Source organism: Eretmochelys imbricata, chromosome 14 (genome assembly GCF_965152235.1).
Source record: "Eretmochelys imbricata isolate rEreImb1 chromosome 14, rEreImb1.hap1, whole genome shotgun sequence".
Lineage (NCBI taxonomy): Eukaryota > Metazoa > Chordata > Testudines > Cheloniidae > Eretmochelys > Eretmochelys imbricata.
In genome coordinates this window covers 10,270,572-10,414,750 of record NC_135585.1, presented here as the reverse complement: position 1 = coordinate 10,414,750, position 144,179 = coordinate 10,270,572, and the positions used below count along the sequence as shown (strand labels likewise).

At 42.1% G+C, this 144,179-nt stretch overlaps 1 protein-coding gene across 1 annotated transcript; it reads left to right on the top strand.

The window, feature by feature from the left end:
- Positions 1-38,734: 38,734 nt before the first annotated feature.
- Positions 38,735-137,993, top strand: ANKFN1 (ankyrin repeat and fibronectin type III domain containing 1). Its single transcript, XM_077834091.1, has 18 exons — positions 38,735-38,832; positions 45,766-45,967; positions 55,708-55,918; positions 62,989-63,183; positions 64,955-65,068; positions 88,478-88,575; positions 93,208-93,298; positions 97,428-97,535; positions 105,498-105,597; positions 106,828-106,960; positions 108,114-108,230; positions 112,403-112,618; positions 114,611-114,777; positions 117,072-117,222; positions 120,458-120,626; positions 125,329-125,495; positions 131,348-131,567; positions 137,194-137,993. The coding sequence occupies exons 2-18, from the start codon at positions 45,782-45,784 to the stop codon at positions 137,991-137,993; spliced, it is 3,243 nt and encodes a 1,080-aa protein (XP_077690217.1). The 5' UTR covers positions 38,735-38,832; positions 45,766-45,781.
- The last annotated feature ends 6,186 nt before the right edge of the window (positions 137,994-144,179 follow it).

Genomic DNA, 144,179 nt, shown 5'->3' with positions numbered 1-144,179 from the left:
GGGTTGTTCTCTTTCCATTGTGTTTAAATTAATATGTCTTTATGCAAGTCTGGTTAATTGCATGCAAGTTTTAGCTGGACTGTGTCAGGGTTTCAAATATGAATATAACGGAGCTGAAAAAATGCCCAGCATCAAGGGCTGTAGTGTATACACAGTGCCAGGCACCCTTATCTAGCCATATAGGCACTTATAAGACTCCCATTCCCATAGTACCTGAGCCACTCCATCCCTGCATAACAAATTTCCAGTGCAAAAAGGAGGAATGTTTATAAATAGGATGCATGATCACTTTGTCCCAAGAGTGGGTACCTGGGGAGACAGTTGCAGAGGTGTTTTTGAATGAGAGCAGAAGTGTGAAGAGCTGATTGTTGTTTGCTGCTTCAGTGGATTGTAGTAGTGCATTTGTGGGGTAGCACAAGAAAAACGGCTGCCAGGAATAGGTAGGCAGCCAGTCCTAGCTGAAAATGGCAGAGTTGTATATTTTTCATTGTCTGTTTCCGTGCTGATAAAATTTAATCTGACATCAGTGACGTTGTAGCTTTAAAATCACTCACCCGTTCATGCTTCCAGAAAGGACTGGTTTAGAGCAAACGAAAATAGTAAGCAATCACCTTTAAAGGCTAGGAAACAGACACCAAAACCCAGTGAAATGACCAGATCTCCCAGGGTTGTGCTTTCCTCTTCCCTCCACTCAGGGTTCACTTGATGTGAAAAGCTTCCATTCAGTTTCTCTGAGGTAGCTCTAGAGGCTGGCTGAAGAGATTAACTAGCCCACACCTCTTCACTGTTCTCTGGGTTCCCCAAATGACAGAATGGTATCCACATGCTGGTACCAGCGGTGGGGAGCTGGGAATGAAGAGCATGCTGCTTTGCTGGTCCAGGGGAAAATTCATGAGTCTCAATATTGGAAAGAGGCAATCAGCAGGCCTTTAAATTTTTCCCATGACTGGGGGACCAGATTATAGATTTCAAAGTTTGCTTGATCAGCCCCATGATTATCTGAAGGTTTTAGTTGTTCCATAACCAGGATTTAGAACTACTGGGTTTATAACATCATGCTGATCATGGAAAATACTTGTCAAAAATCCAGTCTCTCCCAGGACCTATTACTGCTGCATTTGTTTGGAAGGGGATGGGGTCTCTGACCTACTGGTTGGGTGTGCAAAGCCCTGAAGGTGACCTACGTGCTTCTGAAAATCGAATCCAGATCGCTGTCCATTCCCTTTCCCACAAGGCCGTCCTGGCTGACCAACATCAGCCCAGTAGAGGGCTCATTAAAACTATTCATGCAGTAGTAATGAGGAAATACCGTGAATCAGGCAGTCTGTCTGGTTACACCAATCCAAAGAAACAGGGTAAATATTGTTCTTGTGAAATGGGGCCAATACGTAAGCTTTGTTATGTCCTCTGCCATTTATTAGCTGCTAACCTGAGATCAGTCAGTTCATTCCATATAACAGCTTTACTGAAATTTCAGTAGCATCATTTCACAGCACCAACCAAGCATTTATTATATTTTAAAGATAATTAAATGTTTCATAATTTGTGGGAAACTTAACTTTTATTATTCCTCTGACATGCTTTATGGCAAAAATTATAATTAGATTATTTGAAGATCCATGTACAAATTTTTAAAAGTTAACATTTTGCAATAGGATTTCAGTTCAAATGTTTCTCTATGGTTACATTAACACTAGTTCTGTTTCAAAGTTAGAAAATAAATTGCCTTTATACTAATTTATTGGATAATAAAAAAGTCGCCAATAAATAGAGCCAGATCCTTAGCTTGTTTAAATGTGATGCAGCTTCATTGAAACAAAATGGAACTGTGCCACTTCTCACCAGCTGAGGATCTGACCCGCTAAGTATAAAAATGAAAATGACATGGAAACAAAATAGAAACAGTTTGATATTAATGAAAATATGCACAAGCTCTTTCACCATTTCCTATGGCTCTTTACCCAAAAGAAAAACTGCTTCTTTATTCAGTCACATAGCAAGATATTGCAGAATGAATGGAACGTCACCAAAGAAATAACACATTGTAACTAAACCTGGGCACGTACGCCAAATATTTATTCCTCAAATATTGGTTTGGATTTCATTTAAATTGTATTTGTGCTTCTTTTTTATTTTGTTTGTTTCCTGTAAATATCCTAGTGAATGAACTTACTGAAAGAAATGTTTGCAGAAACAGCACGTTTAAACAATTACTGGAAAACTGAGCAGGTAAAAAATATGGAAAACATTCATAATTTTTTCCGCAATCGTTTTCTTTTTCTTGTTTTGAAATTCAAAAAAATTTTTTTTCATTTAATTGACGTAAAATTTTGAAAAATTTCAACTACTTCTACTGGAAAATGTTTGCAGAAAGGGATTTTTGAATTTATAAGTATGAGTGTTAGAATCACATTTCTGGTGTGAAAAGTTATCCTTACTCCTCTCATGAGGAAACAGAAATGTACCATGTGAAATAGCACTCTAGTTAAAGCAGCTCCAATTTTGAATATGAAAAGCTCTTACTCAAGCTGCAATCCGAGAATCATCTGCAGAAAATATATATGATAATTTCAAATAAAGTATAAATTCAAGAAAATTATGATCTCTCAGCAGTTTGCATGGTGACAGGTGGCATTTCTCAAGTAATTAATTATATATTGTTCTACCAGCTCCAATCATGATTAATTTTAAATGAACATTGCTGCTGAGAAGAATAGGTTTGCTTTATGTTCAGGTGACTAACAGTATCACAGCTGTATGGTACCGGGCCTGGTACAGTTACCTTCGAAGTTAATGGGAGTTTTTCCATTGACTTCAATGGGCATTGGACTGAGCCCTTAGTAAGGGTCTGGAGAGATGTATGGGCCCTTCAGTGTGATTGGGAGACATGCCCCTTTTATTGGGTAAGCTGCTGGTCACTTAGAGAGCCCAGAACAAAATGGTTTCAGGGCACAATAAGGATCAAAGGACAGTTCTGTACAGGCAGGAGAGCCCAGCCAATAGAAGTTAATGTGCACCAGGAGATGTAACTATGACTGTTTCAGTTTTATTGCATCACAGAGTGGGACGGCCCCTTCAAGAGAGTTGGGCATAGCCTCACCCATGACTAACTAGCTGCCCTCTAGGCAGTGAGATAAAAGACCAACCTGCAGCTCCATCAAGAGAGCTGCAGGGAGGCGGGAGACTCTGGATCAGGAAAAGGACCTGGAATGGGTCTTGCCACACCAGCTAGATGAATGACCTCTGTAAGCCAAAGCCCAAGCAGCAGGACCAGGTTTATCTGGTTTTATTCATGTTGAAATGTGTTTGTGTTTGAACAATAAATGCATCCCTGGGAAAAGGGAAGGAAATAGCATTACTGAGGAAAGATTCATTGCTGAAGGTGGCTGGTGAGTTGGCCTGCTGGTTTAAATGAGTGGGGAAACTGAGGCAGAGACATGGTCCGATGCTGGGGTTGGGGACACCAAATGCTATATTGCAACAGAGTTCTGTTCAGTTTCCCAGGCAAGTGCCTCTGTTCCTGAATAGTCTTCCCAACTCTCCTTTCTTTTCAGAGTGTGCCACAAGCTATGCAATATAACAGATCAGATCTGTTTAGTCAAGATTAATTTTACAGACAGAATCATTTAGCAGACAGTTCACACAGACTATCTGGGCACTAGCTTTAAAATAAATGAAATCTGTAGAGCAAGTTCCTTGTATAAAATGGTCTTGGTCTATGTTCGGGATCAGCATATATGGAATCAAAGTGAAATCCTATATGGGACTAGAAAGGCGGTGGTCTTTATACCAGGGTGGTCTTAAACTGGGCTTTAATGTATGTACAATATACAAACATTTTTGACAGACCATTAACACCTATAATCTTGTAAATATTTGCAATTTTCTAGATCATAAATATAGCTACATAAGCAGTTCTTTCAGGACATCATTTATACTCCATTAAAGGTTAATTTACAAGTTAGTGCCTTATAGAAAGAAGATATGTGTACTTTTATGTTAACTTTCTGTAAAGGGAGACCGGTGTCTCTGACAGCAATTTGTAATTCTCCTGTGGCACTCCCAGTGGCACCATTCAAAGCACTATGTGAATTCTTTTCATCAGCTCATGTTCACAGCAAACTTAATCTTCTGTTTTGAAGGGGAGGGGAGGAGAAAAAGATCTTAGGTCTTCAGTCTGCCTTCCCAAGCATCCAACTGTTTGTTTAAAGAGTCTCCCCTGACACACATGCTCATTCGTCACAGTGCTCAGATACCTGCTGCTGAATCTTAACCCAACTTAACCAACGGAGTTTGGTATTGCTAGACTTCCAGACCTTTCAGAGGGGGACGGAGGTAAACAATGGAGGATTGACCCTATAGGCCACGACGTTATTCACTGTAATGGTGTTTGTGTTTTGTAAAGATCAAAGGTGCACAGAACAAAAATTGCTCAGTTGTAGACCCAGGCTGGGATGTTCAAAGGAGCCTAAGGGAATTAGATGCCCAGCTCTAGATTTGGCCATCTAATTTAAAAATCCCCACCTCGGGGCTTAGAGAAGGATCTGGAATTAACCATGAAGCTCACAAGCTGTAAAAGAGCAGAGTGTAAAATTCAACGGTTTTGCAACTTAATTTTTTTTTCTTTGTTGGGATTGTGTAGTTAAAGAAATTAAGTGGTTTAACAAGCTGCAGGTAGCCACAGGTCAGCAGAGGGAAACGAGATCTGTCAATAATGCACATGCTGCATTGTGTATTGTTGAGATAAAACACTTGCACTTTCCCAAGCTGGCTGCTCAACAGGGGCATGACATAAGTTCATGCAGCCTTATTCGTTAAATCAAGCACTACAATTCTTCTCTAGCAAGAGGGGGGAGAGTTCTTTATATTTCTTACCAAATGTATTGCAGTAATATAGTGCTGTCATTCATGCCTCAGTAGAGCATTTGGGCAGTATTTCCTCTAGTTTCAGCAGCTTTTGTATGTGAACTGCAAAACGTTCTAAGGGTCTGTTTTGGGTTCACCCAGACTTTCTTTGAGCTAGCTCTATATGCTACCGATGACCATTGTTCCTCTTTCAGACAGAACCTAGGCAGCTTTTCCAGGGCATCCAACGTTAATCAACACACACTTTTCTTTCCCACCCCATGACTATCCATGAGGCTCAAAGGAAGAAGCTGCCCTCTGCAGGCCTGCACTTAATGTAACGTATTTCAAACTTAGGGCCTGATATCATTCCGGTTAAATTCAGCTGAAAGTCTCCCATTGGGTGTAGCTGGACTTGTATCTGTCCCTAAGCTAGGCAGGGGGATCACAGTGTGCCAGTCACAAAGCTTTAAGTCTCAGGGCTAGCAGTGCATGTGGTTGGAAAACACTGCTTTAGGCACCAACACCAGAGATGTGTTCTTTAACTGCATGGTGAGGAAAATCGATGTTGATGCCCAAAGAGCTACTGCTATATGCTAGGAAGTTGCTCCTTAATGCCAGATGCTCGAGGGCAGTGGAACCTTGACAGAGAGTGGGAGAGAGACATATTAAAATGACATCTGTAGAGGACAGCCCTGAGCTTATGAGGAGGCACATAAAAGGGTCTCCCGCATTCAGTGGGGTGCTGGATTTGTATTTAGTCACCATAAGTAGTGGCTGTAATTTTTATTTAAATAACTACCATAAATATTGCTCTTTAGGGGTGGGAGGAATGTATCTTGGGGAGGAGGGAACAAAACAACCAAAGCTGGTACTGAAGAAAGGCCCATTTAGGTCTATCGCACTGGAGAAATTGTTAAGGAACAAGTTTTCTCTTATGTATCAACGTTCACCGGCAGAACTGCCAAGGTCAGGGAGCACTTTGTATATCTGCTGTGTTTGTGTCCGAATAGAATTTGGTTTCATAGAGCAGAATTCATACTCTGGCACTCCAAGTCCTTTACAATATCATTCTGGTCCCAGGCCTGCTTGTGGGCCTGTAACTCAGGGTTGCACTCCCGGAACAGCCAGTTGTGTGCCCTGTAGTGGAACCAGATTCAGCAAGCACGTGAGGAGTTCCATTGACGCCAATGAGACTATGTAAGGCTCCGATTCAACAAAGGATGTGAGCATGTACCTAACTTTAAGCACATGACTAGTCTCATAGGGCTCAGTGGAGTCACCTAGGTTCTTAAAGGTGCACAAGAACACCTGTGCTTTGCTGAATTTTTGGGTATTTTAGTAGGAGCCAGCCAAGCAGTGGAAGATGGGAAATGACTAAAATGGAGGAGCATTGTGGGCTGCTACCTGATAGAGAAGGAGGCAAGTTGGTGATTGGTGACTGCCATGGGAGGAAGAGCGAAGACCTTTGTATATGACATTTCCCTCTTTCCCTGGGGTCAGAGATGGGAGTGACAAATACAATGAATCTCATAACCTGAGCACAACTGAGATGTAAACTGCCGAGACAGGGTCAATGGGAAGTCCCACAGGGACATTTTTGCATTGATTTAGGGGTCTTTTCTGCCTTTCTCCTTTGGAGCCTCTGCACTCACATTTTTAGCTGGAACTATGAAACGTTCTATTCAATTTTTGTATTTGCCTACATGCCAGGGATCAGGGTCTGCCGCAGTGCCGGTCTCTGGGCGACCTCACAAGCACAGCTGGCCTGTAGTAGGCTGCCTGATTGGCTACATTGCCTGACGGATGGGAAGAATCAGCAGACCAGCTCTTAAACTCAGCAACCACAATGTTGTTCAATGGCTGCTCAAAGCATTTTCCTACAGCTGTGATTGCCCCCTGTGCCTGCTTGTTCCTAGCCGTGCTCCCACCTTGTTCCAGTCCTGCTCCTGCCTTGGTCCCAGCCTTGCCTCACTCCAGGTAACCTGGCTCTGACCCTCAGCACTAATTCCTGACTTCTGGCCTCTGCCTTAAACTCTGATCCCGGGCTCCTATTCCTGGCTGCTGACTCCTGCACTAGGCCTGACTCTCCCGTGTCCTGGTTTCTGCTGCTGGCCTGTTTATTAGTATGTTGTTGAGGTTCCTATTTTGAATCCTTACCTTGACTCTTGCAGGAAATATTTGATACGATCCCATAAGAAATTAATAGATCTGGTCAGAAATAACCTTAAATTAGAGCCGGTCAGAAAATGACCCGTTTTTCCCAGTTAAAAAAAAAATTGACAAACAACCAGTATTTTAAAGTTTTCGTCAGTGTTTTTCTTTGAAAATATTAGAGTTTTCATTGAAAACCCAAACCTACAAAACTCAAATGTTTTGTAAGTTTTTAACAACTGAAACTATGTTTTAGTTTAAAGCTGAAAATTTGGTGGGGGGGGGGGTTGCAAAAATGTGTTTTGTTTAAAAGCCATTTTATGGGAAAACAAATATATTCAGATGAGGGGTGAAATTTGGAAAGCAAAAGATTTTATTCCTGAAGACATAAAGGATCTGTGTGTCTAAGCAATTTGTTTTCCTGTCTACCTTAGGTGGAAAGGACCTTAAAGCAGGGGCCTTGTCATCTTACATGTTTGTAAACTACCATGCAAACCAAGAAGAAACTTCACAATTTGCCCTGAGTATGGTGCAGTGCATTCTAGCATTGGGTGACAATTTTGACCAAAAACCTTCCATAGAAAAATTCCCAACCAGTTCCAGTGCAGAGCAGGAGCAGCCTAGAGCAGCGTTTCTCAATGACGGGTCCCTAAGATCTCCCTGACCCAGTTTAGGAAGGCAGCAAGCTGGTCCCTGGTATCAAAAAGGTTGAGAAACAGTGGCTTAGAGAACTAAGTTTATGACTCCGGGCTGGTCTTCACTAGGGGGAGATTGACACTGCAGCAGAACACTCACCAGTCGACCGCAGAACTCAACCTCTCCAAGAAGATTAAGGTAAATTGACCGGAGAGCATCTCCTGTTGACGCAGGGCAGTGAAGACACTGGGGTAAGTTGACCTAAGCTACGTCGACTCCAGCTCCAGTTATTCACATAGCTGGAGTAGCGTAAGTTAAGTCAACTTACCCCCTAGTGAAGACAATCTCTGAGTCCTGATTCCTTCCTTGACTCCCTCTTGTTCTTGGCTTGGAATAAGTTCTATCACTCTCTTTTTCAGAGAGGAGCTTTCTCCCTAATGAGCATCTGGCCAGCTATTCTGAATGACGAACAAGTATAGAGGGCAATCAGTAATTCCAGGAGGGTCTAATTCTCCCTTTCTCATACCACAAGAACAAGGGGACTTGACAATGGCTAGGATGCTAGTGTGCCAAGACCACAGCCCATAGTAGTGACCAGTATTATCCCATTGTTTCCTTGTGCTCCCCTGTCAGTCATTCTGTATCCATCTGTTGCCTTATTCTTAGATTGGAAGCCCCCTGGAGCAGGGACTGTCCTTTTGTTCTGTTTTGTACAGTACCTAGAACAGTGGGCTTCTTGTCCATGACTGGGACTTCCAGCTGCTACAATAACTCAAAGAATAAATAATAACCATAAATTCAGTGAAACTGAAAGGTGGCCAATTCAGAGCTCATACAAGGAAACACTTTTTCACATGATGAGTAATCAGACTGTGGAACACATTTCTGCTGGAAGTTGTTGAGGCCAAGAACTCAGCAAGAGTCAATGAAGGAATGGGCATTTTTGTGAATAACAAGAATAGCCTAAATTATCATAGTTAACACATTTTGGGAGGAATAATAACTTCATACTTCAGAGTCTAAACTAGTCTTTGACTGCTAAGGAGCAGCACGAGACCTTCATGAGAGGCAAATTATCCCACTTAATGGGTTTTTTGCACCTTCTTCTGAAGCTTCTAGAAGTGGCCACCACTGGAGACCAGATAGTGGACCAAATGGACCATAAGGTCTGATCCAGTATGACTGTTCCTATGTCACTCCCACTTCCCTCTGCCCTTTCCCTGCCAACTCATTCTCAGTGAGCAGCAAATAGCCCTTGCTTTGTTCCCCCAGGCCACAGTCACTATCTGGGCAGGGCCTTACTTCCTCTGACTTTCCTCTATGGCTGAGTGAGGGTGGTGGCAATGTATTCTTAAGGACCTGCTCCTACAAAAAATGTATGCAACAACAAGGTTAGTCATGTGCATAAAGTTAAGCATGTGCCTAACCGCTTGTGGGATCAGGGCCTACATTGTACCGACATTAAATAAATATTCCAGGAACATTGCTGAATTACAATAAATATGTTGTCTTCTTGATATGTGTATTGCCCTATTCACTTCAGTGGAATTAGTCTAGATTTACACCAGTTTAGAAGTTAGGCTCTCTCCTGTGCCCCAGTTTAGTCTACCAAAGGTGTGAATTACAGCACACACCAAAGTGCTGCATTGTAACTCTCCCATGTGGACTCTGCAGACATGAACTAAAAGGTTCCTATTTTTCATTTATGTAGTTCTGTTTGACTTTGACTACATAAATGTGAAGTAGGAACCTTTTAGTTCCCACTCACTGTGTCTACACAGAGTAGTTACAGAGCAGCACTCTGGTGCACACAGTAATTCACACCCCTGTAGTCTGAGCTGCAGGACTGTGTAGACAAGCCTTTAGTCTAATGCCTGTGTGTGGTCCCATGGGTTATTACATCCACTAATTTGGTTAGTAGAATGATATTTGACTCCTTGGATTCCACAATAACGTTAAAAATGTTAGCCCTCTTTGTAGACAATTACGATTTATTTTAAAGGAACCCAGAACCAGAACAATATAGATTGAGAATCAATTCTCTGATGTTTAATTTCCTAGCATGAAAATCAGCTCAGGTACATTAAAGAAAATTGAAAGGGGATATTTGTCAATAATTAAATTCATGCTTTAAAAAGTCTAACAAACATTCTTAAAATTATATGAAAGCTTGTTTTCTTACGTAAATCAGTGCTTTGTGAAGGTACTTTCAATTACCTAACCTTTGAAGTAGTAGCACACCAAACAGTTAGACATTCAAGAGGCTTTCCAGTGTGTTACATTAGGATGCTATTAAATTGTACCTCTCCTTTCCACTGATTTTACCTACTTCAGTGTGCATGTGGATCTTATGTCTTTCTTTTATGTAAAGAATGGAGAACGGGTTTTGTGCATGTGATGCCTTTCCCATGCACTGAGGGTTGTGGGGAAGGAATTAGCGGCTGCTGAGAGGCAGTGCATGATCTAGTTTTGAATACTTTGCACTTTGTTATTGTGCAGATGTTTATAATAAAATAGAACTAAGCAGGCCAAAACTGATTTTATTTTTGCCTAAGAAATTGCCCAATAAGGGCCAAGTCCTGTATCTGTTAAAGTCAATGGGATATTCACCACTGATTTCTCAGTCTGAGCAAGATCTGGCTCCTAATTTAGATGAAAATCAATTTTTTGTTTAGTTAGGATTTGTTTGTTTTATGTAGAAAGTGTTTTCATTGGTGCATAAGCTTTTACATATTTGTTTTTACCAATAAAACGCAAGTAGTTAAATAATAAGCTTTACAGCAAATGTTTTTTAAAAAAGGAAGAATGAATGACATTTAAAATATTATTTTCATCTGACTTCAGTTTGCTCTTGGGTATTAATATTTCAAAGGCACATTTGCAGATGCAAGTTACATGTTGTTAGAGTGTTGACATTAGCAAACAACTTAGGGACACCAATAAGACAAAGTTTTTTCGCCCTTATATTTTAAGGAATTCATAGTGTAAATGGATTTTACTGTGGAGATGTTCTTGAGATCTGGGAATTATAGACAAAAATAACAGAAGGGGTGAAGGGTGGCCCAATGGCTAAGGCACCAACCTGGGAAGGGGAAGACTCAGGCTCAGTTTCCTGCTCCGCAACAAATTTCTTATGTAACCTCGGGCAAGTCACTTAACGTACATCTACATTTACAGCACTGTGTAGAGTACTGACATGGCACACCTAGCTAGCACGAGTATAAATAGCAGTGTAGATGGCGAGGCGTGACTTTGGCAAGTAGAATGGCTTACGTGCCTGAACCCTAGTGTATATACCCTCGATGGCGGTCTGGAGACCCAAGCGGTCCTACACTGCTATTTTTAACAGTGTAGTGTTCCGCTGCCTCCCCTGTGCCAAAGCCTTTCCTCACCGCAGGGAAAGCTGGGAAAGACTCTGGCAAGCCTTTCACTGCGGCATGTAGCTGTTCTTTTACTGTGGCGTGTTGCTACATGCATAGTGCCTGTACTCTACACGCTGCCATAAGGTGTAGCCACGGCCATGGGTGACGGATATAAGAGGCTTGGGGAGGCTCAGCCTCCCCAACTGGGCAAGAAATGCCAGATGCAGCGCACATCCCTGTGGAGGCGTGCCAGCACGCCGTCTTTGGAGCACCACTGCCAGAAGCTCCTGAGAAGTTGGCGGGGTCACCAGCACCCACACTGTGGCCCTGCCCAGGCTCCGCCTCTTCCTGTCTCCACTCCACCTCTTCCCCTGAGCCCTCCCCCCCAAATCACTCGGAGAGGAGTGGGCAGAGGGGCCTCGGGGTAGGGGATGGAGAGGAGCAAGCGTTGGGCAGGGGGGACTTTGGTGGGGGGGCGGAGAGTCGTGGGCCTGGGGGTTCTGGCGGGAAGAGGCAAAGTGGGAGTAGGACCTCAGGGGGAAGAGTCCAAGTGGGGGCGGGGCCTTAGGGTGGAGCAGGAGGCGGGGCCATAGTCCAGGCGCCTGTGGGCCCCCCACTTCTAGGGAGCTTCCAGCACTCATGCCCAGCATCCCCAAATGCAAGAATCACTCCACACCTATGGCCAAGGCCTTAGTTTTCTGTGCTTTGGTTCCCCGCCTGTAAAATGGGGATAATAGATTTCCCTACTTCTCAGGGTTGTTGTGAGGATAAATAGGTTGCAGATTGAGGTGCTCAGGTACTACGGTAATGCGGGCTGTATAAGTACTTAAGATAGATAGCTAGTGGGATAGATTTTGCACAGGATCAGTGTGCAGGGGCAGTAGTACCTGGTAGGTGCGTACCTTGCTGTGCCTCCAAAATATTCCTTATTTTATACCACCATCTGGGAAGAGTGATCTCAAGGAGTGGGCATGGTCAGAGAACCAATAAAAATATACCCTCTATGAACTGATAATATTATGGATGAGCAAGTGATAAAGGCAAAGTCAGGGGTCATGAGAATCAGTGTGTGTATTACATCTCAGAAAGTGAATAATAATTGGGGTAACTTATCTGCAGAAAGGATGGAAGGGTGGGGCTCAAAATATGAAAAATATCCAAGGTGTAATGGAAGTGTCGGATAAAGCATGCCAGCCCTGACTTATTAGTAATGCTTAACTTACACCCACTTTTACATCATGTATGAATATAGCCCAAAGCTTTCAATCATAAATTGTAGGAAATAGGGGTGGATGGTTACTACTATGATAATTTGCTTGTAGTAAAGCTTAAAGCTGTTCAATCAAAAGTATTAATAATGTGCCTTAAAATGATGTGAAGAAATAACATCATAATGGAACCAAAAAGACATATCTATATCCATGTGAAAAGTGACGGGAAAGTGTTCTCTCTAGAAGTGTTTTGACATCATCACAATTATAAGGCAACAGTTTCTTTATTCAGAACTGCTTTCAGGGAGGTGATGTGTTTTCATTAGGTTGCTGGTTAGGTGAATGACAGGAGACTATTTTTCAGAATGGCGTTTATCATTGGTTACCGATTAATGGGGATAGTTTGCATGAGAAGATGGTGATAATTTTCACTGAACACAGCATGTCCTAACCTTGTCTCACTGACAGTGTAAACCAGAACTGACAGCAAGAGGTGACAGAGCTGTTTAACTCCAATCCCACTCTGAAGGTGCAAGGATGATTCCATAAGGTGATCATCAGCGTAGTGAAGAATGGAGAGCCTAATTTTTTAGAGTGAGACAATCTAACAGTGACCCAAATGTTTGCTGTCGTAGCTCTCCTGCTGCTTTTCAAAATGGGAGCCCCCATTCCATCATCACCCTGACAAAGGAGCTGCTTTAACTGGAGCATAGCTAGGCTGTAATAAATGCCTGCTAAATGGCAGTGGAAAACTGCCACTTGGACAATTGCATGTGCGTTGTAATTTGTGTGTTATAATTCTTCTACCAGAAGGCTATTCTGCAGTATATATCTCAGTGCTGACTTGTCTGTCTTTTCAAGGAACTGGTATTTCTTTCATCATCATCTTTTATCATTGTCAGAAGCTGGGACTGGGTGACAGGGGGACGGATCACTTGATAATTGCCCTGTTTTGTTCATTCCTTCTGAAGCACCTGGCCACTGTCTGAGGACAGGATTCTGGGCTCGATGGACCATTGATCTGATCCCTGTATGTCCATTCTTAGGTTCTTATCTGCCACAGAATAGCACTTTATCAGATTGGTAAATGACTCCGATTTTTTTATTGCCTTCCTACCAAGATGGGATGGTCAGACATCTAAATTCCAGGGGAGCCTACAATTGTCAAATTACAATCTCAGGTCACAGATTTAAAAAGGAAAATGGCTTTCATTATTCTTTCAGGTCCTTGTGACTGCGATTCACTTATTTTTAGGGAAGGACAAGGGATTACATGCCTGTTACACAGTGTACTTAGTGGTGCAGGACAAGCTTTTTTTATCTTCTTTTTTTTTTTTAAGTGTTTTCTGAACTGTTCTTGTGCATGGAACAGGAGATGGAGAATTAAAACATGAAAATAGAAGTCAGGGTGTTTGGTTTCTATCCCAGGCACTGCTACAAATTCACTCTGTCACCTGGAGCATTTAAGTACTCTGAGCCAAAATATCCAAGGTATTTAGGTACCTAAAAGTGCAGATAGGCACCTAGTGGGATTTTCAAAAGAACCTAGGCAGGTTAGGGGTCTAACTCCTATTGACTGAAATTAACCAGTTAATATCAATGGGACTTAGGCACCTAACCTGGTTAGGAGCTTTTGAAAATCCCACAAGGTGCCTATTTTCACTTTTAGGTACCTAAATACCTTTGACAATCTGGCCTTCCACCTCAGTCTCCCTGTCTTTAAAGAATGCTATTCTACTAAGTTTTATGCTTGATGTCTGTAAATGCAATATAAAAATTACATTATATTTCTGAGCCCACAAAATGTCAAGGCACGTACATGGTAAGGGGACGAGGGCCATCCGGTTACCTAGTTAGATAAATAAATTCATTCTGTTTAGCATGCAAACCTAAAATTCAACATTACAGCTTTGCTGAGGTGCCTTTCTTTATCTTCCTTTGCCAGATTTCAGAGTACCAGCCATGTTAGTCTGTATCCGCAAAAAGAACAGGAGTACTTGTGGCACCTTAGAGACTAACAAATTTATTTGAGCATAAGCTTTCGTGGGCTACAACCCACTTCATCGGATGCGTGCAGTGGAAAATACAGTAGGACGATTTTGTATACATAGAGAACATGAAACAATGCGTGTTACCATGCACACTATAATGAGAGTGATCAGTTAAGGTGAGCTATTATCAGCACGCAAGGAAAAAAACTTTTTGTGGTGATAATCAAGATGGGCCATTTCCAGCAGTTGACAAGAACATGTGAGGAACAGTAGGGGGGGAAAATAAACATGGGAAAATAGTTTTACTTTGTGTAATGACACATCTACTCCCAGTCTTTATTCAAGCCTAATTTAATGGTGTCCAGTTTGCAAATTAATTCCAATTCAGCAGTCTCTCGTTGGGAGTCTGTTCTTGTAGATCCTTGATGATGCACTGGAGAGGTTTTAGTTGGGGGCTGAAGGTATGGCTGACTTAGAACAACGCTTCCTCAGCCCTCATCCCCTAATGCCCCTACTCTACTTGCACTACATTGATGACATCTTCATCATCTGGACCCATGGAAAAGAAGCCCTTGAGGAATTCCACCATGATTTCAACAATTTCCATCCCACCATCAACCTCAGCCTCAACCAGTCCACACAAGAGATCCACTTCCTGGACACTACTGTGCTAATTAGTGATGGTCACATTAACACCACCCTATACCGGAAACCTACTGAGCGCTATACTTACCTACATGCCTCCAGCTTTCATCCAGACCACACCACATGATCCATTGTCTACAGCCAAGCTCTACGATACAACCGCATTTGCTCCAACCCCTCAGACAGAGACAAACACCTACAAGATCTCTATCAAGCATTCTTAAAACTACAATACCCACCTGCTGAAGTGAAAAAACAGAGTGTCAGAGCCAGAAGAGTACCCAGAAGTCACCTACTACAGGACAGGACCAACAAAGAAAGTAACAGAACGCCACTAGCCATCACCTTCAGCCCCCAACTAAAACCTCTCCATCGCATCATCAAGGCTCTACAACCTATCCTGAAGGACAACCCATCACTCTCACAGATCTTGGGAGACAGGCCAGTCCTTGCTTACAGACAGCCCCCCAACCTGAAGCAAATACTCACCAGCAACCACACACCACACAACAAAAACACTAACCCAGGAACCTATCCTTGCAACAAAGCCCGTTGCCAACTGTGTCCACATATCTATTCACGGGTCACCATCATAGGGCCTAATCACATCAGTCACACTATCAGAGGCTCGTTCACCTGCACATCTACCAATGTGATATATGCCATCATGTGCCAGCAGTGCCCCTCTGGCATGTACATTGGTCAAACCGGACAGTCTCTACGTAAAAAAAATAAATGGACACAAATCAGACGTCAAGAATTATAACATTCAAAAACCAGTCGGAGAACACTTCAATCTCTCTGGTCACTCAATTACAGACCTAAACATCGCAATATTACAACAAAAAAACTTGAAAAAAGACTCCAACGAGAGACTGCTGAATTGGAATTAATTTGCAAACTGGACACCATTAAATTAGGCTTGAATAAAGACTGGGAGTGGATGTGTCATTACACAAAGTAACAGGTTTCAGAGTAGCAGCCGTGTTAGTCTGTATTCGCAAAAAGAAAAGGAGTACTTGTGGCACCTTAGAGACTAACCAATTTATTTGAGCATAAGTAAAACTTTCCCCATGTTTATTTTCCCCCCTACTGTTCCTCACACGTTCTTGTCAACTGCTGGAAGTGGCCCATCTTGATTATCACTACAAAAGGTTTTTTTTCTCTCCTGCTGCTAATAGCTCACCTTAACTGATCACTCTCATTATGCATGTGTGCATGGTAGCACCCATTGTTTCATGTTCTCTGTGTATATAAAATCCCCCGACTGTATTTTCCACTGCATGCATCCGATGAAGTGGGCTGTAGCCCACAAAAGCTTATGCTCAAATAAATTTGTTAGTCTCTAAGGTGCCACAAGTACTCCTGTTCTCTTTGCCAGATTGTTCATCCCTGGTTTCACCACCTGGGATTCCCCTCTGAAGATTCAAAGCACTTAACAAAAAGAAAAGGAGTACTTGTGGCACCTTAGAGACTAACCAATTTATTTGAGCATAAGCTTTCGTGAGCTACAGCTCACTTCATCACTAACACGGCTGTTACTCTGAAAGCACTTAACAGTGTTTTAGGTGGATTCAGTGCCTTCCTTGAAATCACTTGTGAGATTCATTCTGCTACTGATTTTTAGCCTATGGCCTTGCAAAACAAACACTCCATAGCTCCTAATCAGTCCAAATCTGTCATCTACCAGCTGAGGTCACCCCTTGACCAAGCAACTCTTTTCTCAAGGTTTCTAATAGGATAAAGGACAATGGGCTTAAGCAGTTCTGGTGTGTGAGGTGAGGGAGTCTGTTGTGTTTTTGTTTTATTACCAGTTATTTTCATTGCAAATGACTCTGTGACCCTAACCTGGAAATCAACCATCAGTTAACCAGTTCAGTTTAAATCAAAACCATCTAGCCTCAAGGGAAATGCTTCCCTGAAGCATGCAATATGCTTTGGTATCATCAATAATGTCACCAACCGTATTCAGCGCTCAGAAAATGAATAGGAGTACTTGTGGCACCTTAGAGACTAACCAATTTATTTGAGCATGAGCTTTCGTGAGCTACAGCTCACTTCATCGGATGCATGCCGTGGAAACTGCAGAAGACATTATATACACAGAGACCATGAAACAATACCTCCTCCCACCCCACTCTCCTGCTGGTAATAGCTTATCTAAAGTGATCATCAAGTTGGGCCATTTCCAGCACGAAATGGCCCAACTTGATGATCACTTTAGATAAGCTATTACCAGCAGGAGAGTGGGGTGGGAGGAGGTATTGTTTCATGGTCTCTGTGTATATAATGTCTTCTGCAGCTTCCACGGTGTGCATTCGATGAAGTGAGCTGTAGCTCACGAAAGCTCATGCTCAAATAAATTGGTTAGTCTCTAAGGTGCCACAAGTACTCCTTTTCTTTTTGCGAATACAGACTAACACAGCTGTTACTCTGAAACCCTAAAATGAATGTGAAGGGTGAATATTGCAATTAACAGAGACCAGTTAATAGGAGCCCCTTGGCAAGTGGGATTCTGGGAGCTGTCATCTCATTTTGGTGGATGATATCTGGCTCCCCATTCTGCCAATAGTGCAATATGCTATTGTACTATCTTCTCCTCCTTTCCAGACAATGAGAAGAGGGTCTGAGTAAGGAGCTTTCTTCTAGGACATGAATTATGCCATTTCATGGATCATCCAAAGACTGTTATTTGAGGATGAGTGGTCTGACAATCCTGCCTCAGAGACATACTGCGTAATATTTATGCACTACTTGCCTGCATTATCCCAAGAGTCTGAGGTAATTTCTATTCCAAACCTATTTCTTTTATATAGCAGTGCAATGCTATTACAGAGCGATCACATGGAGAATAGATAAAACTAGAGATGGGTGGGATATGATTTTCCCATCCCACAAGAGTTTACGATTTCAAACGTCTCCTCTCTCCTGAACCATGACAAAAAGCCAACATTTTGAACATTTTCACGAACCAATAATGCAAAAAAAAATAACTAAATGGGGTCAATCAAAACATTTTGTTCAATAATTTCAAAATGTTTCATTTGTTGATTTTAACAATTTTTAGTATAAATTAACTAATTTTGATATGAAAAGTCATTTTGAATAAAAAAAGAAACTTTTCATTTTAACAAAAATGTGGAACCTTTTTGTTAAATATTGGAACTTTTTTCAAATTGGGAAATTCATTGAAACCAACCCTTTCTTGCACAGTTTTGGTTTCAACAAATCGATGTTTTCCGATGAAAAAAGGTTTATCTGAAAAATTCCTGGCCAGCTCTAGGAAAAAACAACAGTCACACTGCATGGTGCACATACTGATTTTAAGCATTAACTGACACACTACAAGGAAAAATGTCTCTGTTCTTACGGCATGCATGCACACTAGATCCACAGCTGATGTAATCTGACATACCAGCTGAGAATCTGGCCCTTGTATGTACGGGACACATTTCAGTAATTGTCAATGAAGTCTTCCAACCTCTTTTCTGTAAATACAATTGTTCTTGCTGTGATGGAGAGTGGGGAGACTTCTTGTATTGTTTAATCTCTTGTCTCCAAACCACAGTGGTATCCAAGATAGTAAGGTGGTGGGCACATTAACACTTGAGATTCATGAGGCTTTTTTATTGACAGTCTTATTGAAGTCAGTGAGAGTTGGAGACGCTCAGCATCTTTTAGGATCTGGCATTCTAATATAGTGATAGATGCCATGATAAAAACTTGACAAATGAACTTTGGTTGATATGGACAAGTTGTAAAATGATCAGCTATTCTAGAAATGGCTTTAACCTATGATGTGCCTGGTTTGGTGTAGAAATGACACAGGCAAAACATGTTCCTCAGTCAAAGAATGGTTTGCAAATGCAATTCTTAAAGAACCCATTGAAACCCACTGAAGTTAATGGAAAGATTCTCCTTTTTTAAGGTATCATTGACTCTTAACAGATCGAATATGTTGATATGTGATTCTGTCATTTATTCGTTTTGCTAAGTGCACAGATACTATAAATGCCACTGATTATCTTCTTCATCACAATGTGACAGGGTTAGCTAAGTTTTCTTTTTTCTTTCTCTCTCTCATTTGCTCCTGGATTAATAACAGTGCAAAGTCCTTTGTTACCTGAAATTTGTGAAATTGTATTATGTCAGTGTGTGCTGGAACTGGAGGTGAAAATAAGTTAACATCTTTTTATAAGGAACCAATAGATGTAAAAATTCCATTGTAATTACTTTCATACATCAGTGACTTTTACATTTTTACTAGCAAGCTTAATTTTCACTTCATGCCCACCTATACATCCTTTTCCGATTGTGTTAGCGGTACTTATGCTATACTGAAAAATACTAGATGGTAATTAAAGTTGGTCATGTAACTGGCAGCAAATGGCTTTTGCCTCTCTTTCTCTTCATTTGTCTGCAAGCAGAATACAATTTTTTTCCAAACTTTTTACTGATTCAAAATGATTCACCAGCTAGTTTTGGTGAAAAATTCTTTGTCTACTGATCATGCATCAGCATTGTCAGTCATCATGACTGTTCGATATTCTAACTTTTAACCAGGTACATTCATTTTGATTCGATAGATAGGTCACATAATATGATTCTGTTCCTTGGCAGATGAGCCAAAATATTAGTGTCAGGTTTCTGGTGTGGATCCTCTTCTTTTTATACATAACACTGTGCTTTCTTAGTGAAATTCCCCTCTGGACAGAGGACAAGCACAAGTCCTAAGCAGTAGGACTGGTCAAAAATATTCCATCAAAGCTTTTATTGATGAATAATTGGGTTTTTGACTACATGTAAATGTTCACAAAACATGTCCTCTTCCCTTGAAAATTTGTATTTATGTTCTCAAACATATTTTTAGTTGGGGTTAAATTTTTGGTTTTCAATTTGCCAGAAACTGAAAAAAAAATTCAGTTTTGAACAAAAACTCAATTTTTCCCACTGAGTTGGCATGGAAATTACTTTTTATTCATTTTCTTCAACATTGTTAAGAGGAAAACATTTGTTTTCTATCCAACTCTACTTTGGACGCATCAGTAAATCCCACTGAAGGGCTTTTGAGGGCATAAGAGAGAATTAAGGGGTGTATAAGCTTACTGAACTCTGTCAGCATGGCTATGACTTCCCCTCCTGTGAAAAGTCTCCAAAAATCACTTAAAATTCACTGTTTCTGGGAACAGCAAACACAGCACAAGAGTGAACACAATCTAAACAGATGCTTTAAAATAATCAACATTTAGAGGTGGTTTTTTTCAGTATACACTTTGCTCTAGTGCTAACCTTGTAGGAAAACTGTTAAATCCAACAAAATAAAATGGATTATTTTAAGTGACAATTCATTTTCCTGACCATTGTAATTCATTTTCTGCATGTCTCCCCGTGCATTTTTTAAGCCTTCCAAAGAGATTCAAAATTTTCTGCTGTAACAGAGATTTTCTTATTAAAAAAAGGTCTAAATTTTAGTGTATCCAACTCCAAAGAGCATCTGGGGATCTGTTTGGTTTTTTTTTTTCCAGAAAGGCCAGAGCAGTCACTCTCTGCAAATCAAGCCCATTTAACTTATCTCAGGTTGGGCACCCAAAATCACTAGTCACTTGAAAATTTAGTACAATAAACTCAGAGTGAGACAAGCTAGCACTGGTAAAAGACAAAAGGTTGATCACATGAACTAGCCTCTGAAGGTTTTGTGGCCATTTTCACCCACTGCTGATCTGATTGAGACAGGAAAAAAGGAACGGGCAATCTTTGGAGAAATCCCAAAGAAGGATTAGTTGAAATCCCAAAGAAGGATTTAGCTGAGTCTATAAAAGTTGTTTCTGAAATATCAAATGCATCCGATGAAGTGAGCTGTAGGTCACGAAAGCTTATGCTCAAATAAATTGGTTAGTCTCTAAGGTGCCACTAGTACTCCTTTTCTTTTTGCATTCAGCTATTGTGTCCTCTCCCCAAATAGGCAGATAGGATTTTCTGTACGGGAGACCAATTTCCAAAGCAAAAACCAAACGCTGTCGCGGGAGCGCCTCACATTTTATTTTGTTGTGTAATTTAGCGATGACCTGTTCACTTCTGTGACTTAACTTCACATGCCCCATATATTTCTGGGGTGCAGTTGGCTCACAGCACACACGCCGCATGGCTAACTGAGGCACTGTCTGCGCATTCTGAAATAGTATCTGAATATAGAGTTTTCTTTACATTTTGGCAGCTGATTGACAATACAGAACAGCATGATGCTAAAGTTCCTTAGGTATTGTTTTGTTTGTTTGTTTGTTAGATTTATTTGGAGTTGAAGAAAGACAAAATCTCCATTCAGTGATGTTTCCCATCTCTGATCTCCTGTATGATAGGGAAGGACTTTCTTTATCTACACATATTACTCTCATAGGAATCCTTTTGCCAGACGTTTCAGCCTCTATGAAAGGTCATTGTCACAAAAATTGTCATTAGCAATACAACATACGTGTGTTATAGCTTCTTCTCTTTGGAATTTGAGATGTGCTTCTGATGGGACTGTCTTTGGCCATTGGGTGTTCTCTGTTCCCTCTGCTACAGAAAGATCAGCATCACCTAATTTGTTCTTTCTCTGATTCCATTTGGTACTATGGGTGCTTCTGAAATTCCCATCCAAGGAGCTTCTCTTCATTATAAAATTGTGTCGTGTTCTAAGATGACTAAGAAGAGTCTTGTTAGCTGGCAGGTTGACCACTTTGCAGTCAGTTTAAACGAATCCTGTTCAGCATCACGCCAGCTAGAGAAGGATGGCCCTAAAATCAAAAAACACTTCTTACAGATTTTGGATTTTGCCTGCCATTATGCTAAAATGGCTCCTCAGAGCCTAGAATGGGATTGGATATTTTTCTAAAAAGAGAGGCTGTTGGTTCAAACAGGAATTACTATATTTTGGGGACGTTCTATGGTCTGTCTCATGCAGGAGGTCAGACCAGATGATCACAATGGTCCTTTCTGGATTTAGAATCTACGAACGTCCCTGGAATAAAAGCCCAAAAGATTGAGAGACATCATCCATTCAAGCCTAAGATCAACCCTCTATCAGGCTTAAAAGCCAGTGTGAGATGTTAAATTAGAATAATAGTCATTCAATCAAAACCTGCAAACGTATTTGGACACTTTTTATTTGTATTATTGTAGCACTTAGGCTTCCCAATCATAGATCAGGACCCCATTGTGCTAGGAGCTGTAGACCCTTATTTATCTATGTCATGTAGAGACTCACCTTGATGTCTGAGTGCCCTAAATATGGCTTGGGATCCATTAACGTTCCTAGATGTAGCAATCAAATACATCCCAACCTTCCCACCCTGGGTAAGATAAAGAAATCCCATCCTATAGCTCACATAACACAGATAAGACATTGTGAGAACGCCGATTAAAAGCTTCTTTCTTTAGGAGTGTGTAATTGCCTGGGCGGAAAGGGAAAACCCTTTCAGACTAAAACTAATTACATTGAGTCACAGGCCAGAAGACAACTTTGTTTTCTACATTTCGTGAACTAGAATCATATTTTACATGGAAGCAATCCTTCCCCACCTCCACTTCCTTTTTAAATAGTGATTTATACTGTATTCTTCTCTTACAAACCTCAAAAAATTTCTGAGTTCCAAAATACAAAATGTACCACACACACATCACAAGCCCTTGAACTATATGAAATATAGGATACTCTTATTATTACTGGTTTACATTAGAAATCTTAAGCTTCTTATGTAAATCCACAAGGACAATGTTTACTGTATATCGTCCACTAATCACACAGCACAGCAAGGTACATTAAGACTATTAAGTTGGGGACCTCTTTGAGCTTAGGTATTGGAGAACATGCTATATTTCCTCTTTAACTGATCATTTCCTTGCTCTTGTCAAAGTGTCCTGAAATTCAACATTCTCCCCCATGTACTTTGTGTCTGATATGTAAGAACATTCTATTTTTAGACACTCTTGACATTGTCAATGTTCTCTTAGGCTGCTAAGCACATTCTTGTTTCCTTTCTGACTTTTTTGCCCCTGTCTTTCTCAGGAATCAAGTTTCAAAGGCTGAACTTTATTAATGACTAGCGGTTCTTTCAAACTTCCATGGGTATCTTTCAGCTGACGGGAAGATATAGTCAAACTGTGACATTTTGCTGTAATAATGTTTTCATCAATCTGCAGAATTACTTCTGCAGAAGGCTCCATCACATCTTTAGCATGTGCATCTACACTGTATATTTTCAGTTAAGAACTTCTTTACACACCTCATTTCAAAACCAGTGATGGCTTGGGGAAATGGTAACAGGATATATCGCCAGTACTTTGCCCACTAAGCCTGTGTCTAGATTAATTTCATTTTACCTAATCTAATCTATGTTTTCATATCGCAGTTATCACCCTAATATGTGAGTGGCTTGAAATTCAATTGCAAAAGGGGTGGAAGTTCCAAGATAGAATTTTAAAAGAGAAAACCAAAGGTTAGCTAACCTTGGGCAAGGTTCTCCTCTCAAGAAGGCAGTGTGGATACAGTGTGAGTAGGCAGCACAGCCTAATGAATAAGGCATGCATAGACCTTGGGTCTATTCCTAGCTCTGCCACTGATCTAGTGAATGACCTTGGGCAAGTCACTTTACCTCTCTGAACCTTTGTTTCCCTCTCACCTATACAGCACCTAGCACAGTGGAGCTGTGATCTCCACTGAGGTATGTAAGTGCTACTTTATTGCTGCTAGTACTAATAGACCCAACGGTGTAAATCCATTGATTCCATGGAGTGATTCTGGATTTACACCAGTCTGTGAGCCTGAGATCAGGAACTATCTCCGTCTGGGTTGGGTTTGTTTGTTTGTTTTTAATATTTCTTTATTGGAATGAGTAGGCAAGGAGTATCAGAATAGAATGTTCTTTCCTAACACAAAGCGGACAATTGCTGTCATTGTACTCCTTTGTTTTTAGCTTAAAGTGGCCTATAACAATGTATGATTTTACTTGGCGAGTCTCCTCTGCTCTTACGTCAAGTGATTTCGCTATAATAAGTGATTGCTATGTAGACAACTGAAAAAAGTGTGGATTTGTTTCAGTGGACAGCTTTAGCCTCAACAAATTACGAGCCCACATACAAGGGAGCCGTGGTTCTTCTCAGCTTGATTCCCCGTTCCCCCTTGTAGCTTAATGTTTGCCTCGAATGAAATTAATCTTATTCATAGCGTACGGTGGGCAATATAACCAGCTGCACTATTGATTCTGAGAAAATATCCTATATTGATAATACTTGTTCATATTGCTTTTCACTAAACACAGCTGGGACCTTTTGTTGTGTAGTGAAGTTTGTTTATTTCAGAAGGAGGAGGCTGTTTCCTGGCTGAGTCCCTGCCAACTGGGACAGATAAGAAAGAAAGTTTGCAAGCTCTCAAGGATTTGAAAGATAAAAATTGAGTAGTATGATCCTCGTTTGTTTAATTGTCAGGGAAGAACTATTGGAAGATGAAGGCAAAATGCCTACTGAATAAAGTTCTGTTTGTTCAGGGAGAGTGGATAATCCTAAAACTCTCATTGGGGTCTTAATTAAAAACAATGTGGTGTTGTAAATCGCAAACCCTGCAAAACATCGCAAAAAAATGCACTGTTAAAGCGTTAGGGCTTATGTTAGTGGACTATATGTAATAAATCTGTCTTCCATCTGAGAATCTCTGGGCACTTTACAAGCATGAACGATTTAAGCTTCACTACACCTCTGTCAGGTAGTTATTTTACAGTTCGAACATTGAGGCACAGAGAGTGAAAGGGACAGATTTTTAAAGGTATTTAGGCACCTAATTCCCATTGAAATCAATGGGAATTAGGTACCTAAATCTCTTTTAAAATGTGGTTTAGTGTGACTTGCCCTGGGTTGCACATCAACTGGCATTGTAATCTAGGTCTCCTGAGTCCCAGACCTGTTTGTTAGCCCTCAGACCATCTTTTTCCTCCCCTTAAAGGAACAGATCATTCCATCTGAAAAGCGGCTGCCCTCCCTAGCAATCGTTGAGATGAAAACATGAACCTTCTTTGCAAGTAGCACTGCCTTCCCCATTCCATTTTTAAATTCATAAGTAGTCAGTCTGTTTCGGCAATATACCAGTAACTAGAATGGTTTTCTATTGGAAAATGCTAATTTGTCAGAATTGAAATGTTCTGCTGGAACATGTCAATTTTGATGAAATTCCAGCTGACCCAGTCAGTTGGGACTAGCCCTTTAAATCATCTAGAAAGAGAAACAGAAAAACAAGCTCCCCCCAGAAAATCCCACCTGTCCTCACCAGTACTTTTGGGAAGGTGTGGTTTTAACGGGTCCTGACCAGGCTGGTGGTAATGGCAGCACCCACGTGATCCCTGCTGGCAGGCAGAGTATAACCGTCATGTGAATTTTTGTATATAAGAATCATTACTTCTTCCATTTTATATGAAAAAAAGTATTTGAGGGAAAACAAAAGTGGGGCGCACATGAAAAAGGAGTGGTTTAGAGTTACAAAAGCTGGGGAAGGGAATAAATAATAATACCTAGTTCTTACATAGCACTTTTCAGCCATAGATCTCAAAGCACTTCACATAGGAGTCAGTATCATTATCCCCATTTTACAGATGGGGAAACTGAGGCACACAGATGTGAAGGGACTGGCCCAAAGTCACCCAGCAGGCCAGTGTCAGAGCCAGGAATAGCAGCCTGGTCTCTCGAGTCCCAGTCCAGTGCTCTACCTGGTTTTGCAAATCTCTATAGGTCACATGACTGATATAATAAGGCCAAGGTGTTTCATATATGCCTTTTCATGCCAGAGAGGCTGCCTCCTTACATCTCAATTCAGCTGATTTTAATTAAAAAGAGTAAGGGGGGATTCAGGATGGGAATCTGTCATCTCTCCTTTTGATAGTAAAAAGGGGCTGGTTCTCTGTGTTGTTTTCTTGGTTTCAGTTGATGAGAACTCCAAGTCTTCAAAGGTCAGGAGTTAGGTCTCAAAATTCATGAGATTTAAGTGAGCTGTAGCTCACGAAAGCTCATGCTCAAATAAATTGGTTAGTCTCTAAGGTGCCACAAGTACTCCTTTTCTTTTTGCGAATACAGACTAACACGGCTGTTACTCTGAAACCTAATAAAATGTGGGTTCTTCTTATTTGCCTTCAGGCTTTTTGAATCCATTGGGAGCATTTGGGTCACATTTTCCATATTTTCTCTCCTACTATGAGGGCTAGAATTTATTTTTTAAATGAAAGCTGAGGTTCTCTTGTAGATACAGGAGTCCAGGTGCTGCGAGAAAAACACCAAACATCCCAAAACTCAGAATAAAATCGTGTGTGTTAGCAATGCTGTAATTCTATGTATGTCCAAACCTTGCTCACATGCTGGTATTTCTTCTTTTAAAGCCCTACTAGTTCAAGTGATCTGTGACAAATTTTTATACTAAATTAGGAAGGTTGTTTTTCATGAATAGCGCCCTAAAGACAGCACAGATCTTTGATGTCTCACAGAGGCAAGATTCATTCTTTTGGCTGATGGCGTAACAACCATAGCATAAAAACTATGTAGCTTTCCAATTGCAGCACAGGCTGGATGTTCCTTTCTAGCATTTCGATAGCTGTATGGTCTATAATACGGGAGAAAAATCCAGTGGTATCTTGATTAAAACTTTATTCAAAAGCCAACCTATATTTTAAATGGATCCCAACCCTGCCTCTGAATAATCCTTGATAAAATGTGGTTCTGGATCCAGATCTGAACTTAACTATGCAGGGGCCATATCATGTAACTTAAAATTACTGGGAAATCATTCGTTCTCACAAACTTCTGCAAACCTCCAAAACAGTGAGATTTGCAAAACCTTGAACTCTAAAAGGGTTTCCTGTCCCTTGTTACATTGCATTGACATTTAAACCAACACATTTTATACTGTACCAAAACTCAAGTGTTTTAGTTTATCATTTCATTGTTCAGTGGTATATGAAATGGCAGTTTCACCAGTCCAATATATGGTTTCAAGGGACTCTAGCTGAACATATGGGTGCTTGCATGCATCTCATTGTAGGACCAGGGCCTGTGTGTGTGCATACATCATCTGCACGTGTATATGTGTGTATGTCTATGTTTATATATATATATATATAAAAAACCACACACATACAAAAATAGAAACAGAAGAAACACACCTTTGGACTTACGAAAAATAATATAAGCGAAAAGTTATTCAGTCAGGTTTTTTTGCATTGTGTGAATTCAATTAATTTTTCCCTCTATTGCACCTCATAATTTTTCTGAACAGAGACTATTAATCATTCCAAGTTGTGTAGAAGTTTGTGGGATAGCTGTAAGATCACCAAACTCTGACCCGGGAGGAAATGAGTTCCAAAAGGTGAAAAGCAAGCGGTTTCTTAATTAAGCCACCTAAACCACCTGCTCTTACAAACACTTATTAACTCAATTCAGATGAACTCAAATTAGCACTTTTAGCTCAAGTGAATATGCGCTTCATTGGACCATGTGGCCTAGTTTGCAAACTGATATTCAATCATTTAACATAACTGCAAATTATTCTGCCCATCTGTCTCCTGTGACACCTCAGACTAAATTAATATTAGGGTGGTGAAGTGCAAACATTTTCTAAGTGTTTTCTTTTTAAAAAAAATATATTTAGCAGATATTTGTAGAAGCTTGTTACATTTTTTACACCTTTTTGAAAAACTTATTTTAATGATTTTTCTTTTAAAAAATTGCTGGATAGGGAAGTGGAGTTGGGACTTACATATTCTACCTTCCTTCTAAAACTGGAGTCCACTAACATACAAGAGGGTCATTTTGTAACCAGGCGTGCCAGGCACCTTAAACACGTGGATTTAGTGAGTTTGGTATAAGAAGGACTACTTCAAACAGTGATTCTCTAGATGGGACCAAGAATGATCTTAGCAGCAATATGAAAGATAAAAGACACTTCTGTGACCCGGGGCCTGACTGGAGGCAGAGCTGACCCAGAGTATAACTTAGAGTGGCCCAAGGACTGTTCTAAATTACATAGACACCAGAGAACGCCTGTCAACCAGGGATCACCCAAGCCAGCCCAGAATCATCCTGTATACGTTGGGAAAAAGTGAGAGGCATAAAGAAGGAGAGTCGCCAGCTGTCCTGTTAGGGCAATGAAGGTGCAAAGGGGGCCAAGGCAGGAGGTCAGGATTCAGCCCAATATTCCTGCCTTTCGGTGTTAGCTGTAGCCAACCTCCTCCCGTCTCTTGGTTGCTGCCCTGTCTTCTCTCAAACTGAACGTATGACACATGCTTACGTACCTTGCTGAATCAGGGCTTAAATGGGGAAACCCATACTAGGAATCTTCTTATTGCTGCTTACATTCTCCTTAACCAGGAGGAAAACAAAGGTAAATGAATTGCTGAAACTTGCTCTGAGAAGTTGAAAGGTGAAAACAGTTCAGAATCCTTGTCCTCCGCACCCTCCCCCCATGTGGGGTTAATTGATTCATCACTCAGGACATACTGGGGGTGTCAGAATGAAAAGAGAAGCTCTAAGCATAGTACAACTAAAGGTACATGATCAGGTACATAAAAGAACAGGAGAAACAACGAGGAGTCCTTGTGGCACCTTATAGACTAACACATGTATTTGGGCATAAGCTTTCGTGGGCTAAAATCCACTTCATCAGAGGCATGGAGTGGAAAAAAAGTAGGCAGGTATAAATATACAGCACATGAAAAGATGGGAGTTGCCTTACATGTGCTTTTACATGCTTTCATGTGTTGTATATTTATACCTGCCTACTTTTTTTCACTGCATGCATCTGATGAAGTGGGTTTTAGCCCACGAAAGCTTATGCCCAAATAAATTTGTTAGTCTCTAAGATGCCACAAGGACTCCTCGTTGTTTATGCTGATACAGACTAACACGGCTACCCCTCTGAAACCTGCCAACATTAAAGAACAGGGATTGCCTTCTATTACACTTTGGACTGCGGTAGAGGAGTTGTGATACCAGCAGTGACTAAACAGGAAATTGTAAGGATGTTGATTATTACTGCGGGACTAACATAGCTATATTTGAAAACACGGATGAATCATCTTTGGGGCTTGAGGGAGGAGATGAAAGCGGCTACCCTTTGAAATTATTGTTCTAGTTACTTAACCATATTAAAAATCTGTTCTCAAATGGGAAGTAATGTGTTTTGACAGTACGCTGGGCGCTCTGGTATAGATCTCTTACGCTCTACATGGAAAAGCTAACCTCAAGTTTGGTTCAGTTCCCTGTGTGAATGAGTCAGGCCTTTCATTGTTCCATTTATAGAAGAAATGGGCATTTTGTTTGTCTCAGATGAAGAAAGGAAGTTGTGGTTAAGGCACTGGAGTGGGATGCAGGAGAGTACTTCAATTCCCAGCTCTGTCACTGACTTCCTGTGTGACCGTGGCCAAGTCACCTAGTCTCTCTGTGCCTCAGTTCCCCATCTGTACAATGTGGATAATAGCACTTTTTGTCTATTTAGAATGTAAGCAATGTGAGGCAGGGACTGTCTGTTACTGGAAATATGTACAGTGTCTAGCACAATCAGCCCCTGATCTCAGTTTGGTGCTTAATGATGTAAAACTCACCTTAAGAGACCAGCAGTACTGGCTGTTTAGACAGGGTCTTCACTAAATGTAGAATAAAATTGCACTGGAAAGATTGGAGTTGCTTCAAAGTGATCATTTCTCTTCTGTCTGTGTTTCTGTACTGCTCCTATAAGACTGGGGTTTCCAACTGACAGCAATTTTCACCCTAACTAATAAATAAATAAAGAAATAATCAGATCTGCCCAGCTGATTCAAGTATCTACCAATTTTAGTCTTTGCAGAACTAGCAGGCCCCAAAAGGGTCACGTTCTTATGTTATTAAAATGACCCTATGTCACGGTTTTACTGGGATAGTCCTGATGTTTCATTTTAGTAATCAAAATATTTGATTTTTTTTTTTTTATCCCTACAGAACGTTTGTTCAAGACGTATCGCTGCCCTGAGTAGACACTGCTGTGGTTACCAGGAACAGACAGTCCTGTGAACAAATGTTTGCTGTAATGAACAATGTTTGAGGCGAAGGGGAAAGTCAAGCGATTGCGGACACTATCAAATCTGTTCTTTCGCTCAGACTAAAAACTAATGACACTAGTTCAGTGTTTCATGATAGACTTGTTCAGATGCTAGGTTACGGGGGTGGGGGAATGTGCCACTCCCAGAAACATCCCATACTGCTGCTGAATCAGAAGCTGGTAGTAGTGACACCTGCCTGCAGACATTTGTTCCTCAAGCACACCGTTGACATTGGGTGTCGCACCCTTACAAAATGTGGCTGAAATTGTTCCACTTTCCAATATTAAAGATGCTGTCACCTCATAGCTAATGAGTAAATGAATAACTTTCTTTATATCTCTCTGGAATCTTTCAGAAAACGGTTTCTGCCACAATTTGTGCTCTTTTCACACTAGTTTTGATCAATGGCAGCTTTTTCCCCTTCTTCCTAATCTAGAAATTGCCAGTTATGAAAAGCTTGTTAATTTCCCTTTGTAAAATGTGCTCCGATTACTTGGATGTAAACACTGTTGCATCACTGCTGGAAGTAGTCCCAACCAATCGATATGTGACATAAATTATCTCCATGAGGAGCGGCTGAATAGATGGCATGAGACTGACAAAATATCACAGCTGCACTTTGGCTGTTGACAGCTTCATTATTGCTATGGCATTCAACTGGGTAATTCATTTCGGAGGAACAGCAATATCTCCTGTTACGTCTAATGGCCTGAATGTAATTTTGCAAGCTTTTTGAAAATGAATGTGCTCCCTCATGTTTAGCTTTGCCCTGGAATGGAAAACAATTAGTGCAACCATTAGCTAACAACATTGAACACTCACTGTTACCATAGGGCAGCAGCTCCAGCAGGAAACATTAGTGATAAGTTCCGATCTATGTATGGGTCATGGGTGGCCTTAGCAGCTGCTTTTTGATTCATAATGATTATAGTCTTCATGGACCTGATTGTGTTCTCTCTTACACTAATGTTACAATGAAGTATCTTCATGGATCTCAGTGGAGTCATTCTTTATTTACACTCGTGTGGGAGAATTCAGACCCCCAAGTGACCAGATAGTTTTCTAACCACAGGAAATGATAAGCCTGTCCCAGTGAAGACAAGGACAGTTTTTCCATTGACTGAACTGGGAGCAAGATCAGGCCCCATATGAAGTTTTTAAAAATCCTGACATGATTAGTTAGGCTTCTTAACCCCAAACTTTACTTCCAGTTTTCAAATCCCACTGTTCTTTTGAGCATTTTGCATCCTCTCTATGTGCATAGGGCTGGACTCTTAGCTGGTGTAAATCAGTTCAGCTCCATGCTTAATTTGTGCCCGGGCTTGCCAGGGGTGAGCCATAGCCCCTCTGGGCTTGGCAGTTCAAAGCCCTGGCACCTCTGCGCTTGCCATGTCAGATATGAATGTAAAAAAATTGCTTGAGCTTTCGCACCTAATTGCTTGAGCCCCAGCACCTCTTTCATTACCAATTAAGCACTGGTTTAGCTCCATTGACAATAGTAGAGCTAAAGTAGCTTACATTCACGGAGGATCTGGCCTAGAATATGCAAATGATTCCTACTGAAATATCTTGTGCAAATTTGCCTGGTAGTTAAGAGTTGGACATGGTGTAACTGGGACAGCGCAGTACATGTGTGTTCCTGCTGTTCCGTGGTCCATTATCTTGCCTGTGAAGAACTGAGTGAATACTGCCACCTATTGTTTGATGAAATAAAAATTTAGTGTTGCCCACCTACCTTGAGATGCAACACACCATCTGAGCATTCCCATTCAGGTAAGCAAAATGCTACGTATGTTATCACTTTGCATAAGACATAAGTACAAATCTGATCAATGGAACTGGAATCCAGCAAAACATACTGCTTAGCTGCAAAAATATCTATTGTATATACATTTGAGGCTACCACAGGGTAAAAATTATGTTAAACATTCCAGTTAGTCAGCAAATTAGGGAGGCCATGGTAAATGAAATATATTGCAAAACTCACATCTACAGGAAAATAAATCATCTGCTGGAATGCAAAGTGGCTCAGTTAGTGATATGCTGGACGCAGCTCACCTTGTAAGGTGATCGAAAGAAGGATATGAAAATGTCCCCACTGCAACGTGTCGCTTCCCTAGTACAGTTTGTGGAAACAGAGTAGTTGAACTATTCAGCTCAACTAATTCAGGATGAAATATGGGCAGCTGAAATATTAAATAGCTGATGTGTATATAAGTCAACCAGTGGAATCCCCTTAATCGCCAAAGTCTAAGAACATGTGAGTTCCTGCACCAGATCAGACCAACCTGTGGCACTGTTTGTTTTATCTTAATCCCAACTTCTTCTTCTCTCTGTGCCTCTCAGTCTTTTCTTCCTCTTCAGAAATCAATGGCGGTATCTCTGGAACTCATTTATACTCTCTTATTCAGTCACCTTTCCTGATCATTTATTCCATGTTTCTTCTCCTTTATGATAAGTTCCCTCCTTAGCATACTTATTCTTACTTTATTTATTAAATGTTATTTTATGTCCTTTCATTTCTGAACTTGCAATCAATGAACTTAAACCCACGTGGCAGGAAGGGTTTTCAATGCATTAATTTCAGTTAATGTTAGCAAAATAGTTATTTGTTAAAGAAGTAGCCTGGACAAGAGAAAAGTCTTTGTTTCATTTTCTACCAACTAATGTTTGCACTGAAGAATACGGAGAAATACTAGACACCATGAAAAGATAAGTCATGAGGTCAAATCCAATAGCCAACCTTCAAAATGAAAGCAGAAGGGATAGGAAATATTGGCACAAGGGGAGGAACCACCAGGAAATGGTCATGAACAGACCAGTTGTATTAAATTGTCATCACACTCTGTTTGTCCTAAAGCAGCCAGAGAGCTCTCATCCATAGGAGAGTTGCACAGGTAAAGAACCTAGATATAGGCAAACCTGTCCCTAGACTAGTGATGACTGAAGCTAAATCAAATATTTACATCTTTATTCCAATGGGGATACAAGAACCCCTCAACGTGGCTTTACTTGCTTCTGTCGATTTGGTGCTCACGCTGTGGGTAAGTTAAATTAACTGTCATCACTCAGATTTTCGTCTAAGCTATGTATCAGACTTCATCTGGTCCTTTTGCTAAATTCATCTGGCCCACAGGACAAGATAAGACTCCACAGAAGAGAAGAAAATCGCTGAAAAAATAAGTTTCTAATCCTCGGTTTCAGAGTAACAGCCGTGTTAGTCTGTATTTGCAAAAAGAAAAGGAGTACTTGTGGCACCTTAGAGACTAACCAATTTACTTGAGCATAAGCTTTTGTGAGCTACAGCTCACTTCATCGGATGCATACTGTGGAAAATACAGAAGACGTTTTTATACACACAAACCATGAAAAAATGGGTGATTATCACTACAAAAGGTTTTCTCTCCCCCCCCACCCCACCCTCCTGCTGGTAATAGCTTATGTAAAGTGATCACTCTCCTTACAATGTGTATGATAATCAAGGTGGGCCATTTCCAGCACAAATCCAGGTTTTCTCCCCACCCCCTTCACAAAACACCCCCCCCAACAAACGCACTCTCCTGTTGGTAATAGCTTATCTAAAGTGACAGGTTTCAGAGTAACAGCCGTGTAAGTCTGTATTCGCAAAAAGAACAGGAGTACTTGTGGCACCTTAGAGACTAACCAATTTATTTGAGCATGAGCTTTCGTGAGCTACAGCTCACTTCCGATGAAGTGAGCTGTAGTTCACGAAAGCTCATGCTCAAATAAATTGGTTAGTCTCTAAGGTGCCACAAGTACTCCTGTTCTTTTATCTAAAGTGATCACTCTCCTTACAATGTGTATGATAATCAAGGTAGGCCATTTCCAGCACAAATCCAGGGTTTAACAAGAACGTCTGGGGGGGCGGGTAGGAAAAAACAAGGGGAAATAGGTTACCTTGCATAATGACTTAGCCACTCCCAGTCTCTATTCAAGCCTAAGTTAATGTATCCAATTTGCAAACGAATTCCAATTCAGCAGTCTCTCGGTGGAGTCTGGATTTGAAGTTTTTCTGTTGTAATATCGCAACTTTCATGTCTGTAATCGCGTGACCAGAGAGACTGAAGTGTTCTCTGACTGGTTTATGAATGTTATAATTCTTGACATCTGATTTGTGTCCATTTATTCCTTTATGTAGAGACTGTCCAGTTTGACCAATGTACATGGCAGAGGGGCATTGCTGGCACATGATGGCATATATCACATTGGTGGATGTGCAGGTGAACGGGCCTCTGATAGTGTGGCTGATGTTATTAGGCCCTGTGATGGTGTCCCCTGAATAAATATGTGGGCACAGTTAGCAACAGGCTTTGTTGCAAGGATAGGTTCCTGGGTTAGTGGTTCTGTTGTGTGGTGTGTGGTTGCTGGTGAGTATTCGCTTCAGGTTGGGCGGCTGTCTATAGGCAAGGACTGGCCTGTCTCCCAAGGTTTGTGAGAGTGTTGGGTCATCCTTCAGGATAGGTTGTAGATCCTTGATAATGCGTTGGAGGGCTTTTAGTTGGGGGCTGAAGGTGATGGCTAGTGGCGTTCTGTTGTTTTCTTTGTTAGGCCTGTCCTGTAGGAAATGGCCTACCTTGATTATCATACACATTGTAAGGAGAGTGATCACTTTACATAAGCTATTACCAGCAGGAGAGTGGGTGGGGGGAGAGAAAACCTTTTGTAGTGATAATCACCCATTTTTTCATGCTTTGTGTGTATAAAAACATCTTCTGTATTTTCCACAGTATGCTTCCGATGAAGTGAGCTGTAGCTCATGAAAGCTTATGCTCAAATAAATTGGTTAGTCTCTAAGGTGCCACAAGTACTCCTTTTCTTTTTCTAATCCTCGTAGTTGCAAAGAAAAAGCTTGGAAAGATGACCCGAGTGTAACTGATGCAGTGATGACTGCTAACAGGATTCCACCAGTGCGGAGAGAGATGGCGGAAGAGTGGGTGGGATCGGGGCAATGTATATCATCCCCCATCACTGGCCCCACAGAGCTCTGGGAGCAAATACATACCGGCTTATACTAAGGCCCCATTTCAGAAAGGCACTTAAGCATGCACTTAACTTTAGGCATGTGCCTAAATCCCATTTGCCTTGAGTAGAATTAGGCAGATGCTTAAGTGCTTTGCTAAATAATAATGGTTCTTCTTATTCCTCTCATCTGTAATCTTTATGGGAATTAGATTCTTGTCATCGTAATTTACAATGGGCAGCTGTAGAAACTATTGTGGCGTAACAAGAGGAGTATCAGGATATTAGCTGAAAAATAGGCAGCAAGAGCAAATTAAAATCCTAGCAGAAAAAGGCCAGGTCGCTGTGCTAATGTCTACAGCTGAACAAATAATTGATACTGAACAATTTGCTGGATGAGTCTGGGCACTTTTTATGTTTGTCAGAATAACTGAGAGGATCTCATCTTCCTCAGATATGTGTGTTAGAATTTACTCATGAGCTTTCATGTGACGTTTCCCCTTCTCCCTCACTCTATGGATGGATCACATTTCCCCTTTTCCCTCACTCTATGGATGGTTTACTCTTAATGTTCAAAGTGTGGTATTTTAAATCTGAGTTGTGTTGGTCATTGTATTTTTTGTTCCCTGAATCAGGAAGAGCAGGACTTGATCTGGGTCTTCCACTCCTCTCCCCCCACCCCCCAGTCTTCTTAAATGGAAACGTATTTTAAAAACTCAAAATTGCTCATGAAGCAAAATAGTTGTTTACCAGTCAGCCCTACTGTATATCCACATGGATAGGTTACTAGACTGAATGAGACCAAACCCAGCTCGGCCACTAACTTTCTGAGTGACATTGGACAAGCCACTCTGAAATAATTGTAAGCAATTTAAAACTGGAACAAGAAATTATTGATTCCGTATATTTGTCAGCATTGTTTAACTATTGGCTAACAAAGTGCTTTCTGAAATTCTAAGATAACTTCAGGAACTGATCCATTATCAGACCGAGTTATACTTCACAGAGCTCAACTCAGATGTCTGAAGCCAGCTGCGATTGACTTTGATAAAGAGACCTGCAAGGTGCTGTTCAACATGCCAGCTAGAAAAGAATCCTGAGCTGAACTGAAACTAAGGCATTTGTTCTTGCTTTTTAACATCTATACCTCTGTTGCCTTGAAAGGACTTTGAGAGGCTTTCAAGTTCTCGCAACCCACACTAAATGCCCCCAGCTGGTATAAATGAGTGTCGCTACATTTACTTTGATTTACACCAGCTGAGGATTTGGCTCTTAAGTTTTATATTTGAAACTTAAATTAAAAACTTGGGAGAAATAGGGAGCTCTCATAGTTATTCAGCAGTCGTTTAATTACATAACACCTTTTTTTCAATTTATCCCCACACCCTCAAAGATTCCCACAAACCACGCTTTTCCTCATGAGAATATGTGAGCAAGATTGGCACTTCCATCACAGTGGGCCTTGTTCAGCCTTATGTCTCCCTGCTGATGTGCTTTTGAACAAGACCCATTCTGACAGATCTCCTTTGCCAAACGAGTTCATCACCACTGAAGTAGTCTCCAAACTAGTTCATCCTCCACCATTGACAGAATGGTGCTCAAACGGGCCCAAGCCGAGATGCAAAGATTTTCTGCAGTTGCAATTCACATGTGATTTATTTGCATCCCAGGAGGTTTTCACTGAGTCTTGAGATTGAATGAATCAGAAAACCTCAAAGCAAAACAACCACCAAGTTTCACCCAGTTCTGATCCAAATCCATTTCAATGTCAAATATTAGGCCCAGTCTGGCAAATCTTGTCACTGAAACCTGGGCTGGGTTGCCAGCTTAGAACAAAATCCGAAACCAGTTGAGTTCTGTGGAGTGCCAAGGTTTTGCAGGGAACACTTTGCACTGCTCTGACCAGTTAAACATAAGCAGCTAACATGTCGGCACTAAGCAGCAAACCTGTAGACGCTTAAAATAATTCCAGTGCTCACCTTCATCAGTCCAGACCTCTTCTCAGCTTCACTAGGTTTACTGAAGTCTGACACCAAGTTTCAAAAAACAGATTGGAGTTCTTACTCCATACTATGCAGCTTATGCCTAACAGATTGCTGAAGCTATAGTTAGTGGAAGGCTATGATCGCTATTAGTTGGCCCCAATCTAAGGATCATTGTTTTGACTAATCACCTGAGATGGGCTCACGCTGCAGAACGCCTAGATCCACATTTCAAACTCCCCAAAGTTTGAAAGCACTTACCATTCAACACAGAAGTCAGAGTTATATTCAGCTGTCCAGGCAGTTCTGCTGCAGGCTGTGTAAGAACAGACCCCATGTCATGTAGGGGCATAGGGACAGATTCTGCTCTCAGCTGCACTGGCGTAAGCAGGACACCACCTTGCAAGAAGAAGCTCAGCACCCTCAACTTTCTTTTGAAGTGGATGAGAATCAAGCATGGCCACCATCTCCCAGAGCATGCTCAGCACTTTCCAGAATCATACCTGAGTAACTGCACTGAGTCAGAGAGGCTACTCCAGGCTCACTCTAAAACCCACAGTGCCTACAAAAAACTGAACAGTGGGCAGGCTACTAGTATGTGAGGTCCCTGCCTATCACGCTGGCCAGTACTGTTTCATTGTTCCGTTGTACCCCCTGGTTGGTCTGTTTGTATCCACCTGTTGTTTTATATGTAGATTGTAAGCTCCTTGGGGCAGGGACCTAGCACAGTGGGATCCTTGCCCATGACTGGGGCTCCTGGGCGCTATGATAATACAAATAATAATAGTAAAATCACTCTTATAGACAACTGATATAGACACATCCCAAAGTGAGAATCTAAAAGAGTCTTTTCATTTTATTCTGTTGCTAGGTGCTTAACTTTTATGGTTGTTCGAATTTAACCAGGAAGGCGATCGAAAAACATATAGTGCTTTACTTGAGCATCTTTGTTTATCTTCAGTCCAACACATATCTGTATTTTTAGCATTCTGAGGTTTGGCAAACTTTTTGCATATTCTGACTTTGTAACATATTACTGGGTTCAATGGGATCCAGGTTTTACATTTTCATCTATACATTTAAAAAAAAACCCACCTCTTTTTTGTCACTGTTTTTGTACCAGGCTGTACTGTCAGAAGCATTTTAAAATTAATTATTGGGGACCTGTAGTAACTAAAATTTAAGCATCATTAAAGTTGTACGTGCTGGGGTGGGGGGGAGTTACGGGTTTCATAACCTTTTAAAGATAACCTATTCATGCTGGGAGCTTTGAAATGATCTTGCAGATGTCCCAGAGCTATGGCTATGGTTGCTGCTTTTGTTGCTATGATTGCAGACAGCTGTATTGGTAGCTTGGTGAAAGAAAGAACAGTACATCATATGCAATCATGAATTGCTGGACAAAGTGTAGGGCGAGGATTATTTTTCTCTTATTGATTTAACTTAGAACTAATTGTTTTAAGATGACTGCATTAATGTCTTTTTGTTCATACTGAGTGACAATTGACTACAATTCCCGTTTTGTTTACTCTGGGCAGTGATTACTTGTTCTACTTGCATGCTGTGCTGATCAATTCTTAGAGACACAACAGGCTAAAAGCATACAGAAGTCATGGCATCTTTGACTACAGAAACAAGAGCCTTAGATACCGGTCATTACTATAGCTGCAGCACTAAGAGCACAAGTAGTGTTAAGACATCAGATATTTTACTTCAGATGTTTCATAATTTGTTTTTATCTTTGGTTTTTGCACTGAGATTTAATCAGTGATCTTGGACGTCAGTAATTGCTTGTAGTAAGCTCTTTCCTTTTTTGATCATTCATACAGTGTAGGAAAGAGGCTGAACCAGAAAAGAAAGCAAAGCCAATGTGAAATATTGAATGAAGATAGTGGACAATTACTACCAACTTGTTTCCATTCTGCATTGTACAGCCTAAGCTGGTAAGTCAAATTTAATTCTCTAACTCATATGTTCTCTAGCTATGTGTTGGTGCATGAAATCACTTAATAAATAAGTGTGTGGGGGGTTTTATTATTATCTATTGTGTGTGTGTGTATTTTTTATCAAATCTTCCAAAGTTAACACATCTACACCTATGCTGTATTTATACAGTGTGCCTGCATATACAGTATGTTCATATGTGTATAATCGACACACACCGATATGTAATCCAGGGATTTGTTTTTCTTTTGCAATGTGATTTTAGAAACTGTGCGTGAATATTTGATCAGTTCCCCAAGATGAAATAAGCTGCTTTCAAGGGTAGGTTATTTAAATGGATTTTATCTAAAATCTGCACTTTTAAAACACATGCCTGTTAGGAAAGATTACTTAAGTAGTGCCTGGGATGTGTGATCAGAAACCTGATCACAAAAATTAGATTACATTGTGTACAGTATGAAACGTGTTGGGTGACTTCCCTCTCTTAGTTGGTACATGCTAAATGAGAGTGATAATGAGAACCAGTGTCTGCATGTGATGGCCATTACTAGTGTAAAATGTCTGCAGAAGGCTGTTTGCCCGGTGATTCAGATATTCATTATTGGAACCATTTTTGTTGTGATTTTTAATTTTTAAAAAAGTGGACTACTGACAGTATTGGTTATGCCCAGTTATAATGTGAGCAGATGCTCTGCAGGCTACCCTGCAGAGCACTACCTATGCCCCCAAACCTGCAGCACATTTGTCGTCAATTTCTTGATTGACTGTGACAAGCGTTAGCCAGTTAGGTCAAATATTGTGACGGTTATTGTGATGTGCACAAAAAGACCTATTCAGAACAGCACTGAGATCACCTAACTCATTTAAATTTGTGACCTAAGCTAGATATGTGCTGTGGTTTCCAGAGGTGAAAGCCTTGAATATATCATCCCCACTGCACCACCTAGCACCTACCGGGTTTGTTTTTTATAATACACTGCTACCAGTTTAACTCTAGAAATCATCCATCCTTCATCATAGCACATCTTCAATTGTCCATATGTTAAAAACATGAAGACATGTCCAATGTGTAACTTCAGTGAAAATGATGTATGTTTTGCTGTATCATCTGACATGGCTCTGAAAGCTAACCTGAATTTCTTATAAAAAAAAGCCTAAAGATGTTCTTATAAAATTGCTTAGATGTTATAAAACTGCTACCAGCCAATTTGAATATCCCTGCATTTGGAGTAGTTTTGAATCATGTGAGTTAGAGATGAAAAGACCCCATAGATTATCAAATTGCCTTCCCAATGCAGGATTGTTCCGTGTTTTTACTGAGTCTAGTTTCCATCAATTCCCTTGGGAGACAGCTCTCCAGCTTAATAAGATCACACTACTAGAAAGTTTTCAATGAAATGCAGCATACATTTTCCCTTTCCTTTCTTTCATCTCATAACTGCTTATTACATATCCCATTGTGCTGTCCTAAATGCAGTAATCGTCAGCAATAATTTGCATTTTACAAACATTCTATGAACATGCTGATCAGGACTCCAATGAATTTGCATTACATTATTTCCAACTGTTACTTGGCTGTTGTGTGCTTAGTTCATGTGATGTTTTATGTACTTCTGTTCGTATATAAAAATAGCCCAGTGAACATTTTTAAGGTCACTGATGACCTAATACGGGATCAGTGTGGATGTGCTACTATTGTCACATAGAAAAAAGGTGTCACTGAATCACTGCAAGCTTTATAGCTATGTTTACTCAACCTCCTCTTTGACCTATCTCTCCTTGGATAAAGAGCAACACCCATGGGGTTATGTGGTCATAAAGATGTATATTTTTCATATATGCACAAATAACATAATAATAGGTTGCTCTTGTATAGCATTTTTCATCAGCAGATCTCAAATTTCTTTACAAATGAGCCATATATTATCTCCATTATACTGATGGGGAAACTGAGGCACAGAGCAGTTAAAGTAACTTGCCCAACGTCATCCTGCAGGCCAGTGGCGGAGCAGGAAATAGAACCCAGGTCTCCTGACACCCCATTTAGTATTATAGCCATTGGGAAATACTGCCTTTGTACCTGCATATTGATTTTAAAGATCAGCTATGGCTAACTCATAAAAAACCACTCATGGGTAATTAAAGAGACAAGGTGGGTGAGATAATATCTTTTACTGGACCAGCTTCTGTTGGTGACAGAGACAAGCTTTCGAACTACACAGAGCTCTTCTTCAGCTCTGGGAAAGATACTAAGAGTGTCACAGCTCAATACAAGATCAAACAGATAGAATATATACTAACTACTAATGCTAAACTAAGGGGCCATTCAAGGTGAAGTGGCCGGTAACCCTCCAAGCTCAGCATCAGGAGCAAGCTCCCCACACACCAGGCCACATCAACTGAAAGCTGCATCAGACCCTGCCAGAACAACAGATGCAAAACCTGCACACACATCTCCACGGCTACAATGATCAACGTCCCCCACAACACACCTTTCAAGATCCAGTGCACTAAATGTTCCAGTAACAACTATGTGGGTTGAAACCAGACAATCACTATACTCTCAAATGAGCACACACAGGAAAATGATAAAAGACAAAAACATCACATCACCTGTGGGTGAACATTTTTTTCACAAAGTGATCGCGCTATATGTGATCTATCAGTCCTCATCCTCAAAGGAAATCTGCACAACACTTTCAAAAGACAAGCCTGGGAGCTTAAATTCATAACTTTGCGAGACACTAAAAACCATGCCCTTAATAAAGACACTGAATTTATGGCTTATTACAAAAATCTGTTACCAACTAACCCCCTTTTTGTCCTGTGACTGCAGGGGTGTTAATGGTTCCCTTTCCCCTGGAATGGCCCCTTAGCATAGGTGCTAACTACTTATGCTAAACTATATGTTCGATTTTTTATTTAGCTGTGACGCTCAGAGTACCTTTCCCAGACCTGAAGAAGAGCTCTGTGCAGCTTGGAAGCTTGTCTCTCTCACCAACAGAAGTTTGTGTCATAAAGGATATTACCTCACCCACCTTGTCACTCTCTTAACCTGGGACCAACACAGCTACAATACCACTGCATACATCCATGGATAGAGCAATCTACTGCAATGGTCCTCAGAAGGGTGCTGTTCAAATGTTTGGTACCTAAACGTATTTTGTCCCTGAGGTTACACTAGCATCTTTCTCATTTGTATGTAGCAAGCCTCATTCACCACCATGTTACTCAAGCTGCACAGTGCTATAACTGTCGAAGTCAATGGAGCAGTGATATCGATTTTTAAGGGCCAAAGCAACCATCATGATTATCAAGTCTGACCTCCTGCCTATCACAGCTTCCCAGAGGGATTGCCAGTGTGCAACACAATGGTCCAGCTGTCCATCCTTAGCAAATGGGGGACTGGGCTCTCCTTTAACAGAGCATCACCCAGCAGTCAGAAGTCATGGGAAATCAAGACTGCTGACATTTAGAGAAGATTTGTTCAGGCTCTGCCACCAGCAGAGGCTGAATTCCCCTTCTTATAAAAGAGGTAGGCGTTGGTGGCAGGGTCCACTTGGGTCGGTTAGTGTATGACACAGTAGTGGGCACTAGCATTTACACCCCCTGGTATGGACTAATGCGCCATGTGGGTAAGCGCTTAGAATGGCATTGACAGGCCAATACATAGGTTGTTTGGCCTGGCTCTAGATGGAAAGGCAGCCTATTTAGTTACACAGGCCTAGATTCTCAAAGGTGTCTAGGTGCCTAACTCCAGTTTATTTCAGTGGGAATTAGGTCTGTAGTGTAGACATAACCTGACAGCAGCACCGCTGTACCACTGCAGCTGTGCCGCTGTAAGGTCTCCTGTGCAGCCATTCTGTGCCGATGGGAGAGAGCTCTCCCGTCAGCATAATTAAACCATCCCCAACAAGCGGCAGGAGCTATGAAGTGCATCTCAGGCCGGCATAGTGCTGTCCACACCGGCGCTTTTGTCAGTGAAATTTATGTCAGTCGGGGGACCGGTGTTTTTTCACAGTCCTGATATGGGTGTAGTTCACACTGTTGTTCTTAGTTCTTTAATGATTTAATGGGATCAGCTGGAAGTAGCAAGCATCGAATGCCACCATTGCTTGTTCTTAGTCGTAGCATGATGGTATTTCTAGGCTTAAGAAGTCCCATTCAGTACCAAGCAGAGCTGCTTGACTTGTTCGTTACAAATGAACCTAGCCCTTTTCTCTTGCTGTTATCAAGGCATTTGCAAACCATTCATCATCTCTGCAAATGCAAGGGGAGATTTTCAGAGGCGCAGATGGGAATTAGGTGCCCAAGTTCCTTCGACTTTAGTGAAAGTTGGGTGTTTCCTGGTCCCCTGGGCCTCTGAACATCTCCCCTGCATACACTAGTCACAAATATCTGCTCAGCCACTTGGACAAACTATTTGCAGCCCCTGGATTATTCATGAAACTTCCCCTTTTACTATTTGCAGTACATGACTGCTCACTTTTCTTGTGTGGGGTAGCCTCTGCTCCATGACTGGATGCCTGGAACTTTTAAACAGGCGCAGAGTGAATTGAACTATGTTGTGAGTGTTTGCAAGACCCTTCACGTTATTGGTACACAGCGTTTGGCGCTGATTCTTCGCACACGCTGCTGTACAGAAGGAGCCATATATTGTAGTCAGTGCAGGGTAAAGCTGATGTGAGAGCAGATGCCCTTCGTGTTTCAAATCTGTTGCTCGGTGGAATACAGGGAAGCAGGTTATCATGGGGGCATTCCGAGGGGCTCCTTGCCATCACTCTGAGCGACTGAGAATAAAGTGATCGTTGGTAAGGTGCTGAGTCACCATTAAATATTAATAACATGAGACTGTGGGATCTGATGATCTCTGGGGGCAACACACCAAATCCAACCACCTCTTTAAACGTATCTTCACACTTTCATTAGAAACTTATTGAACTAATGGCAAGAGTCTGAATAGGGAGTTAATGCGAGCACACTCTTAACAGCCATTTTTAAAAAATCGTTTTATTTCACTGACTGCACCTTTGCTCGTGTTTTCAATTAAAACTCCTGATTGAGCCGCTCACTGCATCAGTAAAACAGAATGGTTTTTGCACTTGTCGTGTGTTGGCCGGTAAAATCAGCGCTTACTGACCGTTTCCGCATCTGGTTCATGGAGTATGTGGGGGCAGATCCATGCATGCTGCTCCAGATGTAACCAATGTGATTCCACCATGCGGATGAGGAAAAAAGGATTTGTGGCACCCATGCTGAGTGTTCACATCCCTTGTGTGCCATAGAGACCAAGTTTGGAGGGGCTCCTTTCATATCCCCATGTCGCTAGGTATGGGGAACTAGGACTAGGGGGAAATCTTCCAATATATGGATCCACGGGATATTGCCCCAGTAGGGGACGACTGCAGCACCATGCAGAGTGATTCCACTGCTGCTCCTCAGCCGGATGGGATGGAGGGGACCTTCCAACCCAGCTTCCTGCTACCCTTACAGAAACCCCATTCTACTAAACTTGGCCACTCCTGAGTGTTACTTTGCAGGGAGGGAGGAGAAAAGAAGAGGATCATTTACCTCAATTTCCCTCTACTGCAAATAGGAAAAATAATTCCAGAATTTCAGGTAAAGGTAGATTTTTATTTTTATTGTAACCTCTGTATAATATTACAAGGTTCCTTGGTCCAGTGAATGGAACACACTGTAATTCAAAAGACCTGGATTCTGTTCCTGCCTCTGCTGTTGATCTGCTGTGTGACCTAGGCAAAGGCACTGACTGTGTCTCTGTTTCCCCTGCCACCCTTTGTCTGTCTCATCTATTTAGACTAGCTCTTCGGGACAGCGACTGTCTTACTCTGTGTTTTGTGCAAGTGCTTAGTGCACTGGGGTCATAATTTCAGTTCAGGCCACTGGGCTCTACTAAAATGCAAATTAATAATAATGAAAAAGCAAGATAACTTCTAGTGTGTGCAGTCTCACATGGCCATCAGGCTCAATGAAAGACGATCCTGGAGATCTTCGAAGGCCTGCTTTGCCTTGCATCCATTTTTTGCTCATTAGTTGCAGGGATGCTGCTCACACAGAGTTCTGTTTTTGTTTGTATACACTGGTGTGCTGATTTAACCAGGAAGTCTCCTTGTCACATGTCCCAATTATCTCGAGTCTCTGGGCATATGTTCGTCATTCAGAGAACTTCTTTATTTGTAGTACCTCGTTAGCCTGGGAAATGTGTGAGGTTATTTGTAAATGGACACCTTTGTGTTCAGAATGTCTGCTGTGCCACCATTGACCAACGGGAATGGAAGACTTAGAGGACTTGTGAGAGTTGGCGTTGAGCTTTAAATCTTAGAGGCAAATTAAAGGCAAAGAGCAGCCGCAATTACGGGACAAGAAAGTGTTTAGTAGAAAAGCTTTTATGACAATAAATGGTAGGGCCAAATTGCTAGGTCCTGATTCTGCAATCCTGCTTGTTCTGGTTGAATTTAGGGAATATCATCACTTTACATACATAGAGTATAAATCCCTTTTCCCAGTTCTCATTTAACCCAAACTCCTCCCCCACTTTTTAATTTTTTTTTTACCAGAATTGTTGTTTTTCCCACAATGTGACTCACTTCGTCAGTTCCCTGGGTATCAAACCCACGTGTTAGAGCTCTTATTCCTCCCATTGGCTGGCACTCATAGGGGTGGTCCCATTGGTGTCTACATCATACACACGCCCATCCACAGATGTCAATGGGACTATCTCTGTAAGCAGCAACTCAGCAATGGAAAGGATCTAAAATATGGCCCTTCGTATTCTTGGGGTGGGGTTGGCCTACCTTAATGGAAGTCCATTGCTGCATAAGTCTTGCTGTGTGTGTGACAACAATGAGTTTTGAACAGATGAAGATAGTGTAGCAAACCTGTATCCAATGGCTGCATTGCCTTCTTTCTAGGAACTGCCCCGTGAAAATGACACAGCAAATGCAGAACTTGAACCTTTCGCAGACAAAAAAGAACAGTGGGCCGTCGTCTCCAAATGCTGCTAAACGACTGTATCGCAACCTCTCCGAGAAGCTGAAGGGGAGTCACGCATCTTTTGATGAGGCATATTTCAGGACCAGATCAGATCGACTCAGTCTCCGAAAGACTTCTGTGGTAATTACTTCATTTGTAACAGACTGTCATATTAGCTAATTTCACCTTGACCTCGCTTCTCTGTTGTACCCCTGTCTTCATCCTTCTTCATCTGCATTTTGTCTGTTCACTGACCTGCTCGACACACACCTGTTCCTGAGCTTATGACACAGAGGAATCCCACTGATGTGAAGCACATGGTAATAAGCACTGTGCTTGATAGCAGATATTGGGTTTTTTTCTTGTGGGCCAGATTCTGGAGCCCCCTTGCAGTACCAGTTCTTTATTCCATGAGGAGTCCACTTTTAAGGTGTAAGGTTCGACACAGTATGAGTAAATGTGGCAGAATCTGGCCCTATAGATAAGGAAAACGTCGAGCCCACTTTGGACACATAAGGAACGATCATTTTCTCTAGAAGTTTGATGTATGCGCCAATGGCTCTAAACAGCAAAGGAAGTGACAGTCGAATAAGTACAAGGGTCCCAGGCTAGGATGGTGAGCACCAGATCAGAACCTAGACAGAGAGCCAAGGACCCACACACATCCAAGCTTTTGGCACTCTCCTCTGGTCGCAAAGCCCATCTATGGCCTTGATTGTACGAGATGCTGAGCACAGCACATAGGCACTCGCTTAACCAAGCGCAGGACTACTCCCGTTGACTTCAGTGGGGCTGCAGAGACAGCCTCGTGCGCTGCATTCTGACAGGCTCGGACAAACAGGCAAAGACCTCCATGGAATGACTCGGGCCCAGGTTCAGTAAGCAACACAACCTCATCTGTTTATTACTGGAGGGAGGTTCCGAGGCAGCTGCCCTCCTGCTGCTGGTGTTGCAGATTTCCTCCCCTCTGGAGGCAGGAAGGACACGCCCTTGGATTTCTACTCCGAATTGCTTCTTGAGGGAGGGGAGGAGCAGCCACCTAGAGGGGCTGCCTGTGGATGTGCCAAGAAATGTCTGCTCACCCAGCCAGCACGGTAACAACGCATGGGCTTAAAGTTAAGTGCTGTGCTGGATCAGGGCTAGTGTGCTCAGCACCTTGCAGGACAGCGCTGCCTAAGGCCCATATTGCTAATGGGAACCATATGACTGGCCAGAAAAAGATGTATGGCTTAGATTTCCTTAACATGTGCAAATCTGCCTTATATGTAAGAAAAATTGCATGCAGCAGTATAAGTGCTGAAGCCCTAGGAGAGTTAATTCAAAACAATCACAGCCCGTAGATCAGGCTAGATGTTTCTTTCATGAAGTTATAGGGCTAGATTCAGCCTGGCCCTGTTAGAGGGGCATGGCAGTAGAGAGGGCATTAGCAGACTGCTGTTCTCTTACATGGCCCGCAGAAGAGCTAGGCAGAACTGCAGCCCCTGTGCGCTGGACATGACAGGACGGCTCTGTCCCCATTCCTATGATGGGCACAGGGGATTGGCTGTCTCCTGTCTTCCATGCACTGGCCAGGGGAGCTGCCTGGCTGTGGGAGAGGTAAGCAGCTGTGCATGGGCTTGGTAATGGGAACATAGCCTGTGTGCTTCAGGAATTTCTTCTTTGAGGCACAGCACCTCCTGATGCTGCCGTTGCGTCAGAGCAGCTACACCCCTCCCCTTAACAGGAGCTGCACATAAATGGCACTATCTAGCCCAGAGATGGGCAAACTACAGCCAGGGGGCTGCATCTGGCCCTTCAGACGTTTTAATCTGGCCCTCAAGCTCTCGCCGGGGAGTGGGGTCTGGGGCTTGCCCCGCTCCATGTGTGCCATGGCTCTGCGTGGCTCATGGAAGCAGCAGCATGTCCCCACTCCAGCTCCTACACATAGGGGCAGCCAAGGGGCTCCTCATGCTGCCTCCGCCCCAAGCACCGCCCCCGCAGCTCCCATTGGCCGGGAACCAAGGCAAATGGGAGCTGCAGGAGCAATACCTGCAGACAGGGCAGGGCGCAGAGTTGCCTGGCCGTGTTTCCACATAGGAGCCGGAGTGGGGACATGCCGCTGCTTCCAGGAGCTGCTTGAGGCAAGCGCCGCCCGGAGCCTGCACCCTGACCCCATTCCATGCTCCAAATCCTTGCCCCAGCCCTGATCCCCCTCCCGTGCTCTGAACCCCTCGGTCCCAGCCTGGAGTACCCTCCTGCACCCCCAACCCCTCATCCCCAGCCCCACCCCAGAGCCTTCCCCCCCAGCTGGAGCCGTCATCCCATCCTGCACTCCAACCCCCAATTTCATGAGCATGCATGGCCCACCATACAATTTCCATACCCACATATGGCCTTTGGGCCAGAAAGTTTGTCCACCCCTGATCTAACCCATGAGAGGGGTTTGTACAATGAAGTTTGAATGGATCCATTTTGGGGAGCATTTGGATTTAGGGGGTTTGCTACAGGCCTAGGTATAGGAGTTAGCGGTGGAAAAGGCCTACTGGGTCATGATTTCCACCCCATCTCCTGTCTTTTTTTTGTTTCTTCTTACCAGGTTTTTTTAAATCATGTCTTTTGTATGATTACTGAGCTGGCAGATGCACTGCAATACCAGGCTGATGCATGGAGTGGATGGAATGAGTTCCTAGCCCAGCTCCCTGTTCCAAAAATCCACTTATTTTGCAGTCCCAGACAGGGAACACATCAGATCTTAAACTGTATAAATCTGTTCTCAGCCAAAAGGCTGCGGTGCAAATGATGGCTGTGGAGACTGAACTCCTCTGTCACCTAGAGAGCTGCTGGCTTGCTCTCTCACTGCCCACCATCCTTCTCAGATCTGACCTGTCAGGACCCCCTCTACGCGTGGGAGTGTTTGTTTCAGTCCTCAGCCTTACTGACAAAACTCTATTGCCAGGTATGATGTGGACAGTTGTATAATGGGAAATAGATCGAGCCTCACTACTTTTATGGCCTCCAATCCATTATGCAGCCATGAAAGTGTAATGGCTTTTTGCCACGACTGACCTGCTGTAGGCCAAATGCTAGAGGTGAAAGTTTCTATATCTCATCAGTGATCCAGAGCCTGATCCAACACCCATTGAAGTCAATGACACAATTCCCACTGACCTCCGTGGGCTTTGGATCAGGTCCCTGCTAAGCAAGCCAATCAACCAACTATCTATTATTTTCAGTGTTCACTGTGGAAAATAATCAGGAAACTACCAGTAAGGAGTAAAAATATGACACATCAAGGTGTTAGCTGATACGTTTTTTAATCCTAAACCTCAGCTTAAAGGACATCTGTGGTATAGGGTCAACACACTGATTAAAATCAGATTTCCAGATGAGAGAACAGGATTTTTAGACCCTTTACTCACCGTCCAGTGGTGAACAGGTTTCTCGTCATTCTTTCTATGCAACACTTTCCATTCAAGAAATTTGTTGTCCAGCCAGAGACATAGCCACCTCCCAAAGCTGCTTTATTCTCCCACTCATGTTTGTCAAAGCAATTCCTTGCTGGAACTAGTTTAACATTTTGTTTCCAACTCCAGCACCAGACATGGGCTTTTCTAGGTAACCCAAAGCAAATAGCTCCATGAGACTGCGTTTTTAAACACTCGGCACTTAATCACTTCACTGGAACATAGCTACTGCTTACCGCAAAGCAGCACGGTGGTTCTTTTCAAAGTGTACATTTTTGCATCTGTGTAACACCCTCCATAAATTAATCTTGTCGTGCAACTCTGTTAAGGGAGTAGAAACTTGAGAATTGTCCCTAAACTGCACTTGATCACTTGTAACTGGGCCATCAGATACTGCTTGCTCCCAGTGATGTTTTCACAGTGGAGAAATATACCATGGGTGCAGATGAAGTCGGATGGCACTTTTGAGTCATTTTGATGGTACCAGCTGGTCTGAAGTTGAACATGTCGGTCTGATGAGATTACAGTCCTCCTTTTCCCCCATTTGAATTCCATCCCCAGGAGTTGCAGGTGACTGAATATAGTATAGCAAATACTAAGGGATGTGTTAAATAAGAGTTTGGTGAACTATTTGCGTTAACTGATATAGTATATAAAGATATTGCTTGTTTGCAAACTGCGCGCTACCGGGAAGAAGGATGGTCTAGTGGGTGCAGCACTTCACTGGGACTTGGGTTCAATTCCTAGCTCAGCGGCAGATACCAAGTGCAACCTGAGGCAAGTTACTTAATTTACCCTTTCCGCTCTCTAAAATAAGAGGCAATATTTTGCTCTCACACAAGCATATTATGAGAATAAAACCCAGTAATTATTGCAAGATGCTCAGATATGATGAGGAGGAGGAGGGCCATATAAGTACCTAGATAAAAAGAATAGACTACAGTTTCCATTGTTTTTTTTTTCCCTCAGTGTTCAAAACTGTTAGACAATTATTTCATGCAAATACTTTTCAGCCTATTGGTTGCTTCTGAATTGTTCATTCAGCATATTTGCAATTTGGCCTCTGCTGTTTTGATTGGATGCCAAGAGTAGGTTACAATACATGCTCTTCTCCTTGTCTAGATGAGAGCAACTCTGCATCAGATTTTCTGTGTGATTATGAACTTTCGTATTTGCATTTTGGGGTGAACTAATTTAGGCCCCAATTCAGCACAGCACTTAAGCACACGTTTAGGCGCATCCCTGTTCAGTAAAGCTTTTAGGGCCACATTTTCAAAGGCATTTAGGCAACTAAAGATATAGATAGGAGCCTAATATGATTTTTTGAACAATGTCTATGTAGATCTCACTGGGCACTTACTGGCATCTTTAGGTACCTAAATATCTTTGAAAATCTGACCCGTTAGCCTTTGCTTAACTTTAAGCATTTGTTTAAGTCCCATGAAAGTCAACAGGATTTAGGCATGCACTTAAATTTAAGCATGTGCTTAAATGCATTGAGGAATAGGGGTGGTTTGCTGAATTAAGGCTTTATTGAGCCTGAATTTAAAAAAAATCTCATCAAAGTTCCCCAATAATTTGTGCAATGTTCACCCAGAACTTGTTTTAGGTACAGCAGCTGTATAGCACCCAGCCTGCTGTCTAGTACCATACATATAAAAACAGTATATGTTTGAAAAAGAAAGGGCCAAATTCTGCTCCCAGTTATAGGCTAGAAATCCAGAGTCATGCCCCTGAATTCAGTTCAGCTACACAATGCACACTGCACAATTTGGCCCCAAATTATAAAGCCTATTATTTTTTCTGCTTTTTCCTAATGCAAGGATTGCCCCTATATGATGTAATGTCTGTAAGACTGATTTTGAGCTTTGCATTAATATGAAGACAAAGTAAGTGGATGATTATATTTGGTCTTTAAATAGCGCTCCATAAACACTAGTCAGATAATCTTCATTGCACTGGTATAGTTTCTGTTTTCAAATTGGATGAACATGCAGGTGCTTCTGACATATATTCTGAAATTAATTTTGAATTTTGCTTTCTGTTAATGTATGTGGCAGTAAAATAGAGAGCTCAAATATTCACAGGAAATGAACTCGAAAGGGTACCAACTTGACTGAAATGAATTTATTTTGAAGTCCAAACAAATATGCCTGGAGAAACAAAAAGTGGCATTATTTGCCAACTCTAATTTTTAATATAAAGGTGGTTTTGGTAGGATATAGTTCATAGTTCTCCATCCTTAGCCTTAAAGCTGCAGGGAGAAAAGGAGTGTAACCTTTTGCTCTTCTTATCTGGAATGTTAATGACCCAATTTAAAACATGTTAAATGTGCCTAGACAGCATAATAATGGGCAACTATTAAATACATGTAATAATATCTAATTCCCATTGACTCCAGTTGGAGTTGAAGACACTCGATATGTTTCAGGATCCATGCCACTAATGAAAAGCAAAGTGTTTTATCATCTCAGATGGGAGGGGAACCCCACAAACACATGAAGAAAGTGCTGAGTTCTAATTTCAGAGTGATCCAAATCAAGCATTAGAAAAGGAGGGGAACAGATGTGTGGAGCTGCTGTGTAGTGCAAGGCAACTGCTGCATTGCAGTAAAAATTTCTCTCCTTTTAGGTTTTGCCTTACAATTGAGAAATATGTGACAGGATCTTTTCTTACATTGAGACGTGCCCTCACCAATGACAGTTTGCCTTTAAAACTGTTCAAATTATGATTTAGATAACTGGATGATGATCTCTATCCATCTGCCATTCATTCATCTATCATTTTAAGATTTTTCTCTTGCACCCCTCCCACTAGCATCAAAGCACTGGGTGGGTATATGAAATCTGGCTATTAGAATTCCTTATATTAAATACAAGGAGAATTAATTAGTTATCTTGAGTGTCTTTCCTGAGTAGTGTTTATGAAATGGAGTTGCTTGGAAATTGTCAGAGAAAAACGTTTACTTCTCAGTTTTTTATCTTGGGCTCTCAAAATAAAATGTACAGAAAGACCTATTTTGAACGCAACAGGTGTGATCTATTATACAACCTTCTTAGAAAGGATTGAAAAGCTTAAAGCAAATGTGTGTTATTTATGGTAGCTGAGGTGAAATGAAACAGGTGAAAATTTTGAGTGCAGACAATTTTAAATACTGCTAATCTCTGTTCTGGGTGGGCCACCGTATCTACTTTATCACAGTAGTACCACTTAGAGTGGCTGCCCGTTTAAACGTTTAGATAACGTCATCTCAGTAGTTGCAATATTTCTTGTATTTCCCATGTTGAGCAATGTCCATGTTTCCTCTAAGCAGAAGGTGTGCTGCACTGTTACATTCTTTCTCATAAAGTTATTGTATACGTTTAAGGTAGTTGTTTGCTTGTTTAGAACATTATAGTTAGAGCTGGTCAAAAAATTTCTAACTAAGTTCTTCCATCAGAAAATGCCATTTTGTTGAAAATTAAACTTTGTGCTGGAACAAGTATGGTTTCAGCAAAGGTTTGTTTTTAAAAAAGACAAAACTTTGAAACAAAGTGTTTCGATAAGGTCAAAACATTAGGAACATTTTGATTTTTCATTTCAAAATGTACGTTATAATTTTTTTAAAAAAGTTGAAATGGGAATGAAACATTTCAATTGACCCAAAATACACAGATTTTGAAAATTTTATTCTATGAGAAATTTTGTTGGGGTGGGTTTTTTTTACTTTTTGGTTTGGGGGTTTTTGGTCTTTGATCTGCTTCAGAGCTCAGATCTATTGCACTGGAGTTGGGGATCTCATCCTAGTATAGAGCGTACATCACAGAGCCCACCACATAATGTGGAACAACTAGCAGAGTATCAATTCAACAATGCCATTGACAGGTATTAAAGATATACTAGCAGAACTGTCTTGAAAAGCTAGTATAGTCCTATATCCACCAAAGCATCCATTAATTTTTGGGTGCCCAACTCGAGACATCTTGGGCCTGATTTTCAGAGGTGCCAATCACCTGCAGCTCCAGCTGAGTTCAATATTATCAGAGCTTCCCTTTCACAGGTAATAATTATTTTCCTCTAGAGGTCCACAGATGCCTCCTTGGAGTCTCCATAATCCCTTCATTTATCCCCTTTTTACTTTCCAACGCTCCGCCAGGCCTCTTCTTGCAGCAATGAGGGCCTGAACGCAGAGTTCAGCAATGCTTCGCCTTCAATAGGCCAAACGGGAGAGCTAGTGAGTGCGCTGAGCTGCCTCTGTAACATTTCCGCTTCCAGCAGCGAGGGAGAGCCAAGCTTCAGTCCTGAATCTCTTTCTCTCTCTCATATCCAAGTATTTCTTTAATGCGCCCTTCAGCACAGTACATCCACCCAAACTGTAGCTCCCTTGCACGGCAACATGCTGAGCTCTCTTTGCACAGCTGGGCCAGTTGCTTCTAATAATTCACTTTTAAAAGAAGAAAGCTGTTGGGTAATTATCACAAAGGGACATTGAAAGGGAGTTTAAAGTAACTTGGCAAATAACACGTCACCACTGTAAGCCCTAGAAGGATGTTTTCATAAACAAAAACCCTGCAGACCGTGCTAGCTTCCGGCACCTGCTTCTCCCCAGCTCAATTAAGGAGTGGTATGTTTCTTTACATCCTATCTCTCTTCCTTTATCACTTCTCTTAGTTCTTTTATCTATTGTTGAGGGGAAAGAGGGCCTCACTGTCCTTTTCTAGCCTAGAATAGCGGAGAAGATGCTAATACATGGTATATCCTTGGGTTCTATTTTTCAGGTGCTCACCCACTCAATCCTGCATTTTTCTGAGTACCACACAGATACACGTATTTGGTTGCCTGCCGATATTTTGGAGGTACCCAGACAGCTAATCTACTTCAGTCCCATCCCCTCTTCTTACTTAATGATGACAAGCTCCACTGAGTTTCAATCCTTCTCCTAGTCACAGGTTTCCTCTGGAAGCAGGTGAAATTATTAGGGTATTTAAAAATGGCCTAGGGCTTGTCTTCACTGCAACAGTTAGCTTGAATTGGTACACTCAAGTTATTGCCGTCGAGCTAACCTACCCTAGCTCAAGTGAGACTGTCTACACGGCACAGCAATAGTCAAGTTGCACGGAGTGATTACATTCGCAGCTGCTGGGTAGTTGTGGGTATGTCTATACTGCAAAGTTTCCTCCGCAAAGCCTTACCTAGGTTACTGTATCCTCCCTGTTTCGGCTGTCACTTTTGTGTCTCTGGAGGTGTATCCCAGGGTTCTTTGAGCTGAGAAAGGCTAGGATTCTTTCATAGTCAGTTCTGTCAGTTGTGGGAGAACTTGTCTGTCCTTTGGGGAAATTGTGGGAAGGGTGTTGGAGGATCATCAGAACTTATGTGATCTTGCTTGAGTCTTCACTGCAAAGTGGGTGGATTCCAGCCTGAGCTTTCACCCATACCCCAAGCTGTTGAAGCAAGCACAGGTTCAAAGCACAAATAAGCACATGCTTGGGGGGGGGGGTGGGTTGTGTGTGGATGGTAGAGGGATGTGGGCAACAATGCATGCATGCGCTAGTATTACAGTGTAGACATACCATTTAACTTGAGCTAGAGGTTTTTTTGGGTGGATGGGAGTCAGATTACGAGCAAAACTCAAGTGATAACTCCAAGCTCTTATAGCAGTGAAGAGAAGCCAGATACACTGCTAGCATGCAGAGACTGCTGCCTATTATGCTGACAAATATTATCTCTCTTTTTTTTTCTTACTGGTACTCCCCGTCAGTTGTGTCTTGTCTTATAATTAGATTGGAAGCTCCTTGGGGCAGGGACCATCTTTTTGTTCTGTTTTTATACAGAGCCTAGCACAGAGATGTCCTGCTTCATGACTAGGGCTTCTTGGTGCTATGGAAAAACAAATAATAATAATAAGCCCTGAAGAGTTCAGAATTTATGAGCAATTTCAGAACCAGTGCCTGGTACCAGCTCATGATAAAGCTGCAAAACACTTTTTGAGTTTTGCTTTGTTTTAGCTGGATGTTGATTACCTTGGGTTACATTCCCCAGTGTTTTGCTTTGAGTTTTGGAGTTTGAACAACCTCAGAGTCAAACCCTCTGCCAAAACCACAAACTTTCACCCCGTTTCACATCTAAATCTTAAAAGATCACTTCTGTGGCTTGGTTTCAGGACAAACCTGTAAATCAGCTCAGATTTGCTTTGGAAGGATTGTGAACCTCATTGAACCTTCCAACGAACCTGAACTGAGTTCAAGGGTATAATGAAACCTGAAGCAAGGGGAGATGGGCTTTGTTGAAAACAATTTGCACATCTCCAGGGGGAGACGAACCTACTGGTAGGGCCCTTCCTGTAGTTTTTACGCTTGGACTATAGGATTGGGCCAGTGGTCCCTTGAACAGGATACAAAATAAAACTTGTGGCTGCCATAGGAAGAATTGTAACTAATTTCTGCTGTTGCTGATGTACAGAATTTCCAGTGCAACGAAGCTATGTTTGAGGCGGTGGAACAGCAGGATTTGGACACTGTTCAGATTCTCCTCTATCAATATACACCAGAGGAGCTGGATCTGAACACACCGAATAGTGAGGGATTAACTCCCTTGGATATTGCCATCCTGACAAACAACGTGCCTATCGCTAGGATTCTTCTGAGGATTGGCGCAAAGGAAAGCCCGCACTGTAAGTATAGCAGAACACAAATTGTGTTGCTCCAAATAATCCATACTAAGGGCTTCCTCGTGCTCTGGGAGGCTTAATTAAATTACATAAAAGAGAAAAGCCCATCTGCTTTTGTTTGTAAGATGAATACAGGCAGCAATGACACCACGACAACTGGAGACAGTTGCAGGGGTATTTGCTTCCTGAGCACAAGCTCAGCAGGTCTTTCCTGTCTCATGTGTGAGCAACCGGGGTGCAACCTACCAACCCAGCAAATCCCAACCTCGAGACTAGCTTTAAGTGGCTCTGGGGATAAAGTTAGCTGCTTGCCGTGTGCCGTAAAGAGGGAACACACCAAAGTCACGTGGGAATGGCCTCAATAATGTCCAGACATAGCTGTTCACTTTCGCTGGTTCAGTGTGTCACCCATGAGTCTCCATAGGTATAGCCGTGTAGGAACATGAAGACATACGTATTCCACGTAGGCACAGGATCCATATTTATCAGAGTTATTGTTATGATAGTAGTTAGTGTGAGACACCCTAGTGCACACTAGAATTTACACCCCTCAAGTGCAGATAGTATAGACAATGGTAGTTTATATGATGCTATAGGGTTAGGGCTCATTAAATACTTGACAATTACCAATTATAGCTGCTCAAGTTACCATGGTATGTGCAGTAATCTCCATTTTAAGTATTAGGTTTATGTTTTGAGGCTTGTTTAATCTTCATTTTAAAGCTCTTTGGGATGAAAGGCACAAAGCAGAAAGCAAAATCTATTACTTGACTGCATCCTCTCTCTCTGGGTCACACGGCTCTATGGACCCGTCTGCCGTAGGTACATTGTCTACAAATGCCCCATTGCTGCTAAAACTGGTTCATGTCCACTAGTGTTAGCAACATTGCGAGCCCTAGCATAGATGTACCAAGACAAGTGGCAAATTAATCACTTACTGTCTTTCAGTAGAGACAAGATGTCTTTCTAAAGTATATGCTGTACTTCAGCTATAGGTAGGGCTTCTGATTTTAGGTTTTAAGTAAAAAACACCTATAAAACACCCCAAATACAAAAAAAAATTAGTGTTTATCCAATGAACAGCCAAAAAGATATTGGAAATGGTTACTCAATTCAGGTTGACTTCCCTGCTTTCCCTATAGGCAGTGTCCCTGGCTTTTATCTAACATTAATTCATGCTAGGTACTTTAAATCTGCTTCTGCTACTGAGTGCAGCCAATGCCTACTTTCCAGTGGACACTCCATAGATAGGGAGGACTGTACATGCAAACAGAATTTACAACACTTCTGCATTATGAATTGTGGATGCAATTAAAAAAATTAATAAAAATTTTAAAATCCATTTTGCTTGAAGATGGAAATGACTATTCTTGACATCATAAACATTGTACTTTTTGACTACATTGGGATATTAATATGATGGGAAAGGACACAATCTCTCTATATGATGGTGAGCGTATTTGTATTATTTTATTTTTTATTAAATATCAGCTTCTATCTGTGGTAAAGATGCGTTATAAAAAATGTCAGCCTAGTGCCAGGGAGAGGTATATGAAATGCACTAAATGCTAAACCAGGGATCCATAACAAATTTACAAAGCTTAAACTAACATGTAAGTCATTTTTATACATATAATAAAAATTAAAGTTGATCCTATTTAAACAAGAATTTTAGGATGTACCCCCCAAAAATCTTCTCATTTCAGTATATAAAAAGTGAAAAACCCTGATGTTTGCATATCATCACAGAACACAAATTGCTAAAAAATGAACTTAATACCACCCTGAAAAACAGAAGCCGTCACTATAAATTACTGGACTCAATCATGTTCAGGTATCTGGTCTGGGTTATGCAGGAGGTCAGACTAGATCAGTGGGTCTGGCCTTAAAATCTATAGATTTAGGCCCACATTTTTATCATTATTTAGAAACCTATTGATGTAGATAGTTGCCAGTGGGGGATTTTCAAAAGTGTTTAGTGCTTCCACTGGGCACCTAGCTGCATTTTAGGAAAGTAAATACCTTTAAAAATCTGGTTCCTAGTTCCTATTTAGAGCATGGCCTATTTATGCCATTCAGCCAGTATAAAAGGACCTCAGTGTACCCAGCCTTAGGAATATGTAAGATGGGCTACCAGCTGCTGGCAGGGTTACCAGAGCTAAATAACCGTGTTAAAAATGATTGCCTCAGCCAGCACCCCATCCAAGCTAGGGCTGTTTAACATTATTAACACCAGTGGAGCTGAACTGATGTTAGCAATAGTGGGAAATCTTTAGAAAATAGGTAGACAGGGCCTGAGTCAGTAATACAGAGCTCATAGGTCCCTAATGGCACTGAGTATATGAAACAGGCTAATAGACTCTTATGTCTATGGAGTAATGGGACGATTATTCTGGTCCACGCCATGGTGTCCCAACGAGGTAGCAAGGAATGTGGAGGTATATCACTGTTGAGCTAACAGTCCCATTAAAATCAGATTACCACAATTTTAGGGCCTGATCCAAAGCGCAGTGGAGTCAATGGGAGTCTTTCCATTCACTTTGTTGGGCTTTGGATCAATGAGAGAATGACAGTAGCAATGAACTGGCAGGATGGCATCAGTAAATATGTGGTAACTGCACCAATGAAAACTCAGCTCAGATTATACCTCCTCACTGCATGGGAACACTAATAGCACTTATTGTGGTTATAAAACTATCCTTTGTCTTCTGTCATGGGACTTTTCCTGCATAATTTGGGGAGTGTGGTGGGGGGAGAATTTACCAAGTCAATTAATCAACCTTAAACCATGACACAAACTCTGACGCCTTACTTTTGGCTAAAAATACACAAATATATACGAATTTGTTTTAAACTGTCAATGCCTATATTTAGGACATTCCCAGCAAGGCTATAATGAGACTGTGTTTGAAGGGTTCAGCCACTGCAGACTGTGTCATTAATTTGAAGTTAGTTAAATTAACAACATTTAGGACTGGCATGTCAATCTCAGTGCTCCAGGAAATTGCACCTTGAGGCTACTCACATTGCCAATTTTTTTCACTAGAGAGTGTATGTGTGTGCGTGTGTATGGGTGTGTGTGTTGGGATTTTTTGCCAGACCCTCAGTGTTGGTACACCTTTATTGCTTTTCTATGTCCACAGCACTTATATTATCATTTATTCTGGCCTCCTTTAACCTTCCCAAGAGATTTTTGCATAGTGTAGCTGCTCAGTGAAAAGAGTTGTGTTTTTTTTTTGCTTTATATTTATTTGTTTATTTTTCTGTCATGGTTCATGACTGAGGCTTTAAAAAAAAGTGTGACAGCATTTAGAGTGCATGATTGACTGCTGAAGCAACATTCATTAACCATGACAAATCTAGAGGAAAACACAGTCTTGAGTGTTCTAAACAGCAGTAAAAAAAAAAAGAAAAAAAAAGACTAAACTAATTTTTCATTGACCTCATCTGTAAATAAATGCAGTCTGATGGCAAGCAGGGGCAATCATAAATTAGTATTCATTTCCTGTAATTAATGCAAACATGCCTATGAACACGGAGAATATGAATATATAACCACTTCATTTCCATTTCAAAATATGCCCACCAAATTTCCACTTCACTTATCATGATTTTCAGTTTTTCTGATTGAAATAATGGTTAAGGCTTTCTCAATAAAAACCAAATCACTGGGTTTTTGTCCTTGAGGATCTAAAGTCGCTGCTGGAAAGTGTCTCATTCAAGGCTCCATGGAATGGCTTTCAGCCTCTCTGTATTTGTCTCCATTGTTCGAAGCTGGCAGTAATCGTTGTTTTACCCTATTCTGCCCCCTTGCCACACTTCACAGACCCTCCTTCCCTGTTAGAGTGAAATCCCCTTCACCCGCATGGCATTTGGGCTCTGGAGGCCTGACCCAACATCCAATGGAAAGACCCCCATTGACTTCAATGGGCAGAGGGATCTGGAGGTAGAACTCCCACCTGTCCCTTCCCTGTAGCATGCAACTCAGTTGCAAAGGCTGTTGGGCAGCTAGACACGTATAAACTTGGCCTCTCGCTGGCTGCCTCATTTGAGACCCTTTCTGTGGTTCAAGGTACCTGTGCCTGGCAACTCTGCCCGCTATCTCCGCCCAGCACAGCCCCTGGCAGTCATGCCATCACTCTTTTCTGTCATGTGACTGTTACACGTGAGGCTCAGAATTCTTTGTTTCCTCTCCAGGGCAATGTGGCCTTCCACTGGCCTTCACAGTGGGCCACACCCTGAAACCCTCCCTTAGTTTCCAGCAAAACACACAGGAGTGGGCCACGGTGCGGAAATCTCCCCGAGGTCACTCTTGAAGAGCTTTCCTTGCACCACCCCCACAAGTGGAAGGAACTCGGGAGCTATGGATTGTGGAGGGCATGCCACCTACCAACCCTCACAGACCTTGGTGATTCAGAGCGAAAGGAGCCCCGACCCCCAATTCCAAGGGAAAACAGCAGCCCTGCTACAAGAATAGCTCTTGCTTTTCCTCTCCCCTTTCCCCTGCCCATTAGCAGCAGGGGTCCAGCAGGAATCACACACCATTAGCTGGGTCCCCTTGTAGCTACAGTGCCATCACTTTAGAGAGGACACAGGTGACATACCTCCCAGCTGCGTTACTTGGATTTCTGTGTGGAAATCCAAAAGCAAATCAGAGAGCAACAACTCCCACTTCCAGATCCACGTGGAGCCCAGTCTGTGCGAGCCCCAGCACAAGCTCATTCTTCCCTTAATTACCAAATAGGCAGAAGGATATAGTGCAGTCCCTAGAATATTTACATTAAAAATGTAAAGCAGGTTGCTTTACTCTCCCTGCTCTCAGAGTCCACTTTGTGCTGTGTAACCATCTCTCTCTCCTCCACTGATTTTATTCATCATTTGTTCTCATCTTGGCTTATTTGTGCAAAACTAAGTACAAATAAAATTAACATGTCCAGTGGTTGTTGCCTGTAAACATTCTACACCTTGCCAAGGCCTGACAACTGTTGAGTTGAATCTTGATGAGGGAGATAAGGTTAGATCATCCTCTGGAACTTGGAACAATGCCAGTTTACACCAGCTGAGAACCTGACCCATAGAACCTTCCCTCTCAGTCCTGATATGCTATCAGATATGCTCCACACTTACCATTTGCATGGACCCAGGAAGGTCTGTCACCCTTTGCTGGTCTCACAGAAGGTAGCGAATTCTGAAGATGTCAGCCGAGTGCGGTAAGCATGGCTATGTGTCCACAAGATGTCCACATGAAGAATGATCGTACTTGGCGGCGAGAGGCTGCAAGCCAGCTTCTGAAAGCAGAGCTCTAGAGACGACCATTCTTCAAAAACCTTTAGGATGTCAGAGGTGTGGAGTAATTCTTTACTCTTCCCCTTGTGGTTGTTAAATGCCCGATGACACTTTTCACATTAGTAAGTGGGATTATCCTTGGACTCCTGGCTAAGCTCCAGTCATGATACTGGGGTTTGAAATGAAAACATGTACACATATATGTATACACATCAGAGTATCGCTCGGCTTTTTTCCTGGTGCAAAACTTCTGCTTTATCCGAGCTGTTGGACTGATTTTTTGATATAGTGGAGTAGCTATAGAAGGCATCACTTAACACCCAGATCTGGTTACTTTTGCTCTTATGTGGGGTGTTTTTTATCTCACAGCAGGTCAGAGTCCTGTCCCCATATCATATATGTTTGCATTCTCAGAGATGCCTTGGTCCCTTTTTAAATGGTCATTGCAACTTGCTCTTTGGCAAGGTTGGTTCAGATCCCATAAAAGACATAAAGGAGCCAGTAGCCTGGCTGTGTCCCTAAGCCCCATCTTCCCCAGCATTGCTAAGAGCTGTGGCTTGTCGTGGTAAATTATTTCTGATGAATAGGGCCCTTTTTTTTGGTCCAAGGCAATTACGACTCTGATGTTAAAATCAGACAGCTCTTGTGGAAAGTTACTGCACTCCACAGCAAGATTATTTCTGGTGATTTCAGGAGTCCTCCTCCTTTACACTATGTCCTGAATTTTGACCACCACCTGGATTTGCCACTTTTCCTCCCATGTTAAATTAAACAGCTTTGCAAATAATATTTTCTAAATTGTGAATAATTTGATCAAACTCCCCTAAATATTTCAGAACAAGAGCAATTCTAAACCAGTTTGCTCCACGTAACTTCACTAGGCAGTCGTGGCGGTAGTTTGCATTACAGTAGTGCTCCCAGACCTTGACTGAGGTTGGGCCCCATTTTAGATTTAACCTCTGTAGCTGTCATTTTCCGTATGTTTATACAGCACTTAATGCAATGCGGCCCAGACCTGGCTGGGCTGTCAGCACTACTGCTATATAAATGTTAAATAATAATAATACACACACACAGACACGTTCAGACAGTCCCTGCTTACAAGACAAGGCAGGCAAATGAATTATTATTACCCTTCTTTTACAAATGGGGAGTTCAGGCACAGGGAGACTAAGTGAATTGCCAAAGGTCGTTCTGGAAGTCTGTAGTAGAGCACAGAAGTGAATACCGATCTCCTGAGTTCTACTTCAGCACCTTAACCACAAAGCCATCCTTCCTGGGCTTCCAACAGCTGTTTCTTTTGACCTGTAGATGTTTGTGAATTTTATGTTTTGTCCATCGTTGACCACAGCTTTTTGTTCATTAGAAGCGTATGGGTTTTTATGACCAAGTAAAACTGAAAACTGGGTGAAAACTGAAAAGCTTTAATTTTGGCTGTTAATCTTTTGTAATAATCTGTCAACGTGAAAGAAAAGGAGGTAGGGTAATTTTGGTTTGCTTAAGACACTTTCAAACATATGATAAATACTTGAACTTCAACTTCCTCACCTTACTCATGTGGTTAGTCTCATTTAAACAGGACAGATCCTCAGCTGGTATAAATTGACATAGATTCATTGACTTTCATGGAGCAATGCCAGTTTACACCAGATGTGCATCATTTCACTTCAGTAGGGCTACTCGAAGGATGGAGAGGATTTGGCTTTAAATGGGTTGTGCTAGTGTAAGTGAGGACAGAACTTTATCATGCCATCAAGCAGTCACTTGCATTCCCCTTTTCTTGGCAGTTGTTAATATGGAAAGCAGGTCAATGCATCTGAGCACCTTGGTCCAGGAAGCCCAGCAGCGAGTAAGTGAGCTGTCTGCACAAGTGATGAGTGAAGGTCTTAGTATGGACAACACAGACAAAGAGAAACAACTAAAAGCGTGGGAGTGGAGATACAGGCTATACAAGCGCATGAAAGCAGGCTATGAGCATGCCAGTAAGTAGAACCAAGGTGGTTATACACCTAAAAGGAATATGCTTTAAATAAGAATACTTTGCACTTGTAGAGCAATTCTTTCTCTACAAAAATGCTCTAATCAGTCCTCATGATGCCCCTGGAAGCAGCTGAAGGTTATAGGTGGGGAAACTGGGCACAGAAAGTAAGTGACCTGCCCAAAAGTGGAAAGGGAGTTGGTGCTAGAATTTGAGAGGCCCAATTATCCTGACAATTGCATGTGTGCAGCTTCTACAGAATGGGAGTTGTGTGCTCAGAACTGTTCGGATATTCAGACCCTAAAGCTCCTGGTACAATGTCTAATTCTTGCACCATTAAGCCACACTCCTTTTCCCTTTCCCCTATCTCCTTGCTTTTACATTTTCCTTTCAGGTTTCATTTAATGTGATTAAAGATAGTTGCAAAATAGGGACATCTGAGGAAAAATGCGGGGGAAATTCAACCTTTTTATCATAATTTGAGAAAACAATTAAACAATTCTGTTGGTGGTGAAACACTAGAATGAAGTTTTCACACAGAAAATTGTGAGAAGTTAATCCTATTTGTTGGCATCTAAATGCAATACTTCGACAAAGAAAATGAGCCAATTTCAAAAATTTGGATCTTTTTAAGCCACTCTAAATGTGGTTCTGTGCAGAAAGGCATACTGTGGCACTTGGAGAGGAGTAGACTAGAGATTGAAACTTCTGTTTGTATAAAATTTAGATCTTTTGGCTGTAATAGATTTAGTGACAAACAATCATTGTCACCATTAACATCTTTAGAACCACCTTTCAAAAAATCTGTTTGCAAATAATTAACTTTATCTAAAGGGTATTGCACACCGAGAATACTCCTCTAATGTATTTATGGTGTTCTCTGAATTAGGATATGGGGAATACTACACATGTAATGTTCATTACTTGCAATGACAAAATTGTAAACATATTCGGCCACATCCGTAAGTGATTTCAGCCAGTGTATCTTCATTTAATTCAGTGGTGCTACACTGGTATATACCAGTAACCAGCTGAGGATCTGGCCCATCAGCCAGCATGTGTTATGTTACATGACAAGAGTTTGCTTAATGCCCTTATCCTAAATTAGATGTAAAAAAGTTAGATAACTATATCATCTTCATCCACATCCAACATGACTTCAGAATCGTTTACATGTTCAAAGGGATTGCCAGTTTTTCCTACAAACAATAGGTAATTAATTTGATTTCTGGACTGAATTATTCTTCGAACTGATCTATATGCTCAAAAGAGACTTCATGCCACGACACGTTAGAATGACCATAGTGAAACATATACAAAGTAGCTGTTACAATCTTGGTCATTTCTAAACCAGAATAATGTAAAAATGTTTTTCTGTCATGTGATACATTTGAATCTGTTAGTGAAATCTTGATGATTTAATTAGCTCTTTATGGTACTTTTTGTCCCTTTTCTTTCCTCCCACCCACCCCAAAAGATTTATAGGGGCTTTTCATTGACATAATTAACATTATTCTGTTCTATTGGGTTACATATGTACAGGAAGATATTTTTAACCCAAAGGAGCTGAAAACCATGATAGAAACAAATGGTGTCTGCAGGATATTGTTAGTTGAGGCACTAATTAAAATGTTCAAAAGGCAAGGAACACAAACACTTACGAACCAAAGCTCACAATTGCCGGGTGGTTTTCAGTTGGTTCTTTGAAGACACACAAACGTTGTTTGAATAGGATTTGTTGTGCTATGGACCTGATGTTTTTTCTTCTCTCCCAGGAGCCCCTGAGGCGCCAACCAATGTCTGTTTCATGGTAACAAGCAGCACATCACTCACTGTCACCTTCCAAGAACCTCTTAGCGTCAACTCGGCTGTAGTGACCAAATATAAAGGTACTGGATTTGAACATATTTCATTTACCTTTCTTAAGAGTGCGCAGAAACGTTAGGGCTCAATCATGAGCTATTTACTTGCAGAAAATATTTTGTTCTGAAAGTCTCATTTGGATAGAAATATTTCATTGGTTATTTGTGTATACATGAGAATGTTTTGGATGGGATTCCCTAATGAGACGGTAAGACAAAAAGACAGTTCACCCAAACCATTATCCATGGTGCCTTGAAGTTAGCTTGACTCATTGTGGTTAGAACATGGGATGAGCCAGCTTAAAAACATCAGCTAGCCTGTGGGCTTCTTAACAACCCTGTGTGTCCTTGCCCATGCCAAAGCCACACTGCCATCCCTTAAAGGAATGCCTCTGGAAGCTGAAGCTGCTGGCTGTGGTTTCACACAGCCCAGCTAATTAGCTGTTCCAGTGCCGCCACATAATTCCTGGAAGAGTATCACATTAGGGGTGGCACCAGTTACAGTCTTTAAAGTGGAATGAACAGAGAAAATACCTTTCTCTGAACAGTCCTGCTAAACACTCCAAGCACATGCAGCTCATCAGCATTGTTGTAATGAATATTAAATACAGTTCATGAGACTGCGGAGAGGGGCTTAAGTATTTAAAATACTTCTTTTTGTAAGCAAAGCAAATCTATTTTTAAAGCCATTGGTGTGTTTACATGGACTCTATTAAGCTTCATCCTGACGAATTTTAGAAAGGAAAAGCATCATTTTTTCTTTGCTGGAATATTTCACGTGAAGCCCATTCTAGTTCCTATCCAGATTAATCCTGTACACTTATACTAATCACCCTAGTAGCGGTAATACTCTACAATTCCATGGGACCTTTCATCTGAGGATCTAAAAGCTATATGTAAACAATTAAGCCTCAGTTAATTAAGCCTGGCCCACACATTCAGGCTGTGTCTAATTCTTGCAGCGTCTTCCTTTACGACATCTCCAAAATCCAGCCTTTTGTCACAGCCCACACTGCCAAAACTCCTGTCCAAGTCCTTATCATACACTGAACACAACAATCTTCACCTTTCTGACAGGTTTATAATGGTTTGCAAATTGGTTAAAATGAAGTGGAGAGAGGCGAAGGCCAAAACTTTCAAACTTGGGTGCTTAAAGTTAGGTATCTACATTCACATTTAACACCTAAAATAAGTAATCTTGTTTTCAAAGACACTGAGTAACCGTGGCTCACATCAACTTCAGAATTCATTGTCAATGTTGTGTCCAGACACGCAAAGTGGCCCCAAACCTGATGGTTTTAGAAGAGAGTTAAATCACCCATATTGCAGCTAACTAGCTGTGCAAAAGCGATTTAGTGATTAAGAAACTAGACCCCATTTTTCAAAAGTAACTTAGGAGCCTTCAAATGACTTTCACCGATAGTTAGTCTCCTAGGCACCTAAGTGCCTATGTCTTTTCTGAAAGTGAGACTTGGATACCTAAATCACTTGGGTTAAATTTTCAAAAGCACCTAATAGGACAAAACTCAGATATATCCAACATGCAGGGGACCAGTGAATCTTGTACAAGTCATAACTTCACAATAACGTAAATTCCCAAATACAATTGATTCTTTTTTTAAAATATTTACTTTCCAAAGGTTGTGTGATATTTTCCCCACACACAGTTGTTTAGTTTGAATCTGTTTTATAGCCTCTATCCTCTTTTCTGCAGATATGAAGGCAAGAAAAATGTTACCCAAATTGACATAACTTTCCTAAATCTGATTAGTTCACACTCGAGTGCCTTCATTCTTTGAATAATCCATACTGCTGACTGTTCTATGCTTGGTCAGAATGGCCATGAATTCTACCAACATGTTCATTTTAAACCCTTTATCCCAGGAAACTTGCACATTTAAGGTTAGATGAAAAGAAAGAGCATTAATGGGTCCTGTTGGCGACTTGTGGGGATTAATTAAGCACAATATATGGAATTGTTTATTACACTGCAGAGCAAACTTCTTTATGTTAAAATTAACCTTTCAAAAGAGCACTCATGTTTTGAACAAGGTTAGAGTTACTGTTCCCACAAAGATGGTTTGATAATATTAATTGAGAACCTTTTAGCGAAAAGTATAAGCCCCAATTCAGCAAACCACCTGAGCACATACTTAAGTGCTTTCCTGATTGGGGGCCATAAATAGTACATTACTATTTATTTTTAAGAAAGAAGAAATCAGGAGAGATAGTAGTCTTTCTCCTCCTCACTACCAAACTCTAATAATGATGTTTTCAATGGATCTATGGATTATTTTGGATAAGTATCAAGATTAAAGTTGCTTCAGGTACTTAACATTTTGACAAGCTGCCAAGGCCCTTTTCATGGCATCTCTTTTGACATGTTTGATATGTGGCTTGAACCTGCATTGTGGAATAACTTTTTTCCCCATGTGCCTATTTGTTCAAAGTGATTCAGAAACATGTATCAGAACATTATCTGAATCCTGTGCAGGGTTTTCCTTGTAATTATATAACTTCTAAATAATAAAGGACAATAACATTTTGCATTCTCTTTAACCCATAAAAACAATTTACTTCCTTTAAGAGACTTAATTGAAGCACACAAGGTAGATGGGTGTTAACGTTGGGGTCCCAGCTAGTTTCCAGTTCTGTGACTGCATTCTGCCAAGCCATTTCTTTAAGGATCTGAGATATTCTTTACTTCCTACCGTGGACTGCCGTTCAATCTTACTGCCACAATCCTAACGGCTCCTTTAGTTTCCCTCCAGAGAAGGCTGCCTTATGTCAGTGTCTGAAGTGAAATGATTCCTATGTATATAGTAGTTCAGTAAAGTGTTTTGAGGCTTGAGACAGGCATGACATAAATCAATAATAAGAATAATAATAACAATAATTGTAATAACCATCTCCAAGCTACAGAGAAATATTCATACCAGTTCCAGGAAGACCCCACCCCAGCAAAAGGATATTAAGGATTACATTAACTCACCAGGAAAAAATCTCAGATCGACTAATCATGCCCTGAGGACAAGCTTTGCACCTGAACCTGCAAACACTTGGACTTGCCTACACTGTATAAACCTCTTTGCACCCTCATGTAAATGTGCTGCGCTGGTGTTAAAAAGTGAATTACACCACCACGGCTTACTCCAGCTTGAAATTGGGTCAGTTATTTTGACATTGAGGCAGTGTGTCTACAGTGGAACTGGATGGGAAACAGTTTTCCCATGCCGTGAAGATTTTCAAGATATAAAAATATTTTCCCATTCCGAAGCAGGATTAAAACGTCGAAATCTTGAAAATTTTCACCAACGAAAAATCTAAAAAAAAAAAAAAAATCTTGTTCCAGGTCAATTGATTTCTCGGGTATTTAAAAAAAAATTTTACTCTAATTACCTTAAATTTGGAAACAAAAATGTTTTGAACCAGAAAACTGAATTTTTTCTTTTAGAAAATGTCAAAACATTTTTTTCAAAAAAATACTTGGAGTAAAAAAATTCATCGAACCTGACCTTTTAAAAGTTTCCGCTTCAACAAATCAGCGTATTTCAATAAATAAAAGGTTTGATTGAAAACTTCCTGACAGCTCCAGCCTGCACTACATGTTTGTACCAGCATAACTATACTGATGCAAAAAAACCCACAAAACCATAACACCAGCATAGACGAGACCTTATTCCTCACTGTTGTCCCATTGGAGCCTGGAAGTAGGGCATTCAAGAACTGTTGTCTTCAAGAAGTAATCCTTTTAATTGGTGTCCTCTCTCTCTCTCTCTCTCTCTCTCTCACGTGTGCACACGCGCACACACACACTCACAGAGTTTAATTAAATGAAAATCACTTTTCAACATCATTAACCAAAGGTAATTGTAAAGATTGTTGCGAAATTCAAAAACTGCACTGGAGGAAAAGTATTTTGCCAGTCTGGAAAAAATGCTACTTCTCTTTCTTTTCTTTTTTTTAAGCCAGTTTTTTGTTGTTGTTGTTGTTGTTTTCCCCCTACAATAGATGTAATTTCAGGCATATATAATCTCCTTTTATTGCACAATATTATTTTATACGAATCTCCTGTCAGAAATGCTTGAAATTCCCCAGGCATCAAGATAAACAAGAGCATGTGTAATATCAGAAGATAACCACTGAATGAACCACCAATGAAAAATTACCATGAAATATAGTCTCAAATTATACCCCTGAGTTTCGTATATCTTATTAATTTTGAAGAAAACATATGTTAGACAAATAAATTTTCTTTTGGTGAAAAATGTGAAGCTGCTTATGTTTTTGAGTTTAGTTATGTAGCTAACAGACCTGAAAAATTCAAGTCTGAAGCTGTAGTAGGAAACAGAGAGAGATTCTAAGTCGCCCTTTAACTGAGCAATTTGAGCTGCTCTACTATCTGCGTGAACGTGGATCCCAAGGCCCACATGACAAGCTTCACAAGCTGTTTTTTCAGTAGCAGTATTTGCGTTTAACAAGGTCTTACAAAGTTCTCTGGGTGGGTTTTGAAGTAGCTTCCCAGCCTGACATCGAGTTGGGGGGACGATGATTTGTTTAGACCACCTGATCCCCCTGTTACTATTTTCTTTTTATTAATTTTTTGGTTAAACATTTTACACATTTCTGTTTGTCAATAGTCCCCCACTACCTCCTAGGATTTCTGCCTGGTGGAAAGTATGTTTTTCTTTTATGTCAATTTTGTAGCCTTAAAGAAAAAGTCAAGCAGTCAGGTTAGATCAAGACGAGGTGGAGGAGGGAGAAAGCAGCTATTGCTTGCTCAATTTTTTACCAAAAAATTATTCCATACCTCCTTTCCTCCAGGGCAATTTGTGGTTCACCTCAAACATTTTTTGCATTAGTATAATTTTCTTTAATTACCTCTAAGTCACTGGTTCAGCCCAGGTCAGAAGTGAAGTGGCCAAAACTTGTTACCGTCTGATGGCTGGCTTGGTGTCCTATGTGAAGTGAGTTTACTGGGCTCAGCCCTGCTCCCAGAGAAACGGGTGTCGATATTACCAGCACAATCGATGCAATTTGGCACTTTTGTTGGAAGTCTCAGTAGGGGGAACTGAATGGATCTTGGAGACTAAAAAGCCATTTCATACTTAGAGGGGAAACCCTTTTAGAGTCAGAGTTTGGGACCCCCAGTGTGGCAGAATGGGGAAGCTTGCACAGATTGGCTTGCATTGTACACGCTGTATAGATAAATAGACCTTCATTGACCCAGGCTCTCAATCAGTTACCCTTTACAAGCACTAAGGGGAAGATCCAAAGCCCATTGAGGTCAGTTGGGGGTATGTCTACACTGCATTATAAACCTGGGTCTGTGGGACCCAGGCTTGTGGACTTGGTATGCCCAAGCCCATACCTGTGCATTTTATATGCTACACAGACGTTCGAACTCGGCTCCGTGGCTTGAGCTGCATCCACACTGCAAAATGACAGGGGTTGACCTGAGTCACACCGGGACTTGGCTCTGACCTATCCCCCAAGCAGGATCCTAGGACCTGAGTCCTGACTGCTTACTGACCCCATCAGACTGATTTCTGTGTGGACTGATTTGTGTGTGTGGTTTGGGCTCAAACCTGAGTCAGAGCTTGGGCTTAATGTGCAGTGTAGACACACCCTAAACTAGGAGTCTTCCCTTGAAAATCTTTACTTGAAAAATCACAGTTTAAGATTGTAAAAAGAATTTAGGGAGTTTTCCTGATCCATCATATTTTATTCCTGTGAATAATCTGTACTCTCATTGACTTCTCTGGGTCTACACACTGTGACAGACCCAGACCAGTGGGGTACAGGAGTCTGGTAGAAGGCAAATATACTGGCCACTGGATGAATAGTTTTCTGTTCCCTGAGTGACCAGAGCAGGGGCTGCCCTAGAGCAATCGGAAACCTTCTAGAATCAGTTAAGACAGGCAAGCTAATCAAGACACCTGGAGCCAATTAAGAACTTTCTAGAATCAATTATGGCAGGTAGGCTAATCAGGACACCTGGTTTAAAAAGGATCTCCCATCAGTTAGTAGGGGGATGTGCAAGGAGCATGGAGTGAGAAGGCATGTTGCGGAAGGACGGAAGAGTTCAAGCATGAACAGGCTTCAGGAGGAAGATCCTGCAGTGAGGATAAAGAAGGTGCTGGGGAAAGGCCATGGGGAAGTAGCCCAGGGAGTTGTGGCTGTCACGCAGCTGATATAGGGAACATTGTAGACAGCTGCTATCCACAGGGCCCTGGGCTGGAACCTAGTGTAGAGGGTGGGCCTGGGTTCCCTCCATCCCTCCAACTCCTGATTGGACACAGGAGGAGTTGACCCGGTCTGTGAGAAACACCAAAAGGGAAGGTCTAAATTGCAAAGGGATCTGCCCTGTTCCTGACTCACTAGGTGGGACACAGAGACTGCGGGGATTGTTTCTCCATTTCCCCCTTGCTGGCCAGTGATGAGGTTAGCTGAGCGGACGGCAGGTTTGAGCCAAACTGAGGGCTGCCGGGAATCTCTGAGGCAAGCAGATCCGCCAATAAGCGCAGGACCCACCAAGGCAGAGGAGGAACTTTGTCACAACACACACACGCACAACCTCCCTCTCGTTCTTTCTCTTTTTATATATATAATAGACAGTATGTATGTATGTGCAGGTAATCCAGCACACATATGCACACAGGTTTTGTAAGGTTGTATTAAACTGGTCTATCAGTAGAACTTGCACGTGTCCTTTTTCTTCTTTTACATATGACACCTACAGCCTTTTCCCCCATCTCTCTCTCACGACAGCCATCCCCATTAAACGTTGTCACTGAGGAGTCAATAAAACAAACACACATACTTCAGCTCCTTTTGACTTCAGTGGGTAGGAGCTAAGGGTGCTGACATAAACTCCTAGTGTATGTTTACACTGCAGCTAGAAGCCAGCCTCCCAGCCCAGGACCAGACTCTCACTAGCAGGGCTCAAGCTACCATGTTAAAAATAGCAGTGTGGATATTGCGCCTCGCGTGGAGACTCGGGCTAGCCACCCGAGCTCAAGCCCGGGGGACTGGGAGGGCTTGAGAGACTGAGTTCATGCCCAAGCCGCGATGTCCGCACTGCTATTTTTAGCATGCTAGTCTGAGCCTCTGACTTCCCAGGTTGAGCGCTCGCTCCCAGCTGCAGTGTAGACATACCCATAGGACTGAGCCCTTACCAAGAACTGTGATGCTGTAACATTAAGTTCCAATGAATGTTTTATAAAGTGCTGCAGCAAATGCTACATCACAACTTGAGTCTACCCACAGCTTAATGGCACCATATATCCAAATTGGTCTTTATGCCATGTTTGCCAACCATTCTAAGTATTTCTGTATATTTTTAAACGTTCTTTTTCCTTCTATCCCCAAATCAGTTCTTTTCTGCATTAAAAATGAAAGAATACATTTCTTTGTAACATATTCAAGTTTATGCTGCAGAATAGGTGTGGTCTGGTATTTTATTTTTACAGTAGTTCATTTACGGCATTTTATTAGGTCTCATGGGCACTTTATTTGCACACTACATTTCGGTAGCTAACAAGACTGTGCAACTTGATTTCTATTTTTATGCCCAACAAGTACAGAAATGTGTACATGTTAAAACAAACCTTTCTATTTTCAAGTCCTCTCAGCTTTTGTAGTATCCTTTGGACTTTTTTTTTTTAAAAAAAGGCTCTTAAACTTTAGGACTAGTTTAAAGATACCAGAGACAGATATGACAATTTCCTGCAATATTCTGGGTAGCTTTACTGAATTAAGTTTAAGTATGTTTGGAGTTCATTGTATTAAAAATGCAAAAGTTGATGTGTTATTGCCAAAGTACCATAAATGAACTACTGTAAAAATGAAACGTGGTGTTGTGGGATTGTATGTAACATATCTGGGGGGAGACAAGACTAATGTAAACCCTGGGAGAGCTATGAGCATCAAAGGGCTATTTGAGACAATGGGCCAGACAAGAATGAAATTTTAATTAAGTGGGTTTTGCAGGAAATCAGGGGGAGGGAGGATGCAAATGTACCCCCTTCAGCTATGCCAAGATTCAGCCTTTTAGAGTTTCTCTCTGAGGAGGAGACTTTTGTCTGGCTGATTACCTCTTCACGATCTCTACAGATCAAAGACCCAGGCTGCGTGAAGGAAAGACTAATGTACACATTAGTTTCCTTGTTCCGAGTGAAAGGGTGTTATGAAATTGTGACCACAGAAAACCCCCTGGGTAGAGTTTGAAGGACAGAGTCCTACCAGAGCCCTGGTTGGAGTTGAGGGTCGCTGGAAAGCATATTAGCTTCGGTTTCTTTCATTGGTTTGTATATGTTTTCTCTATAGTGCTTTCACCGTAAGAATTAATGTGCTTGCTTAGGAAAAGTTGTGTGGTGTCTAAGAACTGTGATAATTACACTATTCATAACCTCTGAGAAAAAGACAACGCAAGCCTGCTTAGTGAGTCTGACTCGCTGGGAAACTCACAGTGTAAGCAGAGAGCTGGGCAGCCTGGAAAAACCCCAGTCAGATGGGAGAAAGACATGGGTCTCCAACCAAGAGAGGTGACATCATCTGAGGACTGGGTGCCCTTGTAGGACCAGGAGATGGAGTATAGTGGCAGTTGCCCTGAACTGGGACAATATCCATCAGCTAGGGTTAAATATTAAATGAAGGTACAAAAACTAATGTAATTGATCAACCAAAAACTACTCAAGTCAGTTATTCTGATCTTCTGCTTTGTGTTTTATGAGCATTTTGAGCAGCCAGTCAAAGTGAATGGCAATGAGAAACCCAGAAGACTTAGGGTCTGATCCTGTCCTTATTTTGGGTGAACAAGAAATACAGCATCATACCTTTAAATGGATGATTTTTAGGAGATGTTGGTTTACCTTTTACATTTGCTTTGACTTAATAATAATTAATAAGTAATAATTAGGGCTGTCAAGCAATTAAAAACATTAATCATGATTAATTGCGCTGTTGAACAATACTAGAATACTATTTATTTAAATATTTGTGGATGTTTTCTATATTGTCAAATATATTGATTTCAATTACAACAGAATGCAAAGTGTACAGCACTTAGTTTTTATTTATTTCGATTACAAATCTTTGCACTGTAAAAAACAAAAGAAATAGTATTTCTCAATTCCCCCATTGCAAGTACTGTAGTGCAATCTCTTTGTCATGAAAGTTGAATTTACAAATACAGAACTCTGTACAAAAATACTGCATTCAAAAATAAAGGTGTAAAACTTTAGAACCTACAAGTCCACTCAGTCCTACTTCTTATTCAGCCAATCGCTCAGAGAACAAGTTTGTTTACGTTTGTCAGAGATGATGCTGCCAGCTTGTTTACAATGTCACCTGAAAGTGAGAACAGGTGTTCACATGGCACTATTGTAGCCAGCATCACAAGTTATTTATGTGCCAAATACCCTAAAGATGCATGTGTCCCTTCATGCTTCAACCACCATTCCAGAGGACAGCATCCATGCTGATGATGGGTTCTGCTCTAAAAGGATCCAAAGCAGCGTGGACCAACACATGTTCATTTTCATCATCTGAGTCATATGCCACCAGCAGAAGGTTGATTTTCTTTTTTGGTGGTTCGGATTCTGTAGTTTCCGCATCAGAGTGTTGCTCTTTTAAGACTTCTGAAAGCATGCTCCACACCTAGTCCCTCTCAGATTTTGGAAGGCACTTCAGATTCTTAAACCTTCGGTCAAGTGCTGTAGCTATCTTTAGAAATCTCATATTGGTACCGACATATGCTGGGTCATTATCTGAGACGGCTATAACATGAGATATATGGCAGAATGTGGGTAAAACAGAGCCAGAGACATGCAATTCTCCCCCAAAGAGTTCAGTCACAAACTTAATTAATGCATTATTTTTTTAATAAGCTCCATCAGCACTGAAGCATGTACTCTTGAATGGTGGCTGAAGCATGAAGGAGTATACAAATGTTTAGCATATCTGTCACGTAAATACCTTGCAGTGCTGGCTACAAAAGAGTGCACACCTGTTCTCACTTTCAGGTGACATTGTAAATAATAAGCAGGGAGCATTATGTCCCGTAAATGTAAACAAACTTGTTTGTCTTCATGATTGGCTGAACAAGAAGTAGGACTGAGTGGACTTGTAGGCTCTCAAGTTTTACATTGTTTTGTTTTTGAGTGCAGTTATATAACCAAAAAAAAATCTACATTTGTAAATTGCACTTCCATTGCACTACAGTACTTGAATAAGGTTAATTGAAAAATACTATTTTATCATTTTTAGAGTGCAAATATTAGTAATCAAAAATAATAATATAAAGTGAGCACTGTACACTTTGTATTCTGTTGTAACAGAAATCAATACATTTGAAAATGTAGAAAAACATCCAAAAATATTTACTAAATTTCAATTGCTCTTCTATTGCTTAACAGTGCGATTAAAATTGCTATTAATTGTGAGTAATTTTTTAAAATCGTGATTAATGTTTTTAGTTAATCATGTGAGTTACGTGTGATTAATGGACATCCCTAATCATAATAATTAATAATTAGTATTTTGCTAGTACTTTGCATTTTGAAAGCACTCTTCAGACATTAGATCAATAACCCTCACATCACCCCTTGGGCTTCGTGAATAACTATTATCCCTGCTTTGGAAATGGGAAACTGGGAGAGAAAGGTAAAGTATATTGTGTAACTTTGGGCAAAATATCAATGGCATTGCCAGGATTAGAACTCCAGCCCTCCTTGTTCATAGCCTCATTTTCATTCCACCAGGACACCCTGCTTTTCAGGTGGCTAAGAAATGTCCCTGTAGGATGGTTCTTGCCTCTGCAGCTCTAGTGAGGGCTCCCAACCCCTGGGGTCACCCACTGCAAATTTTACAGGAACCAGAACCCCTCCCGCTGCTGGAAGATGTTAAGCGGGAAGCTCCGAAGGAGATTCTCATGGAGATTCCCTGCCTTTCTCTTGCAGGTCTCACTGAGCCAGAAGGTGATTTGACCCATGGCATACACACGTGCATGGGGCCTGAAAAATATTGTGAAATCCACTTTCCTATCAAGTTAGAAACATGTCACAGTCTGACAACATTTCATTCATCTCATCTAAAGCCCACAGTGGTCTATGGGATTCTTTCCATTGACTTCAATGTGTTTCGGATCAGGCCCCTAGATCTGGTACCAGCTCCTTGCCTGGCTGCAGGATCCAATTTTTCATAATGTACTGTGCAGTTGGGGATCCAGTCAAGCTCATCTCTGTGGACCTTGCAACATCCAAAAAACTTCAGTGTGCAGAATCCAGGACCTTACTGTACTAATATTGGGTCTCTCACATGGTCCCGCCAATTGACAAATTACATTGAACTACCCCATTTGCAAGTCCTGCTACACTTTGTGTTCCTTCCTATCCCCGTGCCTGGATCATGTTTCCTGTATGAAGAAGAGTTCCATGCTCAACGTAATGCAAGTACAGTAAGCAGCAAGGGACACGTTGGGCAAGTAAACCCATGTTTGTGTTTGCTTTATCTTCACTGAGCGCTCTGCTTCTGTCTCTAATGCTTCTGATCCTCTTTCTTCACCTCAAAGTTGGTACTTTTGTTGGTGAAAGTAAAATTTCACAGCTTAGGCAGCCCCCATGCTGAGCAGAGAATTTCTTTGATCCCCAACCACTATCTAATGGCATTTTAAAAAGAATTTAGGGATTAACTTAGAAAAAATAAAACCCCTAAACATAAGTAATTAATGCTCTCGGCAAATAAGACTTTTTTTTTATTTAATGTTTCTAACACTGCAGCACTAAAAGAACAATGCTGGCATCAAACAATTTCACTTGATGGCTGTTAGTGTATTTTCTTTTGTTCGGTTGCCGTTAAACATTCTGATACCTGAATGTTGGGCACATGTGAGTGAAATGACCTTTTTTCTGTGTATGCGTCTTTACGACTGTTCATTTTTTAATTGGATTTTTGAATGTAGCAGAGTTCAGAAAGAGCCTGAGTGCAGACAATGCATGCATCAGTCATGTGTGTAGTCCTTACTGGTGTGCACCATCCCCATGGCTTTGGTGGCACAGCTTGCTTGAGTCAAAACTATTCCCTGGGAATGGGGGGCTTGTAAGATTGGGGCCAGAAGCAGTTATGCTTTTCTAAGACATGTTTCCTTTGGACTAGAATCACACTTACGCTAAGGCCCCTAGTAAATTACATGTGATCAGGTGCTCCTATCTCCTCATCCCCTGCCCTTTAGAGAATTTGAAGGAAGATCCCAAGTGTCTGTTGGGGAAAGTGAAAATTGTGTATAGGTCTTGTGGGGTGCGTCGTGCAATGCTTGGAATTAGAAAAGAACTGAAGAAACTGAAGCAACAAAGATTGGCCGTAGCTGGAGAAAGGACACTGGATGGAGTAGACTAGTGCTGTGAGGTGGTACAGAGAATCCTCTTTCTTAGATGCCTGGCTGATGAGTCTTGTTCACATGCTCACAGTTAATCTGATCACCAGATTTGGGGTCAGGAAGGAATTTCCTCCCATGTCAGATTGGCTGGGACCTTGTGTACGTCGGGGTGGGCGGGGGGCTCCTTTCTCTGCAGGATGAGGCATGGTTCACTTGCCTGGATCATCTGGGTATATCTCACTTAATCAACTCCGTGCTGTTGCAAAGGCCTCTGACATTGAAGCACATTGCTCCCTTCTATTCTCCGCCTGTGGCACACAATAGTTTAGTCCCCCAGGGTTGCAATACTTTGGTCTAACTTCCCAACATAAATCAAATCTTTGGATCTAATTAAACCACAGAGCAACTTGGTAAGTAATTTAAGTGTGAGTGAGGAAACAAATGCCAAAAGAAGTGACCAATTCTGCTGTGGCTTGTGCTTTCTGTTTATTCAGGAAAAGGTGCTCCTTTCCTGAATAAATCAATGATTGGGGTGGGCGAGATGTTTTATTACCTTCGCTGTATCTCTTGTCCGTCCATCCCTCTGGTGAGCTGCCCTACACTCTGCGCATCGCCCCCAAAAAGGGAGCGGTGGGAAAGAAACAGGTGACAAGAAGCCTATCCCTTGTTCTAAAATGTAAAGTGCATGAATTGGGTATTTTTTTAAAAAAAAAAAAGAAAAAAAATCTTGGCTAAAAGTAGGTTACATAACTTAAGCCAGTCTAAAATTATGTGCCAGCAATTTACATGAGTTTTATGTAACTGTTTATACTGCTGTTTATTTAAAAATTACTACTTATCTTGGCAACCGCAGCTACACACCGTGCATTTGCTAGCTCCGGAATACAGGGCACCTTCATTAAAAACACATAGTCACCAATATATTAGATACAAAAAAAAACCCTGCTCTGACATAATGTTAAGAGTCAGATAGAAACCCGCAACAGCAAGGACATTCAGTGTTCAAGACAAAGCAGGCCTTTCGGGTGTCGAGAACAGGGCTGGAGCATGCTCCATCCTTAATTCACCCAGCAGCGCTAAGGTATCTTACAGCTCAGCTGCTACAGTCTATAAGACGAGCTCTTGTTCTTGAGCTCTTATAAAGGACCCTCTTCATCCGTAGATGTTTATACCTCTGCTTTTGTGGGTTCAAGTCAGACCCATCACACTTTTAAAATGCTGAGGGTAGACGGTCTTTTGTTCTTTCTTAAAGTCCCATCATCATGTTATTTAGAGCTTTAATTTTACCAACCTTTAAAATGTTGCCGTCTCATGTTTTATTTTATGTTTTCAATCTACCTCTCCATAACCAACATTAAAAAAAACCTTGTCAATGGCCATTTTTTATGTAGGACCTACTCAAAAGCAATATTTAGTGCCCTCTCACTGCTTCTGCGTGTACATTTTTAAGCAACAACGTGCATACCCCAAATCTGTGCAGCCGTCTTTGAAAAGGGTTGTGCATTAACAATCTAAACCATGAAACAGAAGGGAAAGAAACTAATATTTGTGAAATGGTAAAAGAGACAAAATTGGTAGGAAAGTAACTTTTATTCTCAAGTTTGAAGAAGGGAATAAGAAACAGTGAAGAGTTAGAGGCTATTAGCCATATAACGGTCAGCCTCACTTCAACAAAACAGCAGTATCATCAGCATGGGACAGTTCCACAGACAGAGCCACTTCTTAGCTTGGCCTCATGAGGACTTGCAGGATTATTACAGTATTGTTACTGCCCTGTATTGCAGCTCAGACTGGAGGGTGTCCTATGACACTGGCTTCTCTCTCTCATTGCCCCATGTGAGTTGCAATATCCGTTGCAAATTGAATCCAGTGCAATAGCAGTAAAGCCATGTCATACCTCCATAGTCCAGAGCCCTTTGTCTAAGCCTTTCACCAGTAGAGACCCCGCCTTTCACCAGTGTAGCACGTCTATATGAGGGGTTTGCAAGTTACAGCAGTGAAAGTTGCTCTAATACAGATAAAGGCCGTCTGAGGCATTCCAGCTAGCAGTCTCTTGATTTAATCAGGAGGAGTGTTCTCAGCTCTGGCACTTGCTTTTTTGCTTTGGTTCACCATAGCCCAACCCCGATGTTCTCCATCATCCAAGTTGTCTTCAAGAATCTGATTCTCGATTGCCCTGCATCCCAGTACAAAGTGAATGTAAACTGTTGAAGTTCTGATCTGGTGATGTTTTGCCCTCCCTTTGCACCGGTGTGAATAGCAACATCAAGTGCAGGGCAATCAGTGGTGAATTAAGGCCCAGACTATATGACTACACTGGGGGGGAGGGAGGGGGAAGAGTGGTCTTAACTTAGGTTAGCTAACTCACATTAAGGTAGCAGTGTAGACATGGCAACTCAGCTGTGAACTTGGGTTAACAGCCTGAGATCCACCTCGGCACCCCTACAGAATTTCACCTGAGCCACTAACCTGAATTAAAAGCCAAGCTGCCGTGTCTTGACTGTGAATTGAACCTGAGTTGTTAACCCAAGTTAAGAACACACCTTTTTTTGTTTTTTGTTTTTCTACATAAAATGTGAGTCAGGAACTGACCGGAACAGGAAGGGAGTAGAGTTTGGAGTACAATGGTGGTGAAGAGCCTGGGGAAACTATTTGGAATAGAAGTCTCAAATAAGACCCAGAAGTCTTAATTCCCGGTCTCCTTCTCTAACAAGAAAGGAACAGACCCTGCTTCCCTCTGAAGTCTATGGGAGTTTGGCCATTAACCTGAGCGGATGCGGGATCAAGCCCTAAATGATGCCCACAATTCTCTGGTCCTACCAAGTTGTGCTCAGTGCAGGAATGGGGCTTGGTGGAAGGTGGTTTTGAGCGACTTTTGTGCTTCCCCTATTCTCAGGCTGAACAGTCTGTGTCCAAATTCCAGCTACTTGGAAGCCAAAGTGAATAGACATTCTGGCTACATTCCAGCTATGCCCAGTACACTAGAGGAATTCTTTGACAAGCAGCTCCATCTGGCTTATCGCCTTTTTGCACCACTGGAATGATATAAAGAGGCTGTAAAACAATGGAGCATTAGTCTCTTAATTTCTGTGTATGTGTCAGATTGTGGATGACACTGTGATGCATCATTAATATTCCATGTCCTTTTAAGCATCCTCCTGAACCATTGCTCAGAATATTACCATCCCAGCAACTAGTATTCTTACCAGGAAGTGCATTTCTGCAACATGATACCATTGCCTTTTATTCATACAACACTAAAAAAAATGCATTCAGATCCGGTGGTGCCAGTAATTTATTCATTTCAACCAAGCTTTGCAACATACACTAACACATAGTTAAAAAAATATATATATATGCAATGAAACTTCTGCCAAAATTGCTCTCAGTGCGCTCTGAGATGCACCAATAAGCACATTATCCTTACCGTGAAGTATTTTTCTGTATTGTGGGCCTCATCAAATGTCAATTGAAGTCAATGGATGCAGTCCTGCAGTTAGAAATTATTACAGTGACTGTGAAGACTGTGTCACAGACATGCTAGCTTCTTTTCACTGCGACTGTTCTATGTAAAAATACTACTGTGTAAATAAATAAGCCACAGAACAAGGTTTACTATGCAGTAATATGCTTTTAATTTGCAGTTGACTGCAGTTTATTTCAACGAAATCTAAGCCTAAACAGGCTCAAAGTGTAGACATACCCCTAGTCACACCCGCAGAGTGGCAGCCACTCTCCCCTGGACACAGTAGCTAGGCACCTGCCAATTGCTCAAGGGAGTACTAGCTGAGAATGTTGGCCAGGTGCCGAGTGAGCATATTAGAAAGAATCACTTGCCCTTATCTCATGCCCCCAGCTAGCTGTGTGAGACAGGGCATCGGTTTGCTCGGAGCTGTTAGAACTGCTTTCACCTGTTTTCAATACATTTTTGTTTTATTATTTTGAAAACCTCCTCTTTTGTTTTGATGGGTACAATAATGGCTGTGGAGGGAGGGGACCTCAGCCTTTTCTTGCTGTTCGTAAAATGCATACCTTTTTATTACCCAGTTTCTTTCTTTGAGTTCTGTGATCTCTGAATATTTGGGGAAATGGATTATTATTTTTATTATTTTATTTAATAAATTATTATCCTTCAGTACTACATCATGGGGATGTTTTGTTGGGGGTTTTTTTTAAAACAAATAGCCTTCATAACGTAGAAGATCTTTAAGCATAAAAGGGAAAGTTACTGTCTAAAATATATCCCATAAGTCACCAAAAAATCCTGATCATGACTCTGTACTAGGGCTGTTGATTAATTGCAAATAGGTCACGGGATTAACTCAAAAAATTAATTGCAATAAAAAAATTAATCGTGATTAATTACAGGTTTAATCACACTGTTAAACAATAGAATTTTAGTAAATATTTTTAGATATTTTTCTACATTTTCAAATATATTGATTTCAATTAAAACACAGAATACAAAGTGTACAGTGCTCACTTTATATTATTTTGTGACAAATATTTGCATTGTAAAAATGATAAACAAAAGAAATAATATTTTTCAGTTCACCTCATACAAGTACTGTAGTGCAATCTCTTTATCATGAAAGTGCAACTTACAAATATAGATTTTTTGTTACATAACTGCACTCAAAAACAAAACAATGTAAAACTTGAAAGCCTACAAGTCCACTCAGTCCTACTTCTTGTTCAGCCAATCACTCAGACAAACACATTTTGTTTACATTTACAGGAGATAAAGCTGCCCACTTCTTAATTACAATGTCACCTGAAAGTGAGAACAGGCATTCGCATGGCACTGTTGTAGCTGGCATCACAAGATATTTATGTGCCGGATGCGCTAAAGATTCATATGCCTCTTCATACTTCAGCCACCAAGCCAGAGGACATGCTTCCATGCTGATGACACTCATTAAAAAAATGTGTTAATTAAATTTATGACTGAACTCCTCGGTGGAGAATTGTATGTCTCCTGTTCTGTTTTACCCGCATTCTGCCATATATTTCATGTTATAGCAGTCTCGGATGATGACCCAGCACATGTTGGTTGTTTTAAGAACACTTTCACTGCAAATTTGACAAAATGCAAAAGAAGGTACCAATGTGAAATTTCTAAAGATGGCTACAGCACTCAACCCAAGGTTTAAGAATCTGAAGTGCCTTCAAAAATTTGAGAGGGATGAGGTGTGGAGCATGCTTTCAGAAGTCTTAAAAGAGCAACACTTTGATGCGGAAACTACAGAACCTGAACCACCAAAAAGGAAAATCAACCTTCTGCTGGTGGCATCTGACTCATGATGAAAATGAACATGCGTCAGTCCACACTGCTTTGGATCATTATCGAGCAGAACCCATCTTCAACATGGACTCATGTCCCCTGGAATGGTGGTTGAAGCATGAAGGGACATATGAATCTTTAATGCATCTGGGCACATAAATATCTTGCGACGCCGGCTACAACAGTACCGTGCAAATGCCTGTTCTCACTTTCAGGTGACTCTGTAAACAAGAAGCAGACAGCATTATCTTCTGCAAATGTAAACGAACTTGTTCTCTGAGCGATTGGCTGAACATGAAATAGGACTAATTGGACTTGTAGGCGCTAAAGTTTTATATTTTTATTTTTGAATGCAGGTTTTTTTGTACATAATTCTACATTTGTAAGTTCAACTTTCAAGATAAAGAGATTGCACTTCAGTACTTCGTATTAGACGAATTGAAAAAATGCTGTTTTTTTTACAGTGCAAATATTTGTAATCAAAAATACATCTAAAGTGAGCACTGTACACTTTGTATTCTGTGTTGTAACTGAAATCAATATATTTGAAAATGTAGAAAACATCCACAAATATTTAAATAAATGCTATTCTATTATTGTTTAACAGCGCGATTAATCGCGATTAATTTTTTTTAATCACTTGACAGCCCTACTTTGTACGATTGGATAGTCGGGAGTTTTGTTAACCCCTCTGCAGAATTCCTGCATTTTGTGTGCTCAGATACAATCATTCTCCTTTGCCTTTCCTTTAAATTCTTCCACTGCCTAAGAGCACTGTCTGCTGGAGGTCACTGATCGTGATGTTTTGCACTCCTAACATGTCTTTGAGCAGCTCATTCAGACCCTTCTGGGTTGCTCCAAGTGCTCCAGTAATCACTGGATCATCTTTGTTCTTGTTGTCCATAACCGTTCCGCTACATGGCAGAGTTCTTCAGACTTTGCCATCTTCTCTTCTTGTTTCTTTTTTGTGTTTCTGTCTGCTGGTATGGCAATCTCAGTTAACATGGTCTTATTTGTCTTCTTTTCCGCAACAACTGTGTACGGCCTGTTTGCTTGCACTGTTCAGTCTGTGACAATTGCCAGATCCCATAAAATCTGAGCCTCTTCATTCTCTAGAGCGCTTTCGGTTCAGTGGTTATAATACCGCATGGTGCGTTTAAATCCGTACTTGCCACAGAGGCTCCAGTACAGACTTGGCGACCTCATTGTGTCTGTTCACATATTGCCTCCTGCCCAGGCTCTTCTGAAAAGGAAGAGACACTGGAGCATGTGACGAATGCCTGCTCAACAGATGCCCCACCATCGCTTCCTTTTCAGAACACATTCTGCAGTTCGGGGAGCAGTTCTGCTGGTCAATTTTGTTTTGAATGCAATTAGTCCTTAAGGTCTACTCTTGTGCACTCATAATGAGGCTTTCTGTCTCTTTTTTGAGGTATCCTTCTACAAGCCATTAGCCGTTGTTAATATTATGTAACTGTATTAGCATCCAGTGGTCTCAAGCAGAAATGGGGCCCCATTATGCTAGCTCCTGTCCGAATACATACAAAGACACAGGAGCTGATTCTCATTTACACTCAGGCCTTTTTACACCTCCCTGGCATCTTATAAGGGGCCTTAAAATGGGCATAAATTACAGAATGGTGTCAAGGAGCCTTAGTGTCAATGAAAATCAGGGCCACACTCCTTATTGAAGGACTTTCATTATATTAAGGACCAGGTTCTGAAGCTAGTCGAGATCTTCACCCCTGCTCCAAATCCTTCATGCTGGGTAAACCAGGCAGAGCAGTGTAAAGGGACCCTAAACGCCTTGGTTCCCACTGAAGGAGGGTTCTCCTGGCACATGCACTGGTGAAGATAGACATAATGCTGCCTTCCAAGGACTCCCCTGTAAGCCCTGAAGCATGTGGATGTGCTGGGGCAGGAGGGGCATGCTAGGACAGGGCTGCAGCATGCAGCAAGCCAGAGATTTCTGGTAGCACTACAGCCCTCGGGGCTTCCTGTGGGGGCTGCCATAGTTTAGATGGCCTTCCTGGGCTGTGTAAATTTATGCACAATCCCCAAAACAGCCTAGGATTGGGAAGGTCCAAAGGTGGCTTAAAGCTCCCATAGTCTCCGCTCTCTCAGAGTTTCGAGCATTTGTCTTACATACACAGGACACACACCATTTCTCATGCTGAGAAGTACCTTACTCTGGCTCTAGTCCCATTGGGCTGAGTGGAGCAAAATGCTGTTCCACAGAATCTGGCCCTAAATGTCACCATCTTGTTTTACCTGGATCTGTGAGAAGAAAAAGGGCAGCTGAAATGACAGAAAGCCTGTTTGTTAGATGCTCAGCAGCTTAGGACTGGCTTCTCCAATGTACCCTACTGCAGTAAGGGAACATGTCCATGCTAGCAGCATGCATTCCAGACTTCAGTTCTAAGTGATTTAATACAGCTGAGTTATAAAACCCTGAAAATCATGGTTTACAATGGAAACTCTGACAGGCCATCAAATATAATGGCACTTACAGGCACTGCTATAATTAAACCCTCCACACACCAAAAACGCTACAACATCTTACAGTAACAATCTCTACATGTTCATAGAGGCGGATGGAGATAGCCCCGTGACTCCCATTAAAGCCAGCGGTAGATAGGTAGTTAAAACTCCACGGAACTCTAGGGAAATGTGTCCCGAAAAAAGCCAGAGGCAAATGGACAAAATCAAGAACAACAGTGTTTACTTAGCAGTGAATGTTAAAGTGTTTGAGAACATAGCATATAATATCTAAGATCACACAGCACTGTCAGGGAGAAAGGGAGTGCTGAGCATGGGGGATGGAATGAGAAGAGAAGGGAAAGGTGGTGGCATGAGCCTCTTGTTCTGGCAACCCTGCAGACATATGGAAATTAATTGCTAAGCAGAAAATATTGTGAAATATTATTTTCTTTTTTTCCAAATAAGGCAGACTCAGCTTTACCAGTGATCTGTATGAGAATCATATGCTCTAAATAGACTTTTATCTAGTGCTTGATCTTAAAAACTAAAGCTGATAACAATTAAACCTCTGAAAATAGTAACCTCTCTGGGGAATTTTGGGGGTCTAAAATGCAAAAATCTTTGCAGCAACTTCTTCTCTCAGTTACATTGGTGTAAATGCAAAAAACTAATGGAGTTTTTCCACACTTACATCAGCATACCTGAGAGAAGAAGCTGGTCTCTAACCTTTAATGACATTGTGGGGTTTGTTGAAATAGATGTCCAGGATGACAGCTTGTCCACAAGTTTGAGTCTGATGCGTTTTTGAAGTGGACAACTATTAAATCCCAGATGTGTGAGTCTTCAATAGTAACTGGCCTTTGACTATACCCCTGGTACCTGCCATTGCTAGAGTATAATTTTTTTTAAAAAAGAGAGGCTATTTTCCTGTCAGCAGTCACACTTCCCCACTTGCTTGTGCTCCTTTTAAAAACTATTTAACTTGTCTGCATCGCTCTATTTTATATTATTTTTATGTTCTCATTCATTTTTGCAAGGAATGGAGGGGGGAGATTGATGGCAGTGGGACTGATCCTGTAAATCTTTCACTCATGAGTACTTCTTATAAGTTAATGGGAAGACTTAAGTGAGTAAAGATACCCCAGCATCTGCTTAAGCCCACAGGATAAGCCCCTTCAGTTGCAAAGTATATGTCAATACAGCATCATTTGATTCACTTTCATAGTGGGCTACTGCTTAGTAATTCCTCATGGTTCTGTGTGACTTCTGTGATTATGTAACACAATCTGAAATGGAGTAGAGATCTGGTCCTATGTCCTCTGAAGTCAATAGAAAGACTCCTATTGACTTCAGTGAGCTTTGGATCAGGCCCAGAGAAGATAATTCTGTTGCGGGTTGGGCAAAATATCATTGAAGCTGGTGGTTGCAACTCCAACCCATCATTTAAGATAGCTGATGCTCCTTTATAAAAGTCCACTCCTAAAACAAATATGTTTGCGAGTCGACCCAGGAATGAGTACTACATGTACAGAGGGTTTCACTGGATATTGTTCTGGGTGGGCTGGTGGAAGAGAGAGAGAAGAAAACTACACACACAGCACAGCCAAGCACAGTGTGGTGCTGGCTAAAAGAGTTTGGGGGCTATATGCCAAGAAACTATCTCCTCTTTGATTCCTCCTGTGTTCAAGGAAACAGGACTTTGTACATTCTTTGTAAATAAACAAGATTGCATCAGAGGTATCTGGCCCCATCCCATTTCTCCTCCTAACTGGAACAACCTGCAAGAACCCAAAGTTTTATTAGCCACTCAGGCCAACTTTTAGGCCAAAAAAGGGGTAATGGCTCCTGCAGTAATAGCTACGTGATGTGTTATAATATGTAGGCCATATTTACTCTATCCTGGGATGCAATGACTGAAAAATACTTGGAGCTGAACATGAGCTCCCAGTGGGATGCTATAGCCAAAAGGGAGAATGTGATCCTTGGATGCATAAATAGGAGAGTAGAGTATTTGGTACCATTCTCACTGCTGCTGGAATACGATCCATTTCTGGGATTGGCAGTTCAAGAAGGATGTTGATAAATTGGAGAGGATCCAGAGAAGAGCCATAAGAATGATTGAAGGGTTGGAAAACGTGGTTTATTGTGATAGACCAGTGGTTCTCAAGCTGAGGTGATCCGCTGACCCCTCGGGTCCATGGACTATGTCTAAGAGGTCCGCAAAAGATTTAGACTGAAAACTGACTGGCCAGAATTCATATATTTACAGACAATAGATTTCCAAAGGGGTCTGCAGCTCCATTCAAAATTTCCAAAGGGGTCCGCACGTCCATTTGAAATTTTTTAGGGGTCCGCAAATAAAAAAAGATTGACAACCACTGAGAGAGACTCAAGGAGCTCAACCTGTTTATCTTACCAAAGAAACTGTTAAGGGATGACCTGATCATAGTTTATACATACCTATCTGGGGAACAAATATTTCATAATGGACTCTTCAATCCAGCAGGCAAAGGTATAACACGATCAGCTAGTTGGAAACTGAAGCTAGAAAAATTGAAACTGTAAATAACATGTACATTTTTAACAGTGAGGGTAATTGACGATTGGAACAATTTACCGAGGATCAGGGTGGATTCTCCATCACTGCCTATTTTTTTAAATCAAGGTGTTTTTTCTAAAAGATCTACACTAGGAATTATTTTGGACAAGTTCTGTAGCCTGTGCTAACCAGGAGGTCAGACTAGATGATCACAATGATCCCTTCTGGCTTCGGAATCTATGATCAGAACTTGGCACTCGTGTGAAACTTCACTGATTCCCTGGGGCTCTGCATAGGCACAAGGGTCCACCCACGCAAATCCATTTGCAAGATCAGGGGCTTTCTATTGATTTTGATTTATAGGCTTGCTTCATTGTGTTTGCAGACCAAAGTCCTCCACACAAGATGTTTTTCCTGCTGCTGCTTTTTCTTTAAAAGGAAGTTGCTTAAATGAGAGCAAATGCGAACTGAATATAACTTGCATGCCAAAACATTTTAAATGTACTTTTATGAAAAGCTTTTGAGCTATTTTTTGTTATTGAGAGACACACAAACCACAGTCAATTGCTGTTCACAGTGTTGTGAAACATCATCATTTTGTCTCGCTATAGTCCCATGGGAGAGCTAATAGGGAAATGGGAGGTGGCGGGGGGAAGAAAAAGAAGGCTAGTTAATTTCCGAGTTGCTAAACTGCCTCAATTTCTTTACCTGACACTGAAATCTGATTACATTTCACCCTTGTTATTTATTTTCTAGTGGAATGGAGCTGTTCTGAAGACTTTTCTCCTTTGGCTGGGGAAATAATCATGGACAATCTTCAGTCTTTGAGATGCACCATCACAGGCCTCAGAATGGTAAATGCCAAATCATTAATTTAGATCTTAAACTCCCCAAATGGTACACGGGCTGTGACATTTGCATCCAGGCCTCTTGGCAAGAACAGCAGAGTGCCATTCCTCTGACAACAACTGCCAGTTATTAAGCATAATATGTCTGGTATCCATAATCTGAAAGTCACAAAGGAATAGAGAGACAGCAGGAACTGTTTTGTAAATTGTCATGTTATGGGGAGATCAGAAAAGATTGGAATGAAAGCCGCTGCTCTCTGGATCACAGGATAATCTTAGTGCAGATCAAAGGCTCCTGAGAGATCCAATCCTGACTCCATATCTGATGGTTAAAATAACAATTCTATCTCCTCTACCTCATTCAGGAACAAAGTCACTGATTGCAGTCTTTTCAGAAGATGTGTATTTTCATACAGATAAGAACTGGGTCAATGACGGAGAAAATCTCTCATGAATATTCACTTGGATTTTTAAGCAGGCTAACTTGAACCATATGTTTGTAACGCTTTTCTGCAGGCTTTTTGTGAACATTTGTGCAAGCAAATTTTGGTTTTGCAAATACTTGCCGAGAACAAACCTTGTTCAAAATTCACACAAATATTTGCGCTGGAACCATTCACTTGGGGCTTGATCCAGCACACACTGAAGTCAATGAGAGTCTTCACTCGGGATTGAATCAGGCCCTTAAGACAAAATAACAGCAGAGAGAAAAACAAGTTTATGCCAAAAACCCCTCGCCAGTACCCTGAAGCACAGGTGTTCGAGATCTGACTGTCTGCTTGGGTTAAAATTCTCAAATGTGTATGCCTGGAAGCATGTCTACACTGCAGGTGGAGGGATGATTGCAGCCCATGTAGGCATACGCAAGCTAACTCTAAGCTAGCAGTGAGGCTGCAGCACCACAGGCTTCAACCCAAGCTGTACAAGCCCACCCTGGTCACTTACTTAGGCAGCTAGCTGCTGGAGCGTCACTCCTATAGCCACTCATGCTAGCTAGGTCAAAGCTAGCTCAGGGGTGCCCACCCCTGCAGCAGTCACAGGTCCGATTGTAGGGTAGATAGGCAAAGAGTAAAGTGATGGGCACAATATAAAAACCTCCCAGCCAGAATAGAACAGGCATTTTTTCAGTCTGAAGAGCTTTGATTTGAAACTTTTCCAGGCTGCCGGGCCATAGCCTGTATTTCCTGCATTTGGGCTATGTTCTCAGCAAAGTACCTCAAAGTACCTTTATGTTCCCCAACGTACCTCAAAGTACCTATGTTCTCAAAGTACCTTTACTAGACATAAAAGCACCTCAACTTGCATAGTCACTTTCAGGGGCACATGTTAACAGCAGAGCCGATTGTATGCTGTCTACACTCACACTCTCTGCCAAGGATGCCGTATCTTTAAATGAAGGGCAGGATTTTCGAAAAGCACTCCTCACTGGGCTAACGCTAGTCTCATTCAAATCAATGGTAAAGCTCGATGGGAGCCGTGTTAGGTGTCTAGACGCTTCTGTCTGCATTGGCGCGCAGGCTGTGATGCAGGACTGTGGAGCTGTCCATTAATGTCAAGAGTCTCCCTAAGTGATAATTGATAGTTTGTAATGTCTCTTTGGGACCCACTGTGGTCCATTAACTCAGGGATCCACCCGTACTGGGATTTTGTGGAGATCTTTGAACTATGTCTTCCAATCTCTCATGATATTCTGGTCAAAGCACCTTGGGTAGTATGTTTGGAGGAAGGTGACTCTGGGTGTGGGAACATTGTCTAGTGGTTAGAACACAGGTCTGGGCAAGCAATTGCTGATTCTGTTCCCAGCTATGTGACTGAATTTTTATGTGACTTGGGCCCAGGATCCACAAAGGAATTTAAGCTCCTAACTTCCATTGATTTTGTGGATATGGGCCTTAACCTCTGTTTCACCATGGGGGAAACAGACGTAATATCTGCTACTTCATGGGGTGTTTTGAGGATTGAAAAGTGCTTGGAAATCATCTTGATGTCCTAAATTTAAAGGTGTCTCATAAGTGTAATGTATCACTTATTTGCACTACACAGTCTCAGTCAAGAGACAATCCGTTCCAACTGAGATTGTAGTTGTCAAAATGCAGTAAATTGCAATCTGCCACACACTCAATCACTATACATTCCTTCTCCTGCCTTTCTTACCTGATGCTTTGTAGCTGAGCTATTTAAGTACTCAGCTGTACTACCTAGCTACAATGGAATGAAGTAAGGCGTGAACACCAGCCCTAGTTCTGAGTATCCTAGCTCTGGTGGTGTGACGAGGTGTAAAGGCACTTGAGCGTGTAGGGAGTTACCAGGTTCCTGCCTATCGCATGGCTGATCCAGGCAGAGTTATAAAAGGAAAGAGGAAGCTGATGCAAAGGAGACTGCCACAAAGGATGTGTCCTCTCTCCCAGTTGTGTGAGGCTGGAAATGCCTGAGGCATTTATAATTCAGTAGCTTGAGTTTATTTGCTCTAGTTTTGAATTTTGGAAACAAAACAAGTCTGAGGAAATTGCTGTGAGTTGCAGGGGAAGGCTGGCCCAGTGACTAGGGCACTCATGTAGGAGTGGGGAGGCCTGGCTTCAGATCCCTACACTGCCACAGACTCCCTGCATGATCTTGGGCTAGTCACTTACCCTCTCTGCCCCCACTAGGACTTCCCTACCTCACAGATTTGTTGTGAGAAGCTTGCAAGGCACTTGGATACTACAGTAAATTGACCATGTAAGTACCTGAGATAGAACAAAGAAGCCTGTAGTTTCCTTCTGTGGCTGGTGAATCTGCCCACAAGCTTACAAGCGAGTTAAGGTCCTGATCCTGCCAACACATAGTGCTGGAAGTAGCTTACTACTGTGGTGTTAGTGGGACTAAACACTATTCGCAGGACTGGGTCCTAAGGACCAGAATCTGCCACCCTGATGCACCAGTAGTCCCACTGAAGTCAGTGAGCCTGATTCTCATTTATACTGAGGCCTGTTACCATTGCCAGAGCGGCATACGGACATCTTCATGCAAATGAGAATCAGTCCCCTAGGGATTCCTTGTGAAATAAGGCACTCTCCAATGTGACAGGTTTCAGAGTAACAGCCGTGTTAGTCTGTATTCGCAAAAAGAAAAGGAGGACTTGTGGCACCTTAGAGACTAACCAATTTATTTGAGCATAAGCTTTCGTGAGCTACAGCTCACTTCATCGGATGCATACTCCAATGTGAGTAAGGATATAAGGACCTCATCCTTAGTTATATTCGTAGGGCTTGTCTACACATCACCAGAGTCTGGACTACAGGGGTGTGAATTGTAGAGCAATCTAACGAGTCATGCTCTAACTGTTCCAGGTTGACTCCGCCAGTGTAAACTATCTAGTATACATTCATGTAATCCTGTTTGAAAGGGGACTACAGTAGAACCTCAAAGTTATGAACACCTCGGGAACGGAGGTTGTCTGTAACTCTGAAATGTTTGTAACTTTGAACAAAACGTTATGGTTGTTCTTTTAAAAGTTTACAACTGAATGTTGACTTGATAAAGTTTTGAAACTTTACTATGCAGAAGAAAAATGCTGCTTTCCCTTTATTTTTTTTTAGTTATTTACATTTAACACAATACTGTGTTTGCTTTTTGTTTATTCGTTTTGTCTCTACTGCTGCCTGATTGCATACTTCTGGTTCCAAATGAGGTGTGTGGTTGAACAGTCAGTTCGTAACTCTGGTGTTCGTAATTCTGAGGTTCTACTTTACATCAGTGTGAGCTGGGTATCTTTCGGTTTTGTGCCAGCAAGGTCTACATGGAGCAGTTACAGCTCAACACGTTAGAGCACTGTACAGTTCATATCCCCATAGTCCAGATTTGTGCCATGTAGACAAGCAATGGTCAAAACAGATTGGATTAGTAAGGAATCAATCATCTTTGTACCTCTGGTTTGAACTGAACCAGAGCCTATTTTCAACTTCAGAAAAGTTGGTTTAACGTTTAGTTTGTTTGCGTTTCACCTTTGCCAGCCTCAGTGCTTCCTGGGTTCCTCCAGGACCAGAGGAGAAGGACCAAAATATCACAGAGGGAGGCTGTTTCTGCAGTTTTTCCAACCTAACTAGAATGGGAAGTGCTGTAAATCTAGCAAAAACATCTGTTCTCATAGCAACTCCAGCCCAGTTTTTTAGACCAAAGAGGATGGACAGTTAGATAAGCTTTGGGTAAACTTTTTAGTATTTAAACAAAGCAGATTTCTATTGATCCCAGTCATAGGGATTACTCTACTGCTGGGAGACAAACAAACAAACAAAAAACCCCTAAAACTGAAATCATTACTTCATTATATATTTTCATAGGCCCTGATTCTATGACCTTTAGAGTGAGTAGTACGTACATACTAATCTCTCTGATTTCACTACTTTGCCACTGACTCACTGTATAGCCCCGGGCAAGTCATTTAACTTCTCTGCACCAATTATTGAGTTCAGTGGCCCTATTAGGTATGAGTTAGGATTGTAGAACTGGCTATAAGTAATTTTAAAAGTCGCTATGATAAGGGGTTCATTAGTTGATGTTTGTATGGGGCATTGAAGAAGCAAAGTGCAAAGTATTACTGTTAATATTTTTAAGTGAAATGTTTAATAACATTTTGTTTCCATTTCAACGCATTTGCAGGGCCAAAGTTATTACGCTCGTGTCTCAGCATACAACATGAAAGGATGGGGACCTTCACAGACTACCACTCCTGCCTGTGCTTCTCCTTCTAGTAGGTTAAGATCACCATGATTGATTTATTAGAGCTACTTTATCAGAGTCTTTTTGTTTTTAAAGTGAATTTGACCCATTGTCACCCAGGAATGAAATAAATAAAATATAACTTCAAACAAAAAAAACCTGGAAAGAATTATCCTGTACTGTTTCCACTTCCACACTTTTTCCAGTCCTTTGTCAGCAGGTTGTCTCTTTAGGACCTGATCCTGCATACATATATGCACAAGAGTTAGGATTTTGATCCTTATGTCCTTTAATAGGCTTCTGTCATATTGAACTTTCTATAATGTAAGGAAAAGAGAAGATCATAGTCTGAATCTGAACTACCATCAGGAAAACATTGATAGCGCAGACAATTCTGCCCTGTGCATTGCACTGAAACAAACATTGTGGGTCCAATCCTTTAAGACTTTGAGAGGTGTTAATTCTCAATGAAGTCAATGGACTGCTCATATAAGTAGAGATACTTATGTGCATGCATGTTCACAGTAGTAGTTAAGTAATAGTTAAAGTGTTCCACATGACTGAAACCCATCTTCTTTTTAAAAATCATGGTGGGTTTGCTGAAACTCCACTGGGACCGTAATTTTTCTTTTGCAATTTTTTAATTTATCCTAATGGCATCCTATTGTTAGTCACTTTTCCTGGATTAGTATTCACTGCTGAATTGGCTAGGCACATTACAGCTTCCCTTGTATTGATTAGTGTGGTGAAGGTTTTCATTTTATTGCATTCGCACTTTCTTTTATTAGGCTAATGTAACCAGTTAATAAGCTTGAATGGTAATGTGAGAACATAAAGGAAGCTGGACTGACACTAACTAGCTGAGAGTTGTGGGAAGTGGAATTTGGGTAAATGAGGCTGTTACAGTACTACTGGCTTATTCTGGACCGAATTCTGCTCTCACTTACACCAATATAAATCCAGAGTTACTCTAACAAATTGACCCCCGGTGGATTGATCGCCGCACAGTGGGTCCACCAATAAGTGCAGACAAACCCTCAGTGTCAGTCAACAGCATAACCCTGCAGAGCAGGGAACCCCTGACAAAACAAGTGGCATTTTATACTGGAGCCCTGTATTGGACTGAGGTATTATTCTGGGAATATTGTATTGTCCCATCCTTCTGACAGTGCCTCTTTCTTTGTATTCTTGTTCAACCTTTTAAAAATACTTTGCAAGAAGGGCCTGATCCAAAGCCCATTGAAGTCAAATGAAGTCTTGTCACAGACTTCAGTGGGCTTTTCCATCAGGCACTATGAACCCAAACAAGAGCTGGTCAGAAAATGGGGTTTATTTTCCTGGAGAAAGTTAAGACTTTGCATCTAAAAGAACCTGCTTTTTTTTTTTTAACTGAAAACTTCTCCCCACAAGTACCCTCCCCCCCCCCCCCCCCCACACACACCCAAAAAATTGGTTTTCAAGTGAAAATTTTTGGGATTGGCTTTTTCGGTATTCCAACAAACAAACATTTTCAAGGAGAGCAGGCACATTCCAGCAAACTTTTCCTTTTATCAAAAACCCAATTTTCTGTCGAAAGCAGTTTTGATGGAAAGTTTTTGACCAGCCCTAACCAAAACCCTGTGGCCCTTCCTGCAGCCTGCCTATGCCACTCTGGCAGCATTATGGTGCTTCAGTGGCCTGGGAGAGAATGTCCCCAGTTTAGGAGCAGCCTAGGGTCGATATAAGCAAATGAACAGTGGCCTTCCTTGTGGGCCCTGTTGCTCTGGAGGATCATGGGTGGGAAAGGAAGTGCTCATAGAGCTCGGTGCTGCAGGGACACAAAGTTGCAGAGCAGCCATAGGCAGCCCCAGTTAAGTAAGAATTAAGGCCACTTTGTCCCCACAGCTTCTGAGAATCCAGGTGGAGTAAAGCCACCTTTCTCCTACCTCCTCCCAGGCAATGCCTTCTATGACAATGGTGCCACGGCTGCAGGTGGGGCACTCGTGGCAGGCTGCAGTGTTATTTTTAGAAGAGGCAGGCATGGCAACAGTAGAAAGAGACCAGTCATCGCCCATGATACATATGGAAATTTACGCATGGCCCCCGTGTGTCAAAGAACAGTGTTTCAACAAGACCATTGGCATACGTTTTCTTCCGGGAACACGGTACTATTAAGCAGGCCCAGATCCTGTTGTATAGCTGGCCATTATGGTGTATTTTCATTGTTATGTGTCCTCAATGACACACGCTCAAGCTTGAGTGAGACTCTGTTAGCCTAAGTTTCAACTCTTTTTATGAGGTAACGTTAACGTCAGAATTTCAGCTTGCTAAATAGCAACATGCTATTTATTCATTGGTCCACTTACAGTCAGCAGGACTTATTCTAGTGAGAAGGTCTTTATCCAGGGGACTGCCTTTACCACTGGGTTTGAAAGCTAGCAAAGCAAGTACTCAGCAAGAGCAGTGTGCCCCTGGAATGACACTGGTGTAACCGAGCAGAATTTGGCCCTAAGCTACGAACTAAAGTTAGATTCTTGAACACTCTATAAAATGGTCTATAATGACCGCCAGAAAAATATGCTAGTGCAGAGTTTCTCAACCTTTCTGATCCCAGAGACCAGCTTGCTGCCTGTGCCAGGGAGATCTCAGAGACTGGCACCGGCCCGTGGACCGGTCGCTGAGAATCAATGTGTTAGGGGAATTAAAGATCCAGGGTTCAAGCTTGACTCCCATTCCACCCCCAAGGCACCGAGGGATTGCAAAGTCAATTAATCTTCTTGGCTGGAGATTCTCCTGGCATGGGGGACTCATTGAGTGCTGGCTTCTAACCCCTCTCCCTCCCCCCACGCCCCACCCCCCGCCCCAGCTCCAGTGAATGTATTCGAGGAAAACTTCGGCAATAAAAGAGGTATGGCCAGAATGCTGCTCTGCTCTGGCCATCCCCAGCTGGCAGATGTCCCTCTGAAGGCCAAACCAAGCTGAGCTGTTCTAAATGACACCAGCCTCCAGCCGGCCCCAGGATCCGCGAGCAGCAAATGGTTCCTATGTGTCTCCCCACATACCTGCACCCAGTGGATACCGAATATAGCTAAGAATTGATCTCCCAGTGTTGACCTACAAAAGTTATTGCTTTTGACGTCCACCAGAATGTCTGACATAAAGGATACTTCTCTACAGCTGTTACTTCCACAGACTATAGCAGTAGCCACTGTCCACTACATCCACCCGTACGTGGGGCTTGTTATCATTGTAGCAAGTCAAGGCTAAAACACATTTAGGTCTCTGGCATGTTGAGTCTCTGGGAAGGAATATGTCACTCTCAACTTAAATTAGTACTGTATGTTCAGCAAGTGAGCAGTTAGCTGGTGGCACATGTCTTCTGTGCCCGCTGAGAAGAGAAGAAGGAATCTGTTGATGCACTGACATGCCAAGGGCACGCTTTTATTTGTGAAACCGGGCTGTGTGGGGTTTTTTTTATTTTATTTCATTTTATTTTTGTAAATAAAAGAAGTGTGAATATAACATTTTAAATTGTCTGAAATCATGGCTCGCCTGGATTTCATGAACTCAGTTGATTTTCTCACGCCCATGACAAAGAATTTGTGATGGAAGGTTTTAGTAAGGCTGAGATTTTAGCTAGCAAACCAGGAACAGGTTTTCAAAAGTGCTGAGCCCAGCAAGCAAGGATGTTCCAATGGTTTGGGCACCATCAGGAGACCTGGGTTCGATTCTCTGCTCCACAACAGATTTCCCATGTGACCTTGGGCACGTCACTTAGTCTCTCTCTGTGTCTCAGCACCCCATCTGTAAAATGGGATAAAGGATAATTATATTAATGATTGTGAGACATTCAGAGGCTATGGTAAACCCCATTTTCTGACCAGCTATGGCAGTAGGGGGCATATAGGCACCTCAGCTAGATGTTTCTGGCAGTAATTGTCACAACAGAAGCTGCTGGGAGCTGATTTCTGTTGAATCTCTTGCCCTATATTGCTATTATTATATTATCTATTTTGCAGGGGGAGAGGAAGCTTATAGTGTAGGCAGTGCCATTCCATCCCATGTGCATATATGCAAATCCCCCCCCCCCAACAGCCAGGAAACATGAGGAGCAAGAAAACATTTTAGAGCCCTCTTCTCCTCCTTTACATTTCCATCTGTTTATTTCTTTTGTTCAACAGACTGGAAAGACTGCGATGGCAGAGAACCTAGGCACTGGGGACATACCGAAGCCCTGGAACGTCTCCTTCAGCAGGTTCGAGCGGCTCATCAGCATTACAGTTGCCGAGGTAAGGATAAAAAAATCTGTGGTAGGGCACCAGTCAAAGCCTCTGTGGCGCCTGTAATTTTAGCAGTTTCCTAACTGGGTCATACCTTCTCATTCATCAGGAAAAGAAAGATATTAATATTGGCCCATCTGGAATCACTTGAGCGTACTATCTTGCTCTTAACCCTTGCAATAAGTCAGATGCAAACATGTGAAAGCAAGCGTGCATCCCCGCTCTCATTTAATTGTTCTTCCCTGAAAATTGTTTTCATGCAGGGATCCATGAAAAAGCTTCAAGGATCTCTCTTTCTATTCTCCGCCCCCCACCCCAATAATTTTTTTTTAACTATTTTGGATCAACAGAGAGGACTTGGCCACCTCCAGATGGGAGACACTATGTACTCTAGCAGAGGTGGTGCCAATGGAATGAAAAATTGTTGTACTAACCAGTGTGAGGGCAAGACTGCTACGTTTTTTTTTAACGTAACAACCCAAAACGGGGAGAGGGTTCGAATCTCAGCCAGTTCTGCGCTCTTCATTCATGGGAACCAGCCTGTGCCTTTGATAGCTCAAGAGTCAAAGCAGCAGCCTGGGATACTTTTTAAAGCTGTTTAAAAGTCTCTCTTCTATATCGACTGTTGAAATGTTCCTATTTATTTTTTAAATCCGATTTCTAACTGGAATAAAGCTTGGAATTTGGTTTTAACTGAAGAAATCAAACTGCTGTGAAGTTGTCATTTTCCCCTGCTGTTTTACTTATCATATTCCAAGCTGCATCAAACGATTCACATTCACAGAAGTGCTTAAGACTGAACATGAAAGATGCAGCCTTAGTTCTCTGAGTGCAAATATGCCATAATCATGATGATCAAGGGTCTGCCACAGTCCTATTGTAACTATGGCAACTTAATTCAGCAAGGCTATTTGGAAATTGAAAAGAAATATTGCAAGAAAATAGAATGTTTCTCCAATGAAGAGTCACAAAAACACCATCGTTTGTAGAGGATTTTGGAAGTGAGCTGCAGACTGCATATTCTGACTCTTAAATAGCTGGCTTCATATAGGACTATGAGAGGAGCTGTTTTGCATGAGACTGTCTCCCCTCTCTGAGCAATAGCAGATGTCCAGGGTCTTTCAGGTCAACTTCTCAGTGGAGGAGAAATAAATGATACAGAGTCTGGGTATATTCCAAGTGTAGCTTATTTTATTTGCACACACACCAGTCCTGGAGCAGAAGTGGTCACAAACTGCATGCAGGGCAAGCCATTCTTTCAGGAATCTCAGCCCTAAGCCAATGCCAAGTTCCTAGGGAACACCTCTGCCTCAAGAATTGACTCCAATTGGAGATCAAGGCAGAAAGCAAATTCGGCTGCTGCTTTCGCAACTCCCATTTCTGTTCCTTGCCTAGAAAAACTAATAATAATACAGTGAGTTTTCCCAAGGCTGAGCATTTTCTTGCATGCTAAGAAAAAGAATTTGGAAGACTCTCTGGAACAGTACCATCTGGCAGCACCCGCCATGGCACACATTCTTACTTTGGATCATATAAAAATTCTCAATCGCTTGTGTTGTAGCAAAGCATCACATATTGGATGAATGAGAATTGTAACATGATAAAAGAGCCTTTGGAGACTTGCCTAAGCTGTGTAACTGGTGTCAGCCCCTTCCATTTCAATATTTTTATGAAATTAGAGGCGCCTGGAAACTGTTTGCATTGAAGTACAGTGGGGGGAGGGAACTGCAAGGTCACTTTTGCTCTGCAATTTGCAGCTGGGAGTTGTCAAGCTGAACGGAAAGCCAGGTTTGTAGCAGGAGAAGGGTTGCCTAGTGGGTGGATCACGGACTGGAAGGAAGGACCTCATGACTCCTGTCCACTGAGAACTGGCTTTCGTAATAGTTTTCATCAATCTAACACTTTGCAAAGACTGAGCCAGCCCCTCAGCTGGAGTAAATCAGCACAGCTCCACTGATCTCAATGGAGCCACACTGATTTACACCAACTGAGGAGCCGGCCCATTATTTAGTTAGGCCTCACAACACGTCCAACAGAGTGTAAGTAAATGTTGTTACGTCATTATACAGAGGAAGTGACTGAGGCTCAGAGAGGTGAAGTGGCTATGAGTTAGTGTCACAACCCTGGTCTCCTGACACTCAGTCTTATGTCAAATCCACTAGGCGACACAGCGCTCTTCAGGTTAAACCTTTAAATCTGAGGGTCAGAGTTTCAGCCAGTGTAAATCAGCATAGGTATATTGACTTCAATAAAGCTTTGTTGATTTATGTCCGCTGAGGATGCGGCCCTCTGAGTCTGTTTCTGCAGCATAGCTGAAAAATAGGACAGAATTTGCTCTCAGACCATCTTTACCTGTGTAACTCCATTGGTTTAAGTGAGAGCAGAATCAGGCCCAGTGTTTAGTAGAAATTAAGACTAGACAGTAGTAGAAGTAGGATTTTAACACAGGCCTCCCTGGCCTCCAGCCTTGTGCTCAATTCACTAGACCATGCTGCCTTGGTGAATGAACATCAGTAACAGATCCATGACTGTGTAGATCCCACTGACCAAAATCTCCCTATATAAGGGGAACTCTAAGGGCAGCAGCTGCATTAGTGCTCCAGCATGATAAAGGAGGAGTAAATTCCCCAGTCTCCACAAAGAGCTCTGCACAAAGCCTGGTTGTCAGGCTTTGCACGAAAGCCTGGAATTTGGCCTGGTGTGTAGAAAAGCTCACAAAAGCACCAGGAAGAATACATTGGAATGTACAGTGAGTTTAAGAGCTTTTGGAATTAGATCAGCTGTTGCTTTTGAACCTGCTCTGTGATATGATGAAATCTCCTAGGGAATTGCTTAGGAAGCTTTGCTTTCATATGTTTAATCTTCTGGAAAATCCTGATGATTACAAACAACAAAGTCATCCATTTGTCTTCATAATACCATGCTACAGAATAGCGTAACCAAGTTACTACAATTACATATGTCCTGGCAATACTTCAGTTGTACTTTTAAGTGCTTTTTTTAATGTAGGATCATTGATTCCAAACAAATTCTGTGCAGGAAGAAGTAATTGTGTGGTGCTTTGTTACAAGAGAAACCCTTGTCTTCACTGAAATGCTTTCCAAATATTTTCTTTCTGGGAGCTAGTTGTAAATATATTTTACTGGACAAGTCAGAGATTAATTTTTAAAAATATTTTAGTAGTAATTCCTTTCATAAGCAGCAGAACCCATTCTTTTCATTTAGCAAAGGGGTGGGAGGGGGCTCTGATTTCATAGTGCATCATATTTTTAAAGTTTTTAGCTTGAACTAAATGCATAGCGTGAATATGAAATACCAGGCCTGAGGGGGCTTTCATAATGCCATGGGTTGAAAACAACGCACAAAACTATCCATAGATTATAAAGCCAGAAGAGACCATGATGACCATCCAGTCTGAACTTCTGGTATAACTCAGGCCAGAGAACCTCACTCAGTCATTTCTGCACCAAGCCCATAACTTCTCTTTGAGCTAGAGCATCTCTTGTAGAAAGACATCCAGTCTTGTTACAAAGGCTTGAGGTGATGGAGAAGCCATCACATTCTTAGGCAAGTTGTTCCAGTAGTTAATTGCTCTCACTGTTAAAAATGTACGCCTTTTTTTCTAGTCTGAATTTGTCTCGCTTCAGCTTCCAGCCACTGGATCCATTTTCACACAGGGTGAATTTCAGCCCCATGTGCCAAGTCAGCACAAAGGCTAGGCACTGCTTATGCCCTCAAACAGGGGTAAGTGGGCTCTGAGTCCTGAATAGGACTTGTGCTGACCCGCTTCATGGTTGAATTTCACTCTGAATGAATATAACTTCTATGGAAATCCCTGGCCTCATTGGGTTGGAGTCTCCTCTGATAACAATCTGATGCTGGTGTAATTCCATCAACATCAAAGGAGTTACTTCTCATTTATACCAGTTGTGAGAGAGGTACTTGCTTCTGCAGTGATGGGATGATAGACAAGCAGACCCTTTCCATCCAAATGTTCTTCCTTGTCAGGAAAACAGAAGAGACAAAGTAACAGAGATTCTTTTAGAGACTGGTGCCATGATTATTGTACACTGGAAGCCTGGGTGCAATTTTGCTCTTATCCCTCCACAATTCTGTGTGTGTTGCTTTTTTTAAATATCAGTTGCATTTTCCATTATTTAGGGGACAGCAAAGAAACAGTTAGACATCCTGCCTAAAGAAAGAGAAACTGCCCCTGTTATAAATTTACATTGGTGGTTAATTGCTTAGCACAATCCAAGTTTAAATGTTTCTGATCTCAATCTAATCACTAGCAATTCCCTAATTTCTGCCAGTAAATGTTTGTGCTACGGCTTTTGTTAAGTGAGCTCATAGCGTGGTTGTCTTATCATTTATTAATGTTGACTTGCTCTGCTGCTACTGATATTTTACTAGTAGGGGCACTCCATGTTATTTATTAGTTAATTAAATAACAGACTATTAAAATTCCATTTCCTCTGGATTCAAATTATCCTCTAATCCCAGCTCCACATTGCTGGCTTCTACTTACAGAAGATTGTAAAACAAAAGCGAACAACAATGTGGGAAAGTTTACAGTCTTTTATGTAGCTTTACATTATTTCTTTTGCTGTTGGCATCTAAGAAGCTGTGGACTGAATCCAAACCACTGAATAGCCCAATAGCATGTGTGCTCACTTTAAATGTTCCCTATTATTTCAGTGCTATAATCTCTGTGCATTTTATGTGGAGTTATGTTGCTTTGCCTGTAGCAACTCAGCTCCCGCATACACAGGAGAGAATCTAATTTACATAATTAGGATGGAAATGGTATTGCTAAACTGGTTTTAGTCAAGGAGGAAAGGAAGCATGATCCATGAGCTTTAACACAGTGTTTGGTTTACATTATGGAGATACACTGACATACACTCACTTGGCAGTAATAATGATCCATGAGAATGTTTTCCAAGTACTGTCGTTCTCCAGGGGGCGGGGAGAAGGCAGAACCAGTATTTGAAGGATGTAAACACTGAAGAAGGAGTCAGGGGTGTTACTTAGAGTAATGGGGTAAAATTAAGGAAAAGTAAATTGAAGATGAACGTCGGAGAAAGGATCTAGAGAGGGCATGAGAGAAGGAATAGCCCTAGTTAAGGCACTGGCATGGGAGACAGGCTTCAATGCCTGGCTTTCCTTGAGCCACTCATTTAATCTCTCTCTGCCTCAGTTTCTCATTCTCTGTAAAACAGGGATAATAATCCTTCCTTTGTCTTGACTCCTTAGATTGTAAACTCTTTGGGGCTAGAACCAACTCTTAATTGCAGTGCCGAGCAAGTTTGGGCCTCTAGTTGCTACTGCAATACAAAGAATAAGAAAACATTACATTATGGGAGACCTAGTTGTGAAATTATTGCTCAGATTATTCTTCACCTATCTTCCCTCCAACTGTTGCCTCTTGTCTCTAAGACTGTAGGCTGAGATGTTTAAAAGCAACTTAATGTCGGCCTAACTCTGCTGTCACTGATTTCAATGGGAGCCGTGATACACTAATGCTGAGTCGAGCCGGTTGGGAATTTTTCAACGACGCATTTTTTTCTGGTCAGAAAATGCCAAATTTGTCAAAACTGAAACTTTTTGCAGAAACGTATAGGTGTTGATGAAGTGTTTGTCAGGAAGTTTTCTCAGGCCCATGTTGGAATTTCTGGTCAAAATGGGAGAGTGAGAAGAGGGGTTGGCGGAAGGAAGGAGAGAGAGCGAGGGATGAACAAGCCTACCCTTGAATAGCCATTAATTCAGTGGTTAGGGACTTAGCTGGGATGTGGGAGTCCCGGGTTCAAATTCCTGCTCAAAATCAGGCAGAAGAGAGAGCAAAAATAAATGCAAAAGCCTCAGTTTTTTTCACACAGCGGAATTCTTGTTTTCCAGCCAACCCTAATACTGGCTATTTTTGAAAACCCCATCCATAAATTCTTTGGAGACGAGATTGTTTTACAGTGTGGGACAGATTTTGCTACCTGTACTCATGGTGAGTAGCAGCTTACTACCGATGTAGTCCCATTCAAATCAATGAGAATACTTGTGTAGAAAACAGCTACTCAGCATAAGTAAAGGGGGCAGTATCTGGCCCTGTGTCTTTGCAGAGCCTGGCCCAATGGAGGTATGATCTGATTGAGGTCTCTATGCACTAATAAAATACAATTAGTAAATAATAAATAATGATAAAAGGAATAATCTTCCAAGGGAAGAACTTAGCTTGAGACATCTAAAACTAGACCAGACAAAGCATTAGAGACAATACAATTGAGAAGAGTTTTGCACTGGAAAGAGTATGGATTTGATGACCTAATAAGTTTTTCCCATCTCTGAACTGTATCATTGCATAATAAATTCACCTCACTTGTTCTCTTTGTGTTTGCTGTTTGGCAGAGCAATAATTATGCTAACAATGTATCTTCTTTCTGTGGTCTTCAATGTGCAAATTACGGTGCAAATTTATTCATCATTTTAAAATATGTTGAGTACTTCCACAGATGGGGTATTGACAGGAACAAATTTAAATGTTCAGACTTAGAACTTGTCAAGGAGCCACAGTCAGACACCTTCTATTGAGCATTAGAGGCACGAGGAAAATATGTTACCCTGAGAATATCCAAGGAGACTGATTAGCAACATGCAACAAACAGTTTTCGGCAAAGAGCTGGCAGGATAATAAGCTTTTCCGAAACAGAAAGGTTAACCTACAGATGTATTGGAGGTTCAGTCCAGATGCTTATCCAGACTTCATCTAATCAATGAGAACATCTTGGCCTTTTAAAACTGAACTGTAATTTCACACAATTACCCTTCTTTCTTTCCAGATCAGCCAGAAATACCATGAGACTTGTCTCTCTCGGACTGGTTCTCCTCTCTTTGACGCCAGTGTTAAATAGAAGTGACTCCGTTGAAGTCAATGGAGTTTCATCAGTGTAAAACCGGTTTTGAAAGCCTGCTCCTCTTGAGAGCTGCATGTAAAAAACTATACACCAAAAGCGATTTGCAAAGCACAACAGTGACTTTTACTGGTTGTACAAAACCTGTGCACAGTGTTGCAAGTTCTTGAGTGCTATTTACTGGCACATCCTCTAAAAACTATTTACATATATCTTTTGTAGAGCACTCTCTTAACAGTTCCCCCCAACTCCCATTGGGAGTCTTTTTATTGGCTTCAAAGGAAATCGGATCAGGCCCTCAGAACACTATTTTAGCAGAGACTCAAGAAAGCTAAAAGCGATGTAACCAATAAAACATTAACCAAATTTTTTAGAACCTCTGAAAAGGGTGATTTCTTCTGTTATCAGATCTGATCCACCCATCACGCGTTTACAGTCAGACACACAGTAAGGTAGATTTACACCTCAGCTTGCCACGAACTAAGTATTCACATAGACACTTACGCTGTCTTATTTAATCTTTTATTGATGTCACCAAAATGTTAATGTCTGACATTGCTTTTGTAAGTCTCATCCCTCCTTTCTAAGTGTTTAAAACCAAAACAAGGAGATCAATTGTTCCATTACTAGGAGCTTGAGAGTATAGATGGGCTCAAGTCACAAAATTTGGAACATGACTTCAAGCATCATAAAATTCAAGGGCATTCAGATCTGGAGCTTTGTTTCCATCCATTATAATTATAGGGACCAATTGCAAAATTCAGAACCAGATTTTGAATGGCATAAAGCTCAAGATCCAAGACATTGATTCAGGCCTGTCCTTGCTTGGGAGCAAACTAACAAGATTTTTTTCCAGATTTCATTGGCATTAGGAGATCATTTTAATCTTCCTGATCACCGACAGCATGAACACGTAAGGAAAAGGGGTTCATTCTTGAAATGCTTGTCTGTGGATAGGCATAAACATACTGAAAGTAATGAGATGGGAAGACACAAATTTTCTTTATATTTTACTGTAACCTTAAAGTCACACTCTGATTTTTTTGTTGGTTTTTATTTTCCATTTTAGAAAGTTCTAAACTACAGAATGCTGGTCGCAAGCAATCAGTCTCCAGGAGCCTGAAGCATCTTTTCCATTCTTCAAACAAGTTTGTAAAGACTCTGAAACGGTTTGTCATATATTTCATTTTCCCAAAATGCCAATTTAGCTACAAATGGGAGCTTAGACACCCAAAAGACCGCAACTCAGACATAGCTATGGACACGTTCTCCTGTGGCTTAAATTGCCGTAAATCAGACATAACCGTGGTGAAGTCCATGAAGGTATAAAAAACAGGGGTGGCTGAGTGGAAAATGAGGCTCATTGAGCCTGAGCCAGCACCCACTGAAGTCAATGGGAATCTTGCCATTGTCTTGCTGGTGGCGGACTTATAACATCATGGAACTTTGCACGCAAAACCACAATGCTGTGATTTAAATGTTTTTGACATGCTGGTTTTGTTGCTGCTCAGTAGTGGAATTTCGTTTGTTTATGACATAAAATGTAGGGTGTTGACAGCCTGCTTACGTATATTTATAATACCCCTTCACCAGCAAGCAACCCACCTGAGAGGTCCCTAATATTTTTAGCTAGTTCTGCGACCTTGGTGACCCAGGCAGCACTGAGCCTTGATGGTTTGGTTTCAGTAAATGAAAGTTGCCCACACTGGATTACTACTTCTTTCATCACCAAGAGCGTTCCGTTTGCTTTTTCTTCTTTGTGTTTTGATAAGAGTTTTGATTCTTCCAAAAGTGCTCTCTGGGGTCTTTAAATTCCCTAAAGCGACTGGTTTATGTCACTAATTACAAGAGTAAATATTGAAAGGAATGATTTCTATGACCAGTTTTGCAGATATGCTGGCCAAATTATACCCTGGAACATTTATGTAAATCCATAATAGCCCTGTTGATTTGAGTGGATTTACTCCAGATTTACACTGGTGTAGAAATGAGCAGAACTTGACCCATTATTTGTAGAAAATACTAACATTTCATGATTTCAGAAAACATAATGACCCCAATCATCCACTATTTACTCAGGCAAAAATCCCGCTGAAATGGATGTCAACGGGTTGTTTTACTTGAGCAAGCCGTGCAGATCAGAGTCCTAGATAACGACATTGTGGTAGTTTCTTTTGTTTGGAGCAATACATTTCCTGTGACCATTTTGCAGGAATCACTGGCTGAAGTTCTATGGCATGTGTTACGCAAGAGGTCAGACTAGATTATCAAAAGTGTCCCTTCTGACCTTAGAATCTATGGATCTATGTGTCTTTGCCTATCCAGGACACTTGGTGCTGATTTAGACAGCTATTGAGACTCTGATTGCTCGCTTTCTTGTTTGTCTTTCTTCCTTTCAGTGGACTCTACATAGCTGTCATATTTTATTACAAAGACAACCTGTTAGTAACCAATGAAGATCAAATCCCAATTGTGGAAATTGATGACTCTCACACCAGTTCCATTATGCAAGATTTTCTGTGGTTCACAAAGGTAACAGGCATCTAATTTCATATAGTGACTCTCAATGAGTGGTCTGTACCAGAAATTGCTCCAACCTTAGTATATTTCCGGAACAAAACATGACAGGAGTGAAGAAGCTAAGTGATGAAGCACAGTCAGGGCCGGCTCTAGGTTTTTTGTCGCCCCACGGAAAAAAATTTCCACCCCAAGCTCAGGTGGGGCTGGGGCTCGCAGGTGGGGCTGGAAGCGGAGGGAGTGATGTCACCTTCTCCCAGCGCCTGCAGGGGCTTTGCCCCCTCCCCCGCCCGGCCGCGCAGAGAAGCCCCGATATAAGGGGTGGCACAAGGCAGCGCAGCAGCCAGGGCACAGATGAGGGGGCGCAGCCCCGGCTCCCCGGCAGGACTCGCCCTCTCCTCCCCAGGTAGCGGCAGGGCCCTGGCAGCTCAGCATCCCGGGGCTGGGGCTTCCCCTTCCCTCTGCGGCCGGGGGCGCGGCACCCTCACCCCGTCTAAGGGGCGCAGCTCCGAGAGCACAACTGCCCCGAAAAGAAAGGGTGGCTGGAAGGCCGCCCCTGGAAATGTGCTGCCCTAAGCACGTGCTTGCTTTGCTGGTGCCTAGAGCCGGTCCTGAGCACGGTACTTTTTGCTTGGGTTAATTATTTTTCCTTCTAACATTTTTAAGGGATAAATCCTGCCTAACCCATTGATGGGCATGGAAGGCACTGGCCAAAGCAGAATTCATTCACTGAGATGTCTAATCCCACATGACCCGATTTCCAGTTACTGTTATTTAAGGGCTTCTGGGGAAAGAAGGAAGGAGTTAAAGAACATTAACCACTGACCAGAAGTTTCAAGGGCTGGTGTTTTGATTGTCCAGGATTAAAGACATCTTCACCTTATTTTTTAACCCAAGTGGACACTGAATCAATCTTACATGAAAATCCACAGATGAACCGGGATAGGTGCATGCTGTTTATGAAATGCTCGCTCTCTCTGTAGCTAGATATGGGATCTTTTTCTAAGCCGCGCTCTCTCTTTCTCTCCAGTCAGTAACTCTCTGCTTTAGTACCACCCACAGAAACTCAAAATGAACAATAGCTACTGATTTTTCCAAAGCCAAATATGCTTTTATTTTTGCTGCCACTGAGAACAAAGGGGATTGAACTGTGACATATATTTTGCAGCTGTCTTGTATGTGGGATGATATCAGATGGCTGAGGCAGAATATGTCCATATCCATGTCCTCATCAACAGCACTTCAAGCCAGGCAAAAGATGGTCTCAGCAACTGCACAGTTACAGGTTAGTTGCACTGCATATTTTCAGTCGTTAATTTCATTCATGGTCTCTGAGGAAAGGTGCTACCAGCTGTTCTCTGCCTTAGCACTCCCCACGGGCTCGTCCTTGGGAGTAGTATTACCATCTGCTGTGAAGTGAGCTGCTGCACCTGTATCTCCTGCTGGAAAAGAGTGGTCAGGTAACAAGTAAACCCTAGGAAGCGAGGGGGAAGGAGAAACAATGACAGAAGAAGAAACAAACATAATGCAGCAAATAAATATCCCAAATACGCCCAAGATTTTGCAGGTCGGGGACACACAGAAAGAGAGCAGCAATCATAACCCTGAGATATATTACTCAAAGGCCAAGATGCCTCATATGGAAAAGACCTTTATATTACCGTTATTTGTATTACTGTAGCACTTATAGGCCTCAAGCAAGATTAGAGCCCCTTTGTGGAAGGTGCTGGGCACACACACAGGAAGAGACAGCCCCTACCCCAGAGAACTTGTAGTCAAAAATGACATGGCAGACAAAAGTTTGGGTGCATTATTATACTCATTTACAGACACATTAAGGCTTGGATCCCCAAATCCCATCACATGTCAATGGAAGCCCACAGTTACATATGAAGTCTGTGGTGGCAATTGAATTTAGCTCTCCAGAGTCACAGGTCAGTGGTGTAACCACAAGACCATCCTTCCTGGCTATAGGCTTACAGAATTGAATAGAGATTGTCAAAGAAAAATTGATCAGACACATTAATAACACTTCCTTTTCCCCACCTTTGGTGTGATTTGTGTATGTAGACTGTAAACTCTCTGGGGAGGGCGGAGTGTCATGCGTACATAGGGTGCCTAACACAATGGGACCCCTTTCTCAGTTGGGGTCTTTAGATGCAAATAATTATTGATAATGATAATAATCCTAGATCTCAGGAAACTGCATGGTGAAATAAATGACTTACCTGGGGCCTTTATACACCAGAGCTGTCAATCTATCTGAGTATTTCTATGCCCCCCCATCCCAATCACCAGGACACTAGAATTATCAGGGTTGGAAGGGACCTCAGGAGGTCATCTAGTCCAACCCCCTGCTCAAAGCAGGACCAATCCCCAACTAAATCAAACATTAATGTATTTAGTTCATTTTACAGATAGGGAAACTGAGGCACAGAGGGGTTTTGGTTTTGGTTTTTTTGTTTTTTTTTAAATGACTTGCTCAAAGTTACCCAGAAAATCTAGAGTGGAGCCATGGAGGGAACCCAGCTTGCCTGAGTCCCAGCTGGTGTGTCACTACAAGACCACTCTTATTCCTATTCCAGATCACGTCAAAAACGGAGTTTTATGGTATCCATGATATTCTGGCACCTAGTGACAAACTAGCGATGTGGGCATATTAGGAATATCTTTATATTAGTTTTTTATTTATCTACAATGAAAGCTGTGCCTGAGACCAGCCTTCCCAGGCAGCCACCTATCTTGGGAGGTAGACCCAAAATATCTGCAAATGTCTGGAGTACACGTCTGCTCCCTCTTCGGCTATGACTGCACCAATCGAGGAGGGGATGTGAGCCCCAGCTCAAGTTGAAAACTTGCAGGAGCTCTCATCAAGCTACTGTGCTAAAAATAGCCATGGCGATGTGAGTGGCAGGATGGGCTAGCCACACCGAGTATGTACCTGTTCGTGACCCTAGGTGTGTACTCAGGAAAGCCAGCCTGTTCTGCAGCTCATGCCCCCACAGCTACTATGTTAGCTTGATGAGAGCTAGCACGAGTATGTCTCCTTGAGCTGGGACCGCCCTGCATCCCCCCAGCTTGAAGTGTAGACATACCCCTTATTATAGAACCACCTATTTTAAGCAATAGATGCTTGTCAGAGCTTTGAGTGGTCACTTCACAGATTTCACCATATTTGCTGAATGCCTCCATATAGAGCGGCGAGCTTGGTTTCTGTGGCACACATTCCTATGCTGAGCTGAGTTTAATTTTGCCTGCGCAGATTGTCTTTAACAGACCATTGTTGTTAATACTCTTTGTAAATGTACAGAGACTGTATTTTGAGATACCCAAGATATTGGGCACATCGCATTCAATTTGCTAGCAGCAGTTATAAGAGAAGAGCTGGAAGCATAGAAAGATGGTGTGTTTGTCCCTGTGGTATACTGCTCTGGTGGTTTTTTTGGCAAATTTATCATCCTAAACATTTGTTCTATCAGTTTGGTCCCCTGATGAACATAGGACTGTCACCAATCTGCCAGCCTTTAGCAGTATGTGGTCTAATGGAATCTACCCATGAAGGGTCTCAATAAAGTTTATACAGTTGAATAAACTTTATTGAGGCTGTTTAACAGACTGACTCCATAGGAACTTAGGACAGAGTGGGAGAGATCAGTGACAACACAGCTGGTAAGGGACTAGATCAGTGGACTCAAAGAGACTGGGGATTGTAATTTTGCCTGCTGCTACCATTAGACAACTAGAGCAAACAAAACATAAGTGATAGAATGCCACGCCGCGGGGGGAGGCTCAAAAATGTTTTTTGCTTGTGTACTAGCAATATGTTCTTGAGTCATCATAGGCTCTTCCATTCTGTCTGCTGGAATTCAGTTCAGAATCTAGTGCTGTCAATAATCCCATTACAACAGGTTTAATTAAAAATGGCAAATATATGACCAGCTTCTGGCTAGTGTACTGTCTCCCATCCCCTTCCTAGACACATATGCCAGTACATACTGAAAAATCTACCCCCTGCCATGCTGGTAGGGTTAGGAGGCTAATCTTTACAGGCAGCAAAAAAGAAGAGCATGTGGCAACATAGCCTTCTCCAGTATGCCCTAGAGAGGGCTACATAAAACTAAAATAGCTACTTAAAGCTACTTATAAATGACAGCCACTGTACTGACTACCTTGAGTGCTTAGTTTATAAACAATTTAATAATACAGATTATAAGTAAATAGTGCCTGCTAAGTGCAGATAAATCAACTCAGGGTAATCTATCAGTGCAGAATGTCATTAAGTTAAAGTACAGCTACATACTTTCCTATATGTACAATGTGCTACATTGTCAATTGAGTTTTTCCTTTTAAACAATCTCCACCCCTTACCAGCTTACTGTAGATCTCTTGAAAACTCCGAAAGTCATGAGCATATTTTAAATGTTAGGCATTTTTCTTTAAGACATCTGGGAACCTCTTCAGTGGCTGGTCACTGAAGTCAGTGTGCTCACATTGACAAGCTGATTCTTCCTATGTGGGGAAAGGGATTTTGACAGAGGTTAGTTTTGTTCTTTTTAATAAATTTATTTAATCTTCAGATATTTTGCCAGAAAAATTTTGGCCTGGCAGATTGTTAGGGTCTCTGCTGTTTTTGTCTAGCACATTTTTGGTTTTCAAAATAAAAGGGGCGGATCAATACCTCTCAAAAGTCCCTCTTGTCAAGAGACATCACTCATTTTAGTCCCAGATTTACCTGACCTGCATTCCGCACATATTTGGTGTCCCCTCACTTTTACTGCTGGAAATAAATTACATCAGAAAAAATAATGAACCTGAATTTATAGAAAGTGACTGACCCTAAAGGAGGGAGTTCAACAGCATTTTAAGTTTCCAGAATCAGTCATTTTGGTGTCCCTTGTACAGCATCTTTGACACCCATTGTATCCCACAATCAGGCCTGGATAGGTTGGAATGTGTATGCAGATCTTCAGTCAATATAAATCAGCTTGATTCCATTGAAGTCAATGGGAGCAGAGTTAGGCCAACACTGAGTGCTTTTGAAAATCCCACCCTATATTCACAGACCTTGATGCAACTAGAAAAAAAAATTCTGCCCTAGGTTGTGTATGTAAATCACATTGCAGTTTGGTCTTTTAAAAAGACCTTTTGTCATAATGATCAGATTGATATTTACCAGTAACCTCTGTCTACACCAGCTGAGGAATTGCCCCCAAATTCTACAATGCAATTCTCACACATGCAACCCAGGGCAGAATTTTTCTCTGATTGCGCTGAATGATGTTGGACATAGGGTTGAAATAGCAGAAGTGCTTTGCATTGGCCTAACCAGCTCCTCCTGAGGTCAGTGGCAAAACACTCATTGAGTTCAGTGGGAACAGAGCTAGGCCTACGCCGGAAATGTCACCCTCCTGATGTGTAATGGCTAATATTGTCCTTTGTAATCTGCTTCCTTTCTAGAACTTGCTGGGAACTCACAACTTAGGCAGAGTTTATTACGAGCCAATCAAGGACAGACATGGCAATATCCTGATAGTTACGATAAGAGAAGTAGAGACTCTCTATTCATTTTTTAATGGCAAATGGATGCAAATATCCAAGCTACAAAGCCAGAGAAAATCCCTTTCAACTCCCGAGGAGCCAACGGCATTAGACATCTTGCTCATAACAATCCAGGTAGCACTTTTATTTATTTTTAAAAGCCTGTGACTGTGAGCATGCTTTATGGAAAAGTCTTACAGGTTTTAGACCCTGATCCAATGCCCATTACAATGCATGGAAAGGCTCCCATTGAGAGTAAAGTCTTCCATTGCCTTCAATGGGCATTGGATTGAGCTCTTAATATGAATAAAACTAATAAGACTCTATAGAAATGACTTTAAAGACCTATAGTATATAAAGGAGACTGATATATTTTCTGTAGGTTTTTGGAACCATGCTGTAGAATTGTATAGCAAGGGATGTAATTCTCTCTTATAGGATGGCTCTGAACAGCTATAGAGAAGCTACCATTTTCTATTATAGACTATATGATTTTTCCATCAGAGATTGATCACTAAAACCAGGTTTTATTTTTGAACCCAGACAAACTCAAGTTTCTGGGAGTTGCTGAGGGCCCTCAACTCCCAGTGAAATCAGCTCCCATTGAATTATCTACAGACCATATCCTCCCATCTGTTTTTACGTCAAATTCCCAGTGGACTTCAGTGGTGGAATGACGCCAAGATATTGGAGTGATCCTGCAAGGTGAAGAGCACCCCCGACTCCCATTTAACATCTGTGAGTTGCAGGTGCTCTGTACCTTGCAGAACTGTGTCTGTTAAAGTCACATCCTTCTGTTGTCTCATGCACATAACTCATATTGAAGTCAAGAGAAGTTGTGTGTAAGTGACAGCAGGATATATCCTACAGAACGATTTATCAATATCTCTTCTCTCTAAACCTAGGGATCACCTCCTCATTGGAAATACTTCCAGACAAGTTATTGTCTTAGCTCTGTCTTGGGTCACTTCAGCTAGATATTGACTACTGTGGCTAATTGTGATTTATGGTCATTTTCTTGGGTGGTGACTGTGTGCTTTTGTGCACCAGAAGCTGATGGGTAATCATACGTACACATTACAAGGTTTGGGGTAAATTAAAAGATTTCCAAATGACAATAAAATATACTTGATCTGGTGCTCGACGTACTATATAAAATATGTCTCACAGGTGCAAAAAAATCCCAATCTGGGCAAAAGTTTTATATCAGGAAACACAAAATACAGGTCCGATCAGGTTTCCACAGAGATCCTAGTGGAAAAATTTCCCCCTAATGGTTTGCACATTCCTGTGTAATGCCCTCCCTTTCTTGTATTACATGTTGAATCATCAGGCGGGTATTTTGTTCATGAAGTGCTCATGAAAATGAAGATCTAATTGCACTAGTTAGAGCCAAGCATAGCACTGGCAAATAATGTGATGGTTCCAAGGGTGAAGGCAGAGGGCCAGGTGGCTTAATCCTTACTCATTGCAGAGGGACACATTACTCAGGATGGCCGTCAACTTCATTTATTAAGGTAGTCTTTGGGGAATGCTATACATAGCCCGTTTAATGTCTGCTAGCTACAGCAAAGAGAACATCGGTGCCAGTCCTTTCCAGGCTCTTTTTGATGGTAAAGTTCATTGTGTTGAAAATGTAGTGATTCATTTGACAATACATTTTACTTTGGTACTATACTTGACAACCTGGTGCACACAGAAAACTCCTCATTGATGTTAGTAACTGTAGAAGGAATTCACTGGCGACTTACACTGTGCATAAAAGAGCCCGGAGCACAGATCAGAGAGGAGAATTTTGCTTTAGGACTGCAACATGCTTCTTATTTTTGGATAGTTATTGTTTTACAGCTGACTCCTACAAGGTGCTGAGCACTCTGAGCACCTGATCCACCAAAACATTTAAGCACCTGCTTAACTTTAAGCACGAGTAGCCTCAGTGCATCAAGCTTAACATTCCTAACTGCAAGAGGATTGTGGCTGTGCCGAGAGTTAAGCATGTGCTTACATGTTTTTCTGGGTTCAGGACACTCTTAAAGCAAAAGACCTGCTATAAAAGCATTAGCAGATCTCTCTTCTTATCTGGGGGAAAATGGGCATTTATATGTAGGAATGTTTCTGTTCGAACAGGAAACACTTTTCTACCACAAAAGAAGCCAGCAGCGCCTCCCTCCTGGCTTGTATCTGGGTTACCTGAAACTCTGCAGCTCTGTAGATCAAATCAAAGTCCTTGTACTGCAAAAGCTGCCCAACATTCTGTGTCATGTTAAAATCCGAGACAACAGCAATGTTTCCAAGTAAGTGATTTTTTTTTTAAATACTCATTAGTTTAAGACAGTTGATCAAACTTGGAAACTCAAGTGCCAAGTGTGTGAAAATATGTTCGGTTTATGTGGCACCAAATATGAAATCTACCATATAAATAGAAAGAAAAGGAGGACTTGTGGCACCTTAGAGACTAACCAATTTATTTGAGCATAAGCTTTCGTGAGCTACAGCTCACTTCATCGGATGCATTCAGTGGAAAAACTCCTTTTCTTTTTGCGGATACAGACTAACACGGCTGCTACTCTGAAACCTACTATATAAATAGAAACAGAAGATGCAGATAACTAATAATTAATGCTGATAGTCACAACAGTACTGTCAATAATTGCATCACATTGAATAAAGAGGAGTAAAGTGAACTCAGAGGTTTGCAACCTACAAAACATTGAGCACTCTGGCCCTGAGATAACAAGAAATTTAGGCACTGAGGCATTGAAGTCAGGAGGACTGCACACCCACGTAAAGATAAGCATGTGCTTAAGTGCTTTGCTGGTTCAGGACCAGAGCACTCACCACCTTGCAGAGCCCTTGGAATATAATATTTATTTAGTTTATGAATTCTACTGTATGCCCCTTATCGACCATCTATCACGTTACTTGTTAACATTTAGAGCTAAATTCTACTCGCAGTCATAATCCCACTGAATCTATTGTTGGTTGAGCAGGTATAATTGTCAACTAAGTTTGGCACAAGCTGCGTATCATAGAGCTCCATATTGACCTCAAATGTGCACATGCTTACGTCCATCTATCTGGTATACAGAGGGCCTGATCCAAAGCCCGAACTGGTTGAAAATCCCACCAGTTTCACTGGGATATGGCTCAGGCCCAAAGACCCCAATCCTGGGGCTCTGCCTGGGTCCTCCAACATGACTCTGATGGTAGGATCTGGACCGAAAGGCCTGATCCAATGGGAGTCTCCTCATTGACCTTCAGTGGGGGAATGATCAGGGCCTAAGAGGGTGTTAAGTCAGTTTAAAATATACTCTGATCTGTGATACCTTGTTTGTAACTCCCTCCTGCCCCTAAACGATAAAATAGATGATGATTGAAAAAACACATTTGTTCAAATGCTGTCAGCTCTGGATGTGCTCTCTGTTGGGTCAACACATTCTTCCTGGTTCTGTCTCCACAGTCCTCACCCCTGGGGCAGTGCACCAGTGCATTTTCTTTCTTCCTCTGTTTGTTTTGTTTGTTTGTTAGCCCACATGGTTCCATCAACCAGCCAAGAACTTGGCAAGATTCAAATATGGGCTGGACATTAATATGGATAACAAGACCATCCAGCATTGTAATAGTTAATACTAACAACAGTTTTACATTACATTACATCCTTCCCTTGGTAAACAGGGCAGAAACTAGTATCCTCTATTCCCCTCTGTCATTTGCTATTGCTTCCATCTGCTCTGTGGTGTGGAGCTTGACTATTCTGCCTAATTCTAAGGGTTCTTCTTAAAGCATCTCTTGGGCATCCTCGTTTCCTCACACCAGATGGTTTGCACTTGACAGCTTCATGTGGGAGATGGTGTTGGCATCCAGGGTACATGTACCATATATATCCAGTGCTTCTTTCTGATTCTTGTGAAGATGAGCTGCTGGTTGGTGTTTTCTTGGATCTCTTAATAACAGTTTTGGAAGGGATGCAAAACCTCATGTCTCAGGGTTTAAAACAATCTCTACTATTAGGAATTAGGTTCAGACCTTCATATGGGGCAGATTGCCCCATGCCTGCCTATTGTGGGGTTTCTTGCACCTTCTCCTGAAGCATCCAATGCTGGACGCTGTTAGAGATAGGATACTGGACTAGATGGACTATGGGTTTGATCCAGTAGTGCCATTCCTATGCTCATCTGCTCTAGAGCTGAATCCAGTTCATTGGCTGCATTCAGTATAGGAGATGTCTGCAGCTGATCAGACATTGAACTCGCCAGTAAAAGCAGCTGTAGACCAACGTATGTTTTAAAGGACATGGAATGGAGTTCTTCTCCAAGAAAAAATCTTGCTGAAATATTTCAAAGGCAGTCGATTTTCAGATGTTAGCAAGGAATGGGTCAGTTTGATGTACACGTGCTAGAAAAATTAAACAGAAAACTTTTTTAGGTTGGTTTTTTTTAATCACAAACAAGCAGGACTGCATCATTTTAGAACATTTGACTATTTTAGGATTAAACCCTCAACAGATCCCAAATGCACATACTGTAAATTCTTCCTTGTGCACTGAACTTTTGTTATATTTCTAATTTTAACTCGACTCAACATACAGAAATGAGTGGGAATGGCTCCAAATGCTTTCTGGCTTGGAATCGGTGGAAAGTGTGGATCATGCTTCAGACTGCCCTACTCAGTTGTTCTTCTGTGAGCTCCAGATGGCAGTGAAAGCTCTCCTCAAACAGATCAATCTACCTCTGCGACAGGTATTGTGCTTTGTGACATTGATCACCTTTATTTTTTTTTCAATTGATTCTTGGGAACATGAATGAAATCTAAAAACTGTATATAGTTCTACTAGTGATTACATGTTAGAGTTGCAAAAGCAAAGCAATCAGAAAGAGTTTATTTAACTAGGGTTATTTTAAGTGTATTGGGAATATCATCTGGTAAAAATCACCTTTAGGATAGCATGCTTTCCTGGAGTATATGAATATATGGGACTAAAACACTCAATCAACAGGGCCAGTTTTTCAGTAGTCTTCCTCATTTGCATTTGCAGGCACATGCCTTTGTCTTTGTGCAACTGCATGCATGAGCAGACAGGCACTTTTGCACACACATCAAGCAGTAAGGTGTCCCTTTATCCTACTTGCAAGGGCAAATATGTATTTGCCTATGGCCATGGAGAATTTGCAAATTCCTGTGGCTGCACCTGCAGCTATTGTAAGCACTTATAAGAAGGCCAGCTGAAAGTTTGGCCCAACATGTACTATTGAGTTTAAATTCTTTTACATCCAATGGAAATTTGGTGCTTCTGAAAATGTAGCTCCAGTCTTCCAGACTCACTGCCCTGGAGACTGAAATCCTCCACCCACTGAATAGGGATAATATAGGCAGGAGCAGTGCAAGCTTCCCTAAACAGTGGATGAAATCCTGGCTCCACTGAAGTGAATGGCAAAACTCCCATTGACTTCCCTGGGGCCAGGATTTCACACAGTGTGTCAACTGAGATATCGCCCGTTGAGGTGAGAGCATAGGTGAGCCTCCATAGCCCATTCAATCCTTGGCCTCTGCTGATGCTGCCATTAAAAATGCCCATTAGGGCCAGCCGTAGTAGTGGAGACCTGTCTAGTTGGAACTGAACTAAGTCCCAACACAAATGTATTTCACATCGGCCATTAAGCAAGCCTATAGTGTGTTTATAATTTATTTTTCACTCACACAACGCTGCATGAAGTAGGAACTTACTGTGGTTATACAACAAAAGACACTTATCCAATTGTAAGCCACTGGTAAGTGGTCGCTACCAGTCCACCTCTGTGCCCAAGCCATGGGAGATACGGGTCTGTTACAGCCCCTGCAAGGGACTCTGGATCTTTAACTTAGGCTATAGCTGCTCGTTCTTTTAGGTCCCCGATTCAGTCCCTGGTGAGTTGGCCAAAATAGCAGCAGATGCCCAGTCACTATGGACCAGATTGCCTACCATTTACTTACACTTGTGTGCAGTTGCTCACACAAGTATTCGCCCTCACTTTAGTGAGGCTACTTGTATAGCAATATACAATGCATGGTGAGTGAGGGTATCAGAATCTGGCTGTATGGCAAACTGAAGAATAAAGCAAATCTGAACAGGTAAAGAAGTTGCTGGAGAAAGGATAGAAAAGATTAAGAGAGAAGCCAAGATGTGGCTGTGATGGAAGAAAAAAATTAAAAACCGTGAGCCTAATTCTTATGTGCAGGAAGGTCACTTTACCTGCTCTGGCAATGTAAAAGAGGCCTTACAGTGGAACTATATTATTGGTATAAAGAAAAGGAGTACTTGTGGCACCTTAGAGACTAACCAATTTATTTGAGCATAAGCTTTCATGAGCTACAGCTCACTTCATCGGATGCATACTGTGGAAAATACAGTGAGGAGATTTATATACACACAGTTAAGTGTGTATGATAACACCCATTTTTTCATGTTCTGTGTGTATATAAATCTCCTCACTGTATTTTCCACTGAATGCATCCGATGAAGTGAGCTGTAGCTCACGAAAGCTTATGCTCAAATAAATTGGTTAGTCTCTAAGGTGCCACAAGTCCTCCTTTTCTTTTTGCGAATACAGACTAACATGGCTGTTACTCTGAAACCTGTCATTATTGGTATACTCGCTTTAAAGGCTGTTTACACTTCAGAGAGGTGTAAAGTGGCCTTAGTGTAAATGGAAATCTAGTCCAACTTTTCAATGAAACTTTTTTATTAATACTGAAGGGCTGGGTTTAGGCCCCACACAGACCCTGTGCCAATGCAAAATCCAAATAAGACCTAAGTATATCCAAAATTAAGACTTTCTCATAAACTTTAAGGTCAGAAGGGACCATCATGATCAACTAGTCTCACCTCCTACACATTGCAAGCCACAGAACCTCACCTACCCACTCCTGTAATAGACCCTAACCTCTGGCTGAGTTACTGAAGGCCTCAAATCATAGTTTAAAGCCTTCAAGTTACAGCGAATTCACCATTTACACTAGTTTAAACCTGCAAGTGACCCGTGCCTCATGCTGCAGATTTGCGGCCACTTCCTCCCATTTCAGAATCCTATACGGGGCTCCATGCTACCGGGTCCCCAGGCAGACTTGGAGTGCTCATGCCAAATTATTCACTTTTTAAAAAACTAATGGAGTTCTACTGAAGTCAGTGGGGACTGGGCAGAGTGTAAATCAGAATTCAATTTGTTCCTTAGGCCCCAGTTCAACTACGCACTTCAGCACATGCTGAGCTCCATCTCCAATCAATGAAGCACTTAAACACATCCTTACAGCATGTGTTTAAATGCTTGGCTGAATCAGGTCCTTAATTGTGGATTAAGGAATTTAATTTTGGATTCAACAACGGTATATAAGTGTTGTTATTTATTATTTGTATTGTAGTAGCACCTAGGAGACCCAATCATGGCCCAGGATTCCCTTGTAGCCTGCACCATACAAATACAGAACACAAAGACAGTGTTTTCCACGGCAGCTACACAACAGCCTTCATCCAACTACTATTTGTGCCGGTTTCCCTTCATGCAGCACTTGCTAAATCTTTTCAGTCCTGTGTTGGGGGAAGGGGGGTTCGCATATTTCTCTTAACCAGACCTAAATTGAATCTTAAAGGCTTTTAATTGAATCCATTTTCATGTTTTCACATAATTATGCAATCATAATCTTGAAAAGCATAGGGCATGTGATCATTTTCTGCCTAATAAGAAACATAAATGTTGTTTTCAGGGGGGTTGTTTGTGTGGGTTTTTTTTTTTAATGTGGAACATTACAGCTTTAAAGCCTGATTTTATGTAGCGAAATTAACCCGAGTTTAAGTCCCCCTAATATTTATGTTTTATAAAAATTCCAAGCTTGATGTTGTGCACGTTTGCTTTAATGTTTTATACCATTTGGGGTGTTGTTTATATAAGTGCCATGTTGTAACTCTCTCCCACTTCTTTCCCCGCGCGTGTCCCTCTGCAGGCTAAGCACTTCCGTCTGTATACACAGGAGGTGTTGGAACTGGGTCACAATGTCTCCTTTCTTCTCCTGCTCCCCGCCTCAGACGATGTCTGCACTGCCCCAGGACAGAATAATCCTTACACCCCACATTCAGGATTTCTTAACCTCCCTCTTCAGATGTTTGAACTCGGTATAGTAGCTTGCTTCACCTAGAAATATTAACCTAGACTCCTTATAATAAAATCACAAAGTTGTATCTGTTTTCCCCCTTGTCCCAGTGGAGAGTCAATAAATCACATGATGGCTTTGGCAACAACACTACCTATAACTGTGTACAAGTTATAGAAGGAGCATAGCGGCTGGAGTATATACTATAGCCATCATTATTGAAATGCAAAGCATAGAGCAAAAGCCCACAGTTATCAAGCATAAGCCCTAGTCTATTATGGAGGAGGAGGATGCGGGGGTGGGGGGTTATACTGCTCATAAGATGCCAAGCCTGATATTCTGAGAGCAGCCACAAAAATGTCTTTATTCTGAAGTGAGGTTGGCATCATCGTGGAGAAGAAGTAGGTCAATGGACAGATCTTGCAGTTTTATAGTGCAGAATTATTGCAGCTTTTGCTATAGAGGATCCTACTCAGGGCCTGAGACCCCGGCGCTTTAAGGATGTTCACACATCAGGCCCATCTCTTTGCTTTTCATCCTGAAATACCAAAGGGCCCAGTGCTAGTACAGGGATGCAGCAAAATCCCCATGGTGAGGTGAGGAAGAATCCTGCATCACAGCCACTTCGACCTCCCTGTCCCACTGCAGTGCATGCTGGGGTGGCATTCCATAGAGCGGGATCTCCTGGCTGACTGATGGCGAAGGAAAAGATGCTCCTGACACCCCTTTCTCTCACTTCCCTCCATGGAACGGAGGGGAGCAGCCCAGAGGATCTCACAGTAGGTTTCAGAGAGGGGATAAGAGAGGCAGCTACTGAGCCTGACGTATTTGCTGGAGGAGAGACACGGGGGAAAACCCAGCCCCACACTCCTGGCCTCTTTCTGTTTCCTCCTTCTCCCCTTCCGCTCAGTCACCTTGGAGGGGAAGGCAAGAGAGGGGCAGCAATGGGCAGTCCCTGAACCCCAGCAAAAGCTGTCACCCCAAGATAGGGAAGGGCAGGAAAGTGCATTCGTGGTGGGGGTAGAAGGGCTGCAGTAATTGTGTGTCTCTCAGGCTGCATTCACTGATCAAGGGGGGGCTACATCCGTTGTGTGTGCAAGGGGAGAGGGGAGCTCGTATTAATTGGGAAGGGGGGGCTGCATTAGGAATTGCGTATGGGCAGGTGGGGAGGTAGCATGAACTGAGTGTGATAGGGAAGAAGGAACTGGATAGCAGGAGGCTATGGGAGGTTAGGAAAAGGGAATCCCTGCCCGGGTGTCTCCTGGGACACCAGATACAGGAAGAGCTATGCCTGAAGAATGGTCTGTTTTGGGGGTAACTGGACAGAGACCTCCCCTTCCTCCATAGTCCTTCCTCAACCTGGTATCCCATAAGAAACCCAGGCAGGGACTCTCTCTCCAAACCTCCCAGGAGCCAGGATAAGAACACTGGTTCCAAACGTTGGAACACCTGAATGTTGTTGCATGTTTGGACCAGAAACAGAGACCCACTTTTAAATATAAAATTGTTTTGAAGGATGTTTTCGCCCTGGGCAAGTCAAGTAAACCAGATTTCACTCTGTAACAGGCCTCCTTCCCCTCACTGAACCTCTACCAGGCCACAAAGCTGATTTAGTGGTGAAAATTTATACATCAAAAAACATGAATGTTGCTTAGGGTGCAACACACAACAAAGCACACATGTTCTGCATTTTGGTCATTGTCCCATGTCTCAGTGGTTTGGGCCACACATTGGCAAGCTTGAAAGTAGAGATTTATGAACACGCTGTTAGCTCAAGATAGAATATAGTCATGAAACAAATAGCCCAGTTTCAATTTCTCTGTTTTCATTCAAATATATAGTGGATGTGAATAGGGTCGCGCTTTTGAGTCTAGTCCTGCACAGACGAGGGTCTTGTAACAACGCAGCAGAAGGCAAGGAATGTGCGAATGCAGCCGATTGAAATATAAGGAAGCAGGATGTACTGAGATTACACTTTATGCTTCTTGTGATTCAGAAATAGAGAAATCAAGCATTCAAGTCACAGGTGTGTTATCCTCTGTCACTCAGTTGAATCCCCAATTAAATCTATTTTGGGTTCTTATCCCAGCACCTCACAATCTTTAATATATTTATCCTCACCAGGCAAGAAATTTTATCCCCATTTTGCAGATGGAAACCGAGGCCAAGATAGGTTAATTACCTTGTCTGGGGTCACACAGGCAGTCTCCCCAGTGCTAGGCTAGGGCTCTAACCCCTGGACCATTCTTCCTCGTGGATTCATTTCTGCCCTTGCTAAAGCTGAGTCAATTCAGATGCAGAGCGGCCAGCTCACCGCTGTTTTGACTAGGGTGGAGCTGTGTTCTTTCCCAGGAGGATGTACAGCTGTGTTATTTCCAAGGCAGTATTCTAAAATTCCATTGGAGACAGTGTGGTGGTAAAATAATAGATCAGACAGGTAAGGAGAGGGTAACTCAGGATCTACAGTCAGGCTCTGGGTACAGACCATGTTGCCCATGCGAGAGGGGAGAAATTAACTCGATTTGCTTAAGTGCATTCACATTGGCTGAAATTCCCTCCTGGGCAGAGGGCCTGTGCACCACTGAAACCTCACTGTGTGATGCATAGGTCCTAGGCAGGAATGAGTCTTGCCTCTTGTGCACTCCACAGATTAGTCATAGACCAGGGTGAGGCAGTGTAGCTGCGACAGCTTGCTGCATGCAGTAGAGAAATGGTGATCACTCCTACGGCGTTCTGGGCCCACTCCTCGCTGCCCAGCGAGGCTCCGGTGATAAGAATGTGTAATATAGTGGAGGGAACAACACTGAAGGCTAAATTTTACTCTTTAAATAAAAAAGTAACCAATCCTATGGCCGAAAGCCGATGATACGTTCTCTCTGATTTATTACATACGTCTCCCCAACATTCTATCAAATGGCTGTGTTTCACATCGAAAATATTAGAAGCTTCCATTCCCCATTAGCTGGTGGCTACCAAATATATAATTGCAAAACCACAAAAGACTATGTTGAAGTAACATTTGTTAAAGTAACATTAAAGGCTCTGCCTTAAAACCACAAAGGCTAGGAACTTCAGCACTGAAGCTGAAACCACGGCTGTAATTCACTCAAGAGTGCAGCACATATGGCATATATGCTGTAAGACCACACACTGTTCAGACTAGATCTTGGCAATATCTAGAGACAATGAGGGGAGAAAGCAGAGCAAAGAATTCTGTCTTTGACTCTCCATTTTCTGGGGTTCTTGGGTTCAGATTAGACCTCTATTATTCTACAAACAAAGTTGTTGTAGCTTGATTTCCTATATTTGTTCTGTCATGTGGCGTGCAAAAGAGAGAAAAATATATTTCTCTATTTTTGATTGGAACACAGGCACAACTACCCCATCTCTAAGTCCCCTGCCAAATGGTTAACAAACCATTCCATAACAAGACAAAAAGTACCTCACTACCATACCAAGATATGTACTATACGACTGAGGTTAGTAAAATACAAAGGAAACTTGAAGTCCTCTGATAAGTTGTAGGGACAGTACCAGGTCCCCAGGAAGCAAGAGGTTGTATTCTGGGTTTCCTTCTTTCTCCCTATGCCTGAATTTTCAGGGGATGGACTGTGAGGAAAGACCCCGAAAAGCATAATTGTTCTGCCCAAATTGGGGCATTTTCTGAAATACAGGGTATGTTACTGCAATGATCAACACTTTAATTATTGCCCTCAGGTTAGCCTTGCTTGAGTGAGAGCAGGCCTGCTCAAGCTGCTGTGTCCACGCTGGTTCTCCTGTATGGCACTAGGACTTGTGGGGACATATCCCATGGTTCTTTGCACTGCAGTAAGCTCTCCGAATTCTCTCTCAGTAAACTGTGGGTGAATTTGTCTGTCCTTTTTGGGCAGAAGAGTAGAATTGTGGGAAGGACTAAAGTTAAAGTCATCAGCCTCATCAAGGCCACGTACAGAGACATGAAGTTCTCTGCAAGGGTGAATAACTGTCAGTGAGCGGGATGTGGGCGGTCATGTCCAATGGTTAGAGCAGGAGTCAGGTGTCATAGGCCAGGTGCCAGAGCCAAAGACAGAAATCAGAGCTGCGGGTCAAGGCTGAGTTGCCTGGAGTGAGGCAAGGCAGGAGCTGTCGCAGCTGTGGGCAAATGCTTTGAGCAGCCACCTAACTGTTGCTGCTGCTAGGCCTCATAGCAGGTTTGCTGACTCTTCCAACCCATCAGGTGGTGTCGCCAAATTCATTAGGTTGCCCAGCGTCTGGCTGTGCTGCAGGCCCTGGTTTCTGATTATTGAGCTGTTCTTTGTGGACACTTGTGTAAAATAGGGCTGCATTTTATCTCCACTGTTGTTTGGCATAGCCGTAGGCTGGATAATGAAGCGTGTTAGCCAAACAGACAATGGTATAGCCTGGGTACATGGCAAATGCCTGGAAGACCTAGACTTTCCTGATGATATCACGCTATTAAGTGACACCTCTGGAAAGCTACAAAGGTAGACAACCTGGCAAAAACAGCAGGCCAGGCAGGGTTCAAAATCAGTTTCACCAGAACAAACATCCTTGAAACCCAGACATCAAGTGAGAGGAGAATCAGGTCTTTATTATTTATTTCTGGTTCAACGTGTTCCATCAGGAATTTCAATAACTGTCTAATTAAAATTTGTGTTCAAGAAGGTAAGGATTTCAGGAGCGGAATGTAATACTAATTATTTTTTTCTCTGTCATTTTCACAGTTCATTTTTGCTGTTACAAGGAGAAATTTATTAGTCTGTATTGCCACCTTTCTGCTGTCATAGAGCTGGACTCTCTGAAAACCCAGCAGTCCCTAAGGGAAGCAATTTCAGACAGGGAAGTTGCTGCTGCCAAACAAAGACACCAGCAAGTTTTAGACTATATACAGGTAACAGTCTGTGTCTGAGTAGACCAAAGAGATTTTTAAGGTCTATAATTTGGAATCTAAAAGTAGAATTATTTGTAGACATCGTAAAAAGACTAGTGGTGTCAACATTTTATTTTTTATGAAATTCCAAACCCAGAGCACAATTTCTCCAATGGTTGTTTTTATAAAAGAGATTTTTGTAATGGATAAAATCAAATGACAATTACACTAGAATGTTGTAAAGAAATGTCTCAGTTTTGGTTATAGAACTGACTCCCTCCGTGTGAGGGAAGCCAATGCCAAGCACAGGGCATTAGTCTGGCTCATAGCTTCTCTCTTATACAGGACATACATTTTTTTCTCATTGGCAGGTTGCAAAGAAAAAAAATGAAAGTTGTTTCAAGGGCACATGCTATAGGAATAGATCATTGTCAATAAAAATGATCTGAAGACAATGTGATCCAGTGACAACACAAAGAACCAGGCAGAGGCGGGTTATCTGTGTGCTAGGGGGCCTTTACACCAGGGTGACTCTTGCAAACTATTTTGGTAACTAATACTCCCTGGTTGAAACTTATGACTCTTCCACAAAGCATTTATGGATGCAGTCCATCTACAGGACAGGACACAAATCAGCTGTACAGCCCTTACTCTCCTGCAACTCAAGCCTTCTCCAGTTGGAATATGGGCCGACACAACTATTCACCCCCTCTGTAGAGATTGGTGGCCACTTAAAACTACATAATTATGGACCAGCTGACCATGACTGTGCTGATCTTTGTCGTGCAGTCAAATCCACCTTTGCAGTAGCCTCTTTGGAGCTGCCTTGGAGCTTAGTGTTACTTCACACATGGTGGCATATCTCACTGTGCTCCCACTTTAAAACTGCTTTCTCCCCAAGTCCCTCCACACTCTCACACTCAGCAGAGCCAAATTGGTCCTAGTGCATGAAACCTTCTCGGGTTGCTGGGGGAATGTATGTATTTTGCATGAAGGGTGAAATTCACCCAGGAAACCCAGCAGGTCTCAAGCATTAGGACCAATTTGGCTCTTCTGAGCATGGGAGTGGGAAGGGATCTGTGTGCGGCAGGGGGAGAAGCAGTTGTCAAGTGGCAGCGAAGTGGGACATGCCACCCCATGTGCAGTAAAACTAAGTTCCAAAGCATCTCCAAAGAGGCCACTGTGTGTGTATAAAATTGCAGGGAGAGCTGTAGATGCAGCAACTGTCCCTGCTGCTCTAGGGTGTCTCAGTTCACATATATATTCTGAAGAAAACTTAGGAGAGTACTTTAAACCCCCATGTTTTGTACTGAATTATTGTGAAAACGTATTAGCCTTGTCAGTTTTCCTCTCAAATGAAAACCAGCTGTATTCCACCTATTGGCGAAAATATCTCAGCCCACCACATACTGCAATCTTCAGTGGCAACCACAAAACCACAAGAGCATTTGTGTGATCCCAGATCTAAGACAGTGTTGAAGTTACTACACAAACCAAACATTGTAAAGAGCAAAGGAGTCTATATAAATGCGCTCTGAAAAGGAGTCAGAAGGCAGCCAAAAAGAAAAAGAAAAAATAGCAGATAAGGTACTTGGAGTCTAAACCAGCATGGTAGTAAGAAAAGAAATGTGTAGGCATATTCTCCAGCAATTAAGCTGAAATTGCAATTAAGTTATAATTTATATACTGTAATGCTTCAAATACTCTTAAACTGTATAAGAAGCCTAGCTCATTAAATGTGACTGGCCAGGTATCCCAGGAGACACCTTATAATGGTATTGGGGAGAAAACTGATTGGCTTTACATTTTAGTAAAAATATTATCTCTCCTGCATGCAGCTAGGGGATGAGTTATGGAATGGAAATCTAGATTTCTCTAAGCCAAATGGGCGAGGCGAATGCTAGCTGATTGGCCAATCACATCGACCTCTTGGAGTTACACTGAGACCTTGAAATGAGATGGAATTATGTTGTCAAGTCCCTTTATTTCTCTACAGTTTGCAGTAAAATAGGTGAAAAGCTCCACTTCTGAAGACGCTCTGAAGCACTTCTCATTACCCTGGGGGTGAACATCCCAGTCCCATTGAAGTCAGTCGCAAAACAATCATTGACTTCAGCGGAGCCAGAATATGCCCTTGATTCTTATTGTATGTACTGCTTGCTGCTTCTCTGCAACTTGGGAAACAATCCTGATTTGGTGTAAGAGAATGGGCCTGGCACAAAGGGCTCAGAGTAGAATTCTGGGGTGCCATAAAAAGTGATGCAAGTGACATAATGGGCCTAATTCTCCATTGCCCGGTGCCTTGTGCAGCCACTTGCACCAATGCCAAGCATCGGCAAAATCCTCTGTGCCCTCACTTTGTGTTGGTGGAGATGATGGCAGAAGGGGCAGGGCAATGGAGAATCATGCCAGATGGGTGCAATTTGCACTGCTATGGCACTGAGTGTGCCACTTACACAACAACGGGGCAGAATTGGAGGTTAAGCAAGAAGGGCAACCAAAAGAGAGGATGCGTTGAATTGAAAGCCCTATGCAATCTTCATTTGCAGCCTCCTATTAATTGATTCCCCCACTGAAGCCCCATTCCACACTCCCGGCACGGAAGGTACCACTCTCTTATGCACACTCACCGACTCCCAATTCAGCACAAGTTATATTATTTTATCACTCACACCCTTTCACTGACCAACTCTCCCATTGCTCTTGCCATCACTGCAGAAAGTTAGCTACTTTGGCTTCAAGGCATCTCCATTTAAGCAGCTTTAATGCTATCCCTTAGGACTCAGTCATGCTTTATGTGAAGCAGCCTGCACTGGAAGAGATGTGGCAGCCCACAGGAAGCTCTGGAAAGGGACCTGCATCACAGGGAGCTTGCACCCACGGCTACATCCCTTCAAATGGCTGCAGCAGCATCCATTCCGTTGTCAAAGCACTTACATCGATTAAAAATAACCACTCAGTTTCACTATCAAAAGACATTCTTCACTTTAACAGGTGCCCGTTTTCCTCTCTGTGCAGACACTTAAAGTCACATCCTGCTATCGATTTATCCACACACCTCCCATTGCCTCAAGAGGAGTTCAGGGCATGGAACTCTGGCACAGATCCCATTAGTATTAATGAAATGGATGCGAACTAGAAAGGCTTCCAGGGAGAAGGTGGGGGCTTTCGGGCTATTGATCCAGTGCAGATGCTTTCCCTCTATGCGTAATGAACCAGTGTGCTAGAGGTTTTGAGAGGGGCATTTTCTTTTATTGAAACCAAACTAAAAAAATAAATAAAATCTAACATCTGACCAGTGGCCATGATGAAATATGTTAGTGGATTCTGTCCAGTTCTCAGCCTACAGCTGTGGCCTTCGTTAACATTGTCACCACAATAATTAGCCCCTTGTCACCTAACTCAACTGATGGGTAAGGAAACTGAATTGCACCTCAACTAGCCCTACAGGTGATCCCTTCAGGCCAGTTTTGAGGCCCTTTGGCCCAGTTGATAGAGAAGGTCAAACGGCTATCGTATGTGTTGTGCCTGTTTGGTAAACAGATGAAGGAGGCCTTCATTCTCCAGCCTGTCACGTTTCACGTGCACTAAATTCTCACCAAGAGTTTATGAAACCGCAGGCTTGATTTTAATTTTCACCAGCAGAACTCCATTGATTTCTGTAGAGTTCTCCCCCATCCCCGATATTACACTGGGGCAGCTTAGCGCTGAAGCAGATCCACTCTTGTTAAAGGAGGGATCTAACTTACAAACCTGTCACTTCACTCTGTTTGCCAGCTCTGATGAGGAACATTACTGATCACAGACCTGAGTCAATGAGCTCTTTCCTTTGACTTCCGTGGGCTTTGGATTCCGCCCTCTGTGCTTTAAAAGTTCTACAGGGAGCAAAAAAAATTCCCATGTGAGCACAGGATCTCCAGGGATTTTTGGTGAAATGTCACAACTTTTTGTAATCATCATGTGAGTTAAAAGGCCAAATTTAACCTTTGAAGGCACCCAGGGAGTTCCCATTGACTTGAGTAGGAGCTGAAAAGCCAACATCCTGCCCTACTCTTCAGTTTTCTTCTGAACATCCACTGTGATTCTTACAGGTAGAGCCCTGCAAATCTGCGGATATCTGCTTTATATCTGTGGAAATCCACATCTGCAGATGCGGTTGCATTGTTTACCATCTTTGCGGATCGGGGATCAGATGCGGATCCAAATTTTTGTATCCACGCAGGGCTCTAACAGTGAGATAAGGTGCTTGTGTGGGTATGGATGCAGATGTGGATACATATAAAAGGTAGAGTGCAGCTCGTGAGTCAGATACAAGTTAATTATCGTGGATCAGAGACGGATCCAAATTTTTGTATCTGTGCATCTGTAGGCTCTACCTACAGGAAACTGCCAGTTGCTAATGGCTAGACAGATGGCCATCGGGATTTATTATTGTTATTAATATTTATAATTTATTTATATCTTTAAAAAAAATCCATCCAGTTACGCAGGTGGCTAGTCTACACCATCATGTTGTTCTTTAAAAATCTGTTCTCCTGGTTCCCTTCCCCCTAACCCTGCAGAGTATTTGTCACACCTGCTTGTTGATGTTCCTCAGGGAGCAATCATGTCTCCATATATATATATATATATATATATATATATATATATATACAGTGCCTAGCACAATGGAGCCATGGTCTGGATGGATTAGGGACTCTGGGCATAAATGTAATATCAATAAAGATAACAGCAGAGGCCAGATTCTGTGCTGGCTTGAATACTGTGGAGCCCCATTGGAGTTCTTGAGAATGGGGAAAGCCAGAGGGAATTTGGCTTTCCATGTTAAGGGCAAGCTTAGAGAGATAAGGTGGGTAAGGTAATACCTTTTATTGGGAATCGCCAAGACCTGAAGCAGAGCTCTGGGTAGCTTGAAAGCTTGTCTCTCTCCCCAACAGAAATTGGTCCAATAAAAAGTATTACCTCCCCACTTTGTCTCTCTAATATCCTGGGACCGACACAGCTACAACACTGAAAAGAAGGCAGGATTGTCACTTGCCCAATGTGCCAACTTGTTCCCCTGCAAGAGCTACCCACATTGCAGGTCACAGCGTAGGTGGAGATCCCCATGAAGCCACTACTCCCCTGCGATACAGACGGGTGGAGATTGTGCAGAGCCTTGACTCCGCCCTCCCCCAATATATATTGATTTAGGGGAAGGGGTGAGAGAGAGAGAGACTGTCTGTAGGTTGGTGGTTAGGACACTGGCCTCGGATGTAGGAGACTCATGTTAAAGTCCCTGCTCTATCTGATTCAGAAGGATCTGGAATGAACAAGTCTGCTCTGAATCAGGCTCAGCAGGGACTTAAGTTGGGTCTCATACATCTCAGTCTGTGCCGTAGCCACCAGGCCACGCTCACACATGCCTGCTTCCCAGATCAAAAAGCTCAGGTTTTGATCCAAAGATGGACATTTTGACACAATTCTTGTTTTCCTAAAAATGTTCCAGAGTCTTGTTTTCATTCCAATGCAAAACCAAACCAAACTTTCAAAACCTTGAGAGTTGCCATGAAACAGAATTGTCATCCTCGAGGCAGCCTAAGCATGGGCCTGAACCTGAACATGAACCCAAACCCCTCAAAGCTGGTCTGGATTTGAATTCCCTTGCTTGGGCCCATCTCTCTATGCTCTGTCAATGGTGCTATGTAGATTTATACCCTGGTTCTATACATCTTTTTGTAAAAATTAAATGAAAAAATAAAAATATGTAAAAAGAACTGGCAATTTCTGTATATTTTTTAAAGAAAACCAAAATCAATACCTTCAGCACTGAGTGATTAAAAATTTTCACTGTTTTTGTTTGTTCTCTTTTTTTTTTTTCCTTTCTTCCAAAGCAAATCGACGAGATCTGGCGTGAAATGAGATGGATCACAGAGGCACTGCAGTATGCCAGGTACAAACAGCCGGTGGCTGGCTTGCTCATAACAAAGCTTGTGGACCTGTCAGAAGAGCAGAATCAGAAGAAAATAAATTCAACATCCTCCCATCTAGATTGTCTTCCATCACCACCACCCTCACCAGAGGCCAGGAGCCAGAGGAGAAAAGCCCTGAGTGGTAAGAGAGGGATTTTTTTTCCCCTGGGTGAAACTGAGTAGAAAATCAAGACGTCCCCTTGATCTCCTATTTGCATCGGGAGCTAGTCTGTGGTATTTTTTCCATGCCTGTTGAGGTATTTTAACAATTATTCCGTTTTATTTTTTTATTTTTAGTGTTATTATTTATTATTTAAGCTGACAGGCTGGGTAGGATAATCATAGATTGGGGGAAAGAGGTATCAAATTACAGTGCCTTCCAATACCTACTTTCAGTGTTTTTTTCTTGAATGTTCACTCTCAGTATAATCTCAGAATTATAGAAATTGCAGATGGAAAAACCATCTATTAGCTCAGTCTCCCCAGTCACCGCAGTATCATTCCCTGCAGTTCTCCCTTCCCCTCACCATCAATGGTACCCAGTCTTCTCCTTCTTCCTGCCCACCTCAGTCTCTTTTTTCACACCACCCCCCTTCCCTCCCCACACATGGAATGCCTTCCCCAGACTGGCAGCCTAGACATCACCTTCTCTGCATTCAAGTCCTTGGCTTCGGGCCTGACCCAATGCCCAGTGAAGTAAGCAGAAGGACTCCCTTTGGCTTCAGGGCGCAATGAATCACTGTCACTCCCATTTTCTGCAGTCCCCACAAGAAGTGAACCAGACAATACAAAACAATAAATACATGCGTGCATATCCCTCAGCCCACACCACTTCCCGCAGCCCCCATTGGCCTGGAACGGCGAACCACAGCCAGTGGGAACTGCGATCGGCCGAACCTGCAGACGCTGCAGGTAAACAAACCATCCAGGCCCGCCAGAGGATTTCCCTGATGGGCTGCATGCCAAAGGTTGCCAATCTCTGGCCTATAGCCTACCAATGTTCTGTTCCCTTGGTTCTGTTCTTGTAACCAAATTATTTGGTGTCACAGTTATGGGCCTGCTTGCACCTTTGGCCCCTTTCCAGTCTCCATCAGTGCTCCACCCCACACCTGTCTCCTTGGGTGTTAAGCCTCATGCCCTTACCTGTCTTGGGGTGGAATTCACAACTCTCCCACTCTTCTACTGGGATCTGGGTACAACACCCTGTCTATGACAACTGTTTATTATCATGCAAAACCCACTGGATACCTGCATTTCTTCACTTCAGGAGTCCATGACCAGTGAAATAGCAACCAACAGCCTTCTTAAAACAAGTATGTTTATTAGTAAATGGAACAAAGCATTAGAGAAAATGGTTTCAAAACAACAAACAGAGAAAACACAAATTTAGTCTCATCTAACGCTGTACTTCATTACAAGATAAATTAAGCTAGCATGCTTCTTGAGTTACAAGAATAAAACAGACCCAACTCATAAGACCCAACTCTTAGTGCGTCAGACCAATGGTCCATCTAGCTCAGTATCCTGCCTTCCAGCAGTGGCCAATGCCAGGTGCTTCAGAGGGAATGAACAGAATAGGCAATCACCGAGTGATCCATCCCCTGTCGCCCACTCCCAACTTCTGGTGAACAGAGGCTAGGGACACTCAGAGCATGGTATTACATCCCTGTTCATCCTGGCTAATAGCCATCGGTGGACCTATCCTCCATGAACTTATCTAGTTCTCACATCCTGTTAACAACATGGGCCCTGGCAAAGAGTTCCTGGCAAAGAGTTGACTGTGTGTTGTGTGAAGAAGTACTTCCTTTATTTGTTTTAAACCTGCTGCCTATTAATTTCATTGGGTGACCCTAGTTCTTGTGTTGTGTGAAGGAGCAAATAACATTTCCTTATTCACTTTCTCCACACCAGTCAATCTTTTATAGACCTCTATCTTATCCCCCCTTTATCATCTCTTTTCCAAGATGAAAAGTCCTAGTCTTTTTAATCTCTCCTCATTCGGAAGCTGTTCCATACCCCTAATCATTTTAGTTGCACTTCTTTGTATCTTTTTTAGTTCCAATATATCTTTTTTGAGATGGATCATCCAGATCTGCATGCAGTATTCAAGATGGAGGTGTACCATGGATTTATAGAGCAGCATTATGATATTTTCTGTCTTGTTATCTAACCCTTTCCTTATGGTTCCTAACATTCTTTTAGCCTTTTTGACTGCTGCTGCACATTGAGGGGATGTTTTCAGAGAACTATCCACAATGACCCCAAGATCTCTTCCTTGAGTGTTAACAGCCAATTTAGACTCCATCATTTTGTATGTATAGTTGGGATTATGTTTTCCAACATGCATTACTTTGCATTTATCAATATTGAATTTAATCTGCCATTTTGTTACCAAGTCACCCTTTTCTGAGATTCCTTTGTCTCTCTTCACAGTCTGCTTCGGACTTAACTACCTTGAGTAATTTTGTTTTGTCTTCAAATTTTGCCACCTCTATTTACCCCTTTTTCCAGATCATTTATAAATATGTTGAACAATACTGGTCCCAGTAGAGACCCCTGGAGGACACCACTATTTATCTCTATCCATTCTGAAAACTAACCATTTATTCCTACCCTTTGTTTCCTACCTTTTAACCAGATACTGATCCACGAGAGGACTTCCCTCTTATCTCATGACTGCTTACTTCGCCTAAGAGCCTTTGGTGAGGGACCTTGTCAAAAGTCCAAGTACACTAACTCACCTTCTTTTAGCAAGTCCGATAGCTCTTGGGACCCAGCTTGGTCTTCCCTTGCCTTCCAGCGAGTATATCTCCCTTAGAGCTGTGTGGAAAGCTAATGTTTTGTTTGGCTGGCAGTTCTGAAAAATGAAAATCAAACAATTGTTTCGGGTCAACCCAAAATAAAAACTTTTCAAAAATTTTGGCTCACCAAAAAGTTTGTTTAAAAGATTGTTTCAGGTCAAACAAAACATTTTATCTGACCCAAACTAAACTTTCTGTTTCAGTTTTGAGCATGTTTAAAAGGTAAGGGTGGTAAATAAAATTGAAGGAAATTTCAAAACAAAAAGTTGTTCTGACTGGAAAAATCATACAGAAAAATTTCACACTGCATTAGTCTCCCAGAATCTTCCCCTTCTTGGGAAATTCCCTTTTCTCAAAGCCCCATCTTCCCTGTGTCACCTGAGCCTAGTTTCTATATTTGATTGCTCAATTTTTTTGTTACAGGGCCTAACTGTGAAGCCTTCCTTTTGCCTCAGACTGGGTTTGCCCAGCCAGTCAGCCAGGCCATCTAGGAGAAAGCCCTTGCAATGGTTGCTCCATTGTATGGGTGGCATTTAGACCCATAAATGGCTTGCAGTCACTGGTGCATGATTGTCAGAGAGTGTGCTGAAAGTGTCTGCTCCTTTCCAACATACCAACCCTCCAGTTCAGGAATCCCATACGCAAAACACATCTCAGCGTACAGGTCGATACTAATCACTGAGCAGCCCCACATTCATAGCCATCGAGTTTAAGGCCAGAAAGGCTCACTAGATCACCTAGTCTGACCTCCTGTATATACCAGGCCACCCACACCACTGCATGCTAAATCCAACATACGCATTATATTCAGGCCATACTGCATTTGATGCTGTACTTGGGAGGTAGTGTAGCCTGTGGGGATGGCAGCATTGGCAGTTCTGGTTTCTGTTCTGCCACTTGCTATGTGATTGTGGACAAATCACTTTGTCTCTCTGCCTCAGTTTCCCCATCTGTAAAGTGAAGATATTAACCTGCAGTAGCTATCCCATAGGGCTTTTGTGAAGAGTAATTAATGTTTGTACAACGTATGCAACATATATGCAACAATATCAACGTGAAGTATTCCAGAATTAAATTCATCCTTCTGCACATGGCCAGCACAAGATCTGTGCATCTCTTAGGTCTGTTTTGAGGACATAAGTGGTGTGCTCTCCCTGGGCTGGTATGCATACGCATGAATTTCATCCATGATGATTAAGTCCTGTGAACTGCAAAATATGAAATATAAGTGGCTGAGGAATAGTGAGCCCAGGATGTCTCTTATCATGTCTGAGGATTTAGTGCTCCACAGAGGCATCAAAGAACATTTCAGAACATTGAGGTCAACTGTTCCATGTTCATCTCGGATCATATTTTCCTCCCATCCTTTGACAACTCTTTCTTTTTGCACTATTTCTTTCCTATGCTCATCTGGTTTTGTATTAACGAAGCAGCTGACTTTCTGAGCCATTGGGTCCAGTTTGGTTTAATTGTTGTTTTCAGATGGCTCGGTGTCCCAAGTGATCTGAGATGGACCCTTTAAGAATATAAAATTAAGCAAATTAGTAAAATGCTATACCCACTTCATTGGCTGCTATCGCTGCTCTGAATAGCTGGAAAATTAAATCGATGAAATAAATGGATTGCAGCAAAGAAAATTGGAGGCAAATTAAATGACAGTGCCTGTTTCATTAATAGAATAAGGACTTCGGGGGAAAAATAAATCACTGTTCTGCTGAGCTGTCATTAAGCAATGAGTTAATGACATGGTAGAAACAAAAGCTGCAGATGCTGCATGGAACAACTGCCACAGCCTTTTTGGTCATAATAATTTATTTTTACTTCTAAATGGCAGTTTCCTACTGTCAAGAAAACCAAATAAATCTGCTCCTATTTGAGTAAAAGCAAAAAAAAAAAAAAAGCCCAGAGAATTTGGGTGGAAACTGTGGCCTTTATAGAAGCATGTGTCCCTGACTTTGATTTAATCCATTATATATTAATGTTCTCCTTTGATTTCATGGTCTCTCTCTAGGCCAAATTCTCCTTTGAATAACATGGTGCAAATGCAGAATAATCCTCTTGGATTAGGTAGAGATACTTAGCATTAACACCATGTATCTAAGAGCATAATGTGTCCCCTAGGTGGGCCTGATTCATTATTGCCCTGCGCCTCGTATATGGTCATGTACACCAATGCAAGGTGGGTAGTGGGCATTATTTTATACCAACTCTGTGCTTGCTTTGTTCTGGTGTAACTGACGACCCCGATAGAGGGCAGCAGAGAATCGGACCCATGAGGTCACGTCCACCGCTATTTACGTTCCTGCAGAACTCGGCCCTAATGCTGCCATGACAAAAGAATGGCGATGACGTCGGTGCGGAAGCCAGTCTGAACTTTGATTAATAAATTCACATGTGGATTAAATTTGTCAGTTTGGGATCTGGATAAACATTCCTTCAAAAGGGCAGACTTTGCTCTTGCCGCTCTATATCTTTTCTCCATGCCTGTTAAAGACCGGTAAGGCCACATCCTGCTCTGGATTACACAGGTTTAAATCAATTCACTGCTTAACAGCGGATAGAATTTGGGTTACAGTTTCTCAAAATCCAAAATTTCAATCTCCATGAAATTCAGTTGGAAACTCAGAAAACAAGATTACTTTAAAATTTCATCTCAACCCCAGTTCTTCCCCTTTGCTCACCTCCCATCACTTCATTAGTCCTTTCTTCCCTTCCTGTTTCTTACTGTGACGTTATCTCCTGGCTAGCATGCCCATCAATCCACCACAACCATCTCCTCTTTGCAACTGTCACCTGGCCCCATGGAAAATTCCACAATGGAAATACACAGAGGTTGCCAGAAACGTGTCTGATATTCATTTTGCTCCCGAGTTAAGAAAATATGTTAAGTGTATTAAGCAGTTCTTTTAAGTGGGGCTGTGTGTCATGTTAGTGGTTATTCGGTTTTAATGAGTCTTCGATTTTCAGATTCCCAGCCCTGCTCGGACGAAGAGGGCTGCTCTGAAGTGTTTCTTCCAACCGACAGCGACTATGATTCCAGTGATGCATTGAGCCCCAGAGAACTGGATTTGGTTTATTCATCCTCACATGACATATCCCAACAGGCAGCGGGTGGCCTGGGCGGCAGTGCACCTGATGTCCTCCAGGCCCATGATATGAAGCCTCACCTGACTTTGAAAGAAGACCCGAAAGGGGGCAGTGACTTGGATGCCGAGGCCAAATACTGCACGGAGTACATGAACAGTCTGACCACGGGAGGGTTCACATCAAAAAGCCTGGACAAGACTTCCAGCTCCAGGCAGCCTTTGAGTTTCTTGGGGAAAAAAACAAAGCTAGGGAAACATCAGCACTATAACTACTTCAGCCGGCACCATCGCTGGCTGCGAGTGCACAGCGAGACGCAGCCCGCCTCTCTTTCCGAAGGCGTGTACACACAGCATCTCACACGAGCCACGGAATTATCACAGGAGCCTACCTCCAGCCACCAAATAAGGATTCCCGTCGATTGTCCTCGGAGCGCTTTCTTACCTCATGCTTCGAGCCTCCCAGAAGATGGGAAAGGCAAGTACCATGAATCAAGGCAGAATATCCGTAGGATATACGTAGAGCCCTACAAAACCACGTTATCAGGCGAAGAGGGCAAGCCCTGGGCCCTGAGTATGCAGTCCGTAGAACATGGAGATTTGCACGATACCACGGGACAGGAAATGGGTTTGGATGATCAATCGAATTCTCCCATCTCTGAAGTATGCAGTAGCACGCTTTAGGAGTTTGCACTGGGTCATTGCACTGCCTCGCACCGCCCCCAAAATGGCCTTGTGAGCATTCTGAATTTAGGACCATATTTTCAAAAAGACCTTTAAAATGCAGATCCTCAACGGGCGTCTCGTTCCACTTCCTTTACCAGCTGAGGATCTGGCCTTAAATGGGTATTCCCAAAAGCGCATGCCAAATCACTCGCATCTGCAATTTTGCAGGTGTAAATAATAAACATTTACCATCTAACTTAATGCTGCATGGTGGCAAATCAGATAGTTGGGCATTGAAATTTGCTTAATTACTCACACCAATGTCTGGGCATGCAGAATTTCAGGCACATATGATTTTGCCTGCAAAATTTGGGGGAAGCTGGTTAAAGTCACTTTAAAAATGTGGTCCTAAGCTTTTATTACTTTTTTTTTTTTTTGCTATAAATATTTCCACTTCCCAACATGCACTTTGTGTGGATTTGGCTGGAATACAAGTAAAGCACTGAGTGCTCTGGTGAATGAAAATGCCACAGCTTCTGGCCATTTCAGTGTGTCTATCACAAAAAATTAGTGCCAACTGTAAACACTGGCATAGCCCAGTACAATTGCTAGCATAGGAGGCTTTGTTTCAAAGGCTTAGATTTAAAAGAACATAAATACCAACTTATTCTGCAGCCCTAGATGAGAGAGAATCCTTCTAGATCAAGAGTAGAGGGTATTGGCGGGGTTTGCTGTAGCTGGCCTGACTAGTGAATGAATCATAGGTAGGCACAGGAGTTTCTCTAGCCCTCTGCATGGGGATGAAATTCATCCTGTTATAGGCAATCTCAGATTGCCATGGGAGGTGGATCTAAACCAGGGGTCTCAAACACACGGCCTGCGGGGTTATTTTCTGCAGCCTGCCAGCTCCCCGCGGCACCCCCACCTCCCCCCAGCATTTACCAAGAGCAGCTCTGGCCTGGTGCGCACCGGGGGCAGGGCAGACTCCCTGCCTGCCTGCCCTGCCCCCATGCCACTCTGGGAAGCAGCTGGGACCTGCGGGGGGGCACAGGGGTCTGTGTGTTGCCCTGGCTGCTCCTCCAGGTACCTCCCCCGAAGCTCCCATTGGCCGGGAACGGGAACTCCAGCCAATGGGAGCTTCTGGGGAGGTACATGGAGGAGCAGCCAGGGCAACACACAGACCCCTGTGCCCCCCCCAGGTCCCGGCCGCTTCCCAGAGCGGCGCAGGGGCAGGGCAGGTAGGCAGGGAGACTGCCCTGCCCCCGGAGCGCGCCGGGCTGGACCTGCCCCCCGAACTTCTCCTGCAGCCAAACCCCCTGTCCTGAGCCCCCTGCTGCACCCCACACCCCTCCTGCACCCCGACCCCCTGCCCTAAACCCCCTGCCGCACCCCTCCTGCACCCCCTGGGGGCAGGGAGGGGGCGGAGTTGGGGTGGGGATTTCAGGGAAGGGATTGGAATGGGGGTGGGGCTGGGGCAGCAGGGCGGGGGTCAGTGGTGTAGCCCTGGGGCCAACGTACTAGTTCTCATGTGGCCCTCGTGGTCATTTGAGTTTGAGACTCCTGATTTAAACCATAAAACTCAGATCCAGACCCTTTTCTTTTTTTCCAAATACCCCCTCCAAACTTCAGGGTTGTTTGGATCAGTGGTTTTAGATTTAGACCATTATGGTAATTCTGAGTTGGAACTAGATTAGGGAAAAATTGGGGGGCAGTTTGCATCAAAGATTTTGGTTCAGGCCTCATCTCTGATCACTATGTAAACATCAATATCATTAACAGGAGAAAAAAGATTGACTTGAAATGCCCCATTTCTTAAGGACATATCAAATCCACCATTGATATGTCACTTCCAGCTGAAATAAGGACCACAGTACTCTCACCCTCCAGAAGATGTCCTTGAAAACGAAATCCATATTAATCAGAGGTGTAACTCTTGGGTCATGTTACTACGTATATCTTTAAGACTTGGAGAAATTAATTAAAGGGGAGAGACACCTCCACCCCAGCTGTTGCACAAGCATTTGACTTCTATTTTTTCTTACACAGCTCTTGAAGTTTAATTTTATAGGCCATCTTCCTGTGGGTTAAATTCCCTCATTCCATGTATGCCCAGCCTTCTCCGTTTCAATGTTTTAAATTCCACATGGATAAGTTGTAAGGCCTCCAATAAAGAGACTTGAATTCAATATAAAGGTAAGGATTTGCCCCATGATCTGTGGGCCATATTAAAATACCATATTCCTATCCCCAGTGCTATTAAAATCCCCCTAATGCTTAGCACCCAATCCATAAATTCAAAAATTGAAGTTATTTGCCATTTTATACTCGGTTGGTGTGTGGAAGCCAAGAAAAGAGTCTTTGCTCTGATATAAGGGAGCTCAGTTTCTTTGAAGGGTTTAAATATGTAATTCCTCTTATTAGAAGTGGAAATTGTATATGTAACTCCTGATGCATCACACCGGAAACGTATTCAATCAGGCTCAATGAGGATGGGAAGACTCCCATTGAGTTCAATGACTTTGGATCAGACCCACATTGAAAATTCTAGTGGGGAGAAGGGGGTGAAGAATCCAGGTGCCAATCTTTAGTTGGAATTGTATGAATTGTAGGTTTTATCTCACATGGGAGGGGAAATCCTGATGCAACTAAAAAGTGTACCACAGAACCAAAAATTGGTGATGTCTACTGTCAGCAAAGTCAGTACCAGCTTGTTACGTTGACTCACGGTCACTGGTATAATGCCCCTATCAACACAGACCAGGACAATCTGGTGCTTTTGAATTGCAGGCAAAACATGCAACTGTGCAAAATATAGTGCCTGGCCCAATGGCCTCTCAGTGCTACTGCCACAGAAGGTGTTTCATAATAGTGAAATACTAGGCCCAAAGCTTTCTGCAGACTACGATGTGGTAAAAAGAGATGTTACATGGGCCTTGCTAGAGAACTGCTTTCCTAAATCGAAAACCACCTCACCTTGCTCTGGCTCTCCAAGGATATGGCAACCTTAGGACTGGAGGTACCAAGGTCCACATCAGAAAGAACAGGCCACACCCTGCTAGTCAGACATAGATGGAAAACTGCCCACCCCCTTTTTTTTTGTCTACCCCTGCTGTTTGATTTTCCAGAAGCAGCCCTTCCTCTAATAAAATTCCCAGGGCCAACTTCTCTGCTGGTGTGAAAGGGTTAACTTTAATGGAGCCTGGCCTATTTACACCAGCAAAGAATTTTGCCTGAAGATTGCAATCCAGCTCACGATTCAGCCCCCATCTTCATTCCAATGTTGCTATAGGTAACACTGTTTAAATAACATTAATCAATGCACAGTTCCTTTATCCCATTACCTCCACGCCGAGGTTCTCACACATACTTTAACTTTCAGAAGTACAACCACATGTCATCACTTCATTTTGAAACAGACCAGCCGAACCGTCGAAGCAGTGAGTGATAGGTACTGGGTATAAGTACTTTCAGTGGGAAGACGTTGGGGGCGTCATTTGGGTGGAGTTCGTGTCCTACTAATCACCATCCCTGGCCATCAAGTGAGTCATTGAGTCCCTTATAAGAATGTTAATAAGTGCCCAGTGCAATAAACCGTAGGGAAAATGTGCCTTTCTGTATTAGAGAACAAAATACAGTTATAATCATAATACTTTGCACTTCTATAGCACCTTTCATGGCAGGATCTTCCAAATCCTTTCACAAGTGATTATGATTCAAAAGAGACCCCTGTGAAGTAGGTAAATCTTAACCTCAATTTACAGTTAGGTAAATCAAGGCACAGGAAGGCTAAGTGACTTTTCCAAGGCCACAAAATGATAATAGAGCTCAGAATAAAGCCTTAAAATCAAGAATAAAACCTAATGATGAATCCCAGTTCCTTGTTCCAACCATTCGACAGCACACCCAGTAGAACTCAGTTTCCCCTCTAAGAATCGTGCACAGATATATAAAAGGCCAAGGTTCAATGCCTACGATTCAGCTGAATTTCATGGGTCACATCCTCCTCTGGTATAAGTGAGCATAGCTCCATTAAAGTCACTAGGGCTGTGCCTGCTGACACCAGCTGAAGACCTGGCCTTCAACGGGCATTCAAGATTCACACGCATCCAGATAGCGAACTGGATTGCTGCTATAAAATCAGGTACCCGACATTCATTCTGATTTGCCCACGAAGGAGAGTATTTTCACTTGGGCTGAGCGTAACCCTGCCTGTCTGCAAACCTTATGTGTGCCTGCAACTGGTGCACCCACAAATGAATTGCGGGCCCAAGTCTGCATGGGTGCATGTCTAACTTTCTAATTTGCGCTGGCAATTAGGTAGCTGAGTGTATAACTAGGAAGATGCTGCATCTGCAAGAAGGTGGCCTGCGCATTGACAAGTTGTCTCAAAAGACCTATGGCTAAGTGGATCTCTCTCCTGTGCTTGCATGTTTGCTCTGTGAATTAGCCTCTACACACTAATTAACGATTGGATTTGCCATGCAGCAAGGGCACACGCACAGAAAGCTATAAATTATGACTTCATTGCTGTAGTGTAAATATTTTAAAATGGAGCCAGTGAAGTGGGGGAGGAGGGAATGGAATATTTTATCCCGAACGTTTATGTTTGGAGTATTTAAAGAGCAATGTTTTGGAAAGAGATGGTGCATCTTTACGTTCAGTGGGTTATAAAGAAATGCATTAAGTTGCTGGTCAACTCTTTTAAGATGTTTAAACACATGGCTCATGACTGTTATGTAAAATTTCAATGCAGCCTTACAAACAACAAGGGTGTAGTGTATTTGAAAATATGCTGTACAGTCTGGAAGCTTATTCTAAGTTTTTGATTCAGAGTTTCTCTGAGGTGTTGAACTTTGCCATCAGCAAAAAGTATTTTTAGAAAAGGGCCTTGAATTTTCATACAACGCCGATTTCATCAAGTTTTGGTCTCCGTTTTTTCCACTACAGCAGCACACAAGTAGTAAGAATACTTCTGTATCTCCCTCTGTATATATATTTTTTTCTCTTCTGCTTCCACTGAGGAGGATTAACAAGGCTAAATCCTGCCCTCGCTGACTCAGAGAGGGGAAGTAGGGGTGCGGGCCCGTGACATCCTCTGCAAAAAGTCAGAGCAAGATTCCCTGAGGTGATCCAGGAAAAGTGCTCTAATGCATGCTTTGCTGCGCCTCTGTGCAGGAACAAAAGGCAGCCATACCTGCTGCCAGCTAGTGCTTGCAATGACCATGGTAGTCTTTCCGTTGACTTTAATGGGTTTTGGATAAGGCCCGACATGTAGCCAGAAGCTAGTTATGCCTCTTACTAACCCACAGATCATGACTCTCAAAACTGATGTACATGAGCCTTTACGTTGTGTCTTCTAGCACACCCTACTTCTTGAGTGAAAGAAGAGCCCACCTATAACCTTTTTGCCCTGCTTTTATGCATCACTGCAGCTGGGGTAAGATTTAGCCTTCAAGTTGGTCATCTTATGACAGGACAGTGTAGCGTTATTTGTTTTTTCTTATCACTTGACTGCAGAAAATCTCCTATTTTGCTAGGAAGAAAGAGGGATATTGTTTTGTTTTCTTTTGTCATCATTGCCTTATGTTTTTATTATTCGTTAATTCTGGGGGACAAAAGTTAATATTTAGTTTCTCTAGAAATAAAAAAATGTGATTAATTTACTGCTATTCTTCCTTCAAACTGTGAACTACGGTTATTTAACCAGCAGCCCAGTGGCAAATTTTTTGCTAAAGGGCACAGACTTCTTGCATTGCATTTTGATTTATATAAAGATCAGTTTGGGCCCACTCATATGCTTCTTGGGCCTAATTCCCCTCTTTTTTTGATACCAGCATAAATCAAGTGTAGTCCCACTGAAGCTGGGCCAGGCCCTCAATGGCATAAATGAGCATAGCTCCATTGACTCCAAAGGTGCTATGCTGATACACCAGCTGAGGATCTGGCACAAGGGATTCACCATGAACCCACTGGAGTTATACCTGTGCAAACCTGATACAAGTCAGAGGTGAACTAGGGCACTTATCTCAGGCAAAATCCTTCTTGAAATCAATGGGAGTTTTGCCAGAGGAAAGGGCTGAAGGATACAGCCCTCAGTGCTGCCGTGCTGTGTATTGTGACAGAGGCAACTATTTCATAATTAAACACTACATTAAAAAAGAGAAAGGACCAACTTTTATTCCCTTACAAATGCATCCTCCGTTA

Excerpts from the sequence above, each read along its gene's own strand:
- ANKFN1 (XM_077834091.1), top strand. The coding sequence starts at position 45,782 with ATGACACAGCAAATGCAGAACTTGAACCTTTCGCAGACAAAAAAGAAC. Across the intron at positions 93,299-97,427 it reads TGCCTGTGCTTCTCCTTCTA|ACTGGAAAGACTGCGATGGC; the intron begins GTAGGTTAAGAT and ends TTTGTTCAACAG. Across the intron at positions 105,598-106,827 it reads TTTGTAAAGACTCTGAAACG|TGGACTCTACATAGCTGTCA; the intron begins GTTTGTCATATA and ends TCTTCCTTTCAG.